A 115298-nucleotide genomic window follows, 5' to 3' on the forward strand; every position below is an offset into this window, starting at 1 on the left:
AGAAGGAGAGGGTGAGATGAGGGAGGGAGGGAGGGAGGGAGGAGGCCCAGCGTGGAGCTTAAACACCAGCACAGAGCCGTGGGGCCGAGTGGCCTCTTGCTGTGTAATTCTGGGCGATGTCGCCCTCTGCTGGTCAGGACTCAAAGCGATGGGGATATTTATAAAGCCCCGCCCCCCAGTCTGATTGGCGAGGGCGGGCGTGGTGACCGAGTTCCTATTGGTGGACGGCGCTGTCCATCACACTGACTGACAGGATGAAGCGGCCTGGCCGCGGCCGCGGCCTCGGCCTCGATTAGTGTTCGGAGTTCCGCTTTGGGGTGTTTTGCTGCCGGGCGATGGCGGAGCCGGCGGTGGATGAGTTTTGTTCCGATTGGAGCGACGATGAGCGCATGGCCTTCCTATTCTCGGCCTTCAAACAGAACCGCGAGGTGAACTGCTCGGAATGGGACAGTAAACTCGGCTTCTGGACGGCGCTGACCCTGGAGGCCGCAGGCCGGCGGGGGCGGGTCAGCTTCACCCCGCGGGAGCTCGGCGGCTGGTTCCAGAGGAAGGGCTCGGCGCCCCTGGGCCTGGGGACGGTGCTGGAGGACATGGCCAGGTGGGGGTAGCGGTGGCCGGGACTGAATGACTGGGCCTCGGGGAGGGTGAGGAGGGGGTCCCCGGGCCTCGGGGGGTGAGGAGGGGGTCCCCGGGCCTCGGGGGGTGAGGAGGGGGTCCCCGGGCCTCGGGGGGTGAGGAGGAGGAGGAGGAGGAGGGGGTCCCCGGGCGGTGAGGAGGAGGGGGTGAGGAGGAGGAGGAGGAGGGGGTCCCCGGGCCTCGGGGAGGGTGAGGAGGGGGTGAGGAGGAGGAGGGGGTGAGGAGGAGGAGGGGGTGAGGAGGAGGGGGTCCCCGGGCCTCGGGGAGGGTGAGGAGGGGGTCCCCGGGCCTCGGGGAGGGTGAGGAGGGGTCGAGGCTGAGGAGAACAAGCTTTCTGGTGACGCCCCCTGTAGTTGAATATTCTGGCCCACTATTCATTGATAAAACGTTCGGGTCCGTGCCTTAAGGAGGGAGAATCGGCCAAAAACCCCCTCACATCTTAGGATCTTTTCTTATGTACTTGCTGCATATTAAATCCCACAGCTGCCCCCATGACCAGGCTCCATCCCTGACTCCCTCATTCTCAGCACTGACCCCCTTGGTTAATGTGCAGTCAGCTCCCACCTCTAATCTTTGCCTTTCCTGCTTTATCCATTGATTTCAAGGGCCCTGGCACACTTTTATCACCTCCAGACACAATTTCTCAGGCGCTTGTTCTGTACAAACCGTAGCTTGTCCCTGTGGCCTGTCCCCTTCCCTACACAAGCCCCACTGCCAAATCCCCTCTATCCTTCTCCAGCTCTGACTATTTGGCCCAGACAATTTCCTAAGATCCTTGTTTTTGCCTTCAAATCTCTGCATAATCTTGCTGTATCTGAACTCCAACCATGGATTCCTAAACCCACCTTCTGCTCTTCCACAACTGCCCGAATTCTTGCTTCCTCATCCCTCCACTGCACTATTAGCAGACATTCACTGTGCCCTTACGCCCCAGAACTCCCTCCCCCAGCATCTCTGGCTTGTCACTGCTCTCCCTGCCTTCAAAAGCAACATTCAGAGCTGCCTTATCGCCTGCTTATGTGCATTCTTTGTCTTGTTCCTGTTAAGGGCTCTGAGATCAAGTTCTTTGTGGCATTTTATACACACACACACACACACACACACACACCACTATGTTTTGTGTGTATTGTACACCAGCACCGTGTTCCATGCATTATAACCCCAGTAATATCGGCTGCTATTTATTGGACTTGTACTGTGCTTGAATGTCTGGCTGCATTAGTGAGCAGGTTCTCGTGCTGTATTAGTGAGCAGGTTATTGTGAGCTTGGGCAGGCAGAGGATGCCAAGTCTTTAAAGGTGATCTGACATCTGGGATGATCTCAGAATAAATACACATCATTCCTTAACTTAGCCTAATACTAAATTTGCCTTCCATGCTTCGCCCAGTGCTGGCCCCAGCTTGGATGAGAGTATTGTAAATTAAATGATCCAGCTATGCTAATGAAGGACTGAGATGAGGAAAAATTTCTTCACTCAGGGTTGTGAATCTTTGGAATTCTCTATCCCAGAGGGCTGTGAATGTTCAGTCATTGAGTATATTCAAGGCTGAGATCGAAAGATTTTTGGACTCGAAGGGAATCAAGAGATATGGGGATTGGGTGGGAAAGTGGGGTTGAGGTTGAAGAACAGCCATGATCTTATTGAAACATAGAAAATAGGAGCAAGAGTAGGCCATTCGGCCCTTCGGGCCTGCTCCGCCATTCAAAATGATCATGACTGATCGTCTAATTCAGTACCCTGTTCCCGCTTTTTCCCCATATCCCTTGATCCCTTTAGCATTAAGAAATATATCTATCTCCTTCTTGAATACATCTAATGACTTGGCCTCCACTGCCTTCTGTGGTAGAGAATTCCACAGGTTCACCACCCTCTGAGTGAAGAAATTTCTCCTCATCTCAGTTCTAAATGGCATACCCCGTATCCTGAGACTGTGACCCCTGATTCTGGACTCCCCAGCCATCAGGAACATGCTCCCTGCATCTAGTCTGTCTAGTCCTGTTAGAATTTTATGTTTCGATGAGATCACCTCTCATTCTTGTAAACTCCAGTGAATATAGGCCTGGTCGACCCAATCTCTCCTCGTACGTCAGTCCTGCCATCCTAGGAATCAGTCTGGTAAACCTTTGTTGCACTCCCTCCATGGCAAGGACGTCCTTCCTCAGATAAGGAGACCAAAACTGCACACAATACTCCAGATGTGGTCTCACCAAGGCCCTGTATAACTGCAGTAAGACATCCCTGCTCCTGTACTCAAATCCTCTTGCAATGAAGGCCAACATACCATTCGCCTTCCTAACTGCTTGCTGCACCTGAATGCTCGCTTTCAGCGACTGGTGTACAAGGACACCCAGGTCTCGTTGCACCTCCCCTTTTCCCAATCTATCACCATTCAGATAATCTGTCTTGCTGTTTTTACAACTAAAGTGGATAACCTCACATTTATCCACGTTACACTGCATCTGCCATGTTCTTGCCCACTCACCCAACTTGTCTAAATCACATTGGAGCCTCTTTGCATCCTCCTCACAGCTCACATTCCACCCCAGCTTTGTGTCGTCTGCAAGCTTGAAAATGTTACATTCAGTTCCCTCATCCAAATCATTGATATATATTGTGAATAGCTGGGGCCCAAGCACTGATCCCTGTGGTACCCCACTAGTCACTGCCTGCCACCCGGAAAAAGACCCGTTTATTCCTACTCTCTGATTCCTGTCTGTCAACCAATTCTCAATCCATGCCAGTATATTCCCCCCATTCCCATGTGCTTTAATTTTGCACACTAACCTCTTGTGTGGGACCTTATCAAAAGTCTTCTGAAAATCCAAGTACACCACATCTGCTGGTTCTCCCCTATCTATTCTACTAGTTATCTCCTCAAAAAACTCCAGTAGATTTGTTAAGCTTGATTTCCCTTTCATAAACCCATGCTGACTTTGTCCAATCCTGTTAATGCCCTCCAAGTGTTCTGTTATCACATCTTTTATAATAGTCTCTAGCATTTTCCCCACTACTGATGTTAGGCTAACTGGTCTGTAATTCCCTGTTTTTTCTCTCCCTCCTTTTTTAAATAGTGGGGTTACATTTGCCACCCTCCAATCTGTCGGAACTGTTCGAGTCTATAGAATTTTGGAAGATGATCACCAATGCATCCACTATTTCCAGGGCCACTTCCTTTAGTACTCTGGGATGTAGGTTATCAGGCCCTGGGGATTTGTCAGCCTTTAGCCCCATTAATTTCCCAAGCACTATTTTTTACTAATACTGGTTTCCTTCATTTCCTCCCTCTCACCAGACCCTTGGTTCCCTAACATTTCTGGGAGGTTATTTGTGTCCTCCTTTGTGAGGACAGAACCAAAGTATGTGTTTAATTGTTCTGCCATTTCTTTGTTCCCCATTATAATTTCCCCCATTTCTGACTGTAAGGGACCTACATTTGTCTTCACTAATCTTTTTCTCTTGACATATTTATAGAAGCTTTTACAGTCAGTTTTTATGTTCCCTGCTAGTTTACTCTCATACTCTATTTTTCCCCTCTTAATCAATCTCTTTGTCCTCCTTTGCTGAATTCTGAACTGCTCCCAATCCTCAGGCTTGCTGCTTTTTCTGGCAATTTTATATGCCTCCTCTTTGGATCTAATACTATCCCTAATTTCATGGTTGAGCCACCTTTCCTGTTTTATTTTTGCGCCAGACAGGAATGAATAATTGTTGTAATTCCTGCACACGTTCTTTAAATATTAGCCATTGCCTATCCACCATCATCCCTTTTAGTAAAGTTCCCCAATCTATCATAGCCAACTCGCACCTCATACTTTCGTAATTTCCTTTATTTAGATTCAGGACCCTAGTTTCGGATTCAACTACTTCATAGAGTCATAGAGTCATACAGCACGGATAGAGGCCCTTCGGCCCATCGTGTCCGCGCCGGCCATCAGCCCTGTCTACTCTAATCCCATATTCCAGCATTTGGTCCGTAGCCTTGTATGCTATGGCATTTCAAGTGCTCATCCAAATGCTTCTTGAACGTTGTGAGGGTTCCTGCCTCCACAACCCTTTCAGGCAGTGAGTTCCAGACTCCAACCACCCTCTGGGTGAAAAAGTTCTTTCTAAAATCCCCACTAAACCTCCCGCCTTTTACCTTGAATCTATGTCCCCTTGTTATAGAACCCTCAACGAAGGGAAAAAGCTCCTTAGTATCCATCCTATCTGTGCCCCTCATAATTTTGTACACCTCAATCATGTCCCCCCTCAGCCTCCTCTGCTCCAAGGAAAACAAACCCAATCTTCCCAGTCTCTCTTCATAGCTGAAGCGCTCCAGCCCTGGTAACATCCTGGTGAATCTCCTCTGCACCCTCTCCAAAGCGATCACATCCTTCCTGTAGTGTGGCGACCAGAACTGCACACAGTACTCCAGCTGTGGCCTAACCAGTGTTTTATACAGCTCCATCATAACCTCCTTGCTCTTATATTCTATGCCTCGGCTAATAAAGGCAAGTATCCCATATGCCTTCTTTACCACCTTATCTACCTGTTCCGCCGCCTTCAGGGATCTGTGAACTTGCACACCAAGATCCCTCTGACCCTCTGTCTTGCCTAGGGTCCTCCCATTCATTGTGTATTCCCTTGCCTTGTTAGTCCCTCCAAAGTGCATCACCTCGCACTTTTCCGGGTTAAATTCCATTTGCCACTGTTCCGCCCATCTGACCAACCCATCTATATCGTCCTGCAGACTGAGGCTATCCTCCTCGCTATTTACCATCTTAATGAGGAATTCTCTCATGTTATGGTCGCTCTTCCCAAAGGGACCCCACACAACAAGATTGTTAATTAATCCTCTCTCATTGCACAATACCCAGTCTAGGATCGCCTGTTCTCTAGTTGGTTCCTCAACGGATTGGTCTAGAAAACCATCACGTACACACTCCAGGAATTCCTCCCCCACAGTATTATTGCTAATTTGGTTTGACCAATCTATATGTAAATTAAAGTCACCCATGATTATAGTTGTACCCTTCTTGCATGCGTCTCTAATTTCCTGTTTAATGCCCTCCCCTACATCTCCACTACTGTTTGGGGGCCTATTGACAATCCCCACCAACGTTTTCTGCCCCTTGGTGTTTCTTAGCTCCACCCATACAGATTCCACATTGTGATTTTCCGAGCCAATATCCTTCCTCACTATTGCATTGATTTCCTCCTTTACTAACAACGCTACCCCACCTCCTTTCCCTTTTTGCCTGTCCTTCCTAAATATTGAATACCCCTGGATGTTCAGTTCCCATCCTTGGTCACCCTGCAGCCATGTCTCCATAATCGCATCTATATCATAACCGTTAATATCTATCTGCGCTGTTAATTCATCTAGCTTATTGCGAATGCTCCGCGCATTTAGACACAATGCCTTCAGACTTGTCTTTGTAAGATTGCTCGTCATCTTGGTTTTATTTTGCACTATGGCCCTCTTTATTCTTCGCCTTTGTTTTCTCTGCCTTCCACTATTGCTTCTTCCCTTTCTGTCTTTTTTGTTTCTGTCCTTGTTTCCCCCTCCTCTGTCTCCCTGCTCAGGTTCCCATGCCCCTGCCATTCTAGTTTAAACCTTCCCCAACAGCACTAGCAAACACCCCCGCGAGGACATCGGTCCCGGTCCTGCTCGGGTGTAACCCGTCCCGCTTGTACAGGTCCCACCTTCCCCAGAACCGGTCCCAATGTCCCAGGAATCTAAATCCCTCCCTCCTACACCATCCCTGCAGCCACGCACTCATCTGGTCTATTCTCCTGTTCCTATACTCACTAGCACGTGGCACTGGTAGTAATCCTGAGATCACTACCTTTGAGGTCCTGCTTTTTAATTTATCTCCTAACTCCTTAAATTCACCTTGCAGGACCTCATCCCTTTTTTTTACCTATGTCGTTGGTACCGATATGGACCACGACTACTGGCTGTTCACCCTCCCCCTCCAGAATGCCCTGCAGTCGCTCCATGACATCCTTGACCCTAGCACCAGGGAGGCAACATACCATCCTGGAGTCACGTTTGCGGCCACAGAAACACCTATCTGTTCCCTTACAATTGAATCCCCTCTCACTATAGGCCTGCCACTCTTCTTCCTCCCCTCCTGTGCAGCAGAGCCACCCGTGGTGCCATGAACTTGGCTCTTGCTGCTTTCCCCTGATAAGCCATCTCCCCCAACAGTATCCAAAGCAGGATATTGAATATTGAATATTGAATTGGGATATTGAATGGCTGAGCAGGCTCCTATTTCTCATGTTCTTAACCCGAGAAGCGCTTAAATGAGGTGAGTTTTGCCAGAGCCAGCAACAATATAAAGAGTGCTGCCTGAGGGAGTTGCAGATGTTACAGCTAGAAATGTTTCCCCTCTTCTATGTGCACTTCCCCCTTCTCTTGTACTTTTCCTCTCTTCTACTCCCCCCTCCCCGTGCCATACACATCTTTTCCAGGCATCAGCGAAGCTCCTGCAGCCCAAAATGGAGTCCCAAATCAGGACTTTGAAACAGCTGCATGCTCATTCACAAGTGTTTGTTATTCCAGTGATGTGGAATTCCCCCACAGTACAAATAGGGCCCTCTGAGAGTATTGCAGAATCACTTCAAAAATGGAACGTTCCACTTGAAACAAAAATACTCAAACAGCAATGTGGATGAGAGAGGAAAATGCTGAAGTCAATTTTTAAAACTTTTTTAAAGGTTTTCTCATGAGAAGACTGTCTCTGTAAAAGTGTAATGCCCTTTGAAAATGCTTAAAGTGGTTTATTTAGTTTGTCACTTGATGTATGTTGTGGAGCAACATTGCACAAGGTGAGTACGCGTCTGATGCTCAGTGCAGCATCTCCGATTGCATCCCACACAATGACCAACCGTGACACCTGTACTTTGCTCACAAGGCTCTCTCCAGACACAGCACAAGTTTGGAAGGACACAATCTAAAATTGTACTGCTGAGTTCAGGTCCGGATGTAGTGTGAAATTTCACACACCCACCACTATACTGAAACGTTCTCAGTGCTGCTAATCTCAGATTTTCAAAGCTTACTGTTGTATAGTTTGCTAATTCTGTACGTGTCTGACTGTCTTATTTTGACTCTAACTGTTGTCCAATCTTTGCTTCACTCCTAAGACGAGGGCTGATTCAGAAGGAGTCGAATTTTGCAGCGAGTGTTGATGCTGGCTGGCTGGCCTGGGGGGTGGGGCTGCTTTTGATCAAGCCCCTGAAGTGGACACTGTCCTCTGTTCTAGGAAGCAATACAGTTGCACCTGATGAAGCGTTTGTCATTGTCGAACGTATTAAGGTGAGATTAAATCCATTGTAAATCCAGGGTTCATTGAGTGATTTGACTGTTGCTCGGTGTTGTAAGGGTGAATGGGCATCCCTTGTTATCCCTCTTTATATTGTGTAGCTACGGCTGAGTGTGGAACTAAACTATCGAGACCGGCAAGGTTTGATTCCTGGTTTGTGCACTGTGTGATCTTAGTCAGGGCAGGGATCCAGCACCACAACAATTGGCATCAGTGCCATAGGTTAAGTAGGGATAAATTGAGCCAGATTTCCTGCTCCTCATCACTATTCAGTAACCCACTGTGTGGAGATATTGGTTAAGGTCAGGATCAGGCTTGACTGATGTCCCTACCATCGAATCGACTGCTGAGTCTCGCTGCCTAGGCTCCCACTTGTGAAATACTGGAGGCCATCACCATATCCCAGAAAAAGTACCGTCAGGAGAGGGACGACCATGCTAAATGCTAGAGGAAATCAAATAGTTATACATGCCGATCTCCTGTGCTGCCATTGACAGATAAAACTTGTTAGGTAAGGATATCAAGGAATATGGAGCAAAGGCGGCTAAACTGAGTTGAGGAACAGATCAGTCATGATCTGATTAAGTGACGGAACAGGCTCAAGGGGCTGAATGGCCTTCTCCTGATCCTATAAACAGTGAATTGAGTACTAATTCTAATACGCTTAAGGGGGACTGGGGCATGGGAGGACAAGGTGGGGACTAGGACCATTGGGAAGAGGTCGGTGAGGGGCGGGTCAGGTGTGGGAATATGCAGAGGGGCTGGAGGATTTGGGGTATGGGACCGTGTGGAGAAGGGTGACCTGAGAAGGGCATTGTTGAAGGAGGAGCTGTGCTATAGGAGTATTTTCAGGTGTTGGTTGGAGGGGGGGGGTCTGACAGTACGGGAGGGGATGTTATGTTCTAGGAGAACTCATCATGTTAATACCTGAATACCCTCTGAGCTTCCACCATCTGCCTTTACCCCTGACCCATATCCCCACCCCTATTCCCAGCAGCATCATGAAGAAAAGGAGCCTGATTTGCCATCAGTGGTACAGGAATTGGGAGGTGCAGCATTGTCACCTGGTGTTGGGACGACTGCTGCTATGTATAATGGTGGATGTGAGTAGTTTAGAAATGGATATTGTTTAAGTGTTAATAAGAGAGTGACACAGGAACTAAGTGTGATAAGAAGTGTAATGAGCCAGGATTAATTAATAATGTCCTCGTTAAGGATCCCCTTGGAATGAGTGACCATAACATGGTTACATTCCATATCCAATGAGAGGGTGAGAAGGTTGGTTCTCAAACAAGCGTACTGAGCTTGAATAAAGGAGACTATGATGGTATGAGAGCGGAATTGATTAAAGTGGACTGGGAAAATAGATTAAAGGGTAAGACGGTACATGAGCAGTGGTGTTCATTCAAGGAGTTATTTTACAACTTTCAAAAAATATATATTCCACTGAGGAAAAAAGGGTGTAAAAGAAATGACAGCCATCCGTGGCTAAGTAAAGAAATTAAAGATAGTATCCGACTGAAAACAAGGACATATAAGGTAGCCAAACTTAGTGGGAGGATAGAAGATTGGGAAGTCTTCAAAAGACAGCAAAAAGTAACTAAAGGATTGATTAAGAAAGGGAAGATAGATTATGAAAATAAATTAGCAAAAAATATAAAAACAGATAGCAAGAGTTTCTACAGTTATATAAAAAGAAAAAGGGTGGCTAAGGCAAACATAGGTCCCTTAGAGGATGAGACCGGGAAATTAATGGTGGGAAACATGGAGATGGCAAAAATGCTGAACAAATATTTTGTTTCAGTCTTTACGGTAGAGAACACTAAGAATATCCCAACACTGGACAAACAGGGGGCTCTAGGGGGGGGGAGGAGCTAAATACGATTAAAATCACTAAGGAATTGGTACTCAGTAAAATAATGGGACTCAAGGCGGATAAATCCCCTGGACCTGACGGCTTACATCCGAGGGTCTTGAGGGAAGTGGCAGTAGGGATTGTGGATGCTTTGGTAATAATTTTCCAAAATTCTCTGGACTCGGCAAAGGTCCCGGCAGATTGGAAAACTGCTAATGTAACACCGTTATTTAAAAAGGGCAGTAGGCAGAAGGCTGGAAATTATGGACCAGTTAGCCGAACATCTGTGGTGGGTAAAATTTTGGAGTCTATTATCAAGGAGACAGTAGCGGAACATTTGGATAAACATAATTTAATAGGACAAAGTCAGCATGGCTTTACGAAGGGGAAGTCATGTCTGACAAATTTGCTTGAGTTCTTTGAGGACATAACGTACAGGGTGGATAAAGGGGAACCAGTGGACGTAGTGTATTTGGACTTCCAGAAGGCATTCGACAAGGTGCCACATAAAAGATTATTGCTCAAGATAAAGAATCACTGGATTGGGGGTAATATTCTGGCATGGGTGGAGGATTGGTTATCTAACAGGAAGCAGAGAGTTGGGATAAATGGTTCATTCTCGGACTGGCAACCAGTAGCCAGTGGTGTTCCGCAGGGGTCGGTGCTGGGTCCCCAACTCTTTACAATCTATATTAACGATTTGGAGGAGGGGACCGAGTGTAACATATCAAAGTTTGCAGATGATACAAAGATGGGAGGGAAAGTAGAGAGCGAGGAGGACATAAAAAACCTACAAGGGGATACAGACAGGCTGGGTGAGTGGGCGGAGATTTGGCAGATGCAATACAATATTGGAAAATGTGAGGTTATGCACTTTGGCAGGAAAAATCAGAGAGCAAGTTATTATCTTAAAGGCGAGAAACTGGAAAGTACTGCAGTACAAAGGGATCTGGGGGTCCCAGTGCAAGAAGATCAAAAAGTTACTATGCAGGTGTAGCAGGTGATCAAGAAGGCCAACGGAATGTTGGCTTTTATTGCTCGGGGGATAGAATATAAAAACAGGGAGGTATTGCTGCAGTTATATAAGGTATTGGTGAGACCGCACCTGGAATACTGCATACAGTTTTGGTCTCCATACTTAAGAAAAGACATACTTGCTCTCGAGGCAGTACAAAGAAGGTTCACTCGGTTAATCCCGGGGATGAGGGGGCGGACATATGAGGAGAGGTTGAGTAGATTGGGACTCTACTCATTGGGGTTCAGAAGAATGAGAGGTGATCTTATTGAAACATATAAGATGGTGGATGCGGTGAGGATGTTCCCAAGGATGGGTGAGACTGAGAGCTACATGGATAGCAGGTTTCAGGAGGTGGTCACCCCATAGTTTAACAAAGTGCAGGCAGAGAGGGACTGGGTGACTGCCAGGCAGGTAGTGCAGGAGTCCCCTGACTCACTCTCTAACCAGTATTCAGTTCTGAAAACTGGTGAGGGAGAGGGTTCCTCTGAGGAGTGCAGCCAGAGCCAAGTCCACAGCACCATGCATGGCTCAACTGTACAGGGGGGTGGAGAAAGGTCAAGAGAGCGATAGTGATTGGGGATTCTATGGTTAAGGGAGCAGACAGGTGTTTCTGCAGCTGCAGACGTGATTATAGGAACGTAGGAATATAGGAACAGGAATAGGCCATTCAGCCCCTCGTGCCTGCTCCGCCATTTGATAAGATCATGGCTGATCTGTGATCTAACTCCATATACCTGCCTTTGGCCCATATCCCTTAATACCTTTGGTTGCCAAAAAGCTATCTATCTCAGATTTAAAATTAGCAATTGAGCTTGCATCAATTGCCGTTTGCGGAAGAGAGTTCCAAACTTCTACCACCCTTTGTGTGTAGAAATGTTTTCTAATCTCGCTCCTGAAAGGTCTGGCTCTAATTTTTGGACTGTGCCCCCTACTCCTAAAATCCCCAACCAGCGGAAATAGTTTCTCTCTATCCACCCTATCTGTTCCCTTTAATATCTTATAAACTTCGATCAGATCACCCCTTAACCTTCGAAACTCCAGAGAATACAACCCCAATTTGTGTAATCTCTCCTCGTAACTTAACCCTTGAAGTCCAGGTATCATTCTAGTAAACCTACGCTGCACTCCCTCCAAGGCCAATATGTCCTTCCGAAGGTGCGGTGCCCAGAACTGCTCACAGGACTCCAGGTGCGGTCTAACCAGGGTTTTGTATAGCTGCAGCATAACTTCTGCCCCCTTGTACTCCAGTCCTCTAGATATAAAGGCCAGCATTCCATTAGCCTTATTGATTATTTTCTGTACCTGTTCATGACACTTCAATGATCTATGTATCTGAACCCCAAGTCCCTTTGGACATCCACTGTTTTTAACTTTTTACCATTTAGAAAGTACCCTGTTCTATCCTTTTTTGATCCAAAGTGGATGACCTCACATTTGCCTGCATTGAATTCCATTTGCCACAGTTTTGCCCATTCATCTAATCTATCAATATCCCTTTGTAATTTTACGTTTTCATCTTGTATCCAGGGATATTTAGGATTCCAGGATGGTATGTTGCCTCCCTGGTGCCAGGGTTAAGGATATCACTGACCAGCAGCAGAACATTCTGGAGCGAGAGGGTGAACAGCCAGAGGGCATGGTCCATATCGGTACCAACAACATGGGTAGAAAGAGGGATGAGGTCCTGCAGGCAGATTTTAAGGAGTTAGGAAAGAAATTAAGAAGCAGGACCTCAAAGGCAGTAACCTCCGGATTACTCCTGGTGCAATACACTAGTGAGTATAGAAATAGGAGGATAGAGCAGATCAATGCATGGCTGGAGAGATGGTGCAGGAGGGGAGGGCTTTAGATTCCTGGGACATTGGGACCAGTTCTGGGGGACGTGCGACCTGTACAGGCCGGATGGGTTGCACCTCAACAGAGCTGGGACCAATGTCCTCGCGGGGAGGTTCACTGGTGCCGCGGGGGGTGGTTTAAACAAATTTGGCAGAGGGATGGGCACAAAGATGTAGCAGTGGAAAGGAGAAACATGGGAATATGATGTTGTGGCAATAACAGAGACCTGGTTCAAAAAAAGGCAGCATTGGGTACTAAATATCCCTGGACACAAGGTGTTCAGGAGAGATAGGGAAGGGAAGAAAGGAGGGTGGGGGTGGCAGCATTCATTAAGAAGAATATTGCAGTATTGGAGAGCGGGGATGTTCTGGAGGGGTCAAGGACAGAATCTATTTGGTTAGAGTTAAGAAACAATAGAGGTGCCATTACACCACTGGGTGTATTCTATAGGCCACCAACTAGTGGGAAGGAGATAGAGGAGCAAATTTACAGGAAAATTACAGAGAGGTGCAAAAGCCATAGAGTAGTGATAACTGGGGACTTCAACAATCCTAATATAGACTGGGACAGTAATATAAGGGGCAAAGAGGGGATGGAATTTTTGAAGTGTGTTCAGGAGAACTTTCTAGACCAATATGTTTCTGGCCAATGAGGAAGGAGGCATTGCTGGACTTAATTCTGGGGAATGAGGTGGGCCAAGTGGAGCAAGTGCCAGTGGGGGAACATTGAGGGAACAGCGATCATCGTATCAGGTTTAGAATAACTATGGAAAAGGACATGGACCACCCTAGAATAAAAATACTCAGTTGGAGGAGGGCCAATTTCAGTGGCATGAGAACGGATCTGGCCCGGATAAATTGGAATCCAAAGATTGGCAGGCAAATCTGTAATTGAACAATGGGCGTCCTTTAAGGAGGAGATGGTTCGGATACAGTCTAGGTACATTCCCACGAGGGGGAAAGGTAGGGTAACTAAAGCTAGAGCTCTCTGGATGACAAAAGAGATAGAGAGTAAGATGAAGCAGAAAAAAGGGTGTATGACAGATGCCAGGTTGATAATACAAGTGAGAAGCAGGCAGAATATAGAAAGTTCAGAGGGGAAGTGAAAAAGAAAATAAGAGGAGCGAAGAGAGAGTATGAGAATAGACTGGCGGCCAACATGAAAGGGAATCCAAAAGACTTCTACAGGCATGTAAACAGGTAGTAAGAGGAGGGGTGGGGCCGATTAGGGACCAAAAAGGAGATCTACGCATGGAGGCAGAGGGGATGGCCGAGGTACGAAATGAATACTTTGCATCTGTCTTTACCAAGGAAGAAGATGCTGCCAAAGTCTCAGTAAAGGAAGATGTAGTTGAGATACTGGTTGGGCTAATAATTGATAAAGCGGAGGTACTAGAAATGCTGGCTGTACTTAAAGTAGATAAGTCACCTGGTCCGGTTGGAATGCATCCTAGGTCGCTGAGGGAAGGAAGGGTGGAAATTGCGGAGGTACTGGCCATAATCTTCCAAACATCCGTAGATACAGGAGTGGTGCCAGAGGACTGGAGAATTGCAAATGTTACACCCTTGTTCAAAAAAGGGTGTAGGAATAAACCCAGCAACTACAGGCCAGTCAGTTTAACCTCAGTGGTGAGGAAACGTTTAGAAACAATAATCCGGAACAGAATTAACAGTCGCTTGGATGAGGGTGGATTGATTAGGGAAAGCCAGCACAGAGTTGTTAACGGCAAATTGTGTTTAACTAACCTAATAGAGTTTTTTGATGAGGTAACACAAATTGGGGTTGTGTTCTCCAGAGTTTCAAAGGTTAAGGGGTGATCTGATCGAAGTTTTTAAGATATTAAGGGGAACAGATAGGGTGGATAGAGAGAAACTATTTCCGCTGGTTGGGGATTCTAGGAGTAGGGGGCACAGTCTAAAAATTAGAGCCAGACCTTTCAGGAGTGAGATTAGAAAATATTTCTACACACAAAGGGTGATAGAAGTTTGGAACTCTCTTCCGCAAACAGCAATTCATGCTGGCTGAATTGCTAAATTTATATCTGAGATATATAGCTTTTTGGCAACCAAAGGTATTAAGGGATATGGGCCAAAGGCAGGTAAATGGAGCTCGATCACAGATCAGCCATGATCTGTGTACAGTTCTGGTCACCCTATTATCGAAAGGATATTATTAAACTAGAAAGAGTGCAAAAAAGATTTACTAGGATGCTACCGGGACTTGATGGTTTGACTTATAGGGAGAGGTTGGATAGACTGAGACTTTTTTCCCTGGAGAGTAGGAGGTTTAGGGGTGATCTTATAGAAGTCTGTAAAATAATGAGGGGCATAGATAAGGTAGATAGTCAAAATCTTTTCCCAAAGGTAGGGGAGTCCATAACGAGGGGACATAGATTGAAGGTGAGAGGGGAGAGATACAAAAGGGTCCAGAGGGGCAATTTTTTCACTGAAAGGGTGGTGAGTGTCTGGAACGAGCTGCCAGAGGCAGTAGTGGAGGCGGGTACAATTTTGTCTTTTAAAAAGCATTTGGATAGTTACAGGGGTAAGATGGGTATAGAGGGATATGGGCCAAGTGCAGGCAATTGGGACTAGCTTAGTGGTATAAACTGGGCGACATGGACATGTTGGGCCGAAGGGCCTGTTTCCATGTTGTAAACTTCTATGATTCTATCTTATCAAATGGCGGAGCAGGCATGAGGGGCTGAATGGCCTGCTCTTGTCCCTATGTTCCTAAGGGTCAAGAACCAGAGGACATAGATTTAAGGTGATTGGCAAAAGAACAAAGGTGACATGAGGGAAAACTTTTTTACACAGCGAGTGTTTAGGATCTGGAATGCACTGCCCGAGGGGGTGGTGGAGGCAGATTCAATCATGGCCTTCAAAAGGGAACTGGATAAGTACTTGAAAGGAAAAAGCTTGCAGGGCTATGGGGATAGGGCGGGGGAGTGGGACTAGTTGGATTGCTCTTACATAGAGCCGGCAGGGACTCGATGGGCCGAATTGGCCTCCTTCCATGCTGTAACCTTTCTATGATAAGTGCAAACTGTATTAAAATTACACGCCTGCCATCATCCATTGCTGAAATTGCAGTGAGAGCTGTCATTTGTTTTTCCCCCTGTTGGTGAAGAGAAGGCCCTTCCAATTATTCCTCTATTTGAAGATCAGAATGAGGTTGCAGAGTTGCAGATGCAGAACCACAATGTGCTGAAGCCAGGTATTTTGCTCCTTTTCCATTATGTAAATTCCGCTGTGCTTCATCCTGTTTCAATAAACATAAATGGGAAGTGCCAGTCATTTAACTTCAACCCCTATATCATGTCTTTTGTATTTTTAGGTGCACAGTTTCAGATCGGTCATTTTTAGACTATTAAACACCCAAAGAACTCTGATCATAATGCTTTGTATCCCACCTCTAGGACAAGGCAGCTGATGTTTTCCAGCTTTGCCAGAATTGTCTGCAGTCATCGCATCCTGTGGCAGCCTTTGCTAAACTGCAGGAGGTGTGTCAAAGTGTGTGTAAGGACGAGAAGACATTCTGTCTGTGTCTGCTGCAGCTCCAAAAAGAAAAGAAAGTCACAGTTGCCGAATTCGATGGTGATAAGGTAAGTGCGTGAACGAGCGACAGGCCCAAGCAATGGTGGGTGTACGGGCACTGGCGGTCTACCACACCCCGGGCACTGGCGGTCTACCACACCCCGGGCACTGGCGGTCTACCACACCCCGGGCACTGGCGGTCTACCACACCCCGGGCACTGGCGGTCTACCACACCCCGGGCACTGGCGGTCTACCACACCCCGGGCACTGGCGGTCTACCACACCCCGGGCACTGGCGGTCTACCACACCCCGGGCACTGGCGGTCTACCACACCCCGGGCACTGGCGGTCTACCACACCCCGGGCACTGGCGGTCTACCACACCCCGGGCACTGGCGGTCTACCACACCCCGGGCACTGGCGGTCTACCACACCCCGGGCACTGGCGGTCTACCACACCCCGGGCACTGGCGGTCTACCACACCCCGGGCACTGGCGGTCTACCACACCCCGGGCACTGGCGGTCTACCACACCCCGGGCACTGGCGGTCTACCACACCCCGGGCACTGGCGGTCTACCACACCCCGGGCACTGGCGGTCTACCACACCCCGGGCACTGGCGGTCTACCACACCCCGGGCACTGGCGGTCTACCACACCCCGGGCACTGCTGGGGGTGTTAAATGGTCACTTGTTCTACTGCAACTCCTATTGTTTGTGTACAGTGACTTACAGCTCACAGTTTCATTTGGGACTGAGGCTCTCTCTCACAAATTTTCTTGTCTTTACTTTATCATATTCTCTCTGAACTTTCCTCCCTAACTACAAGATTACTGCCCTACATGCTCTTCCTAGTCCCTGCATTAGTCATTGCACCATTGCCTACTCTAACCCTGGGCATGATCTGTTACCTTGTGTTTACGCACTCTGGGTATGGCACTGATCACACTCTACAATCACACAGCAATGTTTGCATATGACCATTACTTTTTCATTCACTCCTTTTGATGAATTTTGCATTTATCGAGGTGAGGGATATTAGCACTGGAGAATGGTTTGTGTATCCAGCGTTGGCTATCGGTGCACTCCTAGGTCAGGTATAGTATAGGTTAGATACAGAGTAAAGCTCCCTCTACACTGTCCCATCAAACACTCCCAGGGCAGGTACAGGGTTAGATGCAGTGTAAAGCTCCCTCTACACTGTCCCATCAACTGTTACAAATTTGATAGCCCGGTAGTGAAGGATAGAATACGAGAGCCTGGTCTTCAGTTGCTTCCAAGCCTTTGTTCACAGAGATCCACATTACCAACTCCACACCCTAGGTAAGCTCTCATATAAATGGATACAAGAGTCCCCAATTGATATACAACCCCTTGAATACAATTAACACTAATTGATATAAATCATACAATTAACATCAAACACACTCAGGGAAGGTACAGCATGGGTAAAGCTCTATCTACACTGTCCCAACAATGTACATCAGCCCAAACCTTCAGAGTGCCCTCGATTTGATATTTCTGTTTCTCTTGTCAGCCATCCTGAATGCCTCCTGTGTGATTGCTGATTAGGAGCAGTTTTGTATCATGGACCCATGCTTATTGAGAATTGGTTGGTATGGCCCAATCTCATCATTTCTTTTTAACCTGTCATGCAGATTGTGAAATTCACTCACTCTGCCAATAAGAAAGTTTCAGCAGTGAGTGAGATTGATGTTGGAGTTTACCAGCTGGTGAAGTGTGAGAAGATGTTGACAAAGAAGGTGCAGACACTGTCCCAGGAGGCTGAAAGGTATACCAGGAAAATTAAAACCACTACTATTGCAGTTGCTGCTTAGTTAGAGATTTCATTTTTCAATCCAGAAATGTATTTCAGACACAGCATAAATTGAGAATTCACCTGTTGTAACTAAAACTGTTATGTTTAATTTATCCCCCTCCCAATGAAACTTGGTGCCCCTATCACTCACCCCTGACCTCCAGTGTGCCCGTCACCCAACGGTCATCCAAGTCTCCATTCTGATTCCTCCTGCACGTGCACATTGAAGTGACCTGATTCCTTCTGTTGAATCGGGGGGCCTTAATGAGAAGCCACAATTATCTTACCTTAGCTGACAGTTCGAGAAAATATTTTCATAAGTACTGTTAGGAACATAGGAACATGGGTAGGCCATTCAGCCCCTCGAGCCTGTTCCGCCATTCGTTTAGATCATGGCTGATCTGTATCTTAATTCCATCTACCCACCTTGGTTCTGTAACCCTTAATATCCCTGGCTCGCAAAAATCTATCAATCTCTGTTTTGAAATTTTCAATTGACCCCCAGCCTCAACAATGTTTTGGGAGAGAGAGTTCCAGATTTCCACTACTGTTTGTGTGAAGAAGTGCTTCCTGACATCACCCCTGAACGGCCTAGCTCTAATTTTAAGGTTATGCTCCCTGTTCTGGACTCTCCCACCAGAGGAAATAGTTTCTCTCTATCTACCCTATCAAATCCTTTAATCATCTTAAACACTTCAATTAGATCACCCCTTAATCTTCTATATTCAAGCTTGGTCTATGCAACCCTGGTATCATTCTAGTGAATCTGTACTGCATCCCCTCCAAGGCCAATGTATCCTTCTTGAGGTGCGGTGCCCAGAACAGAACACAGTACTCTAAATGGGGCCTAACCAGAGTTTTATATAGCTGTAACATAACTTCCACCCCTTTGTATTCCAGCTCCCTTGAGATAAAGGCCAACATTCCATTAGCCTTTTAAATTATTTTTTGTACCTGTCCACTAGCTTTTAGTGATTTCTGTACTTGGATCCCTAAATCTCTCTGCTCCTCACCATTTAGTTAATACTCTGATCTATCTTTCTTAGGTCCAAAGTGGATGACTTCACACTTCCCCACATTGAAATCCATCTGCCACAGTTTTGCCCACTCACTGAATCTATCAATGTCTCTTTGCAACTTTCTGCTCCCATCTACAGTATTTACTGTGCCACCTAACTCGGTGGCGTCAGCAAACTTGGATGTATGGCTCTCTATTCCTTCATCCAAGTCATTTATAAATATAGTGAAAAGCTGAGGCTCTAGTACAGATCCCTGGGCGACACCACTAGTCACATCCTGCCAATTTGAGTACATACCCTTTATCCCTACTCTCTGTCTCCTAACTCCTAACCAATTCCCTATCCATGCCAATAGGTTGCCTCCAATTCCATGTGCTCTCATTTTTGTTCTTGTGGGGGAGTTCTGAATGGAGCAGGCAATACAAAGGGCATGACAGAGATTCACATCACGACATTCAGAGCAGGGGAGATGGAAATTGTTGAGGGAGAGGCTGAAATTTATTTTCCCCTTCCGTTTTCTGAGGTACAATTTCACAAAGTACCAACTGCCTCCAGTACTTCACCTCTGGTCACCTCTTCTTGTCTGAGTCTAGACATTGAGCACTTCTGAGTCTAGACATTGAGCCAATCCCATTGCTGCCTCTTGCAATGCTCACATAGGCGCAGTTGCCAGCTGGGGTCACTGAATGGTGGTCAGTATGGGAAGCTGAGTTTAATTGCTTCTCACCAACTAGGGCTGCGCGAGCCTTTGGTTCAGTGGTAGCGTTCCCGCCTCTGAGTCAGAAGGCGCAGGGTTCGAACCCCACTCCATACAGTCCCAGTGTAGGATAAGGAAAGAGAAAGGAAAAATAAAGTATTGATTTGTAAAAGAAGAAATCAGCCAGCATAATTGTGCCATTTGTTCAAAAAAATTTTTTTCTTCCTAGCTGTAAGGAGGATGCAAGAAGCCATTTAAAGACTGGCAGAAAGCATTTGGTGAGTAAAGACTGTATTTTTCTCTGCTTTAGTGCTGATGCCGTTTTGGGCCCAAGTTGATTGTACAACCTCAGGGATTGGACATGATCTCTTGCTTTAATGATAAGAATGGTTACTCATGTTCCTTTATGTCTGTGGAGTTTTGTATCATGGTTTCACCTTAATTGGATCTGGTGCAGCTCTGAACATCTCCAGTTTGCAGAAATTGGAAACTCATGTGCAGCGCCCTGAATAAGCTAGTGGGTAAAATTATTGCAGTAACATCACAAAGTTCCTGGTCTCTGCAGAGAGAACTGATGTAAGTTGGGGCACAGCAACTGGATTCAGTGACCTTGTTTAGGGGGCGGAAAAATCAACCAGGGTTCGTGTTCCTGATCACTGTCGAATGACTCCAGCTAGCAAGTGTGTGTGCAGACACTGGCAGAGTAGAATCATAGAACAGTTACAGCACAGAAGGAGGCCTTTTGGCTCATCGAGTCTGCTCCGGCTCTCCGCAAGAGCAATCCAGCTAGCCCCACTCCCCCACCCTTTCCCCATAGCCCTGCAAATTTTTTCCCTTCAAATACTTATCCAATTCCCTTTTGAAAGCCACAATTAAATCTGCCTCCACCACCCCTTCATGCAGGGTATTCCAGATCACAACCACTTGCTGTGTTTAAAAAAAAAAAGTTTTTCCTCATGTCACCTTTGGTTCTTTTGCGAATTGCCTTAAATCTACGTCCTCTGGTTCTCGACCCTTCCGCCAATGGGAACAGTTTCTCTCTATCTACTCTGTCTAGACCCTTCATGATTTTAAGTACCTCTAACAAATCTCCTCTCAACCTTCTCTGCTCTAAGGAGTAAGGCCTTCGATAAAGTCCCCCACAGGAGACTGGTCAAGAAGGTACGAGCCCATGGAATCCAGGGTGCCTTGGCACTTTGGATACAAAACTGGCTTAGTGGCAGAAGGCAGAGGGTGATGGTCGAAGGTTGTTTTTGTGACTGGAAGCCTGTGGCCAGTGGGGTACCACAGGGATCTGTGCTGGGGCCCTTGCTGTTTGTGGTCTACATTAACGACTTGGATATGAATGTAAAAGGTATGATCAGTAAGTTCGCTGATGATACAAAAATTGGTAGGGTGGTAAATAGCGAGGAGGATAGCCTCAGTCTGCAGGACGATATAGATGGGTTGGTCAGATGGGCGGAGCAGTGGCAAATGGAATTTAACCCGGAAAAGTGCGAGGTGATGCACTTTGGAGAGACTAACAAGGCAAGGGAATACACAATGAATGGGAGGACCCTAGGCAAGACAGAGGGTCAGAGGGATCTTGGTGTGCAAGTTCACAGATCCCTGAAGGCGGCGGAACAGGTAGATAAGGTGGTAAAGAAGGCATATGGGATACTTGCCTTTATTAGCCGAGGCATAGAATATAAGAGCAAGGAGGTTATGATGGAGCTGTATAAAACACTGGTTAGGCCACAGCTGGAGTACCGTGTGCAGTTCTGGTCGCCGCACTACAGGAAGGATGTGATCGCTTTGGAGAGGGTGCAGAGGAGATTCACCAGGATGTTACCAGGGCTGGAGCGCTTCAGCTATGAAGAGAGACTGGGAAGATTGGGTTTGTTTTCCTTGGAGCAGAGGAGGCTGAGGGGGGACATGATTGAGGTGTACAAAATTATGAGGGGCACAGATAGGATGGATACTAAGGAGCTTTTTCCCTTCGTTGAGGGTTCTATAACAAGGGGGCATAGATTCAAGGTAAAGGGCGGGAGGTTTAGAGGGGATTTGAGAAAGAACTTTTTCACCCAGAGGGTGGTTGGAGTCTGGAACTCACTGCCTGAAAGGGTTGTGGAGGCAGGAACCCTCACAACATTCAAGAAGCATTTGGATGAGCACTTGAAATGCCATAGCATACAAGGCTACGGACCAAATGCTGGAATATGGGATTAGATTAGACTGGGCTTGATGGCTGGCGCGGACACGATGGGCCGAAGGGCCTCTATCAGTGCTGTATAACTCTATGACTATGACTAACCCCAGCTTCTCCAGTCTATCCACGTAATTAAAGTCCCCCATCCCTGGAATCATTCTAGTAAATCTCTTCTGCACTCTCTCGAAGGCCTTCACATCTTTCCTAAAGTACGGTAACCAGAATTGGATACAATACTCCAGTTATGGCCAAACTTTATAAAGGTTCAACATAACCTCCTTGCTTTTGTACTCTATGCCTCTATTTATAAAGCCCAGGATCCCGTGTGCTTTTTTAACTGCTTTCTCAACCTGCCTTGCCACCTTCAACAATTTGTGCACTTATACCCACAGATTACTATGTTCCTGTACCCCTTTTAGAATTGTACCCTTTATTTTTTATTGCCTCTCCTCGTTCATCCTATCAAAATGTATTACTTCGCACTTCTCTGTGTTAAATTTCATCTGCCACTTGTCCGCCCATTCTACCAGCCTCCTCTTGAAGTCTATCACTATCCTCCTCACTGTGGACAGGGAATTGCAGACCAGTTAGCCTAACATCAGTAGTGGGGAAAATGCTAGTGTCTATTATAAAAGATGTGATAACAGAACACTTGGAGGGCATTAATGGGATTGGACAAAGTCAGCATGGGTTTATGAAAGGGAAATCATGCTTAACAAATCTACTGGAGTTTTTTGAGGATGTAACTAGTAGAATAGATAGGGGAGAACCAGTGGATGTGGTGCACTTGGATTTTCAGAAGGCTTTTGATAAGGTCCCACACCAGAGGTTAGTGTGCAAAATTAAAGCACATGGGATTGGGGGGAATATACTGGCATGGATTGAGAATTGGTTGACAGACAGGAAACAGAGAGTAGGAATAAACGGGTCTTTTTCCGGGTGGCAGGCAGTGACTAGTGGGGTACCGCAGGGATCAGTGCTTGGGCCCCAGCTATTCACAATATAAATCAATGATTTGGATGAGGGAACTAAATGTAACATTTCCAAGTTTGCAGACGACACAAAGCTGGGGTGGAATGTGAGCTGTGAGGAGGATGCAAAGAGGCTCCAATGTGATTTCGACAAGTTGGTGAGTGGGCAAGAACATGGCAGATGCAGTATAACATGGATAAATGTGAGGTTATCCACTTTGGTTGTAAAAACAGAAAGGCAGATTATTATCTGAATGGTGATAGATTGGGAAAAGGGGAGGTGTAACGAGACCTGGGTGTCCTTGTACACCAGTCGCTGAAAGCGAGCATTCAGGTGCAGCAAGCAGTTAGGAAGGCGAATGGTATGTCGGCCTTCATTGCAATAGGATTTGAGTACAGGAGCAGGGATGTCTTACTGCAGTTATACGTGGCCTTGGTGAGACCACATCTGGAGTATTGTGTGCAGTTTTGGTCTCCTTTTCTGAGGAAGGATGTCCTTGCCATGGAGGGAGTGCAACGAAGGTTTGCCAGACTGATTCCTGGGATGGCAGGACTGACATATGAGGAGAGATTGGGTCGACCAGGCCTATATTCACGAGTTTACAAGAATGAGAGGTGATCTAATCGAAACATATAAAATTCTAACAGGACGAGACAGACTAGATGCAGGGAGGATGTTCCCGATGGCTGGGGAGTCCAGAACCAGGGGTCACAGTCTCAGGATACGGGGTATGCCACTTAGAACCGAGATGAGGAGAAATTTCTTCACTCAGAGGGTGGTGAACCTGTGGAATTCTCTACCACAGAAGGCAGTGGAGGCCAAATCATTAGATGTATTCAAGAAGGAGATAGATATATTTCTTAATGCTAAAGGGATATGGGGAAAAAGCGGGAACAGGGTACTGAATTAGACGATCAGCCATGATCATTTTGAATGGCGGAGCAGGCCCAAAGGGCGGAATGGCCTACTCTTGCTCCTATTTTCTATGTTCACTACAGTTCCAAGTTTTGTGTCATCTGCAAATTTTGAAATTGTGCCCTGTACACCGAAGTCCAAGTCGTTAATATATATCAAGAAAAGCAGTGGCCCCAGTATCGACCCCTAGGGAACACCACTGCATACCTCCCTGCAGTCTGAAAAACAACAGTTCACCACTAAGTTGATTGCGACCTAAGGGAACAATTTTGCAACAGGCTCGGGATCAATGATTCCAAAATACTTAATAGAGCTGCTATTTGGAGTTTCTCTGAGCAACTGAGACAAGGCAGAAAGGCTGATATATGGCGAATCACTGATGACGCATGCTGTGGTTCTGACTGGCTTCTCTGAAAAGGCTAAAAATGAAGGTGTCTTTGAAAAGTGGAGAGTGGAAATTCATGGGGAGAGGAAAGTGGGAACAGAGGTTACCTGGTTTTATCGGATGATTGGTTTCCTGTCACTGAGCCAATTTCCTATCCATGCTGCCACTGCCCCTTTTATTCCATGGGCTTCAACTTTGCTGACAAGCCTATTATGCAGCACTTTATCAAAAGCCTTTTGGAAGTCCATCTACACCACATCAACCGCATTGCCCTCATCAACCCTCTCTGTTACCCCATTAAAAAGCTGTCTCAATCTTGTTAAACATGATTTGCCTTTAACAAATCCGTGCTGGCTTTCCCTCATCAATCCACATTCGTCCAAGTGACAATTTTTTCCTGGATTATCATTTCTAAAAGTTTCCCCACCACTGAGGTTAAACTGACCGGCCTATAGTTGCTGGGTTTATCCTTACATCCTTTTTTGAACAAGGGTGTAACATTTGCAATTCTCCAGTCCTCAGGCACCACCCCCGTATCTAAGGATGATTGGAAGATTATGGCCAGTCCCTCCGCAATTTCCACCCTTACTTCCCTCAGCAACCTTGGATGCATTCCCATCTGGACTGGTGACGTATCTACTTTAAGTACAGCCAGTCTTTCCAGTATCTCCTCTTTATCAAGTTTTCTCCCATCCAGTATCTCAACTACCTCTTCTTTTACTGTGACCTTGGCAGCATCTTCCTTGGTAAAGACAGATGCAAAGTACTCATTCAGTACCTCAGCCATGCCCTCTGCCTCCATGCGTAGATCTCCTTTTTGGTCCCAAATCGGTCTCACCCGTCCTCTTACTATCCTTTTACTATTTATATGCCTATAAAAGACTTTTGGATTCCTTTTTATGTTGGCCGCCAGTCTATTCTCATACTCTTTGCTTCTCTTGGTTCCTTTTTTACTTCCCCTCTGAACTTTCTGTATTCAGCCTGGTTCTCACTTGTATTATCAACCTGACATCTGTCATATGCCCCCTTTTTCTGCTTCATCTTACTCTCTATCTCTTTCGTCATCCAGGGAGCTCTGGCTTTAGTTGCCCTACCTTTCCCCTTCGTGGGAATGTCCCGAGACTGTACCCAAACCATCTCCTCTTTAAAGGCTGTCCATTGTTCAATTACAGTTTTGCCTGCCAATCTTTGATTCCAATTTCCCCGGGCCAGATCCGTTCTCATTCCCACAGAAATTGGCCCTCCTCCAATTGAGTATTTTTACTTTGGAGTGCTCCTTGTCCTTTTCCATAGCTAATCTAAACCTTATGGTACTATGATCACTGTTCCCTAAATGTTCCCCCACTGACACTTGCTCCACAGGACTGAACTGAACTCAGCTGTGACCTCCCCCCCACCACCATGGTTAGATAGCCTGTTAGTGTTTGCGAAATGTGACTCCAGACCCACAGCAATGTGGTTGATTCTTAATTGCTCTCTGAAATGGCCTAGCAAGCCACTTAGTTGTAAAATCTCGCTTAAAAAAAGTCACAATAAGAATAAAACCGGACGGACCAGCCAGCTTTGGACCACTAGGCATCGGACACGACAAAGGCAAACCAAGCCCACTCGACCCTGCAAAGTCCTCCTCACTAACATCTGGGGACTTGTGCCAAAATTGGGAGAGCTGTCCCACAGACTAGTCAAGCAACAGCCTGACATAGCCATACTCACAGAATCATACCTTTCAGCTAATGTCCCAGACTCTTCCATCACCATCCCTGGGTATGTCCTGTCCCACCGGCGGTACAGTGATATACAGTCAGGAGGGAGTGGCCCTGGGAGTCCTCAACATTGACTCTGAACCCCATGAAATCTCATGGCATCAGATCAAACATGGGCAAGGAAACCTCCTGCTGATTACCACCTACCGCCCTCCCTCAGCTGATGAATCAATCCTCCTCCATGTTGAACACCACTTGGAGGAAGCACTGAGGGTAGCAAGGGCACAGAATGTACTCTGGGTGGGGGACTTCAATGTCCATCACCAAGAGTGGCTCGGTAGCACCACTACTGACCGAGCTGGCCGACTCCTAAGGGACATAGCTGCTAGACTGGGCCTGCGGCAGGTGGTGAGGGAAAAATGTACTTGACCTCGTCCTCACCAATCTGCAAATGCATCTGTCCATGACAGTATTGGTAGGAGTGACCACTGCACAGTCCTCGTGGAGACGAAGTCCCGTCTTTGCACTGAGGACACCATCCAACGTGTTGTGTGGCACTACCACCGTGCTAAATGGGATAGATTCAGAACAGATCCAGCAGCTCAAAACTGGGCATCCATGAGGCGCTGTGGGCCATCAGCAGCAGCAGAATTGTATTCCAGCACAATCTGTAACCTCATGGCCCGGCATATTCCTCACTCTACCATTACCAACAAACCAGGGGATCAACCCTGGTTCAATGAGGAGTGTAGAAGAGCATGCCAGGAGCAGCACCAGGCGTACCTAAAAATGAGGTGCCAACCTGGTGAAGCTACAACTCAGGACTACATGCATGCGAAACAGCGGAAGCAACATGCTATAGACAGAGCGAAGCGATTCCACAACCAACGGATCAGATCAAAGCTCTGCAGTCCTGCCACATCCAGTCGTGAATGGTGGTGGACAGTTAAACAACTAATGTAAACATCCCCATCCTCAACGATGGTAGAGTCCAGCACTTGAGTGCAAAAGACAAGGCTGAAGCGTTTGTAACCATCCTCAGCCAGAAGGTTGTTACACAAGGTTAAATCTCACGGGATCCAAGGTGAGGTAGCCAATTGGATACAAAATTGGCTTGACGACAGAAGACAGAGGGTGGTTGTAGAGGGTTGTTTTTCAAACTGGAGGCCTGTGTCCAGCGGTGTGCCTCAGGAATCGGTGCTGGGTCCGCTGTTATTTGTTATTTATATTAATGATTTGGATGAGAATTTAGGAGGCATGGTTAGTAAGTTTGCAGATGACACCAAGATTGGTGGCATTGTGGAAAGTGAAGAAGGTTATCTAGGATTGCAACGGGATCTTGATAAATTGGGCCAGTGGGCCGATGAATGGCAGATGGAGTTTAATTTAGATAAATGTGAGGTGATGCATTTTGGGAGATCGAATCGGGGCAGGACCTACTCCGTTAATGGTAGGGCATTGGGGAGAGTTATAGAACACAGAGATCTGGGAGTACAGGTTCATAGCTCCTTGAAAGTGGAGTCACAGGTGGATAGGGTGGTGAAGAAGGCATTCGGCATGCTTGGTTTCATTGGTCAGAACATTGAATACAGGAGATGGGATGTCTTGTTGAAGTTGTACAAGACATTAGTACAGCCACACTTGGAATACTGTGTACAGTTCTGGTCACCCTATTATAGAAAGGATATGATTAAACTAGGAAGAGTGCAGAAAAGATTTACTAGGATGCTACTGGGACTTGATGGTTTGACTTATAGGGAGAGGTTAGATAGACTGGGACTTTTTTCCCTGGAGAGTAGGAGGTTAAGGGGTGATCTTATAGAAGTCTATAAAATAATGAGGGGCATAGATAAGGTAGATAGTCAAAATCTTTCCCAAAGGTAGGGGAGTCTATAACGAGCGGACATAGATTTAAGGTGAGAGGGGAGAGATACAAAAGGGTCCAGAGGGACAACTTTTTCACTCAAAGGGTGGTGAGTGTCTGGAATGAGCTGCCTGAGGCAGTAGTAGAGGCGGGTACAATTTTGTCTTTTAAAAAGCATTTGGACAGTTACATGGGTAAGATGGGTATAGAGGGATATGGGCCAAGTGCAGGCAATTGGGACTAGCTTAGTGGTATAAACTGGGCGACATGGACATGTTGGGCCGAAGGGCCTGTTTCCATGTTGTAAACTTCTATGACTCTATGATTCTATGAAGTGCCGAGTGGATGATCCATCTTGGCCTCCTCCCGATATCCCCACCATCACAGAAGCCAGTCTTCAGCCAATTCGATTCATTCCACGTGATATCAAGAAATGGCTGAGTGCACTGGATACAACAAAGGCTATGGGCCCCGACAACATCCCGGCTATAGTGCTGAAGGCTTGTGCTCCAGAACTAGCTGCGCCTCTAGCCAAGCTGTTCCAGTACAGCTACAACACTGGCATCTACCCGACAATGTGGAAATTTGCCCAGGTATGTCCTGTCCACAAAAAGCAGGACAAATCCAATCTGGCCAATTACCGCCCCATCAGTCTACTCTCAGTCAACAGCAAAGTGATGGAAGGTGTCGTCGACAGTGCTATCAAGCGGCACTTACTCACCAATAACCTGCTCACCGATGCTCAGTTTGGGTTCTGCCAGGACCACTCGGCTCCAGACCTCATTACAGCCTTGGTCCAAACATGGACAAAAGAGCTGAATTCCAGAGGTGAGGTGAGAGTGACTGCCCTTGACATCAAGGCAGCATTTGACCAAGTGTGGCACCAAGGAGCCCTCGTAAAATTGAAATCAATGGGAATTAGGGGGAAAACTCTCCAGTGGCTGGAGTCATACCTAGCACAAAGGAAGATGGTAGTGGTTGTTGGTGGCCAATCATCTCAGCCCCAGGACATTGCTGCAGGAGTTCCTCAAGGCAGTGTCCTCGGCCCAACCATCTTCAGCTGCTTCATCAATGACCTTCCCTCCATCATAAGGTCAGAAATGGGGATGTTCGCTGATGATTGCACAGTGTTCAGTTCTATTCGCAACCCCTCAGATAATGAAGCAGTCCGAGCCCGCATGCAGCAAGACCTGGACAACATCCAGGCTTGGGCTGATAAGTGGCAAGTAACATTTGCGCCAGATAAGTGCCAGGCAATGACCATCTCCAACAAGAGAGTGTCCAACCACCTCCCCTTGACAGTCAGTGGCATTACCATCGCCAAATCCCCCATAATCAACATCCTGGGGGTCACCATTGACCAGAAACTTAACTGGACCAGTCATATAAATACTGTGGGTACAAGAGCAGGTCAGAGGCTGGGTATTCTGCGGCGACTGACTCACCTCCTGACTCCCCAAAGCCTTTGCACCATCTACAAGGCACAAGTCAGGAGTGTGATGGAATACTCTCCACTTGCCTGGATGAGTGCAGCTCCAACAACACTCAAGAAGCTCGACACCATCCAGGACAAAGCAGCCCGCTTGATTGGCACCCCATCCACCACCCTAAACATTCACTCCTTTCACCACCGGCGCACTGTGGCTGCAGTGTGTACCATCCACAGGATGCACTGCAGCAACTCGCCAAGGCTTCTTTGACAGCACCTCCCAAACCCGCGACCTCTACTACCTAGAAGGACAAGAGCAGCAGGCACATGGGAACACACCATCCCGACTTGGAAATATATTGCTGTTCCTTCATCGTCGCTGGGTCAAAATCCTGGAACTCCCTTCCTAATAGCACTGTGGGAGAACCTTCACCACACGGACTGCAGCGGTTCAAGAAGGCGGCTCACCACCACCTTCTCAAGGGCAATTGGGGATGGGCAATAAATGCCGGCCTCGCCAGCGACGCCCACATCCCATGAACGAATTTTTAAAAATAATGTCTAGGCTCATATGAACCACAGCATCAGTCAGGTGCTGCAAGAAAGGGTAGGGGAGGGGACAAAGTTGAAAAAGAATTGGATTTTAAAAAACTATCGAAGAGGATCATTGAGCTGCCTGTCCTGGTGCTGAAAGGTTAAGAGACGGAACTTATTATCTGGAAGATTTACATATTTCAAAGCTTAGGCATGATTGCTGCATTAGTAACTAGTTGTCCCACCGCCTCAACTAACATCTTGCACAAGGTCCAGATGCAGGACATCGTGCTGGGACACAGCTGTGCACCTGGAATTCCCCACGCCGTGTCCTCTTGACGTTAAATGTAATACCCTGAACAGGTGCAGGAGATGGGACAACAATCCTGTTGGGCCAATGGTTCAACTTGAATCGGATCCTTTCACTGGTTGTTTGGAATATCCCTGCCTGCTCTTAGATTCCTGCACCCTCTTTTATTGGAGAGCAGAAGAAGGAGCAGCACTGAATCCCAACTGAAGGCAGCATCCCACAGCCCACAGGCAGTGAATGAAGGTGGTGCATGTGGGGGGAAGGGAGGCTGCAGCCAGGCCATCAGTTCGCTGTTAGAGGATTGTGAGGTGCCCGGAATGACCTTGTGCTTGTTTCCGTTTAAGGCACTGAAATCTCTGAGAATGAGGAGGAGAATGGATAAACGACTGGAGAATCTCCACTTAAAACTCGACACAATTCAGACCATCTTAGATCGCATTTATTCCTCCCAGACTGACAAAACGGTATTGAATGTTTTCGCTCTGCTTGATCCTGGTTTCTCTCTGGCCTTGCAGTTCACTGCTAATGGATAATGTTGAATGTATGAAATGTTTTTTTAAATTACATTATATTCTATGTACTTGTGTAAGTACAATTAGTCCCCCTTGCTTTGCTCGCTTGCAAACCTGTGGGAGTTGCACAGTTGTGTTGCTCTCATGATTTTTAGAAAACAAATACACCTTGACTTGCTTGATGTCCATGTTTGTAAATGCACCTGAGCCAAAGGTGACCAGTTCAATCCCTCATCAGTGTTGAGTGAACGGACCTTCGCTCAGACAGTCTCCTGTTGGCCTCAGCACCCTTGAGGTACGGTAAGGGAGGAAAATCAGCCACGGTTTCCATTGCTGGCGACCTGTGTTGGAAATTGCGTGTGTGGACTTTGGGTGACAACAGGTTCCATAATCAGACTTGGGGCCATGATCTACATTACGGTCCAAGGACACACCAAGAATAGAGCAGGAGCAGCGTGAGGAACTGGAGTAGTGCCAGCACCTGTAGAACTGGAGTAGGGAGGCGGGGGAGGGGAGAGGCGGGGGAGGGGAGGGGGCGGTGGGGGGAGGGGGGCAGTGGGGGACACGTTGGGGGGGGACACGGTGGGGGGGGAGGGGGGGGGGACAGTTGGGCCACACACCCCACCCTGACCTTCAGCTTTGATGTTGGGTTCATGCCTTACGCCTTCTAGTTTTTACAGGGAGAGACACATGGGGGTGGGGGGTAGAGGGAGAGAGACATGGTTGGTGGGGGTGGGTGGGAGGGAGGGAGAGAAAGAGACACACGGGGGGATAGATATAGAGAGAGAGACACAGACAGACAGACCGACCTGGGGTGGGGGGTTGAGAGGGGGAGAGAGAGAGTCAGACCTGAGGCGGTGGGGTGTGGTGGGGAAGAGAGAGAGACAGACAGACAGACAGACCTGCCGAGAGAGGACTGGGGAGGGAGAGAGAGACGCAGGAGGGGGAACGGGGGAAAGAGGGCGATGGGTAAGGGGGGAGGTAGGATGGGGGAAGGGGAGGAGGGGAAGAGTGCGGACGAGGGAGAGAGAGAGAGGGAGGGGACAGGTTGGGGGGAGAGAGTGGGACTGGGGGAGAGTGGTTCGGGGGTGGGGGGGGCGGAGAGAGACGGATGGATGGTGGTGGGGGGGGGGGGGTGGAAAAGAGGGAGAAAGAGCAACTGAATGTCATTTGCCTTAGCTGAAGAGCTGAGCTTACCTGTTGTTGGATATTGCAGGAGTTCCTCAGGGCAGTGTCCTAGGCCCAACCATCTTCAGCTGCTTCATCAATGACCTTCCCTCCATCATAAGGTCAGAAATGGGGATGCTCGCTGATGACTGCACAGTGTTCAGTTCCATTCGCAACCCCTCAGATAATGAAGCAGTCCGAGCCTGCATGCAGCAAGACCTGGACAACATCCAGGCTTGGGCTGATAAGTGGCAAGTAACATTCGCGCCAGATAAATGCCAGGCAATGACCATCTCCATCAAGAGAGAGTCCAACCACCTCCCCTTGACATTCAACGGCATTACCATCGCCGAATCCCCCACCATCAACATCCTGGGGGTCACCATTGACCAGAAACTTAACTGGACCAGCCATATAAATACTGTGGCTACGAGAGCAGGTCAGAGGCTGGGTATTCTGCGGTGAGTGACTCACCTCCTGACTCCCCAAAGCCTTTCCACCATCTACAAGGCACAAGTCAGGAGTGTGATGGAATACTCTCCACTTGCCTGGATGAGTGCAGCTCCAACAACACTCAAGAAGCTCGACACCATCCAGGACAAAGCAGCCCGCTTGATTGGCACCCCATCCACCACCCTAAACATTCACTCCCTTCACCACCGGCGCACTGTGGCTGCAGTGTGCACCATCCACAGGATGCACTGCAGCAACTCGCCAAGGCTTCTTCGACAGCACCTCCCAAACCCGCGACCTCTACCACCTAGAAGGACAAGGGCAGCAGGCGCATGGGAACAACACCACCTGCACGTTCCCCTCCAAGTCACACACCATCCCGACTTGGAAATATATCGCCGTTCCTTCATTGTCGCTGGGTCAAAATCCTGGAACTCCCTTCCTAACAGCACTGTGGGAGAACCGTCACCACACGGACTGCAGCGGTTCAAGAAGGCGGCTCACCACCACCTTCTCGAGGGCAATTAGGGATGGGCAATAAATGCCGGCCTTGCCAGCGACGCCCACATCCTGTGAACGAATAAAAAAAAATTAAGTTTGTCCTGCTATATTTGCATATTCCTGTCGGCCTAATTTGCTTGAATTCCGAGCACAATGGGCTTTCCTGACACCTTCTTTGTTTAATGTCCTTTCTGATATCTCTTCACAATATTTTCCTGCATTTCGATGCAATACTTGCTGCAACAGAGACTGACTGCTGAATAGAAGTTCGAGGGTGACTTGTTTTTATAACTGAGAGTCCGTATAGAAAGGGCTTCACAGCCCATTCTGCTCAATGCAGTGTGCCTGATCTGTCCTATCCTCAATTGGCCATGTCGTGTCCCTGCTTGATGTGTACACGTGATTTTAGCGCAGGTCACTGGGGCTGGAATCTTGGCTGCTTTTTATTTGTTCCCTGCCCTGCCCCCTCCCCCACAGCCCAGGGACACCACCCTGGAAAAGATCCACTGACTAAAGATGGACCTGGAATATCAAGCCTGGGATCTTTCGGTCTGTATTGCTCTGAACCAGAACTATACAGGGGTGGGAGGGCGGGTGGATTTATGCACCAAGCCACCCAGAGCTGGATGGTAATTGTTGTAACCATTTCTGGTTGTATTAGACCCCGATCACAATGAGTGATTCCTGCTTGGTGTTGGGAGGGATGGAGCAACTTGTTGTCCGACGGACTGAGAGGACAGTTACAGTAATTCTTGTCCGATTTGTCAGGTTGTGGATGCCTACCAGGCTGGGCTTGGAGCTTTGAAACAGTCAATGAAGGACGTCAGTGTGGATAAAGTGGAGAACCTGATGGATCAGATCGAACAGGTGAGTGGCTGTCTTTTTGTATTGCGAAACAGGTCACGGCCCAAGGCCCTCGGTGCAGGACACCAAGTCGAGAAGATAAAGTCAATCCAAAAATCGTGACTAAGTGACATGAGCTTGGGTTGTAAGAGTCTGGATAGACTGTAGAAGGAAGGTAATCCTGAAGGAGCTATGAGTTTCCACAGCCTTGAGGCCTTGGCAAGAAATGAATTGCAGTAGGATATGGTGCATTAAGCCTGGGTTTTAACCTCGAGGATGTAGGGAGGAGGAAGTGCGTATAGCAGAGTGTATTCGTAGCTTACAAGGAATAAAAACCGAGTGTTCTACTAACAACAATAGTAATAGTTATTGTAAGTCTAACCATTCTGACCCAAATGGGCAAATTAATATTGAATGAAAATTACACAGGGATGCAGAAGAAATCTCAAAGCAATCACACCCTCCATCACTGAACAAAGTACACCCAGACATACACAAAGCATGGGCAATGATATTTATATCTGATAATAGCTGATCTCCAAAAGGAAAACAATACTTGCAGTTTCTTAAAGGTTGATGGTCCCATTATGTTGCACTATTATATAAACCATGTGCTGCTACTGGGACTGGAAGAGATCAGAACCATCACAGTGAGCAGATTCCAGGCCTCCTGAGAAGACACCAGTCTGTCCTGAGTTAGCTTTCATCTAATTCAGTCAACCCATACACCAGAAGATCTGCCCTGAGTTACACTCAGGTCCGGGTAAATGTTAAGTTAATCAAACAAATGGAAGTTAAAGTCCGCTGGCTGCCATTTTGTGTGCTCATCTAGCTTGAAGAAAGAATATTGTGTCATTTTGATGTCTCAAAGAGCTCCACGCACTGCTGTTGGAGCACGCAGACTCTTGTCACAAGATAGGCCAGTGTTTGTGGCGTCTTCAGACGTTGCAAGTGGGTTGGTAGCCGGAAAATGGAAGACACGGTTGTGACTTTAAAACACCCGGGCTTGCGTGGTTTCCATTGCTGAATGGGACGGACTGCAGGGAACTGTGAGGCTCAGAGTGTTTACTGCAGGATTAAAGGACAGCCTATCAAAACAACAGACTAGAATTGCCAATGTTGTAATTCAACAGCAAATGAACTGGTGCTCTTGAGGATCCATCTGTGTCGGGGACCCAAAGACTCCACAGAAACCAGGACTGGCTGAGCTCAGGCTATGCTGCCCTGAATTTTAAAGTTGTTATTCTTAAAAGAATAAGCGATGTATGGTTAGTTGATTCTTTCTGAACGGACAGTGTTAGTATGGGAGCGTGGCCTCCCTCGATAATAATAAACAGCAGTGGGAGATGGTATTAGGTCTCCTTGTATCATTGACCAGGCGGGATTAGGTCTCCTTGTATCATTGACCAGGCGGGATTAGGTCTCGTTGTATCATTGACCAGGCGGGATTAGGTCTCGTTGTATCATTGACCAGGCGGGATTTTATTCGTTCACGGGATGTGGGCGTCGCTGGCAAGGCCGGCATTTATTGCCCATCCCTAATTGCCCTCGAGAAGGTGGTGGTGAGCTGCCTTCTTGAACCGCTGCAGTCCGTGTGGTGACGGTTCTCCCACAGTGCTGTTAGGAAGGGAGTTCCAGGATTTTGACCCAGCGACAATGAAGGAACGGCGATATATTTCCAAGTCGGGATGGTGTGTGACTTGGAGGGGAATGTGCACGTGGTGTTGTTCCCATGCGCCTGCTGCTCTTGTCCTTCTAGGTGGTAGAGGTCGCGGGTTTGGGAGGTGCTGTCGAAGAAGCCTTGGCGAGTTGCTGCAGTGCATCCTGTGGATGGTGCACACTGCAGCCACAGTGCGCCGGTGGTGAAGGGAGTGAATGTTTAGGGTGGTGGATGGGGTGCCAATCAAGCGGGCTGCTTTATCTTGGTTGGTGTCGAGCTTCTTGAGTGTTGTTGGAGCTGCACTCATCCAGGCAAGTGGAGAGTATTCCATCACACTCCTGACTTGTGCCTTGTAGATGGTGGAAAGGCTTTGGGGAGTCAGGAGGTGAGTCACTCGCTGCAGAATACCCAGCCTCTGACCTGCTCTCGTAGCCACAGTATTTATATGGCTGGTCCAGTTAAGTTTCTGGTCAATGGTGACCCCCAGGATGTTGATGGTGGGGGATTCGGCGATGGTAATGCTGTTGAATGTCAAGGGGAGGTGGTTAGACTCTCTCTTGTTGGAGATGGTCATTGCCTGGCACTTGTCTGGCGTGAATGTTACTTGCCACTTATGAGCCCAAGCCTGGATGTTGTCCAGGTCTTGCTGCATGCAGGCTCGGACTGCTTCATTATCTGAGGGGTTGCGAATGGAACTGAACACTGTGCAGTCATCAGCGAACATCCCCATTTCTGACCTTATGATGGAGGGAAGGTCATTGATGAAGCAGCTGAAGATGGTTGGGCCTAGGACACTGCCCTGAGGAACTCCTGCAGCAATGCCCTGGGGCTGAGATGCTTGGCCTCCAACAACCACTACCATCTTCCTTTGTGCTAGGTATGAGTCCAGCCACTGGAGAGTTTTCCCCCTGATTCCCATTGACTTCAATTTTACTAGGGCTCCTTGGTGCCACACTCGGTCAAATGCTGCCTTGATGTCAAGGGCAGTCACTCTCACCTCACCTCTGGAATTCAGCTCTTTTGTCCATGTTTGGACCAAGGCTGTAATGAGGTCTGGAGCCGAGTGGTCCTGGCGGAACCCAAACTGAGCATCGGTGAGCAGGTTATTGGTGAGTAAGTGCCGCTTGATAGCGCTGTCGACGACACCTTCCATCACTTTGCTGATGATTGAGAGTAGACTGAAGGGGCGGTAATTGGCCGGATTGGATTTGTCCTTTTTGTGGACAGGACATACCTGGGCAATTTTCCACATTGTCGGGTAGATGCCAGTGTTGTAGCTGTCCTGGAACAGCTTGGCTAGAGGCGCAGCTAGTTCTGGAGCACAAGTCTTCAGCACTGCAGCTGGGATGTTGTCGGGGCCCATAGCCTTTGTTGTATCCAGTGCACTCAGCCTTTTCTTGATATCACGTGGAGTGAATCGAATTGGCCGAAGACTGGCTTCTATGATGGTGGGGATATCGGGAGGAGGCTGAGATGGATCATCCACTCGGCACTTCTGGCTGAAGATGGTTGCAAACGCTTCAGCCTTGTCTTTTGCACTCACGTGCTGGACTCCGCCATCATTGAGAATGGGGATGTTTGCAGAGCCTCCTCCTCCCGTTAGTTGTTTAATTGTCCACCACCATTCACGACTGGATGTGGCAGGACTGCAGAGCTTTGATCTGATCCGTTGGTTGTGGAATCGCTTAGCTCTGTCTGTAGCATGTTGCTTCCGCTGTTTAGCATGCTTGTAGTCCTGAGTTGTCGCTTCACCAGGTTGGCACCTCATTTTTAGGTACGCCTGGTGCTGCTCCTGGCATGCTCTTCTACACTCCTCATTGAACCAGGGTTGATCCCCTGGCTTGTTGGTAATGGTAGAGTGAGGAATATGCCGGGCCATGAGGTTACAGATTGTGCTGGAATACAATTCTGCTGCTGCTGCTGGCCCACAGCGCCTCATGGATGCCCAGTTTTGAGCTGCTGGATCTGTTCTGAATCTATCCCATTTAGCACGGTGGTAGTGCCACACAACACGTTGGATGGTGTCCTCAGTGCGAAGACGGGACTTCATCTCCACGAGGACTGTGCGGTGGTCACTCCTACCAATACTGTCATGGACAGATGCATTTGCGACAGGTAGATTGGTGAGGACGAGGTCAAGTAAGTTTTTCCCTCGTGTTGGTTCGCTCACCACCTGCCGCAGGCCCAGTCTAGCAGCTATGTCCTTCAGGACTCGGCCAGCTCGGTCAGTAGTGGTGCTACCGAGCCACTCTTGGTGATGGACATTGAAGTCCCCCACCCAGAGTACATTTTGTGCCCTTGCTACCCTCAGTGCTTCCTCCAAGTGGTGCTCAACGTGGAGGAGGACTGATTCATCAGCTGAGGGAGGACGGTAGGTGGTAATCAGCAGGAGGTTGCCTTGCCCATGTTTGACCTGATGCCATGAGATTTCATGGGGTCCAGAGTCAATGTTGAGGACTCCCAGGGCCACTCCCTCCTGACTGTATATCACTGTACCGCCACCTCTGGTGGGTCTGTCCTGCCGGTGGGACAGGACATACCCAGGGATGGTGATGGAAGAGTCTGGGACGTTGGCTGAAAGGTATGATTCTGTGAGTATGGCTATGTCAGGCTGTTGCTTGACTCGTCTGTGGGACAGCTCTCCCAATTTTGGCACAAGTCCCCAGATGTTAGTAAGGAGGACCTTGCAGGGTCGACTGGGCTTGGTGTTTTGCCGTTGTCGTGTCCGGTGCCTAGTGGTCCGATGCCGGGTGGTCCGTCCGGTTTTATTCTTATTATGACTTTTCGTAGCGAGATTTTACAACTGAGTGGCTTGCTAGGCCATTTCAGAGGGCAATTAAGAATCAACCACATTGCTGTGGGTCTGGAGTCACATATAGGCCAGACCGGGTAAGGGCAGCAGGTTTCCTTCCCTAAAGGACATTAATGAACCAGATGGGTTTTTACGACAATCCGGTAGTTTCATGGCCATCATTACTGATACTAGTATTTTAATTCCAGATTTTTATTTAATTAATTGAATTTTTAATTAATTAATTGAATTTAAATTCGCCAGCTGCCGTGGCGGGATTTGAACTCATGACTCTGGATTTTTAGTCCACGCCTCTGGATTACTAGCCCAGTAACATAACCACTATGCTACCGTACCCCTTTTACGTTCGGTCTCGTTATATCATTGACCAGGCGGGATTAGGTCTCGTTGTATCATTGACCAGGCGGGATTAGGTCTCCTTGTATCATTGACCAGGCGGGATTAGGTCTCGTTGTATCATTGACCAGGCGGGATTAGGTCTCGTTGTATCATTGACCAGGCGGGATTAGGTCTCGTCGTATCATTGACCGGGCGGGATTAGGTCTCGTTGTATCATTGACTCGACGGGTTTGAGAGTTATCTAACAGTTTCTCTGTCTTTCCCTCAGTTCTGTGATACACAGGATGACATAAACCAGACACTTTCTGGTGAAAACCTTGACTCAATAGGTAAGTTTTGGAGACTTGTGCTATGATTATATTAAATAGAATCACTTGAAGTAGAAGGAGTTCTGTTTGTCTTGGTAACCTACTCACCAGATTTTTATAAGGACAGATAAATCATCTTTCTGTTTGTTTACATTTTACACTTAAATCCTTTCAGACCTTGAAGATTCAGCAATAACTTAAAATTGATGGTTTTTATTTCTAATCCAAGAAGTGTTGACTCTCGGTCCTACAGGCACTGGGTCCCCTTTTCTACCTCTACCAAGGCGAGAGTCTTGCTGAGTGTAGGTGGGCTGTTTGAACCTGTGCTAACTCCAGGCGTGCGCACACATTTACAGCACGTCACTGGATTATGATTGGGAATATTTCCCGCCCGCTCCCCATCCTAAGGACACTGAGACCAATTGTTGTGCTTCTGCTGCGACGACAACCCAGATCAGTCCAAGGATATAAACTCATTGGTCTAAATCTGAGTCATCAGGAGAGCTCAATAGTTTTAGTTTTAGTTTTGCTGACCATTATATCTGGTCCAATTGTTGCCCTATATTATTTATGAAGTATTTTTTGAGGAGTAATATTTCTAAGCATTCTTTAATGAAGGTGAGGAGGGGATTAACGCACATTGCTGGGGGAGAGCAGATGGAGCTTTTCTCTGCATCTGCTTCATGTTTCACCTGACCCAGAAATGTTTAATGCTGAAACTGGGTGCCTGAAATGGAAAGTGTTCTCGTCCCCTGCACTATTGTGTTGAGCACAAAATGGGTGGGAAGCAAGGCAGCAGGGTGATTCATGCAACTCTGACTCTGGAATGAGGATCAGAGCTCTGAGCAGTTCAATGGCTGGCAGTTCTGGGTAGAATACAACCTGCAATATTGTTCTGGATCCTGACACACTCCTTCCAGGAGATCAATGAACGTGTGACTGTCGGATCTTGAAACTTCAGGGGACTCTTGAAATGTAGATCTTCCATCTGTTAATAGTTGTCTTGATCCATTCTGGCATAGGAGGTGTGGACACAGACGAACTAGAAGCAGAGTTGAATGCTCTCTTGGAAAATACAACTGAGGGAGGTCTTCTTCTCCCTGATGTACCAACAAGATCACTCAAGTATGACCTGGGTATGGCTGAGGTGATGGATGCTGAATTGGAAGCAGAGCACAGGAAACACACACTGTCTGATGCAGGTAAACATGCAGCCTCAAGGAAGAAGAGCAGGTGCAGGCTGGGGAACGAGTCTCTCACTTGGGAATGTGTATCATACTGAAGTCTCGCACTTTTGTTCCCCTCACCAATTTTCTTCTTTCATTTCCTGAGGCTTCTAATTCTTTCTGAGGTAACAGTTGCACAGATGCTGTTAGCGTTCTGATTCCTTGCTCTAGTGGGTGACCCCACACAGTAAATGTGAGGCTATTTTTTGTCCTGCAAGGCATCAAAGCTGAAACCAATCAACCTGCAGTTTGGTGAAGTGGGGGAAGGAGGTGCTGCTTTGCCTTGCTTTTCCTAACTTTTTCCCCAGAGCGGCAGTGAACCTGAGAGTAGAAGACTGAGATTGGGGAATAAAAGCAGCAGCAGACCTGCAAAAAGAGACAACTACTGTGCGACGTCACAGGTGAGGCAGGAGAGTCCGAGAGGTGAGCACAGTATAAAAGGAGAGACCGAGAGCGGGAGGAGAGTCTGAGAGTCGAAGGCAAGTCATGGCAGCACAGCTCGCACCCGTGATATGCTCCTCCTGCACTATGTGGGAAGTCATGGACATTACCAGTGTCCCTGGCGACCATGTGTGCAGGAATTGTGTCCAGCTGCAGCTACTGGCTAATCGTCTTTCGGAGCTGGAGCTGCGGGTGGATTCACTGTGGAGCATCCGCGATGCTGAGACTATCGTGGATAGCACATTCAGTGAGGTGGTCACACCGCAGGCAAAGATTACGCAGGCAGAAAGGAAATGGGTGACCGCCAGGCAGAGTAAAAGGACTAGGCAGGTAGAGCAGGAGTCCCCTGGGGCCATCTCCCTCTCAAACAGATATTCTGCTTTAGATACTGTTGGGGGAGATGGCTTATCAGGGGAATGCAACAAGAGCCAGGTTCGGGGTACCACGGGTGGCTCTGCTGCACAGGAGGGGAGGAAGAAGAGTGGCAGGGCTATATTGATAGGGGATTCAATTGTAAGGGGAACAGATAGGCGTTTCTGCGGCAGATGTAGGAGGGGTTCTAAATGAATTTTTTGCATCTGTTTTCACTCTGGAGAAGGACGATGTAGACATAGAAATACGGCAGGGGGACTGTGATATACTCGAACATATTAACATCGAGCAGGAGGAGGTATTGGCGGTTTTAGCAGGCCTAAAAATGGATAAATCCCCAGGCCCGGACGAAATGTATCCCAGGCTACTGTGTGAGGCAAAGGAGGAGATTGCGGGGGCTCTGACACATATATTCAGAACCTCTCTGGCCACAGGGGATGTGCCAGAGGACTGGAGAACCGCTAATGTAATACCATTATTCAAGAAGGGGAGTAGGGAAAAACCGGGGAACTACAGGCCAGTGAGCCTAACATCAGTGGTAGGAAAATTATTGGAAAAAATTCTGAAGGACAAAATTAGTCTCCACTTGGAGAAGCAAGGATTAATCAGGGATAGTCAACATGGCTTTGTCAAGGGAAGATCATGTCTGACTAATTTGATTGAATTTTTTGAGGGGGTGACTAGGCGTGTGGATGAGGGTAACGCAGTGGATGTGGTATACATGGATTTCAGTAAGGCCTTCGATAAAGTCCCCCACAGGAGACTGGTCAAGAAGGTACGAGCCCATGGAATCCAGGGTGCCTTGGCACTTTGGATACAAAACTGGCTTAGTGGCAGAAGGCAGAGGGTGATGGTCGAAGGTTGTTTTTGTGACTGGAAGCCTGTGGCCAGTGGGGTACCACAGGGATCGGTGCTGGGTCCCTTGCTGTTTGTGGTCTACATTAATGACTTGGATATGAATGTAAAAGGTATGATCAGTAAGTTCGCTGATGATACAAAAATTGGTAGGGTGGTAAATAGCGAGGAGGATAGCCTCAGTCTGCAGGACGATATAGATGGGTTGGTCAGATGGGCGGAACAGTGGCAAATGGAATTTAACCCGGAAAAGTGCGAGGTGATGCACTTTGGAGGGACTAACAAGGCAAGGGAATACACAATGAATGGGAGGACCCTAGGCAAGACAGAGGGTCAGAGGGATCTTGGTGTGCAAGTTCACAGATCCCTGAAGGCGGCGGAACAGGTAGATAAGGTGGTAAAGAAGGCATATGGGATACTTGCCTTTATTAGCCGAGGCATAGAATATAAGAGCAAGGAGGTTATGATTGAGCTGTATAAAACACTGGTTAGGCCACAGCTGGAGTACCGTGTGCAGTTCTGGTCGCCACACTACAGGAAGGATGTGATCGCTTTGGAGAGGGTGCAGAGGAGATTCACCAGGATGTTACCAGGGCTGGAGCGCTTCAGCTATGAAGAGAGACTGGGAAGATTGGGTTTGTTTTCCTTGGAGCAGAGGAGGCTGAGGGGGGACATGATTGAGGTGTACAAAATTATGAGGGGCACAGATAGGATGGATACTAAGGAGCTTTTTCCCTTCGTTGAGGGTTCTATAACAAGGGGGCATAGATTCAAGGTAAAAGGCGGGAGGTTTAGAGGGGATTTGAGAAAGAACTTTTTCACCCAGAGGGTGGTTGGAGTCTGGAACTCACTGCCTGAAAGGGTTGTGGAGGCAGGAACCCTCACAACATTCAAGAAGCATTTGGATGAGCACTTGAAATGCCATAGTATACAAGGCTACGGACCAAATGCTGGAATATGGGATTAGAGTGGACAGGGCTGATGGCCGGCGCGGACACGATGGGCCGAAGGGCCTCTATCCGTGCTGTATAACTCTATGACTCTGTATGTTGTCTCCCTGGTGCTAGGGTCAAGGATGTCACGGAGCGGCTGCAGGGCATTCTGGAGGGGGAGGGTGAACAGCCAGTAGTCGTGGTCCATATCGGTACCAACGACATAGGTTTAAAAAAAAGGGATGAGGTCCTGCAACGCGAATTTAAGGAGTTAGGAGATAAATTAAAAAGCAGGACTTCAAAGGTAGTGATCTCAGGATTACTACCGGTGCCACGTGCTAGTGAGTATAGGAACAGGAGAATAGACAGGATGAATGCGTGGCTGCAGGGATGGTGTAGGAGGGAGGGATTTAGATTCCTGGGACATTGGGACCAGTTCTGGGGAAGGTGGGACCTGTACAAGCGTGACGGGTTACACCCGAGCAGGACCGGGACCAATGTCCTCGCAGGGGTGTTTGCTCGTGCTGTTGGGGAAGGTTTAAACTAGAGTGACAGGGGGATGGGAACCTGAGCGGGGAGTCAGAAGGGAATAAAATTGAGAGCAGCAAGAGAGGGGAAGACCCAGGGGAAATTGACAATACAAATAGTGCAAACAGTTGTTCAAGAACAAGTGAGAGGGAAAAGCGTAGAGCAGCAGAAAGCAAGTGTACTTTAGGCACGACAGATAAAATAAAAACTAGAAGGCGTAAGGCGATTAACCCAGCATCAAAGCTGTGGCAGGGGGTTGGGAACCTGAGCAGGGAGACAGAGGAAAGCGTGTCAGGAAGGGACAGAAGGTATGGAGTAAAAGATAAAGTGTTAAAAAAGGAAAAAGCAGGAACTAAGTGTCACAAAACATATTTGAAAGTTCTTTATCTGAATGCACGTAGCATTCGTAACAAAATGGACGAGTTAACGGCACAAATAACTACGTATGGGTATGATCTTGTGGCCATTGCAGAAACATGGCTGCAGAGTGACAACGACTGGGAATTAAATATGCCAGGGTGTTTAACAATCAGGAAGGACAGGAAGGACAGGCAGGAAGGAAGGGGAGGTGGGGTGGCTATGTTAATAAAGGAAGGAATCACTGTAATACAGAGAAATGATATTGGGACAAAGGATCAGGATAATGAAACAGTTTGGGTAGAGATAAGGAATAATAAGGGGAAAAAAACACTAGTGGGCGTAGTATATAGGCCTCCTAATAGTTGCAACTCTGCTGGAAGAAGTATTAATCAGGAAATAGTCGGGGCATGTAATAAGGGAACAGCGATAATTATGGGGGATTTTAACTATCATATTAACTGGACAAATCAAATTGGGCAGGGCAGCCTTGAGGAAGAGTTTATTGAGTGTATTAGGGATGGATTTCTTGAGCAGTATGTAACTGATCCTTGAAGGGGGCAAGCAACCTTGGACCTGGTCCTGTGTAATGAGCCAGGATTAATTAATAATGTCCTCGTTAAGGATCCCCTTGGAATGAGTGACCATAACATGGTTACATTCCATATCCAATTAGAGGGTGAGAAGGTTGGTTCTCAAACAAGCGTACTGAGCTTGAATAAAGGAGACTATGATGGTATGAGAGCGGAATTGATTAAAGTGGACTGGGAAAATAGTTTAAAGGGTAAGACGGTACATGAACAGTGGTGTTCATTTAAGGAGTTATTTTACAACTTTCAAAAAAAATATATTCCACTGAGGAAAAAAGGGTGTAAAAGAAATGACAGCCATCCGTGGCTAAGTAAAGAAATTAAGGGTAGTATCCGACTAAAAACAAGGACATATAAGGTAGCCAAACTTAGTGGGAGGATAGAAGATTGGGAAGTCTTCAAAAGACAGCAAAAAGTAACGAAAGGATTGATTAAGAAAGGGAAGATAGATTATGAAAATAAATTAGCAAAAAATATAAAAACAGATAGCAAGAGTTTCTACAGTTATATAAAAAGAAAAAGGGTGGCTAAGGCAAACGTAGGTCCCTTAGAGGATGAGACCGGGAAATTAATGGTGGGAAACATGGAGATGGCAAAAATGCTGAACAAATATTTTGTTTCAGTCTTTACGGTAGAGGACACTAAGAATATCCCAACACTGGACAAACAGGGGGAGGAGCTAAATACGATTAAAATCACTAAGGAATTGGTACTCAGTAAATTAATGGGACTCAAGGCGGATAAATCCCCTGGACCTGATGGCTTACATCCTAGGGTCTTGAGGGAAGTGGCAGTAGGGATTGTGGATGCTTTGGTAATAATTTTCCAAAATTCTCTGGACTCGGCAAAGGTCCTGGCAGATTGGAAAACTGCTAATGTAACACCGTTATTTAAAAAGGGCAGTCGGCAGAAGGCTGGAAATTACAGACCAGTTAGCTTAACATCTGTGGTGGGTAAAATTTTGGAGTCTATTATTAAGGAGACAGTAGCGGAACATTTGGATAAACATAATTTAATAGGACAAAGTCAGCATGGCTTTACGAAGGTGAAGTCATGTCTGACAAATTTGCTTGAGTTCTTTGAGGACATAACGTACAGTGTGGATAAAGGGGAACCAGTGGACGTAGTGTATTTAGACTTCCAGAAGGCATTCGACAAGGTGCCACATAAAAGATTATTGCTCAAGATAAAGAATCACTGGAGTGGGGGTAATATTCTGGCATGGGTGGAGGATTGGTTATCTAACAGGAAGTAGAGAGTTGGGATAAATGGTTCATTCTCGGACTGGCAACCAGTCGCCAGTGGTGTTCCGCAGGGGTCGGTGCTGGGTCCCCAACTCTTTACAATCTATATTAACGATTTGGAGGAGGGGACCGAGTGTAACATATCAAAGTTTGCAGATGATACAAAGATGGGAGGGAAAGTGGAGAGTGAGGAGGACATAAAAAACCTACAAGGGGATATAGACAGGCTGGGTGAGTGGGCGGAGATTTGGCAGATGCAATATAATATTGGAAAATGTGAGGTTATGCACTTTGGCAGGAAAAATCAGAGAGCAAGTTATTATCTTAATGGCGAGAGACTGGAAAGTACTGCAGTACAAAGGGATCTGGGGGTCCCAGTGCAAGAAAATCAAAAAGTTAGTATGTTGGTGCAGCAGGTGATCAAGAAGGCCAACGGATGTTGGCTTTTATTGCTCGGGGGATAGAATATAAAAACAGGGAGGTATTGCTGCAGTTATATAAGGTATTGGTGAGACCCACCGCGCGCCCCACCCCCCCTCTCCCGGCGCCCACCCCCCCCCCCCCCTCTCCCGGCGCCCACCCCCCCCCCCCCCCTCTCCCGGCGCCCACCCCCCCCCCCCCCCCTCTCCCGGCGCCCCACCCCCCCCCCCCCCCTCTCCCGGCGCCCACCCCCCCCCCCCTCTCCCGGCGCCACGCCCCCCCCCCCCCTCTCCCGGCGCCCACCCCCCCCCCCCCCCCTCTCCCGGCGCCCCCCCCCCCCCCCTCTCCCGGCGCCCACCCCCCCCCCCCCCCTCTCTCCCGGCGCCCCCCCCCCCCCCCTCTCCCGGCGCCCACCCCCCCCCCCCCCCCTCTCCCGGCGCCCACCCCCCCCCCCCCCCCTCTCCCGGCGCCCCCCCCCCCCCCCTCTCCCGGCGCCCACACCCCCCCCCCCCCTCTCTCCCGGCGCCCACCCCCCCCCCCCTCTCCCGGCGCCCACCCCCCCCCCCCCCTCTCCCGGCGCCCACCCCCCCCCCCTCTCTCCCTATTGTATCCCGTCAATAAAACACTGGTTGGGATTGTGGCAATTGACAAAAAATTCGTACCAGTTTCCCAACATCCAGCTCAAGTTCTGGTGCTTGTTGCATTTTTGCAGCCTGCTTGAAATTATTGCTTTTTTTTCTTTTCAGGTTTGCAAACCAGTGCTGGTATCATAACTTTGAAAAGTGCCACCTCACTCGAACCTGCACAATAACGACTGCTGCAGACTGCGCTGAGAATATCAGTTCCCTCCTACAATTTTCTCTCGTCTTCAACCAAGAAGTTGAGGAGAAACCAACACATTGGAACGGTTGCAGCCAATTGTACTTCAGAAATATATTTCATTTTTTTGGATTTGCCCTGGGAACTGGGATGAATCTGAGAATTTTTTTTGAAGAAAGCATCTTACGCTGTCTTGGTTAAAGGAGAGCATTTCATGTCCTATCTCTTTTATGACAAAGAATCTCTCGTTGAAACTATTTCTACGTTAACCATTTTGCCCAAGTATATCAGCTACTGTGGGTGTTCCCACAGTAACCCGTTCCCACACATTGTTAGACTGCAGGTTGATACCCTGGATGACCCAAACTCTCATTCTCACTGACACCCCAGCAACAACTGGGGGCACAGTGAAAGAAAGGAAAATCAGAGACTGAGTTAAGTCTATCCTGAACTGTCCTTGCCCATCTCCTCCTGACCATCTGAAGAGCCAGTTGTTACCACTATTGTTTAAAAAGGACATTTAGGAGACTGAATTCATCCCTGTCCTTTGGACCATTGAGGTTGCTGCTGGCTGTGCTTGGCTCCCATTTCTGTTGGTGTCCTGGGCATTCGACTCCCATCAACACATCCGTAAGAAGTTGAGTCTCTTGATGGGAATGTATCAAAATGGTCAGCTGTCAGCATGTCCATGGTAACCTGTGGACAGCAGTACTCAAAGAACCAGTGCTGAGGGGAAGCTTGAAGGGTGAAGCATGGTGTACGTCAACAGTCCACTTACCAACGCACTGCAGCTGTCACAGTTAAGTCCTGTGAACAGAATCTCCAGGAGCCGTATACTGGGGAGGGCTAAATTAAAATCCAGGTTCAAATGGTGACGTCGTACACATCACCGTGTCCAAGTGTAAAAGATTTCACCAGGAAGAATGTTTAAGTTGCCTGTCCCAGCCTTGATTCTGATTCTAAGTAGAATTCTGAAGGTGAATTGTGGAGCATGATTTCAGGACAAATCCTGCCACATGTTTCAGTTCAGTCTTGCATTTGTAAATTGTGTGTCTGAATTGTGCTGAGAAGCAGAGAATCCTCACCAGAGGTTCCAAGAGGATCAGGCTGGCTGTGTGGACCCTGGAAGGACTAGCACGATGTTATAGCCAACCTGCCGGGAAATATCCTTTCTCCCCTCATGCTGGTTGCAGATGAATTCTTATCCTGCTCATTGTGTGAATTCTTTGTTGTAAGTGCATGTGTAAATGTCTGTTTTGGTAGAATATATTATTGGCTAAACCTCCGGATTGAGAATATTGAGAAACCCATTTTTGTCTGATTTGAAATAAAGAATGTTTTTTAATTGTATATTTTCCCCTGAATCTCTCCCTTTTTGTCTCTCTCCCACAAGGTCTATCGCCTGTGTTCGGGACGGTGAAATGTTGCTGGTTCGGTGAGCAGAATTACCGATCAATAACTTTCCGTTGTGGAAATGGTGGGATTGCTGGGCATGGTCATTTTTTTAAAAATAAAATTTGTTTCGGAAGAATATTTAACAAGGTACAATTGCAAATGAAGTTTGCCAATCTAAAGCATGGTTCACCATTGGAATAATCCCATAGGAAAGTGGAAATGTAGAAGACTCCCAGAAAAGGATCTATTGACCCCTTCAAGAGGGAGCTGCATCGATTTAGACGTTGAGAATGGGGATTGAGGGTGATGGATATAAAAGTATTGCCTGGTTTCTTGTTCAGGAGAGTTAGGATATTACCGAGTGGGGGAGGGGAGTTCATGTTAGAATAATAGACTTGATGGGCCAAATGGCCATGGTCTTGCTGTAGATTTTCTTAAGCAATCTCCAACCCCTTCCGTAGACATGTTTATTAAAACCAAAACAAAATGATTGGGAAAGACAGAAAGTGCAGTCAGACACATCTCTTGCCTATCCGCAGATCAGTTAACATAAGAAGTAGGAGTAGGCCACATGGCCCCTCGAGCCTGCTTCGCCATTCAATAAGATCATGACTAATCTTTGACCTCAACTCCACTTTCCCGCCCGATCCCCATATCCCTTGATTCCCAAAGAGTCCAAAAATCTATCACAACCAAAACCAGAGCGCCCTGGATGACGAAAGAGATAGAGAGTAAGATGAAGTATCATGGCATGTGACATGTCAGGTTGATAATACAAGTGAGAACCAGGCTGAATATAGAAAGTTCAGAGGGGAGGTGAAAAAGGAAATAAGAGGGACAAAGAGAGAGTATGAGAATAGACTGGCAACTAACATAAAAGGGAATCCAAAACAACAACAACTTGCATTTATATAGCACCTTTTAATGTAGTAAAACGTCCCAAGACGCTTCACAGGAGCGATTATCAAACAAAATTTCACATCGAACCACAAGGTATTAGGACAGATGACCAAAAGCTCGGTCAAAGAGGTAGGTTTTAAGGAGTGTCTTAAGGAGGAAAGAACATAAGAACATAAGAAATAGGAGCAGGAGTAGGCCAATCGGCCCCTCGAGCCTGCTCCGCCATTCAATAAGATCATGGCTGATCTGATCCTAACCTCAAATCTAAATTCATGTCCAATTTCCTGCCCGCTCCCCGTAACCCCGAATTCCCTTTACTTCCAGGAAACTGTCTATTTCTGTTTTAAATTTATTTAATGATGTAGCTTCCACAGCTTCCTGGGGCAGCAAATTCCACAGACCCACCACCCTCTGAGTGAAGAAGTTTCTCCTCATCTCAGTTTTGAAAGAGCAGCCCCTTATTCTAAGATTATGCCCCCTAGTTCTAGTTTCACCCATCCTTGGGAACATCCTTACCGCATCCACCCGATCAAGCCCCTTCACAATCTTATATGTTTCAATAAGATCGCCTCTCATTCTTCTGAACTCCAATGAGTAGAGTCCCAATCTACTCAACCTCTCCTCATACGTCCGCCCCCTCATCCCCGGGATTAACCGAGTGAACCTTCTTTGTACTGCCTCGAGAGCAAGTATGTCTTTTCTTAAGTATGGAGACCAAAACTGTATGCAGTATTCCAAGTGCGGTCTCACCAATACCTTATATAACTGCAGCAATACCTCCCTGTTTTTATATTCTATCCCCCTAGCAATAAATCTAGAAAGAAAGGCGGAGAGGTTTAGAGAGGAAGCTAAGTGACAGCTTAGGACCTAGGCAGCTGAAGGCAGGGCCGCCAATGGTGGAGCGATTAAAATCGGGGATGCGCAAGAGGGAAGAATTGGAGGAGCGCAGAGATCTCGGAGGGTTGTAGGGCCGGAGGAGGTTACAGAGATGAGGAGGGGCGAGGCCATGGAGGGATTTGAGAACAAGGATGAGAATTTTAAAATCGAGGCGTTCCCGGACCAGGAGCCAGTGTAGGTCAGCGAGCACTGGGGGTGATGGGTGAACGGGACTTGGTGCGAGTTAGGATACGGGCAGCAGAGTTTTGGATGAGCTCAAGTTTATGGAGGGTGGAAGGTGGGAGGCCAGCCAGGAGCCAGTCTGGAAGTAACAAAGACATGGATGAGGGTTTCAGCAGCAGATGAGCTGAGGCAGGGGCGGAGACGGGCGATGTTACAGAGGTGGAAGTCGGCAGTCTTGGTGATGGAGGGGATATGGGGTCTCAATCAGATAGGAGGCCAAGATCGTGAACGGTCTGGTTCAGCCTCAGACAGTGACGAGGGAGAGGGATGGAGTCAGTGGCTGGGGAATGAAGTTTGCAGCAGGGACCAAAGACAATGATTTCGTTCTTTCCAATATTTAGTTGGAGGAAATTTTTGCTCATCCAGTACTGGATGTCAGACAAGCAATGTGATAAAAGTCTTCTATAGGCATATAAATCCAGCAACTATAGGCCAGTCAGTTTAACCTCTGTGGTGGGGAAACTTTTAGAAATGATAATCCGGGACAGAATTAGCAGTCCGAACGAGTGTGGATTGATTAGGGAAAGCCAGCACAGATTTGTTAAAGGCAAATCATGTTTAACTGACCTGAAAGAGTTTTTTGGCGAGGTAACAGAAAGGGTAGATGAAAGCAATGTAGTTGATGTGGTGTACATGGACTTTCAAAAGGTGTTTGATAAAGTGCCGCACGGTAGGCTTATCATCAAGATTGTGGCCCATGGAATAAAGGGGGCAGTAGCAACATGGATACAGGTTTAAAAAAAGGGATGAGGTCTTGCAAGCAGAATATAGGGAGTTAGGAAATAAATTAAAAAGCAGGACCTCTAAGGTAGTAATCTCAGGATTACTCCCAGTGCCACATGCTAGCGAGAGCAGAAATAGGAGAATAGACCAGATGACTGCGTGGCTTGAGAGATGGTGTAGGAGGGAGGGGTTTAAATTCCTGAGGCATTGGGACCGATTCTGGGAAAGCCGGACGGGTTGCACCCAAGCAGAACTGGGACCAATATCCTTGCGGGGGCATTTGCTAGTTCTGTTGGGGAGGGTTTAAACTAGTATGGCAGGGGGATGGGAACCAAAGGGAAGGTACAGATAGGACAAATTCAGACCAGGAAACGGGAAGGAGAAAAGCAGTTAGTGACGTAGTTAGTGACTCAGAAAGGCAAAAGAAGCAAAGGTTAAATAGTGTTCAGCACAAGAATTTGACATGGTTAAAGGGTATATATTTCAATGCAAGGAGTATGACAAACAAAGCAGATGAGCGAAGGGCACAGATAGACACATGGCAGCATGATATCATTGCTATAATGGAAACCAGGCTTAAAGAGGGGGATAATTGGCAGCTCAATATTTCTGGATATAGAGTTTTCAGGCAGGATAGAGTGGGTGATAAAGAAGGAGGAGGGGTAGCATTATTGGTTAAAGAATCAATTACAGTTGTGAGAAGGGATGATATGCTAAATGGATCAATCGATGCCATATGGGTTGAGCTAAAAAAACAAAAAAAAGGGGCAGTCACACTACTAGGAGTGTACTATAGACCCCCGAATAGCGAAAGGGAGATAGAAGAACAAATATGTAGGCAAATTTCTGAGTGCAAAAATAAGAGGCCAATTATAGTAGGGGACCTCAACTACCCTAACATCAACTGGGATTCAAACAATGTGAGGGGCACAGAGGGCACAAAATTCTTGATCGTTGTCCAGGAGAACTTTTTTAGCCAGTATGTGACAAGCCCAACAAAAGGGGATGCAATTCTAGATTTAGTCCTGGGGAAATGAAGATGAAAAAGTGGGTGAAGTGACAGTGGATAGTGACCACAATTCAATTAGTTTTAGCATTATTGTGGAAAAGACAGAGTTAAATCAGGAGTAAACGTTTTAAATTCCAGTCGTGAACGGTGGTGGACAATTAAACAACTAACGGGAAGAGGTAAACATCCCCATCCTCAACGATGGCGGAGTCCAGCACGTGAGTGCAAAAGACAAGGCTGAAGTGTTTACAACCATCCTCAGCCAGAAGTGCCGAGTGGATGATCCATCTCGGCCTCCTCCCGATATACCCACCATCACAGAAGCCAGTCTTCAGCCAATTCGATTCACTCCACGTGATATCAAGAAATGGCTGAGTGCACTAGATACAGCAAAGGCTATGGGCCCTGACAGCATCCCGGCTGTAGTGCTGAAGACTTGTGCTCCAGAACTAGCTGTGCTTCTAGCCAAACTGTTCCAGTACAGCTACAACACTGGCATCTACCCGACAATGTGGAAAATTGCCCAGGTATATCCTGTCCACAAAAAGCAGGACAAATCCAATCCGACCAATTACCGCTCCTTCAACCTACTCTCAATCATCAGCAAAGTGATGGAAGGTGTCGTCGACAGTGCTATCAAGCGGCACATACTCACCAATAACCTGCTCACCGATGCTCAGTTTGGGTTCCGCCAGGACCACTCGGCTCAGACCTCATTACAGCCTTGGTCCAAACATGGACAAAAGAGCTGAATTCCAGAGGTGAGGTGAGAGTGAGTGCCCTTGACATCAAGGCAGCATTTGACCGAGTGTGGCTTAGAAGAGCAGGTCAGAGGCAGGGTATTCTGCGGCGAGTGACTCACCTCCTGACTCCCCAAAGCCTTTCCATCATCTACAAGACACAAGTCAGGAGTGTGATGGTATACTCTCCACTTGCCTGGATGAGTGCAGCTCCAACAACACTCAAGAAGCTCGACACCATCCAGGACAAAGCAGCCCGTTTGATTGGCACCCCATCTACCACCCTAAACATTCACTCCCTTCACCACTGGCGTACTGTGGCTAGGATGCACTGCAGCAACTCGCCAAGGCTTCTTTGACAGCACCTCCCAAACCAGCGACCTCTACCACCTGGAAGGACAAGGGCAGCAGGCACATGGGAACAACACCACCTGCACGTCACACACCATCCCGACTTGGAAATATATCGCCGTTCCTTCATCGTCGCTGGGTCAAAATCCTGGAACTCCCTTCCTAACAGCACTGTAGGAAAACCTTCACCACACGGACTGCAGCGGTTCAAGAAGGCGGCTCACTACCACCTTCTCAAGGTCAATTAGGGATGGGCAATAAATGCTGGCCTTGCCAGCGACGCCCACATCCTATGAACGAATAGAAAAAAAATTGGGGGAAGGCAAATCTTACAGAACTAAGAGGTGATTTGGCAGAAGTGGACTGGACACAACTACTTGAGGAGAAATCAGTGGGAGGCACTAAAAAGTGAAATTCTATGGGTACAATGCAGACACATCCCCTCAAAGAAAAAGGGTGGCACTGCCAAATTTCGAGACCCCTGGTTGTCTAGAAGTATACAGGGCAACTTAAAGCAGAAAAAGAAAGCTTATGACTGTCACAGAAAAGTAAATACTGCAGAAAGCCGAGAGGAGTATAGAAAGTACAGGGATGACGTAAAAAAGGAAATAAGGGAAGCAAAGAGAGGGCATGAAAAAATACTAGCTAGTAAGATTAAAGAAAACCCAAAGATGTTTTATCAGTACATTAAGAACAAGAGGATAACTAAGGAAAAGGTGGGACCTATCAGGGATGATAAGGGTAACTTGTGTGTAGAAGCAGAGGATGTGGGTAGGATTTTAAATGAATATTTTGTCTCCGTATTCACAAAGGAAAGGAATGATCCGGATGTAGTAGTTAAAGAGGAGAGGTGTGAAATATTGGATAAGGTAAACATAACGAGAGAGGAAGTGCTGGAGGGACTGGAATCCTTGAAAGTTGATAAGTCACCAGGGCCGGATGGATTGTTTCCTAGGCTATTGAAGGAAGCCAGGGAGGAAATAGCAGATGCTCTGAGGATCATTTTCCAATCCTCACTAGATACAGGGGAGGTACTGGAGGACTGGAAGACTGCAAACGTAGTACCGTTGTATAAAAAGGGTACGAGGGAAAGGCCGAACAATTATAGGCTGGTCAGTCTTACCTCGGTGGTGGGCAAACTATTAGTTTATCCTATCTCTCAGTATTGATTCTGTCACTTGGAAAGGCATGGTTTAATCAGGGATAGCCTGGATTTATTCAGGGAAGGTCATGCCTTACAAATCTGATTGAATTCTTTGAGGAATTGACAAGGAGGATTGATGAGGGTAGTGCAGTCGATGTTGTCGAAATGGATTTTAGTAAGGCATTTGACAAGGTCCCACATGACAGACTGGTCAGAAAGGTAAAAGCCCATGGGATACAGGGAAATGTGGCGAATTGGATCCAAAATTGGCTCAGTAACAGGAAACAAAGGGTAAAAGTCGATGGATATCTTTGCAAATGGAAATCCATTTCCAGTGGTGTGCCACAGGGCTCAGTGTTGGGTCCCTTGCTGTTTGTGGTATATATTAATGATTTGGACTTGAATGTAGGGGGCATGATTGGCAAATTTGCAGACGACACAAAAATTGGCCGTGTAGTTGAAAGTGAAGAGGATAGCTGTAGACTCCAAGAAGATATCAATGGGTTGGTGGAGTGGGCGGAAAAGTGGCAAATGGAGTTCAACCCAGAGAAGTGTGAGGTAATGCACATAGGGAGGGCAAACAGTAAAAGGGAATACGCAGTAAACTGGAATATATTGAGAGGGGTAGAGGAAGTGAGAGACCTTGGAGTGCATGTGCAAGAAGATAAGGTTGTGAAGAAGGCATACTCTCCGTTATTAGCTGAGGTACAGAATACAAAAGCAGGGATGTAATGATGGAACTGTATAAAACAGTAAGGCCACAGCTGGAGTATTGTGCGCAGTTCTGGTCACCACATTACAGGAAGGACGTAATTGCTCTGGAGAGAGTGCAGAGAAGATTTACAAGAATGTTGCCAGGGCTTGAAAATTGCAGCTACGAGGAGAGATTGGATAGGCTGGGGTTGTTTTCCTTGGAGCGGAGGAGGCTGAGGGGAGACTTGATTGAGGTGTACAAAATTATGAGGGGCCCAGATAGAGTAGACAGGAAGTACCTGTTTCCCCTAGCGGAGAGTTCAAGAACTGGAGGACATGGATTTAAGCTGAATGGCAGAAGGATTAGAGGGGACATGAGGAGAAACTTTTTTACCCAGAGATTGATGGTTGTATGGAATTCGCTGCCTGAATTGATAGTAGATGCAAGGACCCTCAACTCTTTAAAAAAGTACATGGACCTGCACCTAAAGTGCTGTAAGCTGCAGGGCTACGGACCGGGTGCTGGAAGGTGGGATTAGAATGGGCACCTGGTTGTTCTTTGAGCCGGCACGGATACGATGGGCTGAATGGCCCCCTTCTGTGCTGTATCTTTTCTATGGTTCTAATTGGCTAAGTGACAGGATTTTTGGACTGGAGGGAGGTATACAGTGGTGTTCCCCAGGGGTCGGTGCTGGGACCACTGCTTTTCTTGATATATATTAATGACTTGGACTTTAGTGTACAGGGCACAATTTCAAAATTTGCAGATGACACTAAACTTGGAAGGGTAGTGAACAGTGAGGAGAATAGTGATGGACTTCAAGAGGATATAGACAGGCTGGTGGAATAGGCGGACACATGGCATTTTCCCTACTGTCAGGCTAACTGGCCTTTCGTTACCTGTTTTCTTTCTCCCTCCTTTCTTGAATAGCGGTGTTACATTTGCTATCTTCCAATCCACGGGAATCGTTCTAGAATCTAGGGAATTCTGGAAGATCAAAACCAATGCATCCACTACCTCTGCAGCCACCTCTTTTAAAACCCTAGGATGTAGGCCATCAGGTCCTGGGGATTTGTCAGCTTTTAGTCCAATTAATTTTTTAAAAACTTTTTCTTTACTAATCTCAATTACTTTAAGTTCCTCTCTCTCATTAGACCCTTGGTTCCCCACTATTTCCGGTATGTTTTTTGAGTCTTCTATGTGAAGAGAGATATAAAATATTCGTTTGACATCTCTGCTGTTTCCTTATTTCCCATTATAATTTCTCCTGTCTCTGCCTCTAAGGGACCCACATTTATTTTTGCTAATCTCTTCCTTTTTATATACTTGTAGAAGCTCTTAGAATCTTTTTATATTTCTTGTTCGTTTACTCACATACTCAATTTTCTCCCTCTTTATCAATTTCTTGGTCATCCTTTGCTGATTTCTAAAACCCTCCCAATCCTCAGGCTTACTACTCTTTTTGGCAACACTGTAAGCCTCTGTTAATCTATTACTATCCTTAACTTCTCTAGTTAGCCACAGTTGGATCACTTTTCCTGTGGAGTTTTTATTCCTCAAGGGAATGTTTATTTGCTGGGAATTATGAATTATTTCTTTAAATGCTTGCCATTGCTTAAAGTCCCCTGTGATTATTGCATTACCCTTGTTACAAGCTCCTCTAATTTCCTGATTTATACTCTGCCCAACACTATAACTATTGTTAGAGGGCTTGTAAACTACTCCACAAGCTTTCGGAGGCTTCCTCCTTCGTCAGGTGATTTTCCACACCGCTCACCTGACGAAGGAGGAAGCCTCCGAAAGCTTGTGGAATTTAAAATAAATTTGTTGGACTATAACTTGGTGTTGTAAAATTGTTTACAATTGTCAACCCCAGTCCATCACCGGCATCTCCACATCTTTTTTTAAGTATAGAGGTTCTTGAAGACTGAAAGAAAGGTCAACAAGGCAAAGGGATTTAGGAAGAGAATTCAAGAAGTAAGGGGATTAAAGGGTGAAATATTGGCCTCTGATGGGTAAGCAGTATTCCAGAGTTAGAGGAACAGGGGGCCGAGATGTCCGGCTGGAGAAGATTTCCCAGGTAAGGTGCAGCGAGACTCGGGAGTTGAAAATGACAAGCAGGATTTTGAAATTCTCTCTGGACACAGGGAGCTTGGTGAAGATTGGGGGTGACAGGTGTGCAGGCCATGGGTTCTGGACTAGCTGGAGGTGGGAAAGTCAGTGAGATGAGCATTTAAGAAATCAATCCTTGAGGTGGCTCCAGGTTTCAGCAGCAGTCAGGCTGATGTAGGGGCATAAAGAGGCAATGTTCTGGAGGTGGAAAGAAGAACTGTTCTCTCCTGTCTGGTATGTCAACTCTTGTCCATATAATTTGTTCAGATCTAGTGCTGTAGGTTTTGTGTGTGTGTCAGCTTCTGTGTCCCATTGCTCTCATAGAGTCATAGAGTTATACAGCACAGATAGAGGCCCTTCGGCCCATCGTGTCCGCGCCGGCCATCAGCCCTGTCTACTCTAATCCCATATTCCAGCATTTGGTCCGTAGCCTTGTATGCTATGGCATTTCAAGTGCTCATCCAAATGCTTCTTGAATGTTGTGAGGGTTCCTGCCTCCACAACCCTTTCAGGCAGTGAGTTCCAGACTCCAACCACCCTCTGGGTGAAAAAGTTCTTTCTCAAATCCCCTCTAAACCTCCCGCCTTTTACCTTGAATCTATGTCCCCTTGTTATAGAACCCTCAACGAAGGGAAAAAGCTCCTTAGTATCCATCCTATCTGTGCCCCTCATAATTTTGTACACCTCAATCATGTCCCCCCTCAGCCTCCTCTGCTCCAAGGAAAACAAACCCAATCTTCCCAGTCTCTCTTCATAGCTGAAGCGCTCCAGCCCTGGTAACATCCTGGTGAATCTCCTCTGCACCCTCTCCAAAGCGATCACATCCTTCCTGTAGTGTGGCGACCAGAACTGCACACAGTACTCCAGCTGTGGCCTAACCAGTGTTTTATACAGCTCCATCATAACCTCCTTGCTCTTATATTCTATGCCTCGGCTAATAAAGGCAAGTATCCCATATGCCTTCTTTACCACCTTATCTACCTGTTCCGCTGCCTTCAGGGATCTGTGAACTTGCACACCAAGATCCCTCTGACCCTCTGTCTTGCCTAGGGTCCTCCCATTCATTGTGTATTCCCTTGCCTTGTTAGTCCCTCCAAAGTGCATCACCTCGCACTTTTCCGGGTTAAATTCCATTTGCCACTGTTCCGCCCATCTGACCAACCCATCTATATCGTCCTGCAGACTGAGGCTATCCTCCTCGCTATTTACCACCCTACCAATTTTTGTATCATCAGCGAACTTACTGATCATACCTTTTACATTCATATCCAAGTCATTAATGTAGACCACAAACAGCAAGGGACCCAGCACCGATCCCTGTGGTACCCCACTGGCCACAGGCTTCCAGTCACAAAAACAACCTTCGACCATCACCCTCTGCCTTCTGCCACTAAGCCAGTTTTGTATCCAAAGTGCCAAGGCACCCTGGATTCCATGGGCTCGTACCTTCTTGACCAGTCTCCTGTGGGGGACTTTATCGAAGGCCTTACTGAAATCCATGTATACCACATCCACTGCGTTACCCTCATCCACACGCCTAGTCACCCCCTCAAAAAATTCAATCAAATTAGTCAGACATGATCTTCCCTTGACAAAGCCATGTTGACTATCCCTGATTAATCCTTGCTTCTCCAAGTGGAGACTAATTTTGTCCTTCAGAATTTTTTCCAATAATTTTCCTACCACTGATGTTAGGCTCACTGGCCTGTAGTTCCCCGGTTTTTCCCTACTCCCCTTCTTGAATAATGGTATTACATTAGCGGTTCTCCAGTCCTCTGGCACATCCCCTGTGGCCAGAGAGGTTCTGAATATATGTGTCAGAGCCCCCGCAATCTCCTCCTTTGCCTCACACAGTAGCCTGGGATACATTTCGTCCGGGCCTGGGGATTTATCCACTTTTAGGCCTGCTAAAACCGCCAATACCTCCTCCCGCTCGATGTTAATATGTTCGAGTATATCACAGTCCCCCTGCCGTATTTCTATGTCTACATCGTCCTTCTCCAGAGTGAAAACAGATGCAAAAAATTCATTTAGAACCCCTCCTACATCTGCCGGCTCCACACACAGATTGCCATTTTTGTCCCTAATGGGCCCTATTTTTTCCCTAGTCATCCTCTTACCCTTAATATACTTATAAAACATCTTAGGATTTTCCTTTATTTTGCTCGCCAGTGTTATTTCGTGGCCCCTCCTTGATCTCCTAATTTCTTTTTTAAGTATCCCCCTGCACTTTTTGTACTCCTCTAGGGCTTCCTCCGTCTTTAGCCTTTTGTATCTGCCAAAAGCCCTCCTTTTTTTCCTAATCCATTCTCGTATATCCCCTGACATCCAAGGTTCCCTGGAGTTCTTGGAACCACCCTTGACCTTTACGGGAACATGTTGCCATTGTATGGTCTCAATCTCCCTTCTGAAAGACTCCCATTGCTCCGATGCGGATTTTCCTACAAGCAGCTGATCCCAGTCCATTTTGGCCAGATCCTGCCTTATCCTATTAAAATCGGCCTTCCCCCAATTTAGAACCTTTATTTCCGGCCCCTCCCTGTCCTTTTCCATGACCACCTTAAATCTCACCGAATTATGGTCACTGTCACCAAAGTGCTCACCGACTAGCACTTCTTCCACTTGGCCGGCCACATTCCCTAGAATTAGGTCCAGTACCGCCCCCTCTCTTGTAGGACTTTCTACATGCTGGCTCAAAAAGCTCTCCTGGATGCACGTTAAGAATTTTGTACCCTCTCAGCCTTTTACACTCTGAGTATCCCAGTTAATATTGGGGAAGTTGAAATCCCCCACTATTATTACCCTATTATTTGCACAATTTTCTGAGATTTGCCTACATATCTGTTCCTCTATCTCCCCCTGACTGTTTGGGGGCCTATAGTACACTCCCATCAAAGTGCTTGCCCCCTTTTTGTTTTTAAGCTCCACCCATATGGCCTCATTAGAGGAACCTGCTAATATATCATCCCTCCTTATGGCAGTAATTGATTCTTTAATTAATATTGCGACCCCCCCCTCCTCTTATACCTCCCCCTCTGTCTCGCCTGAAGATTCTGTACCCCGGAATATTGAGCTGCCAGTCTTGCCCCTCCCTCAACCATGTCTCTGTGACAGCAACAATATCATACTCCCATGTGTTTATCAACACCTTCAGTTCATCCACCTTATTCGCAAGACTCCTTGCATTAAAATAGATGCCATCCAGCCTTGCCCTCACATATTTGCCCTGTCTTCCAAGCTGACTTGTTTTTTTCTCTATATTTGGCTGCACATCACCCCCTATTGTAGCTCCACTCTGTATCCCATCCCCCTGCCAAGTTAGTTTAAACCCCCCCCAACAGTGCTAGCAAACCTCCCCGCAAGGATATTTGTCCCGCTCTGGTTCAGGTGCAACCCGTCCGACTTGTACAAGTCCCACCTTCCCCAGAAGCAGGCCCAGTGATCCAGGAAACTGAAACCCTCCCTCCTGCACCAACTCTTTAGCCACGCATTCATCTGTTCTATCCTCCTATTTCTATACTCACTAGCCCGTGGCACTGGGAGTAATCCAGAGATTACAACCTTTGAGGTCCTGCTCTTTAATCTGCTACCTAGCTCCCTAAATTCTTGATGCAGGACCTCATCTCCCTTCCTACCTATGTCGTTGGTCCCAATGTGGACCACGACCTCTGCCTGCTCACCCTCCCCCTTGAGAATGCCCTGTAGCCGCTCAGTGACATCCATGACCCTGGCACCAGGGAGGCAACAAACCATCCTGGAGTCACGTTTACGGCCACAGAAACGCCTGTCTGTTCCCCTTACGATAGAATCCCCTACCACTATAGCTCTTCCACTCTTTTTCCTCCCAGCCTGTGCAGCAGAGCTACCCCTGGTGCCAGGAAGTTGGCTGCTGCTGCCTTCCCCTGATAAGTCATCCCCCTCAACAATATCCAAAGCGGTATATTTGTTTGAGAGGGGGATGGCCACAGGGGACCCCTGCACTGCCTGCCTGCTCTTCTTACTCTGCCTGGTGGTCACCCAATTACTTCCTGCCTGTACAACCTTTACCTGCGGTGTGACCATCTCACTAAACGTGCTATCCACGACGTTCTCAGCATCGCGAATGCTCCTTAATGAATCCATCCGCAGCTCCAGTGCCGCAATGCAGTTTGTCAGTATCTGCAGCTGGATACATTTCCCGCACACATGGTCGTCAGGGACACCGGAAGGGTCCCTGATTTCCCACATAGAGCAGGAAGAGCATAACACGGGGCTGGGCTGTCCTGACATGACTTACCCTTTAACTAATTAATTCAAATTAAATGAATCCCACCAATTTCACTTCAATTAAAAAGGTATACTCAAGGGGCCTTGCTGAACAGCAGTCCCCCACTACACAACAGAGACCAGAGAATCCACAAACTCTAACCTTAGACAAATTCAGCAGGAAAATACTCACCAGCCAATCACTTACCTCTTCCTTGGTGACGTCCCACTTGGATTACTTTTTGCTTCTTATTTATCTTAGGTCCAGGAGTTAAGTCCCTGTGATGTCGCACAGTAGTTGTCTCTTGGTGCAGGTCTGCTGCTGCTTTTATTCCACAATCTCAGTCTTCTACTCTCAGGTCCACTACCGCTCTGCAGGAAAAGTTTGGAAAAGCAAGGCAAAGCAGCACCTCCTTCCCCCACTTCACCAAACTCCCACACTTACCGAACTCTCAGCACACTGTGTAATATCCGCACACCATGCAGTCCGCACTGACAGGCCCCTGTATTTCTACAGTTGAGACTCAGATGAGTCAGGCCTGCCCCACCTTCAGGTACCAATTGAATCTAGCTAACCAATTAACTTGCTACAGCAGCTCTCTGCTGAAGCCTGACAGAAACTTAGAAATTTAAACTTTTAAATTGACCTTAAACAGTTGAAGCAATATGCACTAGATTTAAAGAGATTAACCCTTCAACTCCCACACTTACCGAACTCTCAGCACACTGTGTAATATCCTTATAACCCATTTCCAAAGACCCCCTTGGTGAGATGGACGAAGAATATTTCAATTTGTCAAAGATTAGACACCGTCTCTTAACTACCTGCGGCTTGCGGCAGTCATATCACGCAGTAAATCTCTCTTCTCACTTTCTCTACTGTCAGGTCCCATATACACACACTGAAAAGACTTTTGTTGTGATGAACATTTTTGTTGATTCTCTGTTCATTCTGTGGTAACAGCACGAAGTTTAAGATCATTTCCTTTCAACAATTGAAAAAGTTTTTTAAAAACACTTTTTTATAGCAGCTGGGGTCACATTTTTTGTTTAATTAAATCCTACAAATTCTGCTGAGCATTTGGTTGGGCCCTAGTCACAGCTGCAACATTGCCAACCATAAGGGAAGTGAATTTTGGCATAATTATTGAAGGTCACTGGATGGAACATATAAAAGCTTTTGATCAGCCTTCCCCTATTCATCCCCTTTATCTGCTTTGTATGCTCAACCTATATCCATCCAATTTCTTCATCTGTGATATAGAAAAACACAAAACAAACATGCAAGTGGGATGTTATCTGGTAAATACACTGCTCCGTGTGGCGCTGAGCCACGTCGAGTAGAAATGTCCCAGGTTATCCTGGTCTGTGCTGCGTTAACTTCTCACGTCAAGGCACAGTGGTACAATTAGCCTCAGCAGCCCTGGGCTATGGAGGAGGGGGGGAAAACAGGTGTCATGCTTCTGCTTACTGAACAATGACCTTGTTCAGAGTGCACATATGTGGAGATTGGCTGAGGGCAGGATAGGACTCTGCTGTGATTCCCTTGATGACTGAATAGCCTGCTGACACTCTGGGCTCAGATATAATGAATAGACATTTAGTTGAGATATAGTAGGGCTGCTCTTGTCTGTGGAACTGTACCTCAGTGTTAGAAAACAGAAAGGACTGTGTTCTCCCGGATTGTAAGCTTTGTGTTTGAGTTACCCAGACACAGGTCATCAGCCCATGGGCTCTGAATGGGCAAGTACCTGCAGAAGCTGCCAGAAGGGAGAGTTGCTTGGCATTACAACTCGCTGACATCTAATTGAAACTCAAAATTCCTATTTTCTATCTTTTACTCCCCATCCCAAAGTTTTCCCACTGAAATCATAGGGGAAAAATCATCCTTTGGAGGAGGTACTATTTACAAATAAATATATTTAATTGCCATCATTTGGCTTGAGATAGAAACACCCTTTGTGTCCCACAAGCAGGGGCTCAGGCAGGATGTCAAGGTGCAGGTGGCCTCCTGCTTGTCTTGGTTGGATTTAAAAGCTTCCAAGTGGGATTGCTGATTGACCCCAATTCATTTTCCTTTTTTTCCGGAAAGCAGTGACTCTTACTAGGATCCAGGGTCCAGTTCTAGAGGTACCCGTTGTTCTCCAATTCTTACCGATTGGTGTTAAACAATGAGTATCATTCCAGGAACTTTACAGCTGAGCCCGACCTCAGGACGTCCCAATGCACTTTACAGCCAATGAAGTGCTTTTGAAGTGTAGTCACTGTTGTAATGTAGGAAACACGGCAGCCAATTTGCGCACAGCAAGATCCCACAAACAGCAATATGATAAATGACTAGATAATTTTTTTTAGTGATGGTGATTGAGGGATAAATATTGGCCAGGAGACCGAGTACAACACCCCTGCTCTTCTTCGGAATAGTACTATGGGATCTCTTACTTCCAGAGAGGGCAGGTTTAAGGTCTCATCCGAAAGATGGTACCTCTGGGAGTGTCATCCTACATTTTGTGCTCAAGTCTCCATCGTGGAATTTGAACCCACGACCTTCTGACTCAGAGGCTAGAGTGCAACCACCGAGTCACGGCTGATCCATGAAAACACCAGGTGCAGGAACCCTGGCCCACGTTTCCCCATCTGAACTCGAGCACTGAGGCGAGTTATTAACATCCTCGCCTTCACCTGGGCTAACTCAACACACATTGGGAATCAGACTTGGAATTTTCATTTTATAAAGTTTTTTTGTGTTATATAAAATTAATTACCAGAAATCTGGCAGCATATTTGCAATATTACCCCTTTTACTTCTCTTTGACATATGAAGAAGTTAGTTCCAATGTAGAAATGTAAGTATCTGAACTGAGAGGGTTAATGAGAGCAGCTTTCGGACCAGCGGGGGTGTTGTGCCTGGGAATGCTGATCTCTGAATCTAACCAGAAGCCCTGATAAGTGTGCAGCTGGCGGGAGAGTCATTCTCTTTGATATTCCATTTACAGACACAGGTCGGATTGGTTTTATTACAAAGGGACGAGATAAAAAGCTGATATTACACGGGGGAAATGAAAGGAATCTGTGTCCATTTGATGTTTAGCCGCCTGCACCATATTTGAGATTACAAAGGAGAGATCCAGAGAAAAGAATGTTTTAACAGCCTGAAATTGACCACCTGAAAAAAAATAGCAAAAATCAAGGTAGAGATGACTTGGCTGACTTTCCTGATAGAATTATTATTTTTAAGGTGACTCTTGCCCTGGAATAAATTCCTTGTCGAATACCGGTGTGGAATTATTGGCAGAAACCCGTTACTTCAGTTCCCCGGCGGCTGAAGATTGGGAGAACTGCATTAACACTCTCCAACTCTGCCCTGTTTTAAATCGAACATCGACAATTTCTCCGCAGAAAAGCTTTCTTGGTAAAGGGCAGAGGTTGGATCGGGGTTAAACCGAGATCAAAACGGAAGCATCTTTCATTCAATGATCGGAGATCTGTGGAGTTTAATCAACAGGAGGTTGGATCTCGCTCAATGTTTTCAACTTGCTTGAACTCAATGATTGACTGGATGTGAGGCTCGCTTTGAATGGAGAGCTAAGCAGTGCCCATCCAAGGCACATGGCGGAGTCAGATGGCCTTCTGTTGGGTCCCATCGTTAGGTATTTGGAAGTCATGATCAATGAGACTTGGCTTCGGGGAAAGAGTCAGGAGCAAGTGAAGGAAAAATGCCAATTTCCGCTTCGGGTGGTCACAGGTTGTCTCCTGTTCCTCCTTATCCTCTCCACCTTGTTGGGCAACGCCCTCGTCTGCGCCGCGGTCATCAAGTTCCGACACTTGAGATCTAAAGTCACGAACTTTTTCGTCATCTCACTAGCTGTCTCCGATCTCTTTGTGGCTGTCTTGGTGATGCCGTGGAAAGCCATCACCGAGGTGGCTGGTTTCTGGCCGTTTGGAGCCTTCTGTGATATTTGGGTGGCTTTTGATATCATGTGTTCCACAGCTTCTATCCTCAACTTGTGCATTATCAGTGTGGATAGATACTGGGCAATCGCCAGTCCATTTCGTTATGAAAGGAAAATGACCCAACCAGTGGCCTTTGTGATGATTGGCGTGGCCTGGCTATTATCCATCTTAATTTCCTTCATCCCAGTGCAACTGAGTTGGCACAAATCCGAGGTACTCTTGCTTCAAGACAACGCAACCATCAGTGAAACCATCCAAGGAGATTGTGATTCAAGCTTGAATAAAACGTATGCTATTTCCTCCTCATTGATCAGCTTCTATATTCCAGTGGCAATCATGATTGTTACCTACACCCGAATATACAGAATCGCTCAGAGACAGATAAGGCGGATTTCGTCTTTGGAAAGAGCAGTGGAACATGCTCAGAACTGCCAAGGTAACGACTGTGCTCATGAAGCTTCTCTCAAAACATCTTTCAAAAAGGAAACCAAAGTCCTCAAGACTCTTTCCGTCATCATGGGAGTCTTTGTGTTTTGCTGGTTGCCTTTTTTCGTGCTGAATTGCATGGTTCCCTTTTGTGACATTAATGTCCATTACTCTGGGAGGCTCCCATGCGTGAGCGAGACCACCTTCAATATCTTTGTATGGTTTGGTTGGGCCAATTCATCCCTCAATCCCATCATCTATGCTTTTAATGCAGACTTCAGGAAGGCATTTACTACCATTCTGGGTTGCAATAAGTTTTGCCCCAATAACAATGTGGAAACGGTGAATTTTAGCAATGAACTGGTATCCTATCACCATGATACCACCTTTCAGAAAGATGTGATGACCCTCAGTTACCCCCATCTTCTGCCACATGTGGTCGTGCAAGCAACGGACAATGATTTGACTTTTGATAAAATTTCCCAGATTTCTCAAACTTCTCAGAACATTACCAGCATTTTACCCACTGTTGTCCATGTGGAGTGCGAGGCGGAAATCTCTCTGGACAAGATTATGCCATTCACCCCCAGTGGGTTGGCATGAATAAAGGAGACATGCCTGGGACTAGTCACTAAGTCCAATCTGACATATTCCTGCAGAAGTGAAGCCTCTTCTCAAATGAATGTCAAAGGATAAGGCTGGGAGAAAGCAACTAGGAGACCATTGGTAAAAGCTGCCAGAATTTCATAGAATCATACAGCACAGAAGGAGGCCATTTGGCCCATCATGCCTGTGCCAGTTCACTGAACTATCCAATAAGTCCCACTTCCCATGCTCTTTCCCCTGTAAATTCTTCAAGTATTTATCCAATTCCCTTTTGAAAGTTACTATTGAATCTGATTTCATCACTCTTTTAGGCAGTGCATTCCAGATCATAACAACTTGCTGTGTAAAAAAAATGTCTCCTCATCTCCCCTCTGGTTCTTTAGTCAATCACCTTAAATCTGTGTCCTCTGATTACCGGCCCTTCTGCCACTGGAAACAGTTTCTCCTTATTTACTCTATCAAAACACTTCATGATTTTGAACACACCTATTAAGTCTTCTCCCCTTGACCTTTTCTGTTCTATGGTAGTCATGATGTGGAGATGCCGGTGATGGACTGGGGTTGACAATTGTAAACAATTTTACAACACCAAGTTATAGTCCAGCAATTTTATTTTAAATTCACAAGCTTTCGGAGACTTCCTCCGAAAGCTTGTGAATTTAAAATAAAATTGCTGGACTATAACTTGGTGTTGTAAAATTGTTTACAATTTTCTGTTCTAAGCAGAACAACCCCAGCTTCTCCAGTCTCTTCACATAACTGAAGTCCCTCATCCCTGGCACCATTCTAGTGAATCTCTTCTGCACCCTCTCTAAGGCCTGGACATCCTTCCTAAAGTGTGGTGCCCAGAATTGAACACAGTACTCCAGCTGAGGCCTGACCAGTGTTTTATAAAGGTTTATACTTCTGGGACTAACTTTTTTTTAAAAGTAAAGGAAACCATCTTCACGACAAAGTGACAAAAGGTATTTCTCCTGACAATATGACTTAGTCTAGTGTGGAACCGAGCATATAGACCAGGAGGTTGTGGGTACCATTCCTGGTCTGTGCTGAGTTACTAATCTCGATACAACTGATCTTAACAGTCCTGAAATGGGAAGTGGGGGAGGGGGATTAGCTGGAGAGTGTGTGGGGATCGGATTAGGCTTTGCGGTGTTGAATAGCCTGCAGTACTCACTCTTTGGAAAGTTGCTACAGGGCGAGGAAAGGAGAAATTCGAACAAAATTGGGGGTGGGTGGGGGAAATAAGGTAAAACACAAGACTGTGCTGCTTTTGATGACATCGTCAGTATAACGCGTGGCTTTTTAGGATCTCCCTGTGTCCACAGAAAAGGATTTGATGAACGTGTTTTCATGAAGACTGTTCCCCTTTAAATAGATTTGTTGAGGCTTTGTGGAACTAATTGATTTGAGGTTCAATTAACGGAAAGTCTTACCGTTTTGGCTGTCTAAAAATCAATTCTGCACCTTGGAAACCAAACAAAAAGCACAGAATAGCCAAACTGTGTAAAGTCTATTCTGCTGCTGCGTTAATTTCAAACTCACCAATCTGACCACTGCACACAGCATCTCCACATCACAGTAAACTGAGCACTAATCAGCCCGGAACAAGCTTCCAAACCAAGTGCGTTCCCATCTTAATTTCCAGTCATTTCCTGCAGCATTCAGTCAGTACTGGTAGTCGGAACTGATTCTGCTGAAGTTTAGGCTCGGATACAATCTATCAGTGTTTAATATATTCTGTTTTTTTCACGGGGCCGGTTTGATTTGGTTGGTCTGTGTTTTGTACTGTGGGTTGTGGTGGGTAGGTTGATATCTACAGTTAAGGATGGGAATTAAATCACTCTACATGTCAATCGCCAAAGTTTGTAAAAGAGGAGTTAAACAATAAGTGTCTCGCCGAGGATATTAAAAGAGCAAACACGCAATGAAAATCTTTGTAACGGTACTGCCCCTTTTAGTTTTTTTTAAAAAACGATGGTTTTAACATTTCCCAGATCTCTGTAAACCATTTTAAATATTTATTTTTGTACAGGCACTCGGAAGTTGGTGCAAAATATTTTTATTGTGTGTCTAATATCTGACGACGAGTTATCGTCTCGTAAAAATGTGAAATCAAAAATTAGCGCGAGTAACCATTTGGGCTCCTTTAAGTCTTTTATTGGAATGTATCTCACAATCCCCTCTGAAATTAGCCAAAGATTGCATGTATCTATGTTGTATTGTATCTTCTAGTCTCCATATAAAACATGTTAAGCTGATAATATACGTTCATTTTAATTTTTCTTGACAAAAATGTGTCCAAAACTTGCCTTTGGTAAAGTTGGTGAGTTAATCGAATGAAGGGGGAACAAAGTGAGGGGATGTGGAACTGAGGCCTGCGAATCAGGAAGATCCCAGGCTCGATTCTTGTTCTGTGCTGAGTTTTTCATCGGAGTTTGGTGGCTGTTAGGGCCCCAGGAATAGTGGTGGTGAGGGGAGGATAAGCCAGGGTTCCCACTCCTAATGGACACTCATTGACCCTTGTTGGAAGTGTGCATAGGTCAAGATTTGGAGCAAGGACAGGATTGGGCTCAGCTGCAGTGCACTTTGTGACGCTCTAAGCTCACAGCCGATGAATGATAACTGAATGAGGTGTCGGGGGTTACAGAACAAGACAAGTTTTTTGTGCTCTGATGCTGTGGGTTCTTTCAATCGAACGCATGGAGTAATAAACAGCGAGTTTGAGTAACACGAAGAAACCCTTATGCTCTTATGTTTGCAGTTCCAAATCTGTTTGCTTCTAACTCCTGCAGTCTGAAGGAGGCAGCCCGTCTCCTATCTGGCCCCAATCAGTACAAAATAACACGTATCAGCCCAGCCCATTGACAATCTGATGTGGGATCGAGTCTAGGCCGAGGCTGCTGGTTATGGGGAGGGGGGAAGGTTCCATCTAAACCTGCCTCTTCAGCACCAGGAATCTGACTTCTAATTCTACTTTTAAATGAATATTATTTGCTGCTTTTAATTTTGGACGATTTTCTTGCTCTCACTATGGATCAGTTGGGAAATGATACTGAGCCACACAGGCCCGAAGATCCTAAGTTTGATTGCTGATCTCCACTGGGGGGGGGGGGGGAAGAGAGAGAAGAACTGCAATTGGCCTCAGAATCCTCAGCAAGGGAGGAGAAGGGTGAGACAATGAGGCATGTTTCCTCATTGGTATGGGACATTGTTGGTACAGAATGGCTGCTGCCTTCGCCCACATAACACAATCGCTGTTCTTCAAACTGTCATCTATTCTGTCAAACATTTGGACAAGGTGATGAAGTTAATATAAATGCACGGATTCATTGTTTTCCTTTCAGTACAAAATGAGGAGAGGAGAGAACTGAGGGTGAACCATAAAGTGGACTATTTTAAAAATAAGTTCTTAAAATATCTTTTTGTCCAGAGTTCCACTTACCCAGTCTCTACCATCTTTACCAAATCAACTAGTGATTAGGTGCAAGTGGTAAACTCCCCAGTCCTGAAAATGTTCAGCATATTGTGCAGAAGAAGGGGACAAGGAAAATGAGCAGCACTCTGCTCAGCTCTGACAAGATTCAAAATACAGCTAATCAACTTGATATAAATTTCAGGGGGAAAAACATCTTTTTTGAATAATGTTTTTGACTGATATATAGTTGGTGATAGAATCACAACATTGGTAACACAGACTACAGCACTATATCTTAAATACTTTCATTTATACAGCACCTTATCATCTGAAAAAATCTTAAAGTGCTTCACACACAATGAATTGTTTTTAAAAAGTGACTGCTGTTATGTGACTATTTTGGCCACAGCTATATCCCAAAAGCCTGCAATGACTAAGGCTTCTGGTGCAATTTCTTTCTCATCCCTTGTTCACTTGAAGTTTAGATGCAACTTATCCATTTTGGAAGTGAACTTTTGAAATGAAATTTCAAAAATTTGGAGAGAATTAACAAAACTGATGCAGATTGTTGACTTGTGTTAAGTTCGGATAGCAGAGGTAAACAAGTTAAAATTTTAGTTAAAACAAGAAAAGAAATCATTTTCACAAAGGGTTATCACATTCTAAAATGAGTTGCCAGCAAAAGGCCATTGAAGCAGGCAGTGTAAAAGAGTTTGAGAGTCAATTTAGAGAGAAAGGATTGAGGGAGATGGTGGGGAGATGGAGTTGATCTGTTTAAATTGGCAGAAAAGGGGATTATAGTCCAAAAAATGTCTTGTGGGCAATTTTGATTTTGTGTGTTAGTGTAAAACGATTGATAGCACATTGGCTGCCCGCTTTACATCTCTCCCCATTTTTATCTCCATTGAAGTCAACAGACTGAGAGATGTAAAACGAGCTGCCGATTTGCTAGCACCTGTTTTACACTATTACACAGTCAAGACCTACCCCCAAGCTTGTGTACAAGATTGCAGAAATATTCTTTCTGTGATTTAACACAGAAAAGTGGCTAGTTGTCTGTTGAAGAGAAAATGCTGCTGCCCTCCATTGACGACAAGATGATTTTCTATGAGGTAATGACGTTGGTTTAATTTGCCAGACACTGGAAAATAAAAACTGCTGGGACTGTTCGATAAAGATAAAGGAGGAAACAGCCTCTGTTCTGTTTGTTTTGTTTTATACAGAAGCCACTTGTTGGGTTTGAGTAGGAGTTTAGTGACAGGGATTGCTTTATGTGCATATATTTGGGGTATTAATTGTGAGCCCAACACAGTGGCTGGATTTGCTTCATGCTTCAATCTTAGGTTATTTATGGAGCTTATTCCCCCCCCCCCCCCCCCCCCCCCGCCCCCACCACCAACCACCGACTCTCAGGGTGCAGTGTGCAGTTCCACACAGACCGACAGCCTTGTAGGACCTTGCACCCCAGTGGCCATTCTTCATGTCTGACCCTAAAGAGCTATTTGACCATGGGCAGGATCAAACTCAATGCTAACCAAACATGCACACTAGAAACGCCGAATGTGTTTTAAAAGGTGAGAGACTAAGAAATGTTGGTATTCAGAGAGATTTGGGTGTCCTTGTACACGAAACACAGAAAGTTAACATGCGGGTACAGCAAGCAATTAGGAAGGCAAATGTTATGTTAGCTTTTAGTGCAAGGGGGTTGGAGTATAAGAGTAGGGAGGTCTTGCTGCAATTGTATAGGTTCTGGTGAGAACCTGGAGTACTGTGTACAGTTTTGGTCTCCTTACCTAAGGAAGGATACACTTGCCTTAGAGGGGGTGCAACAAAGGTTCACTAGATTGATTCCTGGGATGAGAGGGTTGTCTTATGAGGAGAGGTTGAGTAGAGTGGGCCTGTACTCTCTGGAGTTTAGAAGAATGAGAGGCGATTTCATTGAAACGTATATAATTCTTTGAGGGTTTGACAGGGTAGATGCTGAGAGGCTGTTTCCCCTGGCCGGAGAGTCTAGAACTAGGGGGCATAGTTGCAGGATAAGGAGTCGGCCATTTAGGACTGAGATGAGGAAAAATTTCTTCACTCAGAGGGTTGTGAATCTTTGGAATTCTCTACCCCATAAGGCTGTGGATGCTGAGTCATTGAGTATATTCAAGACTGAAATCAATAGATTTTTGGACTCTAAGGGAATCAGGGATATGGGGATAGGGCAGGAAAGTGGAGTTGAGGTAGAAGATCAGCCATGATCTTATTGATTGGCTGAGTAGGCTTGAGGGGGCCATATGGACTACTCCTGCTCGTATTTCTTAAGTTCTTAAGTTCCAATGGGAAATCAATGATGGTGATCAGGAGCAGGGACCCTGGCTTATTTCTCCACCCAGGACCACAGGCTGAGGATCAAACCACATGACACATTTACCTACATAGCTATCAGGGCAGTTTCATATCCGTGGATTGCCAAAATGGAATAAGCAGTGATTCAAAGTGTGGAACCACACTGAAGGACTATCAGAATGGCTTATCAGAATGTCGTATCTCTGTATTCCATGCAACACATCACACTGTGCTGACCCTTTGTTTAGTATTTTAATGGAGGAAAGGAGGTCCCAGGGTTCGTTCCTGGGCTGTGCTGAGTTGGAATCAAAGAAGTTTACAGCACAGAAGGAGCTAATTCAGTCAATTATGTCTGTATTGGCTCTTTGTTGGAATAATCCAAAAGTAATCACACAGATCTATCCTCTCCCCATAACTTTATCTTCAGCTGATCAAATATTTATACAATTTCCCTTTAAAAGATCCAATGGTCTTTGACTCAACCATTCCCTGTGGTAGAACATTCATTGCTCCAACAACTGCCTGTGGAAAGAAATTTCTCTTTTTCTTCTCTGCTCACTCTCTTACTGACAGTTTAAAATTGATGGCCCGTTATCACTGACTCCCTTAACCAGAGGAAATAGTCTTAGTCTTTTCCTTTTCACACTGTCAAAGCACGTCATAATTTAAAAACCTCTATTAAATCCCCTCTTTGCCTGCTCTACTGCTTTCTCTCAAGTCTCTTCTGTTAACTATAAGTTTCTCATCCCTAGAATCATCCTGGTGAATCTACATTGTACGTTCTCTATGGCTTTAATGTCCTCTCCAGAATTGACCTGACCAATAATAGGCTGACACTTCAGTGCAGTACTGAGGGAGCGCTGCACTGTTGGAAGTGCCGTCTTTCAGATGAGACGTTAAATTGAGGTCCATCTGCCCTCTCAGGTGGATATAAAAGATCCTGTGGCACTATTCAGCAGGGGAGTTTTCCCTGGTGTCCTGGCCAATATTTATCCCTCAACCACTAGAGCAGATTATCTGGTCATTTATCTCATTGCTGTTTGTGAGAAGTTGCTCTGCGCAAATTGGCTGCCACGTTTCCTACATTACAACTGTAACTACACTTCAAAAGTACTTCATTGGCTATAAAGCACTTTGGGACGTCCTGAGAATGCAAATTTCTCACAATTCCATGTTTGAACTTTTACGACAGTACTGAAACGGCCCTAATCAAAGTCACAAATGACACCCTCTGAGCCTGTGACAATGGTAAACTATCCCTCCTCATCCTTCTCCACCTGTCTGCAGCCTTTGACACAGTTAACCACACCATCCTCCTCCAACACCTCTCTGTTCAGTTGGGTGGACTGCCCTCGCCTGGTTCCAGTCTTATCTATCCAGTTGTAGCCAGAGAATCTCTTGCAATGGCTTCTTTTCCTGCTCCCACACAGTTACCTCTGGAGTCCTCCAAGGATTTATCCTTGCTCTCCCCCCCCCCCCCCTCCCCTTCCTATTTCTTATCTACATGCTGCCCCTCGGTGACATTATCTGAAAACACGACGTCAGATTCCATGCTGACAACACACAGCTCTAACTCACCACCACCACCACTCTTGACTCCTCCACTGCCTCTGTGTTGTGAGCCTGATTGTCCGACATCCAGTACTGGATGAGCAGAAATTTCCTCCAATTAGACACTGGGAAGACCAAAGTTATTGTCTTCATTCCCTGCCACAAACTCTGTTCCCTAGCCACCAATTCCATCCTCCTCCCTGGCCATTAACTGAGGCTGAACCAGACGATTTGACCCTGAGCTAAGCTTCCGACCACATATTCTCTCCATCATCAAAACTGCCTACTTCCACCTGCGTAATATCGCCCGTCTCCGCCCCATCTCAGTCCATCTGCTACTGAAACCCTCATCCATACTTTTGTTACTTCCAGACTCGATCATTCCAGTGCTCTCCTGGCCGGCCTCCCATCTTCCACCCTCCATTAACTTGAGCTCATCCAAAACTCTGCTGCCCGTACCCTAACTTGCACCAAGTCCCGTTCTCCCATCATCCCTGTGCTCGCTGACCTACAATGGTTCCTGATCCAGCAATGCCTCGATTTTAAAATTCTCATCTTCATGTTCAAATCCCTCCTAGGCACCCCACCCCCCCCCCCCCATCTCTGTAACCTCCTGCAGCCGTACAACCCTCCAACAACGCTACGTTCCTCCAACTCTGCCCTCTTGTGCACCCCCATTCTCTTCACCCCACTATTGGTGGCCGTGCCTTCAGCTGCCTAGACCCTAAGCTCTGGAATTCCCTCCCTATTCCTCTCTGCTTCTCCGCCTCTCTCTCCTTAAAGATGCTCCTTATAACTTACCTCTTGTCCTAATAGCTCTTCCTTTGGCTCGGTGTGAAGTTTTGTCTGATAATTGCTCCTGTGAAGAGCCTTGGAATGTTTTACTACATTAAAGGCACTATATAAATGCGAGGAGTTGTTGTTGTTGTTGTTGTGTTATTATACCCCAACATCAGTCCATACCTGCAAGAGAGAATTGTAAACAATTTTACAACACCAAGTTATAGTCCAGCAATTTTATTTTAAATTCACAAGCTTTCGGAGGCTTCCTCCTTCCTCAGGTGAATGTTGTGGAAAATGGTACAACACACAATCCTATAGGAAGTGGGGAGAAAACTGAAAAATAATGTTGGTAAGGACAATGGGGTGTATTGTATCTGTCTATTGTATTTACCGGGACAGCTGCCTTTGTAAATTTGCCTTTTGTCAATCCAACATTGACACAATAATGTTCCAGTGTGATTGAGCAAACATACATCAACACAGTTTAAAAGCAGTGATCTGAGGATTAGAAAGACAGATACAATACACCCCATTGTCCTTACCAACATTATTTTTCAGTTTTCTCCCCACTTCCTATAGGATTGTGTGTTGTACCTTGCTGTCATTCTTCATACATCTATGTTAAAGGCTATTCTATCATGTGATCTATCACAGCTGAGCCCAATCCCTTTCCCACTTAATGTCCGTAAATGTGGAGAAATTTGACTTCAGCAGTGTCGCAAAATGGAAAACATGGAATCCATTGAAATCAATGCAAAAGAAAATGGGGAGCAGGGGTCTGTAAACTGAGCAGCCGATTCGCTATCGCCCGTTTTGTGCTGCTGCTGAAGTCGAATTTCACGCCATGCAGTTTGCAGCAGGTTTTTCTGGCTGATCTTCCCCTTTCGCAGCCCAGGGTGCAGAGACCAATTCGAACACCCGACTGCAGTATGATATTTCTAAGCTGCTCTTTTCTTATCCATATTTTAAGACCAGATTTTCCTTCTCCCTCCTCCCCCCACCCCAAGTGAGCGGGGGTTAAAATCAGGAAGTGTGGCTCTCTCTTTATTCTTTTGCCCCATTTTAACAGGTCCTTGTTACAGGAAGACAAGGGCCCCATAAATATACAAAAGTTGGGATCGTACAACATAAATAGGACCCTGATGTGACTTTAACGTGGAGTTGTGTGTTTGGCACCTGGTCTACTCTCCTACCTTCCTCAAGACATGAACCTCTTATTGGGGTTTGATTCCACAAATGCTGTCCAAGGACATGGCCCAAGTAGCCACCTTCCATTTGTGGACAGGCGGAGAACACCACAGCAGGTCTCCTGTCCTCACCTGATGGCCTCACACACTCTCTTCAGCACTAGAAAGACCTGCTGGTCTTGTGCCTCTCTAATCCAGGGGTCTTGAGGCTGATTGAAGAACTCCCAACACCACCTGGGTTGGGGTCAGCTGACTCACCACAGACTAGGCCTTGATACTGGGATTTGCCTTTCACCAGTTTCTAGTCCACATATGAGCAGTTTATTGAATATTTTAACATTCCAGTCTATGCCATTTCTGTTGAACAACAAAATGCAAAACTGATTCACAATCAATAGTGGTGAATTATATCTTTTAGACATATTATCAAACACAAAAGACTTGAAAGAAAGACTTGCATTTCTATAGCTCCTTTCACGACCTCAGAGCATCCCAAAGCGCTTTACAACCAATGAAGTACTTTTTAAATGTAGTCGCTATTGTAATATAGGAAATGCGGCAGCCAATATATGCACAGTAAAGTCCCACAAACACCAATGAGATAATGAGCAGATAATCTTTTTTAGTGATGTTGGTTGAGGATAAATATTGGCCAGTACACCGGGGAGAACTCCCCTGCTCTTCTTCGAAATAGTGCCACTGGATCTTTTATATCCACCTGAGAGGGCAGACAGGGCCTCGGTTTAACACCTCATCCAAAAGACGGCACCTCCGACAGCGCAGCACTTCCTCAGTACTGCACTGGAGTATCAGCCTGGAATTTGTCCTCAAATCCCTGGAGGGGACTTGAACCCACAACCTTCGGACTCAGAGGCAAGATTGATAACATTGAGTCAGGGCTGACACCTTGGAAGGGATCAGAGGTTGTGGAGGAGAAGGGGAGAGATGGGGAGTGTTCCTGCTGCATTTAGTTCTCGGCATGTGATATGTACAGAGTTTGAAATCTATCTGGAGATTAAACGTATGTGCACTTGTCCTGGGTATGCTGGGGTGTGCTGTTTTCTACCTAGTAGGGCAGTCGCAGGGTTTGGCCACTGGAAGGTTGTGTACACGGAAGGATTGATTGGGTTCGCGATGTCCAATTAGACGGATCCTCAGGAATCCTGGTGAAATAGTAAAGGCCTGAAAGATTCAGCAGGAGACGTTTGTCATTTGTCTTGTTACTTTAACTCTTGTTGACAGGGTATTAAGAAAAATGTGCAGCTTATGTTTAAATGCAGTTATTAATGGTTTACAACATGCTCTAAAAGGTAACCTATCAGACGATGGTATGGAAACAATCTGAGGTTTTATGGTGCTGTTTAGCAAGAGGCCACTGGGGCAGATCAGACGTCTGTTCTGTTTCTTGTCAAGAGTTTCTATTACAGGAGCCTCACATGCAGCCAACGCATATCAGAATATTGCAGGCGGGAGTTCCTGTCCATTGTGGGTAGCGTACCTGTTACTTTCCCATATACATTAACTGCATGTAAGGCCTTGTTGGCAGCTTGGGGCCTTGCTAAATTTACCCTTGTATATCTTGGAGAGATACACAGGGAGGGATTTCCCATTCCAGTACTCCCGGTGCATGTCAGGAATACACATTGGGAAATTCTGCACTCGTGATTTTTGTTGGGTAAGGGTATCAAGAGATATGGAGCAATGGTGGGAAAATTAAGCTGATGGTACAGATCAGCCAATATCTAATAGAATGGCAGAGCAGGCTCGAGAGGTTGATGGGTTGCTCCTGTTCTTATGTTCCTGTGATTTTCTAACCATTAATAGTAAGGACAGGAGAATCAATGACAATTAGCTGAGCCTTGGGAATTCACATGGGGTCAGTGACAGGACTCTTTCGCAGCCAATTGTCCCACACCACCATTGGTCACTGGATTGTCAGGGTCAATAAGTTCTTTAACTAAATGTATTTAAATATATTCCTGAATTGGAGAATCAACACACTGATGCCCACTGTAACTATTTCTTTCCCAGTCCCCCCTCATTCGTCCTAGAATCCATAGACTCTTAAAACCAAGCTTGCTGTCAATTAACCATCGCTTCACCATTTACTTTGCCTTTCTCTTTCAGCCTTTCCAACCCTTGGTGCTGCCCTGTTCAGCCTTCACCCCTGCTTCAGAATAAAAAAAAGCTGCTCTTTGGTGTCCTGTAATTTTGAGTTTTACTTCAGGATAAAATGAATGAAACAATGAAATAGGCACCAACAGTGTTAACGATGGCTGGGTCAACCTAGTTCCTCTGTTTCTTCCCCACTGTGTGGCTCATCAAAGGAGACAGTTAATTCTTTTTGTCTACAAAAGCAATGAAGTGAAATTGCCTCTGAATTGTAGCCTTGAAAGAAATTAATGAAATTAGATATCCTATCTGATGCTGTACAGCAAGACTCTTTTCAAATTGATTTCTGGGACAAGGGATACTCGTCAGCTTGTAGAAGGATAAGTTATTTTTAAATTGATGAACGGCACGACTAAATTTAATCTTCAGATAAAGAGAGCCATTGTATAAAGATCGTGCCACTACAATGCATCTAATCCTTTATTAAACAACAAGTGCACTTTGTGACAACCTGCTTTGGTTTAGAAACAATTTGCTGGAACAGGGCGCCTCGCAGCGAGAGCTATGAATTGAATTTTTACCTCACCCTTCAGGTCGTGTTATTTTTGTGCCACAAATTGCTGGAAATGCAAATTCATAACGGTGCGGTGACATTAACGGGGTATCTGGGACCTCGTGACTGTCCAATGATATATCTCCTTAACCAATGACATTTAAGGATAGAGAAAGAAACAGAGGGAATGACGGAGAAGGAAATAGGGTGAAATAGAGTCAAATTAGATCATAGAATCAGAGAATGGAAGGAGACCATTCGGCCCATCAGGTCTGTGCCGGCTCTCTGCAACAGCAATCCAGCTAGTCCCACTCCCCCGCCCTATCCTCGTAGCCCTGCAAATTTTTTCCCTTCAAGTACTTAACCAGTTCCTTTTTGAAGGCCATGATTGAATCTGCCTCCACCACCCCCTCAGGCAGTGCATTCCAGATCCTAACCACTCGCTGTGTAAAAAAGTTTTTCCTCATGTCACCTTTGGTTCTTTTGCCAATCACCTTAAATCTGTGTCCGCTGGTTCTCGACCCTTCCACCAATGGGAACAGTTTCTCTCTGTCTACTCTGTCTAGACCCTTCATGATTTTGAATACCTCTATCAAATCTCCTCTCTGTTCTAAGGAGAACAACCCCAGCTTCTCCAGTCTATCCACATAACTTAAGTCCTTCATCCCTGGAACTAGTAAATCTCTTCTGCACCCTCTCTAAGGCCTTCACATCTTTCCTAAAGTGCGGTGCCCAGAACTGGACACAATACTCCAGTTGTGGCCGAACCAGTGTTTTATAAAGGTTCATCATGACTTCCTTGCTTTTGTACTCTATGGGCTCAATTTTCAAATTAAAAAATGGGTGGGTTGAGGGTGGGGGGGCATTGAAAGGAAGGGCCTTAAAATGTTTCAAGGAGGCTTCAGGCTTCCATTTTTCACTAATTCCTGATTTCAACCCCGGGGGGGCCAGGATTTCCAGGCCTTCTGTTTTACGCCTCGTGAAAGGAGGCAAGAAGGCCCGAGACTAACAGGTAGGTGCCTAAAAAGGCACAGCTTATGGGCTCAGTGGAGCAGGAGTGATTCCCACAGGCCCAACAAGCCTACCTGCACCGATCGTGGACCCCCCCCCACCCCCTATTGCTGACCCCCGACCCTGATCGTCCTCCTCCGACCCCCGATTGCGTCCTCCCCCTCCGACCCCAATCCTCCCCCAACTCCGATCCTCTGACCTTCCCCCTCATAGATCACGGACCCCCGCAATGACCCCCGATCCCACCCCCCATGACTGACTCCAATCCAATCCCCCATGACTCGCGACCCCCGTGCTCACCTATGCCCTCCCGTGCCCACCCATGCCCCTTACCTACCCATGGCCCTTGCCCACCGATGCCCCCGTGCCCACCCATGCACTCCCGTGCCCACCCATGCCGCCCATCCACGCAAACAAAGACTTACCTGAAGACGTCCTTTCCCTGGCTGGACTCCCGTCCGACTGAGACCAGCCTGTCAATCAGGCCAATCAGTTGGAAGGGAATCCGACAAAAAAAAGTAAAAGATGTCTTTACATCAAAATCGTGAGGACGCCTGGGAAATCTGTACTAATGGGTTTCCCAACCTCAATTTGACCTCCCCGCCCCCTTCCCGGCTCCGTTTTAAAATCACCCCCTCACCCCCTATGCCTCTATTTATAAAGCCCAGGATCCCGTATGCTTTTTAAACCGCTTTCTCAACCTGCCCTGCCACCTTCAATGATTTGTGCACATATACCCAGATCTCTGTGTTCCTGCACCCCTTTTGCAATTGTACCCTTTAGTTTATATTGCCTCTCCTCGTTCTTCCTACCAAAATGTATCACTTCGCATTTCTATGCGTTAAATTTCATCTGCCATGTGTCCGCCCATTCCACTGGCCTGTCAATGTCCTCCTGAAGTCTATCACTATCCTTCTCACTGTTCACGACACAGATACAGAAAGAGGTGTAAAGAAAGATGGGATTAAGAGAGAGAGAAAAAGAGACAGAAAGGAAAAGTAAGAAAAAAATTAAAAATTTAAAAAACCTCGAGGAACAATTTACTACCTGTAGAAATGAGACTCCCCAGTTTCATTGTTCCCTTTCTAGGCCTCCAAGGTTGAGTTTCATTTCAGGACCATAAATCACATCATGAACAGGGTCCTTATGACATGAATTAGCAGGACCTAAATATCTGTGGTGAGATTCATTCATATTTACCGCACACATCCAGCAATTTGTTGACAATCATGAGGAGGTTGACGGTGAGCTTCGAATTCTGCGAGACTAAGGGCAAATCGTCCAGCAATTTGTGGCAATTTACAACTCATGGCGTATCCCTTCCTTAACACAAATTGCTGGGTTTTTTACGCACTAATAATGGCCGGTGCTGTGAACTCACCATTATTTTTCCAACAATTTCTGGGCCATTCATAAATTGAAATGCCAACCTAGATTGCCAGAGGCAATTCTTCCTGCATGAGACTGCACATTCCAGTCATTTAAAAAAAATGTTTACCCTCTCCCTGGTTCTCCACTTGAATCTCCCCAATTCCAAATCCAGAATGGTGAGTCTCCAACATCAGCAGGAAGTCAGGTCAATAAAATTGATTCCTTTAAAAGTTTTGGAGGGAAGTGCTTGTCAAATCTCCTCATTTGGTAAGACACACAATAAAGTGATATAAACCTGTTATCAGGCTCGAGCATCTAACTATAACTCAAAGCTCTTCTCCCTCCCATAAAAAGATTGGATTTTTTTTACTATGAGGACAGAGCCATTTTAAAGAAAAACCAATGAGAGATTTATAAAAATCAGGTATAAGGAGTGTGTGGAGACAGTGGCTGTATTCATCCTGCCTGAGGTTTGGTCTGTGCATTTAATGCCCTAAAATTACTCCTCCATGATGTCAACTTTGAACACACTAATTACCAACTGACATTCAGCAGCGTGAGTGCATCACAGCTGGGGACAACCATTGCCCTGGGTGGGTAATTAACAGTAAAACCAATAATTAAAGGCTGTCTCCTGCTATTTTAAGTCATTAATTTTAGACTAAATCAAAAGCATCATTAACCCAAGCAGGAACACACCTCACCCCAGTTTCTGGTTCACAACTTCTACCCCTAAGTACAGCAACTTAACGCACCAACAGCCATCAGCACTGCATCCATTGGCCTTTTGTAGCCCTGCTAGTCCATTTCTAATGCATAAAAACTGTAACAAAACCCTGAATTCAAGGTTATAGCCCAACATGGATCACAATCTCACCAAACATTCACACATAAAGCACCTTCCAATTAAGAGCCCTAGAAATAGATTAATGGGAATCAGGGGGAAAACTCTCCAGTGGCTGGACTCATACCTAGCACAAAGGAAGATGGTAGTGGTTGTTGGAGGCCAATCATCTCAGCCCCAGGACATTGCTGCAGGAGTTCCTCAGGGCAGTGTCCTAGGCCCAACCATCTTCAGCTGCTTCATCAATGACCTTCCCGCCATCATAAGGTCAGAAATGGGGATGTTCGCTGATGATTGCACAGTGTTCAGTTCCATTCGCAACCCCTCAAATAATGAAGCAGTCCGAGCCCGCATGCAGCAAGACCTGGACAGCATCCAGGCTTGGGCTCATAAGTGGCAAGTAACATTCGCGCCAGATAAGTGCCAGGCAATGACCATCTCCAACAAGAGAGAGTCCAACCACCTCCCCTTGACATTCAACGGCATTACCATCGCCAAATCCCCCACCATCAACATCCTGGGGGTCACCATTGACCAGAAACTTAACTGGACCAGCCATATAAATACTGTGGCTACGAGAGCAGGTCAGAGGCTGGGTATTCTGCGGCGAGTGACTCACCTCCTGACTCCCCAAAGCCTTTGCACCATCTACAAGGCACAAGTCAGGAGTGTGATGGAATACTCTCCACTTGCTTGGATGAGTGCAGCTCCAACAACACTCAAAAAGCTCGACACCATCCAAGATAAAGCAGCCCGCTTGATTGGCACCCCATCCACCACCCTAAACATTCACTCCCTTCACCACTGGCGCACAGTGGCTGCAGTGTGTACCATCCACAGGATGCACTGCAGCAACTCGCCAAGGCTTCTTCCACAGCACCTTCCAAACCCGTGACCTCTACCACCTAGAAGGACAAGAGCAGCAGGCACATGGGAACAGCACCACCTGCACGTTCCCCTCCAAGTCACACACCATCCCAACTTGGAAATATATCGCCGTTCCTTCATCGTCGCTGGGTCAAAATCCTGGAACTCCCTTCCTAACAGCACTGTGGGAGAACCGTCATCACACGGACTGCAGCGGTTCAAGAAGGCGGTTCACCACCACCTTCTCAAGGGCAATTAGGGATGGGCAATAAATGCCAGCCTCGCCAGCGACGCCCACATCCCATGAATGAATAAAAAAAATAGATCAGGAGCAGAAACTCTGCCTGACTTTTCCCACGCCCATTTCATAGTATCAAAGTAGGTACAGCACAGAAGGAGGCCATTCGGCCCATCGTGCCTGTGCCGGCTCTTTGAAAGAGTTATCCAATTAGTCCCATTCCCCTGCTCTTTCCCCATAGCCTTGTAAATTTTTTCCCTTCAAATATTTAGCCAATTCCCTTTTGAAAGTTGCTATTGAATCTGCTTCCACCACCATTTCAGGCACTACTCTCTGTTTCCTGTTACTTAGCCACTTTTGTATCCAGGCTGCCACTGCCCCTTTTATTCCATGGGCTTCAATTTAGCTGACAAGCCTATTATGTGGCACTTTATCAAATGCCTTTTGAAAGTCCACATCAACCGCATTGCCCTCATCAACCCTCTCTGTTATCTCATTAAAAAACTCTCTCAAGTTAGTCAAACACGATTTGCCTTTAACAAATCTGTGCTGGCTTTCCTTTATTAATCCACACCTGTCCAAGTGACTATTAATTTTGTCCCGGATTATCATTTTTAAAAGCTTCCACACCACTGAGGTTAAGCTGACTGGCCTGTAGTTGCTGGGTTTATCCTTACACCCTTTTTTGAACAAGGGTGTAACATTTGCAATTCTCCAGTCCTCGGGCACCACTCCCGTATCTATGGAAGTTTGGAAGATTATGGCCAGTACCTCCGCAATTTCCACCCTTACTTCCCTCAGCATCCTCAGATGCATCCCATCCGGACTGGGTGACTTATCTACATCAAATACAACTAGCCTTTCAAGTATCTCCTCTCTATCAATTTTTAGCCCATTTAGTATCTCAACTACCTCCTCTTTTACTGAGACTCTGGCAGCATCTTCTTCCTTGGTAAAGACAGATGCAAAGTACTCATTTAGTATCTCGGCCAGGCCCTCTGTCTCCGTGACTAGATCTCCTTTTTGTTCCATTATCGGCCCCACCCCTCCTCTTACTATCTTTTCACTATTTATATGCCTATAGAAGACTTTTAGATTCCCTTTTATGTTAGTCGCCAGTCTATTCTCATACGCTCTCTTTGCTCCTCTTCTCCTTTGTACTTTCTATATTCAGCCTGGTTCTCACTTGTATTATCAATCTGACATCTGTCATACGCCCCCCTTTTCTACTTCATCTTACTCTCTATCTCTCTCATCATCCAAGGAGCTCTGGCTTTGGTTGTCCTAACTTTCCCCTTCATGGGAATGCACCTGGACTGTACCTAAACCACCTCCTCTTAAAAGGCCGCCCATTGTTCGATTACAGTTTTGCCTACCAATCTTTGATTCCAATTTACCCGGGCCAGATCTGTTCTCAACATACTGAAATTGCTCCTTGTCCTTTCCCACAACTAATCTAAACCTTATGATAGTATGATCACTGTTCCCTAAATGTTCCCCAACTGACACTTACTCCACTTGACCCACCTCATTCCCAGGACCAGATCCAACAATGCCTCCTGCCTCCTTGGGCCAGAAACATACTGATCAAGAAAGTTCTCCTGAACGCACTTCAGAAATTCTTCCCCCTTTTTGCCCTTTACACCATTACAATCCCAGTCTATTTTGGAATTGTTGAAGTCCCCCATTATCACTGGTGTATAGTTCTTTTACCTCTCTGTAATTTCCCTGCAAATTTGCTCCTCTATATCCTTCCCACTAGTTGATGGCCTATAGAATACACCCAGTAGTGTAATGGCGCCTCAATTGCTTCTTTACTCTAACCAAATAGATTCTGTCCATGACCCCTCCAGGGCATCCTCTCTCTCCAGCACTGCAATATTCTCCTTAATCAATAGTGCCTCCCCACCCCACCCTCTTTTTACTTCCACATCTTTCATGAACACCTTGTGTCTAGGAATATTTAGTACCCAATCCTGCCCTTTTTTGAGTCAGGTCTCAGTTATCGCCACTACATCATATTCCCATGTGGCTCTCCGTTAAATTTCATCTGCCATGTGCCTGCCCATTTCACCAGTTTGTCTATGTCCTCCTGAAGTCTGTTACTATCTTCCACATTGTTTATTACATTTCCTAGTTTCATGTCATCTGCAAACTTTGAAATTATACCCTCCAGGTCCAGGTCATTAATATATATCAAGAAGAGCAGTGGTCCTAATACTGACCCCTGGGGAACACCACTGTATACTTCCCTCCAGTCTGAAAAACAACCGTTCACCACTACTCTCTGCTTTCTGAACCTTAGCCAATTTTGTATTCACGCTGCCACTGTCCTTTTAATCCCATAGGCTTTAATTTTGCGAACAAGTCTATTAAGTGGTACTTTATCAAATGCCTTTTGAAAGTCCATATACACAACAACAACCGTACCACCCTCATCAACCCTCTCCGTTACTTCATCAAAGAACTCAATCAAGTTAATCAAACACAATTTTCTTTTAACAAATCTGTGCTGACTTTCATTTATTAGCCCAGACTTTTCCAAGTACCAATTAATTTTGTCCTGGATTATTGTCTCTAAAAGTTTCCCCACCACCGACGTTAGGTTGACTGGCCTGTAATTGCCGGGTTTATCCCTCTCCCCTTTTTTGAACAGGGGTGTAACATTTGCAATCCTCCAATCCTCCGGCACCATCCCCATATTGAAGGAGGATTGAAAGATTGTGGCCAGAGCCTCTGCAATTTCCACCCTTACTTCCCTCAGTAACCAAGGTTGCATCCCATCTGGACCGGGTGACTTTTCTACTTTGAGTACTGCCAATCTTTTAGGTATCTCCTCTTTATCTATTTTTATCCTATCCAATATCACTACTACCTCCTCTTTTACTGCTACAATGGCAGCACTCTCTTCTCTAGTGAAGACAGAAATGAAGTATTCATTTAGTACCTCTGCAAGAAGATCTTTATTGTCCCTAATCAGTCCCACCCTTCCTTTGACTACCCTTTTACTATTTATATGTTTATTAAAGACTTCTGGGTTCCTTTTTATATTAGCAGCTAATCTATTCTCAGACACTCTCTTTGACCCTCTTATTCCCGTTTTTTAGATCCCCTCTGTACTTTCTGTATTCAGCCTGGTTCCCTACTTTATTATGAACCTTACATTCATCATAAACCTCCTTTTTCTGTTTCACTTTAACCTCTATATCTTTAGTCATCCAGGGAGCTCTAGCTTTGGATGCCCTTCCTTTCCCCCTAGTGGGAATGTGTCTACTCTGTACCTGAACCATCTCCTCCTTGAAGGTCTCCCGCTGTTTTGCCTAACAATTTTTGATTCCAATCTACCAGAGCAAGATCCCTTTTTAACTCACTGAAATTAGCCCTCCTCCAGTTAAGTCTTTTCACATTTGATTGTTCCTTGTCCTTTTCCATAACTATTCTAAACCTAATGATACTGTGATCACTGTTCCCCAAATGCTCCCCCATTGAAACACGCTCCACCTGCCCCACTTCATTCCCCAGAACTAGATCTAGCACTGTTTCCTTCCTTATTGGGCTGGAAACACACTGTTCCAGAAAGATCTCTTGAACACATTTCAGGAATTCCTCCCCCTCTTTGCCCTTTACACTGTCCCTGTCCCAGTCTATATTGGGATAATTGAAGTCCCCCATTATCACTACTCTATAGTTCATGCATCTTTCCGTAGTTTGCCAGCAAATTTTCTCCTCTCTCTCTTTCCCACTATTTGGTGGCCTATAGTATACACCCAGTAGCGTAATAGCTCCTCTATTGTTCCTTAATTCTAATCAAATAGATTCTGTCTTTGACCCCTCAACTACATCATCCCTTTCCAGTGCTATAATAGTTTCTTTGATCAATACTGCACCCCCCCTGCCCCCCCCTTTCTTTCCTTCCTTCTCTAGCTTTCCAGAATAACTTGTAGCCAGGAATATTAAGTACCCAATCCTCCTTCTTTGAGCCAGGTCTCTGCCACTACCACAATATCACAGTCCCATGTGGCTACTTGAGCCTGCAAAGCCAACCTTATTTACCATGCTACTCTAAACGTTCATCTTAGATTGCCTTGCATTTGCCCCCTGTCTGATGCCTCCTGTTTCCGAACTATTCTTTACTCTAGTGCTACTTGTCCCTCCCAGCCCTCTTTGCACCATATTTTTCCTCTGTAATGTTTCATCCTGGTACCCATTTCCCTGCCAAATTAGCTTAAACCCTCCCTCATAGCACTAGTTAACCTCCTCAAGAGGACATTGGTCCCAGCTCTGTTGAGATGCAACCCGTCCATCTTGAACAGGTTTCTATAGCACCTTGTCACATCTGTGGTCTGTGTAGTTTAGTTGCTGAATCCTCTCCCCTACTCTCTCTGCCACCTTCAAAAGCATCTCAGAAATCTACTTTTGTGACATTGCCTTCAGTCACCAGTTAGAATCATAGAATCTTACTAAAGTTACTGTTGTATCTGCTTCTACCACCCTTTCAGGCAGTGCATTCCAGCTCCTCGTAACTCGCTGCGTAAAATTAATTTCTCATCTCCCCTCTGGTTCTTCTGCCAATTATCTTAAATTTGTGTGTCCTCTGGTTACCGACCCTCCTGCCAGTAGAAAGTTTCTCCTTATTTACTCGATCAAAACCCCTCATAATTTTGAACACCTCTATTAAATCTCCCCTTAACCTTCTATGCTCTAAGGAGAACAATCCCAGCTTCTCCAGTCTCTCCACATAACTGAAGTCCCTCATCCCGGGTACCATTCTAACCCTTCTCAGTGTCCAGTTATTGTCACCTTTATAAAGCGCTCTTAGACATTTTATTACATTAAAGACACTGTATAAATATACTGGAGCAGGGTGGGTAAATCTAATTCGGACTACTCGTATGGAGGATAAACACCAACACCGGCTGGTTGGGCTGAATGACCTGTTTCCGTGTTGTAATTTTTATGTAATTCTATGCAAAGTATAAATTGTGTCATGGTAACCAAGATATTGAGGTTACTATATTTTACCTGAGTCTCACCCTGCCAGGTAACGGTTAGTGGGTCACTAGTAAAGGTTCATGTCACAATTCCAGTACCACAAAATCTGTTACTTCACTGCTAATAATATTTCCAGGGGCTCCTCTGATGGCTTGCCCTTCTGTAGTGCAAAACCACACAGACCAGAAGCTCCCAGGTTTGATACCCAGTCTGTCCTGGGTTATCTGATCTCACCAGAGCATCAGTTGGGATGCTACATTTGGTCTCACCTGCTTTGGGTCAGGGAAATTAGCTAGGGCTCCCCTCTCATAATCCCGATCCAGGGATAGTGCAGGAAAATGTTCATCTAGGATTGGCCTCGGCAGTGATTCCCCCACAGTTGAATATGTTGCAGAGTAAAGCTCCCTCTAGACGGTCTACAAAAAATGGACTCGAGATAAGAGGGTATAAATTCCAATCAGTCTATCAGCGCAGTCCAGTTTGTGTGTCTTAAGAGAGGAGGTAGAAGTGAGTGTACAGGTTTGCAGAACTATGAGATTGGGAGGCTGTGGCGGGGTGAAGATTTTCAGAGGAGATGAGCTCAGTATCAATCTGGGAAATGATGGCTTGGTGTTCAGTAGTAGGGTCGTGGTTCAGGGGGAGATCAGAGGAGACGTCAGAGAGTTGGCGTTCAGTCTCAGCGAGGTTGAGTTCCTTCTACATGTGATATTAGCAGTAACTTTGCTTTCTTCTGACAACACACTGACAACCAGACCTCGGTAACAGGCCCAGAAATTATTTCTTGAAATGAGGGATTGCAATAATCTGTTTTTCAATTAACCTTCACGTTATTCATGACTGGTGAATCATCAGGTAAGGATATAAAAGTAAGGTCTCTGGAATTTCTATGCAGAACACATGTGTCTGAAGATTAAGGATGAATTTTTCTTAGTCTTTTGTGAAGTAACCAAGAAGATAGATGAGGGCTGTGCAGTAGACGTGGTCTACATGGACTTCAGCAAAGCATTTGACAAGGTACCGCATGGTAGGTTGTTACATAAGGTTAAATCTCATGGGATCCAAGGTGAGGTAGCCAATTGGATACAAAATTGGCTTGACGACAGAAGACAGAGGGTGGTTGTAGAGGGTTGTTTTTCAAACTGGATGCCTGTGTCCAGCGGTGTGCCTCAGGGATCGGTGCTGGGTCCGCTGTTATTTGTTATTTATATTAATGATTTGGATGAGAATTTAGGAGGCATGGTTAGTAAGTTTGCAGATGACACCAAGATTGGTGGCATTGTGGACAGTGAAGAAGGTTATCTAGGATTGCAACGGGATCTTGATAAATTGGGCCAGTGGGCCGATGAATGGCAGATGGAGTTTAATTTAGATAAATGTGAGGTGATGCATTTTGGTAGATCGAATCGGGCCAGGACCTACTCCGTTAATGGTAGGGCGTTGGGGAGAGTTATAGAACAAAGAGATCTGGGAGTACAGATTCATAGCTCCTTGAAAGTGGAGTCACAGGTGGATAGGGTGGTGAAGAAGGCATTCAGCATGCTTGGTTTCATTGGTCAGAACATTGAATGCAGGAGTTGGGATGTCTTGTTGAAGTTGTACAGGGCATTGGTGAGGCCACACTTGGAGTACTGTGTACAGTTCTGGTCACCCTATTATAGAAAGGATATTATTAAACTAGAAAGAGTGCAGAAAAGATTTACGAGGATGATACCGGGACTTGATGGTTTGACTTACAGGGAGAGGTTAGACAGACTGGGACTTTTTTCCCTGGAGAGTAGGAGGTTAAGGGGAGATCTTATAGAAGTCTATAAAATAATGAGGGGCATAGATAAGGTCGATAGTCAAAATCTTTTCCCAAAGGTAGGGGAGTCTATAACGAGGGGGCACAGATTTAAGGTGAGAGGGGAGAGATACAAAAGGGTCCAGAGGGGCAATTTTTTCACTCAAAGGGTGGTGAGTGTCTGGAACGAGCTGCCAGAGGCAGTAGTAGAGGCGGGTACAATTTTGTCTTTTAAAAAGCATTTGGACAGTTACATGGGTAAGATGGGTATCGAGGGATATGGGCCAAGTGCAGGCAATTGGGACTAGCTTAGTGGTATAAACTGGGCGACATGGACATGTTGGGCCGAAGGGCCTGTTTCCATGTTGTAACTTCTATGATTCTATGATTCTATGATAAGTAATAAAATGGAGCTTTATTGGTCCTACTGATTGCCTGCATCCTATCTGTTTTAATCATTTTCACTTCACTCAGCATTTAATGAATTAATTTGAATTTTCATGTCATAATGACACAACTCTGTCACAGATTCTCCGCAAACCCATTTTAGAACAAAAGGAAGACATTCAATCATAAGAACACAACCCTGACCTCTGGCATCGGGTCTGTGTTAAAGGGAAAGATTGGAGATATTTAGGATTTTCAGCTTTGAAAGTAAGCAATTGAGATAGTCTTGTAGATGTCTATAAAATAGCAAATGGTATGGAAAAGGTAAATGCAGAACACTCCTTCAAACTAAACCTGACATTAGGACAAAGGGCACAGGTTCAAAACACAAGGAACAATCAAGATGTAGAATGGAGTCTGGGTAACTGAGTGGTGGCAAAAACGCTGCAATCATTTAAGGAACAGTTGGATGCTGCAATGGAGCAAAATGGCCTCCCTGATCTGGATCTGTCTTATATTTGCTTGTGACTTTCTGAGCAAAAGTTCTGGAAGGTTGCTCGCGGCCCACCCAAGATAAATCAAGCAAAACTCCAGAATATTTGCCTGCATTACTCATTCCTTGGCCTGAGGAGTTCAGGATTCCAGCAGCTCAGGATCCATCAGGTTCCAGATGGCATTTGACCATCTATCTATGAGAATTCAGCCCACTGGAGGCCTGAAAGAATGGCGGCACAAGGCAACGGGTTCCGACCGCGACACCTGTTTACAGTGTTGTCATCACAGTGGAGAAAAGCAGCCTCTTACGGTGATGTTGCATCTCCTATTACGCCAGAGACTGGGAGCAACACTTTAAGGAAAAAACAGAATCGGAACTTCTTTTCATATAAAGAGTTAGATTTTACATGGCGGTGATGTGCAGCATGTGAGATTATAGGCAAGGATTTAATCTTAAAATACCATGGCAACTTCAAACATGTTGGTTAAGCTCACAATTTCTGTCCTGTGTGGCAGCTGGAGCCAAGGTGAATGCAGCCCAGCAGATCAGTGAGGCAACCAGCTTCTTCCTCTCCACTTCACAACTTAGGGAGGCCCCAAGAGGATGACAAGTGCTTCTTAGAGTACAAACGGAAAGTGAGTGAACAGTGAAGTCAGCCCAGTCTGCCCTCACACTCCCGGTGCCACGCGCTAGTGAGTATAGAAATAGGAGGATAGAGCAGATGAATGTGTGGCTGGAGAGATGGTGCAGGAGGGGGAGGGCTTTAGATTCCTGGGGCATTGGGATCAGTTCTGGGGAATATGGGACCTGTACAGGCCGGACGGGTTGCACCTCAATGGAGCTGGGACCAATATCTTCACGGTGAGGTTCGCTAGTGCTGTGGTGGGGGGGTAGTTAAACTAATTTGGCAGGGGGATGGACACCAGGATGTAGCATTGGAAAGGAGAAACAAGGGGCACAAAAGTTTGGGAAAGTTAACACTAGAGCAAGTAACAGTACAGTATTAGATGGTATCAGACTAAGAGAGAGTACAAGAAAGTCTAAGACTGGTTTGCAGTGCATGTGTGTAAACACACAAAGTGTGATAAACAGGGTTGATGAGCTGCAGGCGCAATTAGCCACATGGGAATACGATGTTGTGGCGATAATGGAGACCTGGCTCAAAAAAGGGCAGGATTGGGTACTAAATATTCCTGGATACAAGGTGTTCAGGAAAGAAAGGGAAGGAAAGAAAGGAGGGCGGGTGGCAGTGTTGATTCAGGAGAATATTGTAGTACTGGAGAGAGAGGATGTCCTGGAGGGGTCAAGGACAGAATCTACTTGGTTAGAGTTAAGAAATAAAAGAGGTGCCATTACACTACTGGAAGTATTCTATAGGCCACCAACTAGTGGGAAGGAGATAGAGGAGCAAATTTGTAAGGAAATTACGGAGAGATGCAAAAGCCATAGAATAGTGATAACTGGGGACTTCAACTATCCTAATATAGACTGGGATAAGAATAATAATATAAGGGGCAAAGAGGGGGAGGAATTTTTGAAATGTGTTCAGGAGAACTTTCTTGACCAGTACATTTCTGGCCCAATGATGAAGGAGACATTGCTGGACTTGGTTCTAGGGAATGAGGCGGGCCAAGTGGAGCAAGTGTCAATGGGGGACCATTTAGAGAGCAGCGATCATAGTATCATAAGGTTTAACAAATCTGTGTATCATAGTATCATAAGGTTTAGAATAGCCATGGAAAAGGACACAGACCATTCTAAAGTGAAAATACTCAATTGGAGGAGGGCCAATTTCAATGGGATGAGAACAGATCTGGCCCGGGCAAATTGGAATCAAAGATTGGCAGGCAAAACTCTAATTGAACAGTGGGCAGCCTTTAAAGAGGAGATGGTCCGGGTACAGTCTAGGTACATTCCCACGAGGCAGAAAGGTAGGGCAACTAAAGCCAGAGCTCCCTGGATGACAAAAGAGATAGTGAGTAAGATGGAACGGTAAAAAGGGACGTATGACAGATGTCAGGTTGATAACACAAGTGAGAACCAGGCTGAATATAGAAAGTTCAGAGGGGAAGTGAAAAAGGAAATGAGGGGCAAAGAGAGAGTATGAGAATAGACTGGCGGCCAACATAAAAGGGAATCCAAAAGTCTTCTACAGGCACGTAAACAGTAAACGTATAGTAAGAGGAGGGGTGGGGCCAATTAGGGACCATAAAGGAGATCTACTCATGGAGGCAGAGGGCATGGCCGAGGTACTAAATGAGTACTTTGCATCTGTCTTTACCAAGGAAGAAGATGATGCCAGAGTCTCAGTAAAGGAAAATATAGTTGAGATACTGGATGGCTAAAAATTGATAAAGAAGAGGGACTAGAAAGGCCAGCTGTAGTTAAAGTAGATAAGTCACCCGGTTCGGATGGGATGCATCCTAGGTTGCGGAGGGAAGTAAGGGTGGAAATTGCAGAGGTTCTGGCCATAATCTTCCAAACATCCATAGATATGGGGGTGGTGCCAGAGGACTGGAGAATTGCAAATGTTACACCCTTGTTCAAAAAAGGGTGTAAGGATAAACCCAGCAACTATAGGCCGGTCAGTTTAACCTGAGTGGTGGGGAAACTTTTAGAAACGATAATCTGCGACAGAATTAACAGTCACTTGGATGAGGGTGGATTGATGAGGGAAAGCCAGCACAGATTTGTTAAAGGCAAATCATGTTTAACTAACCTGATAGTTTTTTGATGAAGTAACAGAGAGGGTAGATGAGGGCAATGCAGTTGATGTGGTGTATATGGACTTTCAAAAGGCATTTGATCAAGTGCCACATTGTAGGCTTATCATCAAGATAGTGGCCCATGGAATAAAGAGGGCAGTAGCAACATGGATACCCGAATTGGCTAAATGACTGGAAACAGAGAGTAGTGGTGAACGTTTTTTTTTCGGACTGGAGGGAGGTGTACAGTGGTGTTCCCCAGGAGTTAGTGCTGGGACCACTGCTTTTCTTGACATATATTAATGACTTGGACTTGGGTGCACAGGGCACAATTTCAAAATTTGCAGATGACACAAAACTTGGAAGTATAGTAAACAGTGAGTAGGATAGCGATAGACTTCAAGAGGACATAGACAGGCTGGTGGCATGGGCGGACACGTGGCAGATTCCGGGGATGAGGGACTTCAGTTATTTGGATAGACTGGAGAAGCTGGGGTTGTTCTCCTTGGAACAGAGATGGTTGCGAGGAGATTTGATAGAGGTATTCAAAATCATGAAGGGTCCAGACAGAGTGGATAGAGAGAAACTGTTCCAATTGGCGGATGGGTCAAGAACCAAAGGACATAGATTTAAGGTTATTGGCAAAAGAACCAAAAGTGACATGAGGATAAACTTTTTTACACAGCGAGTGGTTAGGATCTGGAATGCATTGCCCGAGGGGCTGGTGGAGGCAGATTCAATTATGGCCTTCAAAAGGGAACTGGATAAGTACTTGAAAGGAAAAAATTTGCAGGGCTATGGGGATAGGGCGAGGGAATGGGACTAGCTGGATTGATCTTGCATAGAGCCAGCATGGACTCGATGGGCCAATTGGCCTCCTTCCGTGCTGTAACCTTTCTATGGTTCTATCTCCTCTCAGCGCAGGATAAGAAAGCTCAGTCAACAGGTAATCTGCTTGCCCTTTCAATCTGCAGACTGTGGATCACCAGTTTCAAATTGTAGTCATTAGAGATTTGAAGACAGTTGAGGAGCAGCTTGTTGGAGCATGGAATACTTTGCCACAGGGAATGGTTGAGGCTGCGACCATTGCATCTTTTAAGGGAAAATTGTATAAATATTTGAAGCAGGGAAGGTACAGGGATATGGAGAGAGAGTGGGAGCAGTGGGATTAGTTTTCTATTGATACATGGCTGTGGGGCGAGCGCAGGGAAGTGGGATTAGTTTGGGATTGAGACAGGGCTATGGGGAGATAGGGGCAGTGGGATTAGTTTGGGATTGAAACAGGGCTATGGGGAGAGAGTGGGGCAGTGGGATTAGTTTGGGATTGAGACAGGGCTATGGGGAAAGAGGGGCAGTGGGATTAGTTTGGGATTGAGACAGGGCTATGGGGAGAGAGTGGGGCAGTGGGATTAGTTTGGGATTGAGACAGGGCTATGGGGAGAGAGGGGCAGTGGGATTAGTTTGGGATTGAGACAGGGCTATGGGGAGAGAGGGGCAGTGGGATTAGTTTGGGATTGAGACAGGGGTATGGGGAGAGAGGGGCAGTGGGATTAGTTTGGGATTGAGACAGGGCTATGGGGAGAGAGGGGCAGTGGGATTAGTTTGGGATTGAGACAGGGCTATGGGGAGAGAGGGGCAGTGGGATTAGTTTGGGATTGAGACAGGGCTATGGGGAGAGAGGGGCAGTGGGATTAGTTTGGGATTGAGACAGGGCTATGGGGAGAGAGGGGCAGTGGGATTAGTTTGGGATTGAGACAGGGCGATGGGGAGATAGGGGCAGCGGGATTAGTTTTCACCCACTTGCGGGTATTCATTATTCGATATATAAACCACCCGAACCCCTCAGTTAGATTCCAGTCTGCAACTCACTGCCGGGTTTCTGTTAATCGATATATAAAACACTTGAACCCCCCAATAATATACTATCAGGGTTGATAAAGTTGGTCTTACTGTACCTGTGTGTGAAGAACAGAACATTCCATGCCAGGTAGAGTTAAATTGAATGAGCATGATCTGAATTTAAGCCGTAGTCCCTAATGTGCTTTCCAGATGGAATTGACCATAGAAACATAGAAACATAGAAAATAGGAGCAAGAGTAGGCCATTTGGCCCTTCGGGCCTGCTCCGCCATTCAAAATGATCATGGCTGATCGTCTAATTCAGTACCCTGTTCCCGCTTTTTCCCCATATCCCTTGATCCCTTTAGCATTAAGAAATATATCTATCTCCTTCTTGAATACATCTAATGACTTGGCCTCCACTGCCTTCTGTGGTAGAGAATTCCACCGTTCACCACCCTCTGAGCGAAGAAATTGCTCCTCATCTCAGTTCAAAATGGCATACCCCGTATCCTGAGACTGTGACCCCTGGTTATGGACTCCCCAGCCATCAGGAACATCCTCCCTGCATCTAGTCTGATAGTCCTGTTAGAATTTTATATGTTTGATGAGATCACCTCTCATTCTTCTAAACTCCAGTGAATATAGGCCTAGTCGACCCAATCTCTCCTCATACGTCAGTCCTGCCATCCTAGGAATCAGTCTGGTAAACCTTCATTGCACTCCCTCCATGGCAAGGACGTCCTTCCTCAGATAAGGAGACCAAAACTGCACACAATACCCCAGATGTGGTCTCACCAAGGCCCTGTATAACTGCAGTAAGACATCCCTGCTCCTGTACTCAAATCCTCTTGCAATGAAGGCCAACATACCATTCGCCTTCCTAACTGCTTGCTGCACCTGAATGCTCACTTTCAGCGACTGGTGTACAAGGACACCCAGGTCTCGTTGCACCTCCCCTTTTCCCAATCTACCACCACTCAGATAATAATCCGCCTTTCTGTTTTTACAACCAAAGTGGATAACCTCACATTTATCCATGTTATACTGCATCTGCCATGTTCTTGCCCACTCACCCAACTTGTCTAAATCACATTGGAGCCTCTTTGCATCCTCCTCACAGCTCACATTCCACCCCAGCTTTGTGTCGTCTGCAAACTTGGAAATGTGACATTTAGTTCCCTCATCCAAATCATTGATATATATTGTGAATAGCTGGGGCCCAAGCACTGATCCCTGCGGTACCCCACGAGTCACTGCCTGCCACCCGGAAAAAGACCCATTTATTCCTGCTCTCTGTGTTCTGTCTGTCAACCAATTCTCAATCCATGCCAGTATATTCCCCCCAATCCCATGTGCTTTAATTTTGCACACTAACCTCGTGTGTGGGACCTTATCAAAAGACTTCTGAAAATCCAAGTACACCACATCCACTGGTTCTCCCCTATCTATTCTACTAGTTACATCCTCAAAAAAACTCCTGTAGATTTGTTAAGCATGATTTCCCTTTCATAAACCCATGCTGACTTTGTCCAATCCTATTAATGCCTTCCAAGTGTTCCGTTATCACATCTTTTATAATAGACTCTAGCATTTTTCCCACTACTGATGTTAGGCTAACTGGTCTGTAATTTCCTGTTTTTTCTCTCCCTCCTTCTTTAAATAGTGGGGTTACATTTGCCACCCTCCAATCTGTAGGAACTGTTCCAGAGTCTATAGAATTTTGGAAGATGATCACCAATGCATCCACTATTTCCAGGGCCACTTCCTTTAGTACTCTGGGATGTAGATTATCAGGCTCTGGGGATTTGTCAGCCTTTAGCCCCATTAATTTCCCTCGCACTATTTTTTTACTAATACTGATTTCCTTCAGTTCCTCCCTCTCACCAGACCCTTGGTTCCCTAACATTTCTAGGAGGTTATTTGTGTCCTCCTTTGTGAAGACAGAACCAAAGTATGTGTTTAATTGTTCTGCCATTTCTTTGTTCCCCATTATAATTTCCCCCATTTCTGACTGTAAGGGACCTACATTTGTCTTCACTAATCTTTTTCTCTTGCCATATTTATAGAAGCTTTTACAGTCAGTTTTTATGTTCCCTGCTAGTTCACTCTCATACTCTATTTTCCCCCTCTTAATCTCTTTGTTCCCCTTTGCTGAATTTAAACTGGTCCCAATCCTCAGGCTTGCCACTTTTTCTAGCAATTTTATATGTCTCCTCTTTGGATCTAATACCATCCCTAATTTCTTTTGTAAGCCACGGTTGAGCCACCTTTCCTGTTTTATTCTTGCACCAGACTGGAATGAATAATTGTTGTAATTCCTGCACACGTTCTTTAAATATTAGCCATTGCCTATCCACCATCATCCCTTTTAGTAAAGTTCCCCAATCTATCATAGCCAACTCGCACCTCATACTTTCGTAATTTCCTTTATTTAGATTCAGGACCCTTGTTTCGGATTCAACTACTTCACTCTCCATCTTAATGAGGAATTCTATCATGTTATGGTCGCTCTTCCCTAAGGGACCCCACACAACAAGACTGTTAATTAATCCTTTCTCATTGCACAATACCCAGTCTAGGATCACCTGTTCTCCAGTTGGTTCCTCAACGTATTGGTCTAGAAAACCATGACATACACACTCCAGGAATTCCTCCCCCACAGTATTATTGCTAATTTGGTTTGACCAATCTATATGTATATTAAAGTCACCCATGATTATAGTTGTACCCTTCTTGCATGCATCTCTAATTTCCTGTTTAATGCCCTCCCCGACATCTCCACTACTGTTTGGGGGCCAATAGACAACCCCCACCGACATTTTCTGCCCCTTGGTGTTTCTTAGCCATTAAAGAACGTGTGCAGGAATTACAACAATTATCCATTCCTGTCTGGTGCAAAAATAAAACAGGAAAGGTGGCTCAACCATGGCTTACAAAAGAAATTAGGGAAAGTATTAGATCCAAAGAGGAGACATATAAAATTGCCAGAAAAAGAAGCAAGTCTGAGGATTGGGAGCAGTTTAGAATTCAGCAAAGGAGGACAAAGAGATTGATTAAGAGGGGAAAAATAGAGTATGAGAGTAAACGAGCAGGGAACATAAAAACTGTCTGTTAAAGCTCCTAGAAATATGTCAAGAGAAAAAGATCAGTCAAGACAAACGTAGGTCCCTTACAGTCTGAAATGGGGGAAATTATAATGGGGAACAAAGAAATGGCAGAATAATGAAACACATACTTTGGTTCTGTCTTCACAAAGGAGGACACAAATAACACCCCAGGAATGTTAGGGAACCAAGGGTCTGGTGAGAGGGAGGAACTGAAGGAAATCAGTATTAGTAAAACAATAGTGCTTGGGAAATTAATGGGGCTAAAGGCTGACAAATCCCTAGAGCCTGATAATCTACATCCCAGAGTACTAAAGGAAGTGGCCCTGGAAATAGTGGATGCATTGGTGATCATCTTCCAAAATTCTATAGACTCTGGAACAGTTCCTACAGATTGGAGGGTGACAAATGTAACCCCACTATTTAAAGAAGGAGGGACAGAAAAAACAGGGAATTACAGACCAGTTAGCCTAACATCAGTCGTGGGGAAAATGCTGGAGTCTATTATAAAGGATGTGAAAACAGAACACTTGGAAGGCATTAATAGGATTGGACAAAGTCAGCATGGGTTTATGAAAGGGAAATCATGCTTAACAAATCTACAGGAGTTTTTTTGAGGATGTAACTAGTAGAATAGATAGGGGAGAACCAGTGGATGTGGTGTACTTGGATTTTCAGAAGGTCCCACACAAGAGGTTAGTGTGCAAAATTAAAGCACATGGGAATGGGGGGAATATACTGGCATAGATTGAGAATTGGTTGACAGACAGGAAACAGAGAGTGGGAATAAACGGGTCTTTTTCCAGGTGGCAGGCAGTGACTAGTGGGGTACCGCAGGGATCAGTGCTTGGGCCCTAGCTATTCACAATATATATCAATGATTTGGATGAGGGAACTAAATGTAACATTTCTAAGTTTGCAGACGACACAAAGCTGGGGTGGAATGTGAGCTGTGAGGAGGATGCAAAGAGGCTCCAATGTGATTTAGACAAGTTGGGTGAGTGGGCAAGAACATGGCAGATGCAGTTTAACGTGGATAAATGTGAGGTTAATGCTAAAGGGATCAAGGGATATGGGGAAAAAGCGGGAACAGGGTACTGAGTTAGACGATCAGCCATTATCATTCTGAATGGCGGAGCAGGCCCGAAGGGCCAAATGGCCTACTCTTGCTCCTATTTTCTATGTTTCTATGTTTCATAGCTCCACCCATACAGATTCCACTTCGTGATTTTCCGAGCCAATATCCTTCCTCAATATTGCATTGATTTCCTCCTTTACTAACAACGCTACCCCACCTCCTTTCCCTTTTTGCCTGTCCTTTCTAAATATTGAATACCCCTGGATGTTCAGTTCTCAGCCTTGGTCACCCTGCAGCCATCTCTCCGTAATCGCAACTATATCATAACCGTTAATATCTATCTGTGCTGTTAATTCATCTACCTTATTGCGAATGCTCCGCGCATTAAGACACAATGCCTTTAGACTTGTCTTTTTAAGATTGCTCGTCATCTTAGTTTTATTTTGCACTATGGCCCAATTGGTTTTTTGCCCTTGTTTTCTCTGCCTTCCACTATTGCTTCTTCCCTTTCTGTCTTTTGTTTCTATCCTTGTTTTCCCCTCCTCTGTCTTCCTGCTCAGGTTCCCATCCCCCTGCCATTCTAGTTTAAACCTTCCCCAATAGCACTAGCAAACACCCCCGCGAGGACATCGGTCCCGGTCCTGCTCGGGTATAACCCGTCCCACTTGTACAGATCCCACCTTCCCCAGAACCGGTCCCAATGTCCCAGGAATCTAAATTCCTCCCTCCCACACCATCCCTGCAGCCACGTTATTCTCCTGTTCCTATACTCACTAGCACATGGCACTGGTAGTAATCCTGAGATCACTACCTTTGAGGTCCTGCTTTTTAATTTATCTCCTAACTCCTTGAATTCAGCTTGCAGGACCTCATCCTTTTTTTTACCTATGTCGTTGGTACCGATATGGACCACGACTACTGGATGTTCACCCTCCCGCTCCAGAATGCCCTGCAGCCGCTCCGTGACATCCTTGACCCGAGCACCAGGGAGGCAACATACCATCCTGGAGTCACGTTTGTGGCTGCAGAAACGCCGATCTGTTCCCCTTACAATTGAATCCCCTATCACTATAGCCCTGCCACTCTTCTTCCTCCCCTCCTGTGCAGCAGAGCCACCCGTGGTGCCCCGAACTTGGCTCTTGCTGCTTTCCCCTGATAAGCCCCAACAGTATGCAAAGCGGTATATCTGTTTGAGAGGGAGATGGCCCCAGGGGACTCCTGCTCTATCTGCCTAGTCCTTTTATTCTGCCTGGCGGTCACCCATTTCCTTTCTGCCTGTGTAATCTTAACCTGCGGTGTGACCACGTCACTGAACGTGCTATCCAAAATAATCTCAGCGGCTGCTCCACAGTGAATCCAGCTCCGAAATACGGTTAGCCAGTAGCTGCAGTTGGGACACACTTCCTGCACACATGGTCACCTGATGGCTTGCATCCGAGGGTCTTAAAGGAAGTGGCTACAGAGATAGTGGATGCATTGGTTGTAATCTTCCAGAATCACTAGATTCTGGAAAGGTCCCAGCGGATTGGAAAATCGCAAATGTAACACCCCTATTCAAGAAGGGAGTGAGACAGAAAGCAGGTAACTATAGAATAGTTAGCCTAACATCTGTCATTGGGAAAATGCAAGAATCCATTATTTCGGAAGTAGTAGCAGGACATTTGGAGACTCATAATACAATCAACGAGAGTCAACATGGTTTTATGAAGGGGAAATCATGTCTCACAAATTTATTAGAGTTCTTTGAGGAAGTAACGGGCAGGGTGGATAAAGGGGAACTAATGGATGCAGTATATTTGGATTTCCAAAAGGCATTCGATAAGGCACCACATAAAATGTTACCGCACAAGATAAGAGCTCATGGTGTTGGGGGTAATATACCGGCATGGATAGGGGATTGGCTAACTAACAGAAAACAAAGAGTCGGGATAAAAGGGTCATTTTCAAAATGGCAATCTGTAACTAGTGGGGTGCCGCAGGGATCAGTGCTGGGGCCTCAACTATTTACATTATACATCTATGACTTGGATGAAGGAACAGAGTGTATTGTGGTCAAATTTGCTGATGATACAAAGATAGGTGGAAAAGCAAGTTGCGAGGAGGACACAAAGTGTCTGCAAAGGAATATTGACAGGTTAAGCGAATGGCGAAAAATTTGGCATGTGGAACAGTGTTCAGTTCCATTCGCAACCCCTCAGATAATGAAGCAGTCCATGCCCGGATGCAGCAAGACCTGGACAACATCCAGGCTTGGGCTGATAAGTGGCAAGTAACATTCGCGCCAGACAAGTGCCAGACAATGACATCTCCAACAGGAGAGAGTCCAACCACCTCCCCTTGACATTCAATGGCATTACCATCGCCGAATCCCCCACCATTAACATCCTGGGGGTCACCATTGACCAGAAACTTAACTAGACCAGCCACATAAATACTGTGGCTACAAGAGCAGGTCAGAGGCTGGGTATTCTGCGGTGAGTGACTCACCTCCTGACTCCCCAAAGCCTTTCCACCATCTACAAGGCACAAGGCAGGAGTGTGATGGAATACTCTCCACTTGCCTGGATGAGTGCAGCTCCAACAACACTCAAGAAGCTCAACACCATCCAGGACAAAGCAGCCCGCTTGATTGGCACCCCATCCACCACCCTAAACATTCACTCCCTTCACCACCGGTGCACGTGGCTGCAGTGTGCACCATCCACAGGATGCACTGCAGCAACTCGCCAAGGCTTCTTCCACAGCACCTCCCAAACCCGCAACCTCTACCACCTAGAAGGACAAGAGCAGCAGGCACATGGGAACAACACCACCTGCACGTTCCCCTCCAAGTCACACACCATCCCGACTTGGAAATATATCGCCGTTCCTTCATTGTCGCTGGGTCAAAATCCTGGAGCTCCCTTCCTAACAGCACTGTGGGAGAACCTTCACCACACGGACTGCAGCGGTTCAAGAAGGCGGCTCACCACCACCTTCTCAAGGGCAATTAGGGATGGGCAATAAATGCTGGCCTTCCCAGCGATGCCCACATCCCATGAACGAACAATATAAAAAAAAATCTCCAGTCTCTGGCACACATCCACACTCAATAGAACCCTGAAATATAATTTCTAGGGGTGACCCTATTTCTTCCGTCATTTGCCCCAAGGTACTTGAGTATATCCCATCAGATCCCGGCAATTTGTCCTCCTTTAGCTTCTCTAACTTTCAGCCCCTGCCGTAGTGGTGAAGGACATCACTTGCAGTCTGTTTTCACAATGGTTGTGATTTCATCTCTTCTAATCTTGTCATAGCAGTGAAACCACTGGAAAGTGTTCAGTTTGTGCTGAGAGACTTCTTGCACCCTGACAATAGAGTAAAATGTTCAACACAATAATTACTGACTACGCAGCCTCATGGGTGTCTGTTCCATCCTGCTATCCTGAGCCAGGGAAAATCTGAAAGAGAATCATAGAAAGGTTCCAGCAAAGAAGGAGGCCATTCAGCCCATCGAGGGCTCGTCAGCTCTATGAAAGAACAATCCAACTAGTCCCACACCCCCGCCCTATCCCCGTAGCTCTGCAATTTTTTTTCCTTCAAGTACTTATCCAGTTCCCTTTTGAAGGCCATGATTGAATCTGCCTCCACCACCCCCTCAGGCAGTGCATTCCAGATTATAACGCTTGCTGCATAAAAAAGGTTTTCCTCATGTCGCCTTTGGTTCTTTTGCCAATCACCTTATATCTATGTCCTCTGGTTCTTGACCCTTCCACCAATGGGAACAGTTTCTCTCTATCTACTCTGTCTAGGCCCTTCATGATTTTGAATTCCTCTATCAAATCTCCTCTCAACCTTCTCTGCTCTAAAGAGAACAACCCCAGCTTCTCCAGTCTATCCATGTAACTAAAGTCGCTCATCCCCGGAATCATTCCAGTAAATCTCTTCTGCACTCTCTCTAAGACCTTCACATCTTTCCTAAAGTGCGGCGTCCAGAACTGGACATGATACTCCAGTTGTGACCGAACCAATGTTTTATAAAGGTTCGTCATGACTTAGGAACATAGGAATATCGGAACAGGAGTAGGCCATTCAGCCCCTCGTGCCTGCTCCGCCATTTGATAAGATCATGGCTGATCTGTGATCTGACTCCATATACCCACCTTTTGCCCATATCCCTCAATACCTTTGACTGCCAAAAAGCTATCTATTTCAGATGTAAATTTAGCAATTGAGCTAGTATCAATTGCCGTTTGCGGAAGAGAGTTTTAAACTTCTATCACCCTTTGTGTGTAGAAATGTTTTCTAATCTCGCTCCTGAAAGGTCTGGCTCTAATTTTTAGACTGTGCCCCCTACTCCTAAAATCCCAATCAGCGGAAATAGTTTCTCTCTATCCACCCGATCCGTTCCCCTTAATATCTTATAAACTTCGATCAGATCATCCCTTAACCTTCGAAACTCCAGAGAATACAACCCCAATTTGTGTAATCTCTTCTCGTAACTTAACCCTTGAAGTCCGGGTATCATTCTAGTAAACCTACGCTGCACTCCCTCCAAGGCCAATATGTCCTTCCGAAGGTGCGGTGCCCAGAACTGCTCACAGTACTCCAGGTGCGGTCTAACCAGGGTCTTGTATAGCTGCAGCATAACTTCTGCCCCCCTTGTACTCTAGACCTCTAGATATAAAGGCCAGCATTCCATTAGCCTTATTGAATATTTTCTGTACCTGTTCATGACACTTCAATGATCGATGTACCTGAACCCCTTGGTCCCTTTGGACATCCACTGTTTTTAACTTTTTACCATTTAGAAAGTACCCTGTTCTATCCTTTTTTGATCCAAAGTGGATGACCTCACATTTCTCTACATTGAATTCCATTTGCCACAGTTTTGCCCATTCACCTAATTTATCAATATCCCTTTGTAATTTTATGTTTTCATCTACACTGCTTACAATGCCACCAATCTTTGTGTCATCGGTAAACTTAGATATGAGACTTTCTATGCCTTCATCTAAGTCGTTAATAAATATTGTGAATAATTGAGGCCCCAATACAGATCCCTGCGGGACTCCACGAGTCACATCCTGCCAATGTGAGTACCTACCTTTCACAAATCCATGCTGGCTCTCTCTGATTAACTGAAAATTCTCGAGGTATTCTGTCACCCTATCCTTAATTATAGACTCCAGCATTTTCCCCACAACAGATGTTAGGCTAACTGGTCTATAATTCCCTGGTTTCCCTCTCTCTCCTTTCTTAAAAAGCGGAGTGACGTGCAATTTTCCAATCCAGAGGTACAGTTCCTGAATCTAGAGAACTTTGAAAGATTATAGTTAGGGCATCTGCAATGTGCTCACCTACTTCCTTTAAAACCCTGGGATGGAAACCATCTGGTCCTGGGGATTTGTCACTCTTTAGTGCTATTATTTTGTTCATTACTGTTGCTTTACTTTTATTAATTTTATTGAGTCCCTGTCCCCGATTCAATATTAGTTTTCTTGGGATTTCCGGCATGCTATCCTCTTTTTCTACTGTAAATACTGACGCAAAGTAATCGTTCAACATGTCTGCCATTTCCCCATTGTCAATGACAATATCCCCACTTTCAGTTTTTAAGGGGCCAACACTGCTCCTGACCACCCTCTTTTTCCTAATGTAACTATAAAAGTTCTTCGTATTGGTTTTGATATCCCTTGCAAGTTTCTTTTCATACTCTCTTTTTGTAGCTCTTACTATCTGTTTTGTGACCCTTTGTTGATCTTTGTATCTTTCCCATTCGCCAGGATCTGTGCCATTTTTTGCCTTTTTGTATGCCCTTTCCTTATGTCTTATACTGTCCCTTACCTCTTCAGTTGTCCATGGCTGTTATTTTTGGCAAGTAGAGTTCTTGCCTCTCAGGGGTATAAACCGATTCTGTATCACATTAAATGTTTCTTTAAACATTTCCCACCGATCATCAGTCGTTTTACCCATTAACAGATTTGCCCAGTTTACTGTGGACAGTCTCTGTCTCATCCCATTTAAGTCGGCCTTACCCAAGTCTAGAATCTTGGCAGCTGACTCACTTTTTTCCCTTTCAAACACTGCATTGAATTTGATCATGTTATGATCGCTATTGGATAGATGTTCGCGTACAGTTAAGCCGTTAACTAAATCTGGTTCATTACTCATTACTAAATCTAGTATGACTTGCCCCCTTGATGCCTCTCGGACATACTGCTGTAGAAAACTATCCCGAACACACTCAAGAAATTCACTACCTTTCTGACAGTTGCTAGTCTGCTTTTCCCAATCTATGTGAAGGTTAAAATCCCCCATTATACAATCTAGCACTTCAGAGCTGCTGTCAGGGGTCCTATGCACAATTCCCACTATAGTCTTAGATCCTTTCCTATTTCTCAATTCAACCCATAAGGTCTCTTTGGCTGCTTACCTCTCATTATATCCTCCTTTATCATTGAAGTGATATCATCTCTAATCATTAAGGCTACTCCTCCCCCTCTTCCATTTTCCCTGTCTCTCCTGTAGACCTTATAACCCGGTACATTTAGTTCCCAATCCTGACCATCCTGCAGCCATGTCTCAGTGATAGCTATCATGTCATACCCTCCAATTTGAATTTGAACCTGTAGTTCACTTAATTTATTCCTTATACTCCATGCATTTGTATATAGCACTCTTAGTTGGGCCACACACCCTAGCCTGACCTTCAGCTTTGATGCTGGGTTAATCGCCTTACACCTTCTAGTTTTCACTTGATCTGTAGTGTCTAAAGTACACTTTCTTTCTGCTGCTCTACGCTTTTCCCTTTCACTTGTTCTTGAACAACTGTTTGTACTACTTGTATTGTAAATTTCCCCTGCTTTTGTACTCTATGCCTCCATTTGTAAAGCCCAGGATCCTGTATGCTTTTTTAACCACTTTCTCAACCTGCCCTGCCACCTTCAACGATTTGTGTCCATATACCCCCAGATCTCTCTGTTCCTGTACCCCTTTTAGAATTGTGCCCTTTAATTTATATTGCCTCTCCTCGTCCTTCCAACCGAAATGAATCACCTCACATTTTTCTTTGTTAAATTTCATCTGGCATGTGTCCGCCCATGCCACCAGCCTGTCTATAACCTCTTGAAGTCCATCACTATCCTCCTCACTGTTCATTACACTTCCAAGTTTTGTGTCATCTGCAAATTTGGAAATTGTGCCCTGTACACCCAAGTCCAAGTCATTAATATATATCAAGAAAAGCAGTGGTTCTAGCGCTGACCCCTGGGGAACACCACTGTACACCTCCCTCCAGTCCGAGAAACAAACGTTCACCACTACTCTTTGCTTCCTATCACTTAGCCAATTCTGTAGCCATGCTGCTACTACCCCCTTTTGTTCCATGGACTTCAATCTTGATGACAAGCCTATTATGTGGCACTTAATCAAATGCCTTTGAAAGTCCATATACACCACATCAACTGCATTGCCCTTATCTACCCTCTCTGTTACCTCATCAAAAAACTCTATCAAGTTAGTTAATCACGATTTGCCTTTAACAAATCCATGCTGGCTTTCCCTGATCAATCCACACTTGACCAAGTGACTGTTTTAATTCTGTCCCGGATTATCGTTTATAAAAGTTTCTCCACCATTGAGGTTAAACTGACTGGCCTATCGTTGCTGGGTTTATCCTTACACCCTTTTTGATCAACGTGTAACATTTGCAATTCTCCAGTCCTCTGGCACCATCCCCGTATCTAAGGAAGTTTGGAAGATTTTGGCCAGTTCCTCCGCAATTTCCACCTTACTTCCCTCAGCAACCTAGGCTATATCCCATCTGGACTGGGTGACTTATCTACATTAAGTACAGCGAGCCTTTCTAGTACCTCTTCTTTATCAATTTTTAGCACATCCAGTATCTCAACTACATCTTCCTTTACCAAGACTCTGGCAGCATGTTCTTCCTTGGTAAAGACAGATGCAAAGTACTCATTTAGCACCTCGGCTATTCCCTCTGCCTCCATGAGTAGATCTCCTTTTTGGCCCCTAATCAGTCCCACCTCTCTTCTTACAACCCGTTTACTGTATACATGCCTATAGAAGATTTTTGGATTCCCTTTTATGTTGGCCGCCAGTCTATTCTCATACACTCTCTTTGCCCCTCTTATTTCCTTTTTTACTTCCCCTCTGAACTTTCTATATTCAGCCCGATTCTCACTTGTATTATCAACCTGACATCTGTCATATGCCCCTTTTTTCTGCTTCATCTTACTCTCTATCTCTTTTGTTATCCAGGGAGCTCTGGCTTTAATTGACATATCTTTCTCCCGCGTGGGAATGTACCTAGACTGTACCCGAACCATCTCCTCTTTAAAGGCCGCCCATTGTTCAGAACAGTTTTGCCTGCCAATCTTTGATTCCAATTTACCCGGGCCAAATCTGTTCCCATCCCACTGAAATTGGCCCTCCTCCAATGGAGTATTTTTACTTTAGAGTGGACCATGTCCTTTTCCATAGCTATTCTAAACCTTATGATACTATGATCACTGCTCCCTAAATGTTCCCCCACAGACACTTGCTTCACTTGGCCCATCTCATTCCCTCGAACCAAATCCAGCAATGCCTCCTTCCTCGTTGGTCTGGAAACGTGCTGGTCAAGAAAGTTCTCCTGAACACATTTCAAAAATTCCTCCCCCGCTTTGCCCCTTATATTATTACTATCCAGTCGATATTAGGATAGTTGAAGTCCCCAGTTATCACTACGCTACGGCTTTTACACCTCTCTGTAATTTCCCTGCAAATTTGCTCCTCTATATCTTTCCCACTAGTTGGTGGCCTATAGAATACACCCAGTAGTGTAATGGCACCTCTATTGTTTCTTAACTCTAACCAAATAGATTCTGTCCTTGAACTCCTCCAGGACATCCTCTCTCTCCAGCACTGCAATATTCTTCTTAATCAATACTGCCACCTCCCCCCTTCCTTCTTTGAGAGAAATGAGAAAGAGGTATGGGAGGGTGTGACAAAAATTATGTATTTTTGTCCAAGTGTTGATTTAGAGGTTGTTTCTTTATAACTTAGTCATTGGCTGGGATTTCTGCTTCAGCAATTCCTGGCACATACTGGGTGCACAAATCGCGAAATTCCCAGCCCCAGCAGATAATCATCCTGCCATTAATTTTAATCACAGGCTGCGGGGGCACAATTTCGTTATATATGCCCCAGATGTTGTCCACAATGCGAAAGCAGAAAATCCCAGTCATTGTACTTACAAAGTTTAACAGCCAACTAAGCCAGAATCTTATACCAGGCTTACCCTGAAAATGTTGTAAAGTTAGTTGTTATCGACTCCCTGGTAACAGGTTTAAGACACTGTCCAACACACAATTTTCAAATAGCCTAGATTTTGTGATTGGTTTAGTGTGTATTTATCATAGAATCACAGAATCTTACAGCACAGGAGGAGGCCCTGGAAATTTCTTCTTTTCAAGTATATATCGAATTCCCTTTTGAAAGTTACAATTGAATCTAGAACCTTGCTTTTAAAAATCTATGTACCTGCACCTCTAAATGACTCTTCCTTCACTCCAATGAGAATTATGCCTGTAGGATATATCTCATTCTCCGGTGTCTTCCCAAAACTGGATTACTTCATATTTACAATCTACTTCTAATAATTCAAAGTCTTCTTTTGCAGTAATAAAATAGAACAATCCAATAATCTGAACTAAGCAACGTAAATAACACAGCAAAGTGAGAATTAGTGCAAAAAAGTTGCATTAGCCGATAAATTGAATTAAGCAGCTTTGCATTAAGTGAGTAGATTGTATCTGCATTTAACAGATGTCTACCCATTCCCTTAACCTGTCAATGCCCTAATGCATCTCCTACATTTTTACTCCATTTCCTTGTGGCCGTTTATTGATATTAATGCTGGATTTTAATATTCCTTCCATGCCCACATCCAAATTGTTTATATATAGAGGGAGAGTTCCAACATGCATGACTCAAACACATCACTGGCTACATTTTGCCAATCTGAGAAATGTTAATTTACTCCTACTTTTTTATAGAATAAATTACATAGTCCATATATGTGAAATGACAGTCATGTATCAAATGCTGATCAGGGTCACATAGATTACATTAATTCCTCTTAAGACTGGTAATGTAAAAGCAAGGGGAAAATGCATTGTTTTGTTCACATACGTTGCAAAATCCCATGAGAGGAAGAGTTTTGAAATCCCAAAACAAAGAAGCTGTTTGAAAGTCTCAGAAGAGACAGGTTGATATTGCTGAAAGACAGGACAGACACTGTGTATTTCGCAAGATCACAAGATACTCCCAGATGGGAAGGCCATTCGGCCTACCTTAATTCCTCCATCCAGAACAACCCTACACTCCCCCCATTGCTGCATCCAATTGTTTCTTAAATGATTCCTGGGCTTTCACCTCCAACACTTATGCCATTCCACGTGTCGATCACTCTCTGTGTGAAGAACGACCTCCTGATATCTTTTCCATACCATTTACTATCTTATCTTGTTCTGTAAGACCACCTCTCAGACGCATCCTTTCCAGGCTGAAAAGCTCAAATCTCTCCAGTCTTTCCTCATAACTCAGACCCCTGACACTTGGGATCAGCCTTGTGGTTCTTGTCATCATTGCCTATGGTGCTTCAGTGTTTCTTGGTGACCATAACTGGATGCAGTACTCAAGGTGCAGTCTGACCAGAGCATTGTACTGTTTGATCACTGCTTCCTCTGACTTGTAATCGACTGTTTTAGCTCTTTATTTCCACATTGTGTTGGATTTGTTGATGCTGCTTTGTGTTGATTGGACATGTTGAGCATTGAGTCTCTTTCAACTTCAACCATAGCCATTTCAACACCAGTTCTGGAGTCTGAGTGTCAGCCATTTTTCCTTCCTATGGGCCATACTTTACACTTCGAAAATCATTTACAAAGAATCAGATTAGTTCGTAGAGTTGTGATTCTTTTATTATTTTGTCTACTCAAGGAACAAGACAAAAAAATTGTCTAGTGTAAATTTGATTCATATTTTAAACTTTTAAATGAGATCGTCTCTGACCTCTACTATCTTTGAAGACTCAAGTGAAATCTTAAGGAGGCATAAGCTAGTCAAGTACATAAATGCCAAACAGGGTTTGCTGTCCATTCACTTGTAGATCTTAAGGCTAGGACAGGCACTCGTATGGGAAGATATGGGGAGTTGGGACTCATGAGAGTGATGTAAGATATGAGAGCCAAAATGATCTGGGGTAAGAACATAGGAACAGGAGTAGGCCATTCAGCCCCTCGTGCCTGCTCTGCCATTTGATAAGATCATGATTTAAAAAGACCCAGAAGACACATTAAAATGAGTAAGCTAGGGGTAAGAAGGTAAGTCCAACAGATCTTTTTTATAAAAAGGAGAATGAAGTTGTAGAATAAATTATAAGGAAGAACATAAACAATAGCAACAATCCTTCATATAGCACTCCTTGCATAAGAGACTCACAGAGTGGTTTATGGGGCATGGAGCATCAAATGAATGAGCTTGAGAGGAGAACGAAGACACCATTGAAGAGGAAGATTTATAGGAAACTTTTAAGGAGAGGGAGAGAGAAAATAAAACTAAGTAATTTAGTAATAGAATTCCAAAGGGCAGGGGTACAATGTGTGGAGGATTGGCTTCCGATGTGGAATGGAAGGGAAAGTAGAAAAGCAGTAGTCGAAGTCAAGGGAAGTTTTGGGTGGGATGAATGACTGGAGATGTTTTCCGAAGTTGTGGACTCTGGAGGGACTTGAAAATAAGAACATGAATCTTGAAACTGGTTCTATGGAGCACAGGGAGTCAGTGGACCTGAGAAAGGATGATGGTAATGGTTGTGGGGGAGGGCTCAAGCTGCAGAACCCTGGATCATCTTAAATCTGTGAAGCATGGAGATGGAGAGGTCACCGAGAAGAGCATTTCAGAAATCAATTCTTGAGGTGATGAAAGTGTGGGCAAGCATTAGATCACAACCTTTTATGAGAAACTGAACACAATGTTAGGTGGTAAGAGCATCTTCAATGACCTTGAAATGAAAGGGCAGGTTAGAAATAGGTTGGGGTAGTTTGAAGGGATAAAGAGTTAGGGTAAGCTATTTAAAGAGACATAAGCATTTCATCCCCACTTACATTAATAAAATGCCACACAAAAGAATCTGCCAATTGGCTGTACACAGTCAGGACAGTTGGACTAAATATCCCATTAATTTCCATAGCAACCACTTTAATCATTTTATCCATGATCTCAAAGACTCTGCTAATGCAAGGGTTTTATCTCAAATTGTTTCTTTGCTTTACATTAGTACCTAGATAATCAATGACCTTAACTCTAATGTTGCCATGGTTCCCAAACAACGTACATTTATATAGCGCCTTTAACGTAGTAAAACGTCCAACAATTACCCTGTTGTTTTGCTGCATTGGAGCTGGTAAAGAAACACTTGAAGCCCAATATCACATTTTATTGTTTGCTCATTTATGGTGCAGAGCAAAAGCTTGATACAAGTTAGCCAGATGTGTGGTCATTGGCCCGGAATGTGCGCATTTGGCCACGAGTGCTATAATTTGGACCATTGTGCGCCCCAATCCTTCAGTGATGAATTTATGCCAAAATTTTCGGGAGAATTTATTGGCCCAGAATTTGCTGTAGCAAGGCTATGAACAGCGTCCACCATTAGTTAGACTTGCCCTTGCTTGATTAATCGCGATGATATTTTGCGCCACAAGTTGATGGAAATGTCGCAGCAAGGGAAACGGGGCATCTGGGATCTGAGTGAACAGGGCAAGCAACCGTGTATCTCCTTAATCATCAGATTGAGGGATTGAGAAATAAACAGCGCATGGACTGATAAGAACATAAGAACAAAAGAAATAGGAGCAGGAGTAGGCCAATCAGCCCCTCGAGCCTGCTCCGCCATTCAATAAGATCATGGCTGATCTGATCCTAACCTCAAATCTAAATTCATGTCCAATTTCCTGCCCGCTCCCTGTAACCCCTAATTCCCTTTACTTCTAGAAAACTGTCTATTTCTGTTTTAAATTTATTTAATGATGTAGCTTCCACAGCTTCCTGGGGCGGCAAATTACACAGACCTACCATCCTCTGAGTGAAGAAGTTTCTCCTCATCTCAGTTTTGAAAGAGCAACCCCTTATTCTAAGATTATGCCCCCTAGTTCTAGTTTCACCCATCCTTGGGAACATCCTTACCGCATCCACCCGATCAAGCCCCTTCACAATCTTATATGTTTCAATAAGATCGCCTCTCATTCTTCTGAACTCCAATGAGTAGAGTCCCAATCGACTCAACCTCTCCTCATATGTCCACCCCCTCATCCCCGGGATTAACCGAGTGAACCTGCTTTGTACTGCCTCGAGAGCAAGTATGTCTTTTCTTAAGTATGGACACCAAAACTGTATGCAGTATTCCAGGTGCGGTCTCACCAATACCTTATACAACTGCAGCAATACCTCCCTGTTTTTATATTCTATCCCCCGAGCAATAAAAGCCAACATTCCGTTGGCCTTCTTGATCACCTGCTACACCTACATACTAACCTTTTGATCTTCTTGCACTAGGACCCCCAGATCCCTTTGTACTGCAGTACTTTCCAGTTTCTCGCCATTAAGATAATAACCTGCTCTCTGATTGTTCCTGCCAAAGTGCATAACCTCACATTTTCCAATATTGTATTGCATCTGCCAAATCTCTGCCCACTGACCCAGCCTGTCTATATCCCCCTGTAGGTTTTTTATGTCCTCCTCACTCTCCACTTTCCCTCCCATCTTTGTATCATCTGCAAACTTTGATATGTTACACTCGATCCCCTCCTCCAAATCGTTAATATAGATTGTAAAGAGTTGGGGACCCAGCACCGACCCCTGCGGAACACCACTGGCTACTGGTTGCCAGTCCGAGAATGTACCATTTATCCCAACTCTCTGCTTCCTGTTAGATAACCAATCCTCCACCCATGCCAGAATATTACCCCCAATCCAGTGATTCTTTATCTTGAGCAATAATCTTTTATGTGGCACCTTGTCGAATGCCTTCTGGAAGTCTAAATACACTACGTCCACTGGTTCCTCTTTATCCACACTGTACGTTATGTCCTCAAAGAACTCAAGCAAATTTGTCAGACATGACTTCCCCTTCGTAAAGCCATGCTGACTATGTCCTATTAAATTATGTTTATCCAAATGTTCCGCAACTGTCTCCTTAATAATAGACTCCAAAATTTTACCCACCACAGATGTTAGGCTAACTGGTCTGTCTGCCAACTAGCCTTTTTAAATAAGGGTGTTACATTAGCAGTTTTCCAATCTGCCGGGACCTTTGCCGAGTCCAGAGAATTTTGGAAAATTATTACCAAAGCATCCACAATCCCTACTGCCACTTCCCTCAAGACCCTCGGATGTAAGCCATCAGGTCCAGGGGATTTATCCGCCTTGAGTCCCATTATTTTACTGAGTACCAATTCCTTAGTGATTTTAATCGTATTTAGCTCCTCCCCCCCAGAGCCCCCTGTTTGTCCAGTGTTGGGATATTCTTAGTGTCCTCTACCGTAAAGACTGAAACAAAATATTTGTTCAGCATTTTTGCCATCTCCATGTTTCCCACCATTAATTTCCCGGTCTCATCCTCTAAGGGACCTACGTTTGCCTTAGCCACCCTTTTTCTTTTTATATATCTGTAGAAACTCTTGCTATCTGTTTTTATATTTTTTGCTAATTTATTTTCATAATCTATCTTCCCTTTCTTAATCAATCCTTTAGTTACTTTTTGCTGTCTTTTGAAGACTTCCCAATCTTCTATCCTCCCACTAAGTTTGGCTACCTTATATGTCCTTGTTTTTAGTAGGATACTGTCCTTAATTTCTTTACTTAGCCACGGATGGCTGTCATTGCTTTTACACCCTTTTTTCCTCAGTGGAATATATTTATTTTGTAAGTTGTAAAATAACTCCTTGAATGAACACCACTGCTCATGTACCGTCTTACCCTTTAAACTATTTTCCCAGTCCACTTTAATCAATTCCGCTCTCATACCATCATAGTCTCCTTTATTCAAGCTCAGTACGCTTGTTTGAGAACCAACCTTCTCACCCTCTAATTGGATATGGAATGTAACCATGTTATGGTCACTCATTCCAAGGGGATCCTTAACTCAGACATTATTAATTAATCCTGGCTCATTACACAGGACCAGGTCCAAGGTTGCTTGCCCCCTTCTAGGATCAGTTACATACTGCTCAAGAAATCCATCCCTAATACACTCAATAAACTCTTCCTCAAGGCTGCCCTGCCCAATTTGATTTGTCCAGTTAATATGATAGTTAAAATCCCCCATAATTATAGCTGTTCCCTTATTACATGCCCCGACTATTTCCTGATTAATACTTCTTCCAGCAGAGTTGCAACTATTAGGAGGCCTCTATACTACGCCCACTAGTGTTTTTTTCCCCTTATTATTCCTTATCTCTACCCAAACTGTTTCATTATCCTGATCCTTTGTCCCAATATCATTTCTTTGTATTACAGTGATTCCTTCCTTTATTAACATAGCCATCCCACCTCCCCTTCCCTCCTGCCTGTCCTTCCTGATTGTTAAATACCCTGGCATATTTAATTCCCAGTTGTTGTCACCCTGCAGCCATGTTTCTGTAATGGCCACAAGATCATACCCATACGTAGTTATTTGTGCCGTTAACTCGTCCATTTTGTTACGAATGCTACGTGCATTCAGATAAAGAACTCAGCTGAGAGGAGCCGAGCGGAGCGGAGGGAGCGTCCGATAAAAGGCGGGATTTCAGAGCGTTGAGAGGAGCCGAGCGGAGCGGAGGGAGCGTCCGATAAAAGGCGGGATTTCAGAGCGCTGAGAGCAGCTGAGAGGAGCCGAGCGGAGCGGAGGGAGCGTCCGATAAAAGGCGGGATTTCAGAGCGCTGAGAACAGCTGAGAGGAGCCGAGCCGAGCGGAGGGAGCGTCCGATAAAAGGCAGGTTTCAGAGCGCTGAGAACAGCTGAGAGGAGCCGAGCCGAGCGGAGGGAGCGTCCGATAAAAGGCGGGATTTCAGAGCGCTGAGAACAGCTGAGAGGAGCCGAGCCGAGCGGAGGGAGCGTCCGATAAAAGGCGGGATTTCAGAGCGCTGAGAGGAGCCGAGCAGAGCGGAGGGAGCGTCCGATAAAAGGCGGGATTTCAGAGCGCTGAGAACAGCTGAGAGGAGCCGAGCGGAGGGAGCGTCCGATAAAAGGCGGGATTTCAGAGCGCTGACAGGAGCCGAGCCGAGCGGAGGGAGCGTCCGATAAAAGGCGGGATTTCAGTGCGCTGAGAGGAGCCGAGCCGAGCGGAGGGAGCGTCCGATAAAAGGCGGGATTTCAGAGCGCTGAGAACAGCTGAGAGGAGCCGAGCCGAGCGGAGCTGCGACCGAGTTCGAAGTGACGTCAGGAATCAGATCGGGACGCGACACAGGGGAGGCACCTGATTGGTGAGTAGGTTCAGGTGAGTATTTCTACTTATCGACAGTAACTAAAGTAAAAAGAAAGGGAAGGTCTGCAGGTCTTATAGCAAGTAGCGTTTTTTTTCAGTAAATCAAGGTCCCTAGTGTAGTTAACATTCTCTAAATTAAGAACAATTTAAAGGAGTAAACTCCTTAAAGGGAGTGGTAAGTAGTTTTTCTTTCTTTTTTTTTTCTTGACATTGTAGTTGATGTTAAGCGAACTTAAGGGTTAAGTCATGGCAGGAGATCCCACAGCCGTGTCATGTTCCTCTTGTGGGATGTGGGAATTCAGGGATCCTTCCTGTA

General features: G+C 45.7%; 2 protein-coding genes across 3 annotated transcripts; both read left to right on the top strand.

The window, feature by feature from the left end:
* Window positions 1-239: 239 nt before the first annotated feature.
* Window positions 240-47758, top strand: chmp7 (charged multivesicular body protein 7). 2 transcript variants are annotated; one of them, XM_068001410.1, is made up of 10 exons: window positions 240-598; window positions 7773-7944; window positions 16076-16261; window positions 17853-17986; window positions 19959-20007; window positions 30374-30493; window positions 33431-33529; window positions 38585-38645; window positions 39647-39826; window positions 46336-47758. In XM_068001410.1, exons 1-10 carry the CDS (start codon window positions 336-338, stop codon window positions 46398-46400), a joined length of 1329 nt encoding a protein of 442 aa, XP_067857511.1. In that variant the 5' UTR covers window positions 240-335; the 3' UTR covers window positions 46401-47758. The 2 variants fall into 2 exon arrangements, with proteins under 2 accessions (XP_067857511.1, XP_067857512.1); XM_068001411.1 differs by having other exon boundaries at window positions 344-428.
* Window positions 47759-64521: 16763 nt separating this feature from the next.
* LOC137336052 (D(1C) dopamine receptor-like) lies at window positions 64522-65823 on the top strand. Its single transcript, XM_068001554.1, has one exon. It carries the CDS (start codon window positions 64738-64740, stop codon window positions 65821-65823), a length of 1086 nt encoding a protein of 361 aa, XP_067857655.1. The 5' UTR covers window positions 64522-64737.
* Window positions 65824-115298: the final 49475 nt, after the last annotated feature.

The sequence above is a fragment of the Heptranchias perlo genome, chromosome 20 (genome assembly GCF_035084215.1).
Source record: "Heptranchias perlo isolate sHepPer1 chromosome 20, sHepPer1.hap1, whole genome shotgun sequence".
In the NCBI taxonomy this organism is placed as follows: Eukaryota; Metazoa; Chordata; class Chondrichthyes; order Hexanchiformes; family Hexanchidae; genus Heptranchias; species Heptranchias perlo.

Excerpts from the sequence above, each read along its gene's own strand:
- chmp7 (XM_068001410.1), top strand. The coding sequence starts at position 336 with ATGGCGGAGCCGGCGGTGGATGAGTTTTGTTCCGATTGGAGCGACGAT. Across the intron at positions 16,262-17,852 it reads CCGAATTCGATGGTGATAAG|ATTGTGAAATTCACTCACTC; the intron begins GTAAGTGCGTGA and ends CCTGTCATGCAG. Across the intron at positions 33,530-38,584 it reads TGATGGATCAGATCGAACAG|TTCTGTGATACACAGGATGA; the intron begins GTGAGTGGCTGT and ends TCTTTCCCTCAG.
- LOC137336052 (XM_068001554.1), top strand. The coding sequence starts at position 64,738 with ATGCCGTGGAAAGCCATCACCGAGGTGGCTGGTTTCTGGCCGTTTGGA.